Source organism: Carassius auratus, chromosome 8, assembly GCF_003368295.1.
Source record: "Carassius auratus strain Wakin chromosome 8, ASM336829v1, whole genome shotgun sequence".
In the NCBI taxonomy this organism is placed as follows: domain Eukaryota; kingdom Metazoa; phylum Chordata; class Actinopteri; order Cypriniformes; family Cyprinidae; genus Carassius; species Carassius auratus.
In genome coordinates this window covers 23,834,550-23,952,537 of record NC_039250.1, presented here as the reverse complement: position 1 = coordinate 23,952,537, position 117,988 = coordinate 23,834,550, and the positions used below count along the sequence as shown (strand labels likewise).

The window sequence follows — 117,988 nt, the reverse complement described above, 5'->3', positions numbered from 1 at the left end:
TCCAAAATGCTTCAAGAAACCTACCTGGAAAGCTACCTGATAAACAATGTTCAAGTGCACCTAGGACAAAAGCTTTTTGTAACGAATAGTGTGGTCACACAAAATGTTTATTTAATTTAGTTAAGTTAATAGAAGTTAATTAATAAAATTCCATTTACCCTTTGAAAGCTTAATTGTTTATGCACCAAGCACTTGGTTTTCACTTTGGGGCCCAAATTCGGTGGTGGATGGATTAAGAGTCAGGAATTAACAGAAAATCTGTTTTTAAAGTACACAATCAAACTCATTATACTCACTCAGAATCCACTCTTTGAAAATTAACCCCTCAATAGGAATGGGAAAACAGTTCAGCAATAAAATAAGTTGTGTCATACCATAGAAGATGGCTGATGAAGTGTATTTGCATATCTGTACCACAAAGGCTGGAGCTTCCTCTCATTTAAATGAAGAAATGGTCCTGTCTTTTGTCATACAGCCACATGAAAATAATCAGATGCAGTTGTAATCATTTTCTGGGTCTGACTCCTTTAACAAAGAAGGAAATAAAACCTTGAATTAAAGTAATTAATTGTAGAATCACAGTCTAGGGACTATGCAAAGACAAAGTCTTTAAGATCCTCATGCACTACACAATTCTTGTGATTCAATAAACCGGTTGAACAAACCGGTTCACCGGATCTTTTACGCTCGACGTAATGACGTCATTGACGATGACGTAATGACGTAAAGTCAGTAATCATAACTTTAGTCAGTTAAAAACCTCATAGTCATGAAAAGTTTACAATTAAGTTTTGCAACAACACACCCAAATACAGTAACAGCAATAAGGTGCATACAAGGATTTAAGTCTTGAAGATATAAAGTAAATAAATTAGGTGTCATCAGCGCAGAAACCATGATCCATTTACTATACATAATCCATTGCGATGTATTTGTTATTAAATGAACTTACATTTTGCCAGATTGTTCATCATTCAAGCCCTCGGTTTACCTGCACTCATAACATTAGCACAGAATCAGTCCAGAATCAATCACCAAAAGAACCAGTTCAGTTCAGACGCGCTGTGAGTCAGTCGGCTTCACGCTGAATCACGCATGCGCAGTATCATCATTTGGTGATCCGAAAACCAATGCAACCGGTTCTTGACTTGCGAAAGACAACTGCTCCAGCAGTGGGGGTGTACGTTTGTCATCTATCTCTGCTCTGTGTTCTGTCTTCAGTTCAGTTGGATTTGAAAGATGCTAACTTTCACATCCACATCGCCCCCTGTCTAGAGACTTGTGTTCAAGGGAGTGACCTATTAGTATGCAGTTCTGCCGTTTGGACTGTCCCTGGCCCCACACACTTTTACAAAATGCATAGATGCGGCTCTGTCCCCTATCAGGCAGATGGGAATCTGCATCTTGGACTACCTTGACAATTGGCTTGATCTAGTCAAGAGTCAAGAGCCAAGAGGCATTGAAATGCTTGTGACGAGGGTCAGACATACAGTGACAATAACAGGACATAAACAGGCATAGACATACGTGGAGGGCACTGAGATTTTGAGTGACTTCAGTTATCATAGGCAGAACAGATAAGGACAGAGCATTACTGTACATACAAATAAGTGGCAGTAACAGATACAATAAGGGTAGACAGTGTTAAGAGTAATAAGTAGTCATACGTAGTTCTGAGGTATAAGATTATTGGGGAAGAGCAGTGTCTAAAATGTCATTGTAGAGTGTCGTGTGGAAGATTTTTATTGGTGGGATTTTGCTCAGTCGGGGGTGATCAGGATGAATCTAGTCACATGTATGCATATGTGTCTTATTCCATTATAATCATATAGCCTTTGTGTGAAAGGAATGTCCCTATGTCTGCAAACAACATCATGACCACCACAGATAGGAAACTCTTTTCTTTACCATAGCAAGTCTCAGGAAACATCTGGAAAAACATGCAATGGGCTTCTTTTCTTTACCATAGCAAGTCCCTAGTGAGGTATCAAAATTGCAAGCATAAGGAAAAGACTATTTGGAAACGCCCTGTATAGGGTATATAATGAGATACTACCTAGCATTTGGGAGATCTTCTCACAAAGAGGATCTCTGCTTTGCTTCTCTCTGAAATAAAGTCTATCTTCTGGAAACAAAACCCCGAGACTGTGTGATTCCTCAGATGCATGGCAGACAAAAATACACTACAGTCGCAGAGCTACATGGAAGAAAATTAAAGTGGCAGTGCAGATGCAATAAATAAACTTAAGAGCAGAACACATTCCGATTTTGTATTTTTGAGTAGAGCAATATCCAAAATGTCATTGTAGTGTGTCACAGAGCTACATGAAGGCAGTGCAAATACAATAAATGTAAACTTAAGAATAGCATGTATTCTAGTTTTAGAGGAAGGATAGCTGGTTGTTAAGATAATTCTGATGGCTTGAAGATTGAAGCTGTTCTACAGTCTGGTTGTCCATGGTCGGATGGATCGTAAGCGTCTGCCAGATGGCAGTGTGGCAAACAAGTGATGAGCAGGGTGAGTGCGGTCCTTGATGATGCTGCGAGCCTTTCTCAAGCAGTGAGTCTGATATATGTCCTGTAAGGCTGGGAGTTTATGTCCAATGGTGAGCTCTGCTGTTCTCACCACTCGCTGAAGAGCTTTGCAGTCGGAAGAAGAGCAGTTGCCTTATCATACAATGATGCTGCTGGTCAGAATGCTCTCTATAGTGCAGCAGCAAATATTTGACATGATGTTAGAGGAGATGCCAAACCTTTTCAGCCTCCGCAGGAAGTAGAGACGCTTATGGGCTGTTTTCAATATGGTCTTTGAGTGTAGGCTTCAGTAAAGATCCTCAGAGACGTGAATGCCAAGAAACTTGTAGCTCTTAACTGTCTATACATGGTTAAAAAGGAAAGCAACATTTAATGATAATTAGCTTTCAGTGCTAACTGTTAGCTAACTAAAAACAAACACATGTATTAATTGTTTTCATCGTATGTGTTTGTGTTATTGTTATCAGTATCAAATAAAGACAGGCTGACAGGGCAAGTCAGTGTTAGAGCCTTGTGTTACAGGTCAATGAGGAAGAATGAGGCACCACCCAATTTAATAGTATGCTAGAGACATAGGCTTAACCATTCTCCAAACCCATTTCAGGTGTTCAAGTGAGTTCAAATGTAAATTTTCTTGAAGTATTACAAATAGGGTGACCATACATAACATTTTTCCTGGACGCATCCGTGCCAGGATTTCTGTATTGCTTTGATTCAAAGTACCTTGAGAGCGTTTTGAAAACATAAGGAACCGATGTCATACAACAATCGGTCTGCACGCAAACAAAGCCAAAATCTAGATATTTTAGGCAATATAGAAATCCTGGCCAGGACAAGTCCGGGAAAATGTCATTTTCAAAATTTTGCAGAAAAATCATAATGTTGTCAGTTTGAATTTGAAATTTGCATTTGCATCTGCCCCCTGGCTGTCCGAATGTCTTCACAGTTAAAACATCCTACTACCACAACAAAATTAACAGCTGCTGTGACGCTCGGACACTATTTAAGACTTTCTCTTCTCTTCTTAATCCGCCGCCTCCACCTCCTCCATCGACTCTTACAGCGGACGACTTTGCGGCTTTCTTCACAAATAAGACGAGATCCATCAGTGAACAATTCTCCACACCGCAGACTGAGGAAAACTTCACAATGACCGATGCAAACTCTTTATCCTCCTTCTCCCCACTCTCAGAGATGGACGTCTCCAAAATTCTCCTGTCCAATCATCCTACTACTTGTCCACTTGATCCTATCCCCACTCACCTCCTTCAAGTGATCTCTTCTTCAGTCATACCTTCACTTACTCACATTATCAACTCCTCTCTTCAATCTGGAACATTTCCCTTAGCATTCAAGCAGGCTCGGGTAAGCCCACTGCTCAAGAAACCATCTCTAAATCCAGCGCTTCTTGAGCACTACAGACCTTCTTCCATTCATTGCAAAGACACTTGAGCGGGCCTTCTCAGAAGACAGAACAACCTCCTGGACAGCAACCAATCTGGCTTCAAAAGTGGCCACTCAACTGAGACTGCTCTGCTCTCGGTTACTGAAGCCCTGCGACTAGCAAGAGCAGCTTCAAAATCCTCGGTACTCATCTTACTGGACCTGTCTGCTGCTTTTGACACTGTTAATCACCAGATTCTCCTGTCTACCCTTAGAAAGATGGGAATCTCTGGAACTGCTCTCCTGTGGGTTAAGTCCTACCTCTCTGACAGATCCTTCAGTGTGTCTTGGAGGGGTGATGTTTCAAAGTCACACCACCTTGCTACTGGGGTTCCTCAAGGCTCAGTACTTGGACCACTTCTCTTCTCCATCTACATGACATCTTTAGGATCTGTCATTCAGAAGCATGGCTTTTCTTATCACTGCTATGCTGATGACACCCAACTCTACTTCTCATTCCAGCCTGATGACCCGACGGTAGCTGCTCGCATTTCAGCTTGTCTGAGTGACATTTCTAGCTGGATGAATGACAATCACCTTCAGCTTAACCTTACAAAGACTGAACTACTGGTGATTCCAGCTAACCCATTGATTCATCACAACTTCTCTATACAGCTGGGCTCGTCAACCATAACTCCTTCGAGGACAGCCAGAAACCTAGGAGTTGTGATGGACAATCAATTAAGCTTCACTGACCACATTGCTACAACGACCCGGTCCTGCAGGTTTGCCTTATACAACATTAGGAAGATTAGACCCTTCCTGTCAGAGCAAGCAACCCAACTTCTTGTCCAAGCTCTTGTTCTCTCCAGACTGAACTATTGTAATGCTCTCCTGGCGGGCCTTCCTGCATGTACTGTCAAGCCTCTGCAAATGATCCAGAATGCAGCAGCAAGGGTTGTCTTCAATGAGCCAAAAAAAGCTCATGTTACTCCTCTCCTCATCAGGTTACACTGGCTACCAGTAGCTGCTCGCATCAAATTCAAGGTACTGATGCTTGCCTACAAGACGACCACTGGCACGGCACCAACTTACCTAAACTCACTGGTTAAATCCTATGTGCCCTCCAGAAGTTTGCGCTCTGCAAGTGAACAACGCCTTGTGGTGCCATCCCAAAGAACATCAAAATCACTCTCACGGACCTTTTACTGGACTGGACGGAGTCTTTACTCATTTTCAAGAAACATCTAAATACTCATCTTTTTCGCCTGCACTTAACCTACTAACACCATTACTTAAAAAAAAAAAAAAAAATTGTATATATACCTGGCTATGCGTTCTATACTAGACTAACTGAGACTTGTCATGGCACTTGTATTCTGTTGTTGTTCTCTTGTTGACCTGACTGCTTCTATTGTTCTCATTTGTAAGTCGCTTTGGATAAAAGCGTCTGTTAAATGATTAAATGTAAAATGTAAATGTAAATTAAGATACCTGTATGGTTCCAGCATTAAGTATTACATAAACCCAGAGTAGCCATAGAGTAATCTGTTCCTGCAAAGCCACCTTGGTTAATGTTCTACTAAAATTAACATGCTACTAACTTAGACTTTATTGGTAAAATAAACACAAGTTAATAATTATTTAGTATTTTTTAGATTAAGGGATGCTTCACCTGTGGTGCTCAAACAAAGCAAATGTTAATTTGTGGCAGGCACTGCTTTGTGCAATCAATGTAATTCTTAGATCAGGAGCATCAGTTTAATTTCATCCATTTAATTCACCATGATTTCAATATTTGACATGATCTTGTTGAGTTCATATTAAAGATATCAAGGTTATATTTTCACAGAATGTGCTTTACATTATGTAACTTTATGTAGAAACTGTAGTGCATTCGATGTTTATAGTTTCAGCTTTGTTATTCTCTCTAATATTACTTACATTTGTCTGTCAGTGCGTGAAACTAGGCCCCATCAATGTCATGGTCATCACAAAACCTGTAGCAAATAGTACTACTGCACAAGGTAGAGTGAGCTATGTTCAGCAACCATTTTTTTTTCTTTAGTACAAGGATGCTGAGGACAAAGATAATTTGTTTAACAGCATAAAGTCTGGCAGAAGCAGAAGTCTTATACTGAATACATTTGTTTACAAATTGTTTACAAGTTACATGCATCTAAAACTGAGTATATGTAATAACATCTATATGTAAGATTCTATCCAATAATCGTCTCGGCATATGTTTACAAGCCACCGTTTTCTAAGGTCAACATCTGCAGGAAAACTGTGAAAAAGTGTCTACATGCAAGTAGTCTATTCAGCGATTGACCGGGGACAACACACCCCCTGAGGGTTTTTCAGAGGCTGCTCTTCCTTATGGCTGCTGCCACCTCTGTAACTCCACTGGGCCTGCTCCACATGTGTCCCCTCCAATTTTGGCTAAAAGCCAGAGCCCTCCCCCATGCTTGGCAGTTGAAGTGATTTCCAGTCAGGGTGGACCACAGCTGTATCGAAGCTGTGGCCCCCTGGAGGACCACTCAGCTGTTTCATACAGGAGTGGAGATGGGCGTGGCCTCCAGAAGAAAGGAGATTACAACAGATGCATCCAACTCTGGGTGGGATGCGCTGTTGGAGGGCAATCCAGCAATCGACTCCTGGACAGCACGGCAGCGATGCCTACATATACACTGCCTGGAAATGTTGGTGGTCTCCTAAGCCCTGAATTCCTTCATTCGGGGCCCACGACTGGCCCAGGGCTCGCCTGTATGCATTTCCTTCTATCGCACTGATTCCTCAGATCATCAGGCGAGTCAGGGAAACCAAATGCTCCCGTTCTGGAAGGACCGGGCTTGATGCAGCTCCTGACGATGGCCTTGTGGCCCATACCATTGAGGAGGGACCTTCTCTTGCATGTGAAAAGCATGATTTGGCATCCCCGCCCAGAGCTGTGGAGCCTTCATGTCTGGTGCCTTGTCAGGAATCTGACAGCGAGTGTAAGCAAGTCAGTAAGTAAGTGTTGCTTGTAGTGCACCGTGATTGGATTCTTTACATAAAGAGAGTGAACGTATGAAAGGGAACACTTATGGTTACTTAACATAACTTTGGTTCCTTGAGATAAGTGAACAAGTGTTATGGCACTTGCTGCACTACAAACTGAACAAATTGATGATCGTCGCTTCAGTTTGATCTGATATATGGTGCTACGTGACTTATATAGCTGCCAGCCCCGCCTCTTTTTGGCAGGCTAAAGTGCTATTGGTTTATGCAGCTACACAAACGTGAACAAATCAGGCAGGCTTCAGCAGAATGGAAAAAAAAATAGTTTTCCCATACATAACGCTCATTCACTTATCTCAGGGAACCAAAGTTACGTTAAGTAACCAAAATCATTTTCACCAGGTTTACAAAAACATGAAGACTTAGGTCCATGACCATCAACCGTGCAACGCAACAGTGGGAAGTAACAATTGTCTCCTTGCCAGGTGTTCCCAACTCAGAATAAGTAAACCTCTCAGGTTTTTTTTTCCTCACCTGAGAATTTGCAAGTATATCAGATGGTTCTACAACTGAAGTCACAGGAACACTCAGGTACTGTATGTTATCTGTATGTTCGAGCTGCTGTTCACATGTACCTTCAACCACCCCCTCAGTGTCAATATATTCTTCCTGTTGATGGAAAGTTAACAGGTTTCATGTTTTCAATAATTGTTTTTTGATCTTATGGACTTTGAAAGGGGGTTGGCTTTCCCTTTCAGGACTCACTTTAACATGTTGTGTCAAAGGCAAGATATGGTTTCTATGCAGATCCTTTTTAGGCCTGTTACTATACTCTGGTACCAGATAACAGGCAAATTAGAAAACTGATACTCTTCCACATATGGTTTATACAGTGTCCGGGAGGTGACATGTTCGGTTCACTTAGTTTTGTTTATTGCCACAATATCATAATTCGTGGGAACGTTATGTTGTGGACACAAGATCATTTTATCGAGGTAATGACATCCTTATGTCGTGGCCACAAGTAATGTGTTAACAAATATGTGACTATAGCAAGCAGGGATTATAAGAGATGTATAAAACATTGAGCTGCATTCACCTATTTCTGGTCTTTAAAGACACAGAAAATCTTTCCATTATGCTGAATATCAACTTGAACATGAACACTGTGGGCCCTATTTCAACGATCTAAATGCAAAATGTAAAGCGCAGGTGCACTCAGGGCGGGTCCAAATCCACTATTGCTATTTTAATGAAGAAAAATGGTCTGTGCGGCGGGCTGCATTTTTGGAATGGGTTGTCACTATTCTCTTAATGAGTAATGGGCGTAACGTTCATAAACCAACGAGAGTGTCATCTCCCATTCCCTTTAAGAGCGAGATGCGCTCGCGATAGGGCGGATTGCTATTTACATGGCAGAATTTGTTGGTGGAAAAGGAAAAGCTGCTTTTACGGAAAACCGATTTAAAGGGTTAGTTCGCCCAAAAATGAAAATTATGTCATTAATAACTCACCCTTATGCTGTTCCAAACATGTAAGGCCTCCTTTTATCTTCGGAACACAGTTTAAGAAATTTTAGATTTAGTCCGAGAGCTCTCAGTCCCTCCATTGAAGCTGTGTGTACGGTATACTGTCCATGTCCAGAAAGGTAAGAAAAACATCAACCGAGGAGCAGATGATACTGTGCATGTGTGATTCAGCGTGAAGCAGACCGACACACAGAGTGTCTGAACTGAACTGATTCTTTTGGTGATTGATTCTAAACTGATTCTGTGCTAGTTTTATGGGTGCGGGTAAACCGAAGGCTTGAATCAAGGGCAATCATCGCCAATGACGCCATTACGTCGAGCGCAAAAGAACTGGTGAACCGTTTTCTTCAACCGGTTTATTGAATCGAACTGTCCGAAAGAACTACTGGTGATCCGAACACCGATGCAACCGGTTCTTCACTTGTGAACGAGTCAGTCTATTGTTCGTTATCCGGCTCGGCTCGGTGTTCATCACAGCAGTTCAGTCAATGAACTGTTTGAGTACATGAATTACTCTGGGATATTGGTTTGTTTGAACTCAAAGGGAGTGTCAGCCACATTAAAAAAGTTAACAGCTTAAGTCATTTGTGGATTAATGCGTATTAGAGATGCGAACCGTTTAAAACGATTAAGTTCGATTTGGTGAACTGAATGATTCGTTCGCAAACCGGAAATCCAGCTTCTTTGATTTGAACTCTCTCTCACACAGACACGGAAGAGAAGACAATGCTGAATAAAGTCGTCGTTTTTGCTATTTTTGGACAAAAATGTATTTTCGATGCTTCAAAAACTTCCAACGGACCCTCTGATGTCACATGGACTACTTTGATGATGTTTTTCTTACCTTTCTGGACATGGACAGTATACCGTACACACAGCTTCAATGGAGGGACTGAGAGCTCTCGGACTAAATCTAAAATATCTTAAACTGTGTTCCGAAGATAAAAGGAGGCCTTACATGTTTGGAACAGCATAAGGGTGAGTTATTAATGACATAATTTTCATTTTTGGGCGAACTAACCCTTTAACTTCGAGCACGAACAGATAATACGGGACAAGCAGGAATCCACCAAAGCTTCCCGAGGTGAAGAAGGTCTGGGATGAAATAGAATTTCATTCATCATTATAAGTAGTAATAGGCTGAATTGCAAATAGGTAGCCTAATTCTTATACACGCAATGACTATCCATCATTACATTTTTATATTTATGTAGCCTACACAGTAATATTCTTTTACACTGTAATACTTTTTAAATATTTGTCATGTTTGTGTGATGCGCATCCCTGTGTGTAATAAGCAAAGTCAACGTGCACTGTGAACACGCCCAGAGGTGCATTTTCTACCAAGGCACTCTTAATATAACTAAAAAATATTGCGCCTTTGAATTTAAAATTAAGACCAGGTTTAAGTTGGTCTATCACGCAGTCTTTTTTCAGCTGCTTAAAATAGCAGTGCGCCAGTAATGCGCCTGAACACACCCATGTTTTAAACCAGCACACCCATGGGCGCACAAATGGGTACAAATGCATTTTGCTAATTAAAAGATTTGGCACTGGACGGGAAAATGCGAACTTGCATCGCATTGCGCCGGGTGTATGATAGGGCCCTTTCACTATAATACCTAGACAGCATTAAATTTACACGTGAAATGACGTGGATGCATTCTGTTAATTTCATTCACAGTTTGAATTTTATTTTTTTTATTTTTTTTTTTGAGATTGAGAATAACAGACCCACATACGTGTTTCTTTTGAAGGCAGGGAAGACAGGCATGTCCTGATTTTGCTGAGTTAGATGTGTTCCTAGGTCAACATATTTTCTTGACCTTGGAACAACATTTTACTCCAAAAATATATTCTTGACCATATCCCTACACCTAAACCTAACCTTAACCATGAGTAATCCCTAAAATCAGAGGAAATGATGATGACACTGATGTACAAGCACCAAACAGTGATTTTAAGTGTAAACTTCACAAAATATATAAACTGGTCCTTCAAATCTGATTGGTTAATCACAATGTTGTTCCAGGGACAACAAAGATGTTGTCCCAGGAACATGTCACACTTGGTAAAATTAGGTTCTGCGGAAGACAGCAGTGCCAAGCCATGAAAAGAAGTAAATATATAGGGAGTTTATTTCAAATAAAAAAAAAAAAAAAAATGATTTATTCTCAAATTTAACTTAATGGATATATACAGGGATGACAAAAAACTAAATTAATGAAAAAATGTGCTTTATTACTGCATTTGTTTACAAGCAACTTTACTCAAGTAAAAAAAAAAAAAAAAAAAAAAAAAAATATATATATATATATATATATATATATATATATATATATATATATATATATATATATATATATATATATATATATATATATATATATATATAAATCAATAGGATTTACATAATATACTGTAGAATTTAGCTTTTTTTTTTTTTGGTCACTGGCGGCCACCCCATTTGGAAGCGTGTCCCAGCATGCCCCCCCCCCCACTGAAAATGCTCTAGACACGCCCCTGCACACCACAAATATTACTTCACCAGGTTTACAAAAACCATGAAGACTTAGGTCCATTACCATTAACAGTGCAACAGTGGGAAGTAATAATTGTCTCCTTGCCAGGTCTTCTTAACTCAGGATATTTTTTTTTTTTTTTCGGTCTCTCAGAAATCCTCACCTGAGAAAAATCTCTTCGCAGAGTCAACAGGTTTTGTGTTTTTAGTAATTGTTTTTGTTATCTTATGGACTTTGAATGGGGGTTGGCTTTCCATTTCAGGATTCACTTAATTTTAATAATTCATGTGAACATCGTATTAACTCATGGGAACGTTATATTATGTAGTGGCGAATTTAATATGTAAACAAACATGTGTGACTATAGCAAGCTGTGCTCTTATAGCTCATAGCTCTTAACGTTTTCTCTTTTTCTTCTTTCCATAAATCAGACCAGACCCCTGTACTGCAGGATAAAGCTGAATGTCCCAGCACTGGACAGATTTTTAATAGTTTTTCTTTTCTCATGGCTATGAAAATTGTAGATTCACACTGAATGCTGTCAGCACGCACAGATCCATGGACTGCAGTGGTTCGAAAGGGGTGCCCTTCATAGCGTCCAGGACAGTGGAGAGGTCCCAGACCAGAACCAGAGGGGGCCAGGACAGTGTACTGATAGCTCTGGCCCTCGAAGGCGATTTGAAAGAAAGGCTTGTGATGGGGCGTTATTTGAATCTGAAAATAGGCATCTTTCAGATCCACTGAGATAAACCAGTCTCTCGGATGTATATGCGCGAGAATCTGTCTGGTTGTGAGCATTTTGAACGACCTCTGCACGAGAGTTTTGTTCAAACGTCTGAGATCTAGGATGGGTCTGAGACTGCCATCCTTCTTTGGGATGAGAAAATATCTGCTATAGAAACCTGCATCGCTCTGAATCAGCGGAACGGTTTTTATAGCCCCCCTTCCTAGCAGTTTCGCAATCTTGGCATGAAGTAGATGAGCTACTTCCTCTTTCATCGGGGTTTTGACCCTGGCTCGAAAGCGCAAGGGTCTGTGAGCAAACTGCAGCGAACATCCTCATTTCATAGTGTTTATTACCTAATCCGACACACCCAGAATGATTTCCCCTGGTTTTATGTTTAAAGCTAGAGGAAGAATGGCATCTGGGCTCTGGCCGATGTGTGTGTGCTGCATTAAGCATACAGTGTTTGCTTGTGGGCATGCACTCAAGGAGATGCGCGCACTCTCTGCATACAGAACGCATCTCATGATTATTGATGGGGGCTCTAAGTGAGTGGGTGTCACAGAGCAACACAGGTTTGTGAGTAGGGGTGAGCACTGTACAGTGGGCACATTTCCTACATTTAAAACACACTCCGCGTGAGCCGGTTTCATTGATTTTTGGCAGTGAATGAGTGTGTGACACTGAACGGGCCTTGTGTGAACGGGTGCTTATGTGTATAGGTGAGCACTGGAGTGTGGGCACATTTCCTACATTTGTAATACCTTCGGCATGAGCCGGAAAAAACAGACATAATGCTCTTTTTGAGATTTATTTGGGCGGCCGTGAAAACGGCCTTTGAGTACAGGCTAGTTGGCTGTAAATACACTTCTCCAGTCACCTTTGCTGAGGGAACTGAGCGGTACGTGCTATCTTTGATGGCGGTCTGGCCAAAGCGAGACTCGACCATCTTCGCCTTCCTAGTGTGGTCAAGACGACTTTGAGGGCTCATGTTTCAGTGCTATCTTCTGCCTGGGTCCCCAAGGCGGAGTCATCTGTAGTGGCAAGAAGAGCGCGAGCACTGTTGAAAGTCCCTGCGCTGTGATGCTAGAGGCAGAGGTGGGGGCAGCGGCTGCTTTTTAGAGCGACTTGTCGCGGAACTAGAATGCTCCCACAGTGCAAGATGGCTGCCAGCTCAGCACCAACGCCCAAGATGGCCGCTGACACCTTGCTCGATTACTTCGAGAGGCTATCAAAGATCCTAGAAATTCCCAAGACGGTTCACGTCATGGCTGCTGAGCCAGCGCCTCAGCACAAGATGGCCGCCAACCCAGCACCTCAGCACAAGATGGCCGCCAGCCCAGCGCCACTGCACAAGATGGCTGCCAGCCCAGTGCCACAGCACAAAATGGCGGCCAGCCCAGCGCCCCAGCACAAGTTGGCTGCCAGCTCAGAGCCACAGCACAAGATGGCCACCAGCTTAGAGCCACAGCACAAGATGGCCGCCAGCCCAGCGCCACAGCACAAGATGGCCGACATAGAGGGCGGAGGAGGAGGAGACACGCATCTACCGTTCCTCAAAGCCCGGAGAACGTTCCCGAGCGGGCAGCTGCCGTCCAGGAGGTGTCTGTTGCTGTTCTGGAGGCTGAGGTGGTGTCCGTTGCTGTTCCGGAGGCCGAGGTGGTGATGCCGAGGCAGTGTCCGTTGCTGTTCTGGAGGCCGAGGCAGTGCCCTATGCTGTTCCGGAGGCCGAGGTGGTGCCCGTTGCCGAGGTTAGAGTTGGTTGCCGTTCTGGAGGCCGAGGCATTGCCCGATGCTGTTCCGGAGGCCGAGGCGGTGCCCGAAGCCGTTCCAGAGGCAGTGCCCGAAGCCGAGGCGTCTCACGTCTCCACAGGCAGTCCAAAGTCATGTCAGGTGCCCATTGACTTTCCAGAGTTGAGTCAGTTCCCGGTTGACCCTCTTGAGTTGAGTCAGGTGTTCATGGACCCTCCTGAGTCAGGGTTAGTCACCGTCGATCTTCCAGAGTCAGGGTTAGTTACCGTTGACCATCCAGAGTCAGGGCTAGTTCCAGTTGACCCTCCAGAGTCGAGTCAGGTTCCAGTTGACCCTCCAGAGTCGAGTCAGGTCCCAGTTGACCCTCTAGAGTCGAGTCAGGTCCCAGTGGACCCTCCAGAGTCGAGTCAGGTCCCAGTGGACCCTCCAGAGTCGAGTCAGGTCCCAGTGGACTCTCCAGAGTTGAGTCAGGTTCCAGTGGACCCTCCAGAGCCAGGGCTAGTCACCGATGACCCTCCAGAGTCAGGGCCAGTCACCGATGACCTTTCAGAGTCAGGGCCAGTCACTGCTGACCCTCCAGAGCCAGAGCCAGTCACCGGGGACCTTCAAGAGACAAGGCGGCTCACCGTTGAACTTTCAGAGTCAAGTCACTGGGTGGCCTTCTGCTCTGCCCTGTTGGACTCCGGCATCGACCACGAGGGCGTGGTGTTCCTCTGCTCCGCCCTGGGGGGCTTCTGCTCTGACCACACGGACATGGTGGTCTTCTGCTCCGCCCTGGGGGGGCTTCATGTTACTGTTTGTTTTTTGTGTCTTCACTCCTGTCCCTGTTTCCCTCTGTTAGTCTGGCCCTCCGTCCCTCCCCCTGAGCCTCCACCTTTCCGCCTCCCTCCTGGTCTCTGTTTTGTCTATCGTGGATCGTCTGGAAGCCACTCCGTAGAGGGGGGGTTCTGTCACAGTGTCTGGGTTGTGTTCCCTGGTTGTCCACTAGGTGTCCTCCTTTCCCACGGTGTCTGTTACTTTATCACTTCCTGTTCCCTTATTTGGTCACCTTCCTCCTTGTTTGAGTTAATTGATTGTTCCCCACCTGTCTCCAGTTCCCTCATCATCCTTCTGTGTATTTATACCCGGTCTGTCTGAGTCTGTGTCACGGAGTCCTTGTCGATGTTTCCTGCTATCCGTAGTCTGACCCTTGTAGTGTATTCTTGTCTGTTTTCTTGTTTGTTTGGATATATTGGTTTTGACCCTGCCTGGACTGTTTACCCCTTTGGATTTGCCCTTAAATAAACTTCATACCTGCATTTGGAGCTCTCCTTGTTTTCTGTATCACCGAACGTGACACCTACCAATAGCCTGAGCGGCGGACTTGGTGGCTACGGTGGTACTAAGGCGGTAGTGCTTCTGAGGTCCGTAAAACTCTAAGGGTTCGGGCCCGCTTCATCCATTTTGCAGAGAAGGTTGGCCTGAAGCACTTGTAGCACCGCCATTGTATGAAACACTGATGCGGTTTGATCGGCAGTGGTGTACGCACGAACGATCAAAGCCGAAGTTGTCCTGTAGGCTTTTGAAGGCAGCCATGGCTTAAAGTGCCATCCAGTGGAAGGCGGCCACAAGTGTGTTGCTACCGGCTCCTCGATGGCAGGAATGGAGAGGTAGCCTTTGTCTTTTGCACCGTCCATGTGGGAGAGCATCAAAGATACAGTAGGCCACAGCCTAGCAGAAAATGGCGCCCTCCAGCTTTTTAGTCAGCTCCTCATGGAGTTCCGGCAGGAAGGGAGCGGGCCTCACGTGAAGCGTCGAGCATCACCCAGGCAGGAAACAGCCATCCAGCCTGCTGGGCGCAGGTTCCTCAGGCAGAGACCAACTGAGGCCAAGGTATTCGACGGCCTGGGTGAGAAGGCGGAGGAGCTCCGCATTGAAGCTTTATCGCACATCTCTCAACTCCGGGACCGGGAAAAAGCACGACCAACCTTCGCTCTCAGAAGCTAGAAGAGAGCAGCTGTCCTCTTCTGTGTTGTCCCTGTCGGACTCGAGATGCATGGCAGGGGGCTGGCCCCCACACACGGGGAGTAAGCCGGTATGCGAGCGTTTTCAGGAATGTCTTCCGGCGTTCTCTGTGAACGGTGCTTTTTACGGTGCAGCCAAGAAGAGAAAAGCAGAGGTGCCGGGCCCATGTCAAAAGAGGCTAGATGAGCCCGAAAAGTCGATATAGGCATGGTGTCGTATTCCAGGCAGCCACCCTTGGAAAGCGTGTGGTTCCGCGTGATTTCTTCCCAAGCAGGAATACACCACGCACATTATCACTCCTCCTTCAGCACGGTCTTTTCATTCTTTCAGACAGAATAAGAGTCAATGACCATTTCACCACCACCCACAAGTGCGAATGGAATAATGAAGCCTACACCGATTTGTAAAACAAAAAAGGAGAAATCCAGCCAAAACATAATTTTCCATTTGTTAAACCTGAAATCTACTTGATTAAAGCATGTTCACAACTGAAACATAATTAATTGAGTTGTACATGCATGTGTGGCTTTTTGAGATATTTTATGCTCGACTCTAGACAAATGTAATAGCGAAGAATATCTATTTCTTGGTGGAGATTTTAATTGTGTTGAGCAAAATATTGATGGCAACCATATAGAACCATATATGCCTTCTCGTAAGCGTTTTTGTGAAATAATTGTAAAAAATGACCTATGTGATGTCTGGAGAAGTCTAAATGGAAATTTAAGGCAATATACATGGGCTCATGCCCATGACAATCTTTTGTCTTTAGCAAGACTAGACAGATTTAACAATTTCAATCCCCATCACAGTGTTTTTAAAGGGGGGGGTGAAATGCTATTTCATGCATAATGAGTTTTTTACACTGTTAAAGAGTTGGATTCCCATGCTAAACATGGACAAAGTTTCAAAAATTAAGTTGTACGTTTGAAGGAGTATTTCTGTTCCAAAAATACTATGGCGTTTATTCAGTCTCAAAACTCGCGCACGTAAAATCAAGGCGCCGTGCACAGGATACGAGGGCAAAGAACAGCATCCGCGCGCAAAATGCCATCCTCGCGCGGGCGGATTTCTGCACCGCGAGCGCTCAGAAAGTATCCGCGCGCGTTTCTGCTCCACGCGCACAAATACTGTCTCGCGAGCACGGGGCTGTGACGCGCTCTCGCTCGTTCGGAACATGTTTTACAGCACTCGCATGATCATTCCCCACGCTCTCGCGCTCGATCTGCTCTCACCTGCTGCTTTTGCTCGCTCGAACAAATTTAGTTTTGACAGTCGAGGGGCGGGGCTTACTGTTTTTATAACCTCAAATATCATTGGTTACTTCCCCTCTTCCGGAAGTCTGTTGTGATTGGACACCTGTTATAAGATGAAACATGGCTTCATCAACGGAACAAATGCGAGTTATCACTTAATTAGTTTTTATTTTGTTTTATTTATTAATTGTTGTTTATTAATGTGTAATGTGATTAAATGCATGGTTACCATATAATAGGTTCTTATTAGATTCTACGTCTTATGCATTGTGTTACATACCGTACCATTCTTGTGGTACTAGTGATTGCATTCTTGTTGTTAAGAGATATTTACAGACTGTAATGACATATTTCCATGGTTATTCGCATTGTAAATCTACCAAAATGATTATAAATTGACATTTTATATTTATAGCACTATGATTTGTCTTATTTGCATTCAAATATTTAAAAATAAATTGGAACAAAACGGGAATGTAAAGTCACCACTATACACAGAACCACTACACTCCCATTCTATATACGTTTAAACTATATTGGTATGTATTATATCATATTGGTTCTGAGAAGCTCAGAAATTTAAAGTGTCCATTAAATCGTTGTAAATATAACAAGGGCTTTGGATGAAAAATAAATTATGTTTTATATCAATAAGCAAGGTTTGTTGTTAAGCTTTTTGTTTTCATCCTGTGTATTACTAATATGCCAATTTTGAGTGGTTCATTATATGTTCTGTTAAATGTAAAAGGGGTTCTTGCTTCTCAAGGTAAGAGACACTACACAGCATGAGTGAATGCACCCTTCTGAAACCCCACAAATTCTGAAATTTGTCTTTACATCTAAGACACCTTTAGTTTTTTTTAAAGATATGTTATGTTTACATGGTGTGTAATCATTAATGCTGTGTATTGTACTTTAATTTCTCTCTTGTTAGGTTAGTATAGCTTACAAAAAGTTAGATGATTAAGATAAATATGTAATATTTTAAAAAACTAATGTTGCTGGGTTTTGTTCCTCTGTATTCTGCAGCAAATTCTGAAAAGGCATCTTTTGGAGGAGCTTTTGAGATCTCCACTTGACTTGGATTACATGGAGTTTGTGTGCCGCCAGCAGCTGTACCTCCTGCAAGCTCTCTCAAGACATGCAGAAATACCTCACGAAATCATTCAGGCTCTGCAGGCAGTGTTTGAACTAGTTAGACAACCACCATATTCCACATGCAGTAGTGGATTCAACTGTTGGTCTGAGAGGACATCCAAGGTTTGCAATTGAAAGAGAAGAGTTAGCAGAGATGCTGCAGACAAACCTTCCTGTCCATTACATTGCAAAAATGATTGGTGTTTCCACAAGAACCATCTTTAGAAGGATGAACGAGTTTGGCCTTTCGATCTCAGGGATGTATAGCTGCATCACTGATGAGGAGTTGGATAACCTTGTGAGAAGCATTAAGGATGATATGCCTGTTGCTGGTTACAGAATGGTCAGAGGGAGGTTGTTGTCTTTAGGAATGCGTGTGCAATGGCAGAGAATAGCTGCCTCAATGCACTGCGTTGATTCAATTGGAATCCTTTCGAGATTGGCCAGGTTGGGATGTGTGGTGCGGCGAACGTACTCAGTTAGAGGGCCCCTTTCCCTTGTGCACATAGACACAAATCGATACGGTAAGTTATGTATGGTGTGTGTATGTGCGTATATATATATATATATATATATATATATATATATATATATATATATATATAATGTATGTCTGTGTATAATTTTAAGATTTTTTTTTTCTTGTAAATAGATACAACATTGTAATATTTGGTGGTGTGGATGGTTATTCCAGGAAGGTATGTTTACAGTGTTGAGATATATATATATATATATATATATATATATATATATATAAATAGTGTCACTGTTCATCTGGTATCAAAATTATTCCAGTCACTAATTCTATGAAAAAAAAAAATATTCTTAGCATGTAAAATTAGCATGTAATACATTTATTTCCAATGCATGTTATATTTTCTCCTACGTATGTTTACTTAGCTGCATTTTGTGTTTGCAGGTCATGTACTTAAAAGCAGCAACTAACAACCGGGCATCGACAGCATACCACTTCTTCTCAGAAGCAGTCCAGACATTTGGCTTACCATCTAGGTGAGTATAGTAAAGAAAAGGCATTTTAATTTTATGTCTGGAAATGTATTGTACTATAACAAAATAATTCAGGGTCAGGGGAGACCAAGGAGTGGAGAATGTACAGATAGCCAGGTTCATGTTTTCTTCAAGAGGCACGGACCGAGGAAGTTTCATATCCGGGAAAAGTGTCCATAATCAAAGGTAAATTACTGTCTGAAATTTCACAAATGAAAAGACTTATTTTATATTTTGTAACTTCAGTAATCTTTAGGTAGCTTTTCAATGTCACTTATGTAACAAACTACTTTTCATTTATTAGTAATTGATCTCAAATGCCTTTCACTGCATTTAAACCTAATTACGGTTTCAAATAGGATTGACCATGGTGACTAACAAGTACTCGGACACACTGCACTCCCTACAGGCAGAAGGATTGATGGACTTAGCAGTGGTCGAGGACCTTTTCAGTGTGCACTACACTTTTCTCCAAAGACTTCAGGCAGACTTGGACACATTTTCCGAAGCCTGGAATCATCATCCACTCTCCTCAGAGGGCAATCGAAGTCCAGAGCAACTGTGGCAGATTGGAATGATGCACATAAATATTGACCCATCGGAGAGATACGAGGTATGGTGACCCTGCTTTAGTTACTCTACTGCTGTTTATGTATTCCTCCAAGTTGATTTTTGACTATGTATTCAATTTCTGTACCTTCAGGACATGGAAGAGCCAGATCTAGACTGGGCAAAGCAGCTTCTTATGATGCCTGTGAAGATTTTGGAGTTGTTGTTCCTGAATTTGAAAGCCCTTTGTGTTCAGATGGGTTGAGGGCTCTCGAACACCTGCTAAATTCCACTGGTCCCAATATCCCGGTTAAAGAACTGTATTTGCTTTGTCGGAAGTTTGTTTCAACAAATATGGTGTAATAATTTAACAAAACACACCAATCAAGCATAAAGACAGTACTGCAGCTAACAGCTTTATTTTGCATTGAAGCCTACTGTATATTGTTATACATTTTCATTTCCAAATTGAGTTTTGGAACGATACAGCAGCAATCTTTGCTGCATTTTTTTGCAATGCATGTCAATGATAAGCAAAACTAAATAATAATAAAAAAAGCTGCATTTAAATATGTAAAAGCTACTGGATCTCTATCCTTTTAAATAACTAACAATATAACAATAACAGAGAGAACACAGTTCAAGGAGTAAACGCTATATTAGGAATCCAGCTCATGAACGACCAAATTATCTGCTATTGCTCACAGCCTGCCTCATAATTTCGAGGAACTCCGTGTAAGTCCCTAGGTGCCTAGTAGGCAAGGTCACAGTACAGGAACATGCATTTACAAGAGGGTAGCATAAATTGTGCTCACCATATTGTAGCTGACAGTCATGATCAAATTCTATGTGTATTTTAAATTTTTCTCTTTGTGCAGACGTAATGGGAACATGTCCCTGACCAGTAAGCCACTGCATGAGGCTGCTAATGGTGATCTGGTCTTGTTCTGCGTTTTCTTTTGTACGGTCCTCCGTTTCATCTACCTTTTTGTTGTCGTCCTCACCTCTGCTCTCCCTACCACTGCTCACTTCTTCTGCACGAAAAAAAAACAAAACAAAAAAACACTTGTGTCTAAGCCTTTACAATACCGGACATTGTATTTTTTAAAATCGTGACTGAGGGCAACATGCTCAAACTGATATAATTTTAATATAATTTAGAATATTGAAAAATGTTACCACCTTCTTCAAGGCTTTGAATGAAGTCCTGTAAGTAGTTCACAATTCTTGATTCTCTCTGCCGCTTTACCGAACCCACCTCACTTAAAACGGGTAACAGGGCCATCGTGAGAAAATCTGCATCAGGCTGCAAAGAACAACCTTTTATTAGACAAAACTCAAAAGCAACTATAAAAAAAAAATGCAAGTAACAACACTTACTTTTGTGAAATGGCCAGGAACAAATAAAGGCTGAAATAAAGGCTGATTTTGTTTCACCATTTTATGGAGGCCATAGAGCTCTAATCCTTTGCACATCTGCTGCAGCATTGGTAGGATTCGCACACAAGAATGCAGGACAACAGCACTGTATATAAAAGTATATCCAGGAAAAAAGTAAGTGTACAAAAACTTGTTCATAAAGGTTAATAAAAGTGGTTGGTTCACACAAAAGAGACAGAGTATGGAACATTAATAACCCTTTAGTATCCAGAAAAAAAAAAAAAAAAAAAAAAAGTTACAAGTCCACAATGGACAAAAATGCCAGTGTCAAAAAAAACTGTCAAATATTTGAAGCACAGACTTAATGTTGGACACATTTTAAAGACCCATGGCAGATAAATGTTGAAGAAACAGTTATAGCTAGAAACCCATACAAAGTAAAATTAAGTTTAAGATTATGATTTATGAAGAATTTTATATTAAATATATTTTATGAAACATATTTAAGTCTAAAACTGCTACAAAATTCAAGCGAAAAATCTAAAGTCATGTTCCAAATGTGAGGTAGAAAAAAATTTGGGCGCAGTAAGGGATTTTACCCATTAGATGCCAGCAAAACTCCACTTGTGCACAAAGTGGTTGGATTTGGGATTTGCAGTATTTAGATTTTGGGATTTTCTTTAAAATATTACAAGCACACAAACGTACACACCAGTTAAATCAAAGTAAAAACTGGGTTTATACTTGAACTGAATCTCCATAAGATCGGAAAAGCATAAAAAAAAAAAAAAAAGATTTTAGAAACTGTTACCAACAGTTAACAGTTTAGGTCTATATTACAGAGTTCTAACCCTAATGGGTGGATTCGGAAGAAAAGGAGCCAGATTAAAACATCACAGATTCACATTATACCTGAGAATGTCCTCCTTTCTCTCACACGTTAGAGGTCCAGTGTATCCACATGCTACAATTCCTTCAGAAAGGTCAAGTAAGGCTGTAGCGTCTGCGGTCTCAATCTAATGAAATACAACCAATACTTTCATCTGTAATTTGGTTTGACTACAACCTAAATTATAAATAAATATGTGTATATTTTGGTGATAGAGTTTAATTAGAAAACCGTAGCAATAAGATCTAGCAGGTCTGCATCTGTTACATCAGCCTTTGACAGCTGATGTTTATTGATCTCCCCGGAAGAGATGAAATTGTACATCCACTCCATGAAAAAGTTAGGTGGAGGGCCATCCTGTGTAATGCTCACGCCTCACAGCCATTATTTCACCAACTGTCCTAAAGTACATCATGAGCCGTTCATAAATGGGCAAAATGGCATTATATGAAAAACTCCAGTATAGAGATTCCTGAAATTGTCATTCTGAAATTCTGTAATCGAATACTTCAGATTTTTCCCAAAATTCCCTCCCTCGAAGAATTTTGCCTCAATCCCGGCCATCATTTCTGTGAAAAAAATTACACTATCAGTATTAATAGACAAAGGAACTGAAGTTAGTTAAGAAAATTGTGACTATTTTATAAAAGTGCATAAATGTATGCAATGGCACTGCTGCATATAACAAAGACAAAACATACCGGTCAGGAATTCTTTCATAAGAGCACCACTGTCTATCCCAGGCTCTCCAATGAAAGTAACTCTGAGGGGATTCTTTGGAGAAGACTTCTTCTGCCGCTTCCATTGTGCCAAGCCTCGGTTGAACATGTCCTCCCTTGTGACACAGACACTGAAAATGGTTGTAGGGTCTATTGCCCCTTTAAGTTTGCTGACTAATTCTGTAAGGCTTGAGAAAAAGAAAAAAATACAGAAGCATTATTTGGTTTTTGGTCCTGGAAAAAATGGCACTATAACAAACTTAAATTAACCGGTTTTGATTGTCTTCGTGTTGTTCTGTAATTTCCAAATCTATGTTTGGTCTATCTTGAATTCTGAAAGTAAGAATACAGTTTAGCTGAATGCAAATTTCTACCGCACACACCAACACCTAATGGTAAAGATTGTATGTTAAAGCAATAATTTGATAAACACAAAAATAGTAACCTTTCCCCACAGGTACTAGCATGTACTTCAATGAAGTCTTCTGAATACAAGGCAGAACACACAGGACAAGGTACCTTACAACCCAAGGCTTGCTTTATGCTACTTGAGGATTGATACTGTAGGTATTTTAACAATGTCAAAAGTCTTAATGTTACATCTTTATATTATGTATGTTATTATTATTATTGGTCTACCAGTATTTATTAGCACATACTCAGAAAGAACGAGAATTTTAAGAGTTTAAATTCTCATAATGTGAACTATAACATTTGATTATTTGACAGATCCAAACCTGGCCATACCCTGGTCCACTGAATTTCCTGATGCAACACTAATGGGCCGCTGTAGTCTCATTGTAGTCTGCACCCTGTCACCAGGGTTTGCCTGACCCTGTATCATCCTGCCTGCTGTGACCTGCTCTCTCTGAACCTGCCCTTCAGCTGTTGAAACCATTCAAAACTGTATACAAAACTGAAGCCCTTTGTGTCTATACGCATTAAAAAGCAATATTATTATGGCCAATCAGAATCATTACATTCCAATGTAAGAAAGGTCTGCAACGTTTAATTCAAAGAAATGCCACACAAAAATGAATTTACCCATCTGTGATGGTGAGCTTGACTCACTAGTTAGGGCATTGCGTAAAAGGGACACAACGTGCCTGGCAGCATTCTGCAACTCGGCCTAAATTAAATTAATAAAGAAAGCATCATTAGCCCCAACTTTAAGAACAAAGTAGCAAGAACACCACATGTATATATTCTAAAATAGTATTGAAATTATTACACTATTACACTGTTTATCTATTAAACAAGTAATCGCAACAAGAAGCTTCTTGTTACTACGTTAGTCCATTTATTTTCTTTATGATAGAGAATCAATGCACTGAATTTACAAATATTTTAGATATTTTTTTTTTTACGACTACTACATACATGAAGCATGGTAATATGTTTATGATTGTTGTGGTTAGCTGCAAGCTAGTTAGTTAACAGTCTTTTACTGAACAGAAATCGCATCTTAATGGCCTGCTGATCTCCACCTTGTTTTCAAATAAGTAATACAAATCATAAAGTGTCAAAAAAAAAAAAAACATTTTAATTTCGCAATCACGTACCTCTCTTTGACTATCCATCTTTCTTGACGAATCTTGATCGTTTATATCAGCTGTCGTTCCTTTGACGTACTTGATTGAAAATCACAGGTGTCCAATCACAACAGACTTCCGGAAAAGGGGAAGTAACCAATGACATTTGAGGTTATAAAAACAGTAAGCCCCGCCCCTCGACTGCCAAAACTAAATTTGTTTCGAGCGAGCAAAAGCAGCAGGTGAGAGCAGATCAAGCGCGAGAGCGTGGGGAATGATCATGCGAGTGCTGTAAAACATGTTCGGAACGAGCGAGAGTGCGTCACAGCCCCGTGCTCGCGAGACAGTATTTGTGTGCGTGGATCAGAAACGCGTGCAGATACTTTCTGAGCGCTCGCGGAGCAGAAACGCGCGCGGATACTTTCTGAGCGCTCGCGGTGCAGAAATGCGCCCGTGCGAGGATGGCATTTTGCGCGCGGATGCTGTTCTTTGTCCTCGTATCCTGTGCACGGGCGCCTAGACTTTATGTGCGCGAGTTTTGAGACTGAATAAACGCCATAAAATACTCCTTCCGGTTTGTCACAAGTTTCGGAAAGTTCTTTTTGATTATGGCTCTGTGTGACGTTAGATGGAGCGGAATTTCCTTATATGGGTGCCTGAGGGCACGTCTGCCGGAAGAGCGCGCGCTATCGTATAGCAGAGCACTCAGAGCACAACAGGCATTCACTGATCAGAGCGAGAGCGTCGCGAAATGTCACAAAAGGAGTGTGTTTTTGGTTGCCAGGGCAAGACAACCCTGCACAGCTTACCGAAAAAAAAAAAACAGCATTAAGGGACCAGTGAATGGAGTTTATTTTTACAGAGCATCAACGGAGTTGTGCAAGTGTTTGTGTTTGTTCCCCTGCATTTCGAAGATGCTTGTTTTACAAACAAGACCCAGTTTGATGACGGATTTGCACATCGTTTATTTCTTAAGGATAATGCAGTCCCAACTAAAAAGGGTCACGATCGTGTGTTGGAACCGCAGGCGGTGAGTAAAACTGCTTCAAATATCTCTGTGTTGTTAACTTAGCTATCAGCGCGTAAGCACAAGCAAACAACATGTTGTCATCAAACTGCACTTTCCACATGTACAGCTTAAAAAAAAAAAAAAAAAAAGACGACAAAGTGGAACTTAGTCATTTTCCAAAACCGCTAAGCAAATATATATACAGTTTCAGAACATACCACATAGAGACGCTTTTGCTGATGCTGCTCTTGTTAAATTTCAGTCTCTGGATCTGATTCACCCCCCCCCCCCAAGAGTTGTATAATAAACCCAGTTGGTTTTTCAGGCCACAGTTTAGTTATTTGCAGTGACTTTTTCAATTCTGTCTCACCAAGGAGTGCATATTGGCACGTTAACACTGCTCTGATAAATGATGCATTTTTAAAGAGACTTTTGCATTTTTTTGGGAAAATTTTAAGAATGAAAAGTTTTCTTTTTCTTCTCTGCAGAGTTGGTGGGATTTTGGCAAGAGTCAAATCAAAGCTTTTTGTCAACAGTATACTCAAAATATCACAAAGGAAACAATTAAGTCTATAAAAGTTTTAGAAACAGAAATAATTAATTTTCAAGATATGACACAATTTAGTGGAAATCAAGCGTATATCGATTCTCTTTTTTTAAAGAAAACTGCTTTATCTGACCTACAAGAGATGAAGGCACAGGGGGCACTGGTCAGATCGCGTTTTAAAACTGTAGAACAAATAGATGTACCGTCTAAATATTTTTTCGGTTTGGAAAAAAAGAATGGCCAGAAACGTTTTATCCATTCGTTACTTTCTGAGTCTGGATCCTTGTTGTCAGACTCTAAGGAAATAAGAGAAAGAGCAGTTCGTTTTTATGAAAAACTTTACAAGTCTGAATATAAAGAAGATAAAGATCTAGAGGAGGCTTTTTTTGGAAAATTACCAAAAATGTCGGAAAAAGCGAATGTAACACTTTCTAAGCCTATTGGCTTGGAAGAATTGTTTAAAGCTCTTCAAGGCATGGGTAATGGTAAAGTTCCTGGGATGGATGGAATCCCAGTTGAGCTTTACAAAACTTTTTGGTCTGTTATCGGAAAAGATTTGTTAGTAGTTCTTAATGACAGTTTAAACAAAGGATTATTGCCAATAAGTTGTAGAAGAGCGGTGTTGACCCTTTTGCCTAAGAAAGGTAATTTGAGTGATATAAAAAATTGGAGACCCGTGTCCTTATTGTGTTGTGATTATAAACTGTTATCTAAAGTACTAGCTACACGTTTGGGGGAAGTTTTAGAAGGAGTCATTCATCCTGACCAATCGTATTGCGTGCATGGTAGGTAAATTTTTTAAACATTCATTTAATTAGAGATTTGTTTGACGTATCTAAAAATTTGGTCTTGACATAGGCTTGATTTCCTTAGATCAAGAAAAAGCCTTTGATCGTGTAGAACACAATTATTTGTGGAAGACTCTTCAGGCTTTTGGTTTTAATTCAGATTTTTTATCTTATGTTAAGGTCCTATATTGAGATATTGAGAGTATTCTGAAGATTAATGGTGGTTTATGTGCTCCTTTTAAAGTGTGTCGTGGGGTAAGACAAGGTTGTTCACTGTCAGGGTTATTATACCCTCGCGATAGAACCACTTTTAAGTGTTTTAAGGAGAGTTCTAGAAGAGGTTCATTTACAAAATTGTAAGACTTCTTTGTGTCTGTCTGCATATGCAGATGATGTAATGGTAATAATAGATAAACAAAATGATGTATATTTATTACTAAAGACTTTAAACAAATTTGATTTAATTTCTTCTGCAAGAATTAATTGGAATAAAAGTGAAGCAGTTTTAATGGGAGAATGGAAAAGTAGAGTACCACCAAATCTTCCAGATGGATTGTGTTGGAAAAGAGATGGGTTGAGATATTTGGGAGTATATCTAGGCAATGAAACAGTAGTTCAAAAAAACTGGATTGGAACTGTTGAGAAACTTAAGTGCCGACTTGAAAAATGGAAATGGATTGTACCAAATTTATCATACAGAGGACGTACTTTGGTTATTTATAATTTGGTGGCTTCCTCTTTGTGGCACCGGATGGCTTGTATTGACCCACCGGCTTATTTACTTGGAAAAATCCAGTCTGTTTTTGTTACACTGGATACCGCACAACATCTTGTATTTAAAAAAAGAAGAAGGGGGTCAAGGACTTATACATGTACAAAGCAGGAATGCGGCCTTTCGGCTACAATTCGTACAACGTTTGCTTACCAGTTCAGAGAACTTGGCTTGGAAGTCAGTGGCCTATGCTATACTTAAATCCGTTGATGAACTCTGTTTAAGTAAACATCTATTTTTGATGGATCCAAAAAGAATCAACACATCGAAGCTCCCTGTTTTTTTATAGAAATCTGTTTAAAATATGGGACCTTTTTAAAGTGAAAAGAACTGAGAGTACAGATTCTCTTTTTTGGTTACTGGAAGAACCCATGATTTACGGTGCTCGTCTGGATCTTTCAGATACATGTGGACTATTAAATGGGGTTTTTATTAAATCAAAGATTGTAACACTGGAGCGTTTAATTAATGTGACTGGTTCTTATTTTAAAAATGAGGAAAATGTGGCTGCCTCACTAGGTATTAAATCAGTTCGAATTGTGGGAAAATTTCTTCAGAATTTGCAATCTGTATTCACAGTAAAAGAGTTGAACATGCTTGAAAATTGTTTTGCTAAGAAACTTGTGCCTAGTGATAAAGATGCTTTTCCAAAGTGTTTTTTGTCCCCAAATATAGGGGAATATTCTGGAGTTCTTCTTGAGAATGTCTCAGATATGGATTTATATGAAGTTGGGGGAAAAGTTTTTTATAATGCTTGTGTAAAAGTTTTTAACAAAAAAAGGTTTACATGAAAGATGTGATTCACCTTGGCGCACCATTTTTGAAGCTGATAAAGATGTAAAACCAGAGTGGAGGGCACTTTATAAGCCACCATTAACAAAAAGAATTGGAGACTTACAGTGGAGAATTATACATGGTATAATTGCTGTTAATTCTTTTATTTCTATCTTAAATCCAAATGTTAGTCAAGAGTGCCCTTTTTGTTCTCAAAGGGAAACAGTTTTTCATGTGTTTATGTACTGCTCAAGACTTAAGCCTTTATTTGACTTGTTAAAGGATATTTTCATTTGTTTTGATGAAAGATTTACTGTACCAGTTTTTATTTTTGGTTTCAAATATACCCAAAAAAGAAAATATGAATGCCAATTGATAAATTTTATTGTAGGCAAGGCAAAAATGGCAATATATGTTAGCCGAAAAAAATTGAACAAAAATGTGATTATAATGTTGTAATGACGTTTGCAGCTATGATTAAATCTAGACTGCTAATTGATTTTTATTTTTACAAAACTACTAACTGTCTAGAAGTGTTTGAAAATATATGGTGTCATAGAGGGGCATTGTGTTCGGTTGTGGAAAATGAAATTTATTTTTTACATTTTCTATAAATATGATGTGATTTATATTTTAATGTTTTGATATTTTTAAATTTTTCTATAATAAATGTTTTTTGAAAAATCAAAATCTTTTTTTTACTCAAGTATATTTTATTATACTTGATTCATAACCCTTAAAATCTCTTTTAATTTAAAATGACTGGAGTAAGATGTTAACGAAGCAAATGTTTTACCTGTATTAAACTGACAGAAAAAAATATGATAATCTTAAAAGCTGTACCTAAATGAACTGATTTCATTTATATTTAAATTGCTTGCATTAAAATGTAGAAAGCACTTGAACTGTTAAATGTGCCCAGTAGGTGGTGGGAATGCATCGTTTGTTTGCCAAACACCATAAAACTCCAAAAGAATAGGAACTGTTCTTTTTTTTTGTTTTGTTTTGTTGTGTTTTTTTTTTTTCTTTTTTTTTTTTATTGCTTGAAACAAGATTAATAAAAACATTCTAACAAGCAATTGTATGTTTTTTTCCCCCAAAATAAAATCCATGAAAGTTTTATTAATTTCATTGGTGATTTCATCACTGACAGAGCTGGATAAATAAATCTGGAAAGGCCCTCAGCTTTGGAAAGCAAAACTCTCCCAAAAATTGAAAGATCTCTTTGTAACCAATTATTCATAATGGTGTTTTTATTTTTATTTTTTATTTTTTTAGACATAAAATTAATTTTATAATTGTTCACAAGTATGCTTCTTTTTGTAAATATAAATTCCAAGATATTTAACACAGTCCTTTACTTGTATGTTTTCAATAAACTGATCTGTTGAATAATCTGTACATTAGTCCAGAGGGTTTAGATGTATATTCCAGGGCCATTTTAACTTGGTTTTTATCTCTCAGAAATAATGCAGTATCATCTGCCAATTGAGAAATTTTGATTTGTCTATCAAATATTTTCAGCCCTCGAATGTTATGATTATTTAAAATGTGAATAGAAAGAAGTTCAGCCACCAGTAAAAATAGAAAGGGAGAGATAGGACAGCCTTGCCGTATGCCACGGTGAATCCCAAATCTTTTGGAAGTTCCCATATTAAGAATAATAGAGCTATTAATAATAGAGCTATTAATAGCTACACTCTCAGAAAAGAAAGCACATAATTGTACCCTTAGGGGTACAATGGCTTGTCACTGGGGCTGTACCCTCAAGGGTACAGTTTTTGTACCCTTGGCATTGGGTACAAATTTGTACCCTTGTGATTTGTACCTTAAGAGACCATTTTTGTACCTGTGGTGGCAATTTTGTAGCTTTATTTAACGGTACAAAAATGGACCCTTCAAAAAGGGTACAAAATTGGCTTCGGCAGGGTACAATCCTTGATATGACAAATTAATTTGTAATAAATAAAAATTCGAACTGAATAAAAGTACATATATATATATATATATATATATATATATATATATATATATATATATATATATATATATATATATATATATACAGTGGGGCTCGAAAGTTTGGGCACCCCTTGCAGAATCTGTGAAAATGTGAGTAATTTTCAAAAAATAAGAGAGATCATACTAAATGCATGTTATACTTTATTTAGTACTGTCCTGAGTAAGATATTGTACATAAAAGATATTAACATTTAGTCCACAAGACAAAAAAAGCTGAAATTATTAAAATAACCCCCTCAAAAGTTTGGGAACCCTTGGTTCTTAATACTGTGTTCTGTTACCTGATGATCCTCGACTGTCTTTCTGTTTTGTGATGGTTGTGCACGAGTCCCTTGTTTGTTCTGAACAGTTAAACTGAGAACTGTTCTTCAGAAAAATCTTTAAGGTCCTGCAGATTCTTCAGTTTTCCAGCATCTTTGCATATTTGAACCCTTTCCAGCAGTGACTTTATGATTTTGAGATGCATCTTTTCAGACTGAGGACATTTGAGGGACTCAAACACAACTATTAAAAAAGATTCAAACATTCACTGATGCTCCAGAAGGAAACAAGATGCATTAAGAGCTGGGGAGTGAAAACTTTTGAACACGATGAAGATGGCCAAATTTGTCTTATTTTGTTGAAATATAATTTTTTCCATTTAGTTCTGCCCTTCGTAAGCAACAGAAGATACTTGTATGTTTCCCGGTACACAAATTAAGTACAATTTACCTTGATCTTCAAATTCTTCAAAGCTCTTAATGCATCTTGTTTCCTTCTGGAGCATCAGTGAATGTTTGAATCTTTTTAAATAGTTGTGTCTTCAGACAGATGCATAAATTTCAACATTTATTGAACAAATGGGCAAACTGGCAACTTTAAAGCATATACCAGATGTGTAGAGGTTAATTAGTTACATTCATTAAGTGTTGCACAGAAACATAAAATAGTAATAAATAGTAATAAAACACAACATCATCAAATTTACCTAAACATGGACAAATATGACGTGTAGATCTGAGTTTTGTAGCATCCATGAATGATGTTCCTCGCTGTCCCATCAGCGAGCAGGTACGGCTGTGTGGTCTCTTCTCAGCAATCAAGCTGTTTTTGTTAGTGCCTGCAGATAAGAGAGAAAAGTAACACTCAAGGTCAGCTCTCCAACTGATTTTATTTATATTATAATTGTGTTTTTCATATACCACCCATCTGGCAATACTTTGAGGCAGACAATAGGTAGTGACAGAAATGTCCAAATGTACCTTTTTGAAGATGTTTTTCAGCTTGACAGGATGACATTTTTCCAGGTCCCTTGCAGCCTTGTGATGATGTGGGAATCAAATGAAGTAGGAGACCAATGGATGCAATATCGCTGTCCATTCTAGGGAAAAAAATCCAACTTACCGTCTCAGTCGCTCGATGAAAGAATGTCGTCGTCGCATCGCCAGGCAGCCGTTACTGAGAGGCGGAGTCCAGACAATTTGGCGGGTTTTTTTATTCCGCACTTTTAGTGTAAAAGTGAAATTACCCCATATAACAACACTGAACATGATTACTATTTAACACTGTAGATTTTGAATTAAACTTACTTTACTGAAAGCCCTGTAAGAACCATGCTATGACTTCTTCTCTGCCAAAAGAAAGACGGCGAACTGGACGTTCTTTTCAAATGGAAATCAAGCAGCCAATCAGGGCTGGCTCTTGATATTGTACCTTAACCTTTCAAAGAAATGGTACATATATGTACCTTTTAATGCTTGGGAACATATATGTACCTTTTTGACCCTCAAAAAGGTACATATATGTACCTTGAGGTCCAATAATAGGCCTTATGGGGTACATTAGTGTAGATTGTACCTTGGGGGACAGAAATGGACCCCTACTGTACCCCTATTTCTGACAGTGTATTAGCAATTGAATCTGCGGTAATGAATGCAATAATACCTAATTGTCAGTGAACTATGGTTCTGTGTAGTAACTGTGACTGGGTCACAGTTTTGTGACTGTTGTGTGGACAGAGAAAGACAAAGTTTCAGTACCTGAGCTTGTCTTGTTACGATACTCAACAAGCCTCCACAAAAACACCTGTTTCAACAAAGTTACAACCATCTCACAAAAAAAAAGCAAGAACACAGGCAAAGGAGAACATGCAAAGACTCTGATGCATTTGCAAAGGGCCTGAAGACCTGGATGACATGGTGGCTTGTGACAGTGAAAACTGTGCAGTCCAGTGGTTCCACCTCAGCTGTGTGTGGGACTCAATCAGGCACCTTCAGAAACATGGCTTTGTACCTCCTGTACACACTGACAAATTGGATCACAAGTGTGTTTTTTTGTAGTTAGTTTTAATATTTGTATTTCTATTTACCTTTTTCACTTATTGCATTATCTATGTTCTTGATACTTGACAGTTACACTATCACTATTACCTGTTGTATTTGCACAACAGTAACACTGAACGTTGTTTTTCCATTTGATAATTAACTTTTATTATTACAACAGGTGATATGCAATATATCTGATAATGCAGGATATGCTGTTCATGCATAGGTAACATTTAATGTAAGCCTGTTAAATCGATTAATCACATCCAAAATAAAAGTGCTTTATATAAGGTACATGTGTGTGTATATTTCAGAAATATTGTGTGTGTGTGTCTGTGTGTGTGTGTGTATGTGTGTGTGTATACAGTATATACACTTTATTATGTATACACACGTATGCCAGTGTACTTATATATACACTTAACTGACATGACCTGCCCAACCTTGGGAAATGAAAGAGCCTCATGGTGTAATGCCACTGAGATACTTTAGGGTGTGCTGGTGTTTGTAGTGGGGAAATGTCTATGCTCTAGCTTCGAGATTTGATGCTCTTTCAATACGAATTTCAAAGCACTCCAACTGCTACTCGACTGCCAAAAGCCTCTACAAACTGATGTGACATGGTGGCCTGCAAGCAATGTCTCTCTGGCAATTGCACCAGGGGTTTGAGATGTCTAAACCTTGTGCCTATGGTATCTCTGAATGTGGTGGACACAGTCTTTCGATCCACAGAGAATAACTAAGCAATGTGCTGAATTGGGAGATTCAGTTTGAGGAGCATCAGTGTTGAAAGGAGCATTTGAGAAGGTGAGAGTTTTCTGCCAGTCTGTGGCAGGAAGGGAAAAAGCTGTGTCAGCATCAGAAGCGCAAGACATGGAAGCCCAGTGTAGTACTTCACCTTTACATCATCATCTTTAAAAGAATCCTCATCCATTCTCTTTTGGGCGAGATCTTCTTTCAGTCTCCTGAAGGAACAGCCAGTTAACCTTGATGTTTGTAGTTTGCAATTATACCAAAAGTGAATTTATAAGTATACTGATAGTTTACTGATTAAATGCTTTGTACACTTTGAAGTATAGTGAACTTTATATCATACTTTATGTATACTATGTGCCTATGTAGAAAAAAAAATGTTTTTTTTTTTTTTTATATATCTGATCATGCAAAACATACAAAGAAAGCACAGGTATCTGATGGTAAACAAAAACATTTTATTCTGGCTTCATGCATTATTTCATAACTCTTTAATAAGGGTAAGTGTAATAAAAAATAAAGAAATACAATATTGAACAAAAAGCTGAAAAAAGACTATGAATTGGATTCAGAATGATAATAAAAATGTAGATGGAGTCGATCAACACCACAAAGCTTGACTGTAAGTATTACCTCTTCATCGGTCAACATTTTATTCCATAATGTTACAGTTTTAATGTTGTTTCATGTCAGATGATCGTGTTAGATTACGCTCGTTAGTATCTCTTGTTTCTTTTTTCTTCTTTACTTGTGTTTTTATTTTATTTTATTCTGTGTAGAAGATGTGTACTAGAGCTCTCTACCATATAACAATGAAAACGCGGATTCTAGGAGCACAAGTATAGATCTAATATATTTCAATGTTTTTGTAAGTATAAGTCAAGTATACTTAAATGTCAATAGCACACTTGAAGAAACTTTTTTTTGTGAGGGATGGCATTCCTGCTGTTCTGCAGTGTTGTTATTTGAGTCTGCGTCATCCATTTTTTTTAAGCATCATCTGCTGTTGCAGCTTCATCCATCCGCCCAGAGTGCTTTGCTTTAACTTCTGTGTGCTTGAAATGCAACGATGGCACCCAGTCAAGATTGTACTCCAGCATTTCATAGGCTGGTTTGCCTAAAAATAAAAGATCAAATTACTTCTATGGTTATGTAGTTATTCCACCAGTTGCAAGTGTTTGTCAAGATTGTGGGTAAAGACAAGGCAATGACTCAGACAGAAAGCAAATGCCTTTATTGAATAATAAAGCAAAACAAAAACAAACAAAACATAGGGCAGACATGAGACAAGAGCCAGGCCAAAGAGGACGAGTGGGGACAACGACTTGTACAAACAGACCAAATACACACTGAATAGAGAGATAAGTGTGGCAAAGTTAAACTACTCTGAAAAGCTAAAAAAAAAAAAAAAAAAAATCTTTCAAGTAATGACTCTACGTGAGTTTGGAATGGCCTGAAAGCCATAACCAGCTACATAAAAAAATAGATAAAATAAATAATATTTATTACAAATAATATGCTGTAATTAATTTTTAAAAAATATATTCAAATATAAACTAATTAAATTGTAATTTTTTTTTTTTTTACATTTTTGTTGTATTTTTTATCAAGTAAATGCAGCTTTGGGCAGTAGAAGAAACTTGTTTATTTTATTTATTTATCTATTTTTATATAAATAATTGTTTGGTAGTGTAAGTATTCTTAATAAAACTGGGGCCATACAAATCTATTTTTAATGTTTTTGCTCGTAAAACTTTGGCTGCTGACCTACTTCACTGCTGAAGTGTTCGTATCTCAATAAATTAGAAGGTTGTGGAAAAGTTCATTTATTTAATTAATTCAACTCAAACTGTGAAACTTGTGTATTATTAGATAATCTCAACAAATTAGAATACTCCATAAGACCAATTATTATTATTATTATTTTTAGTTTTTTTTTGTGAATTGTTGGCCTTCTGGAAAGTATGTTAATTTACTCAGTACTTGGTAGGGGCTCCTTTTACTTAAATTTTTGCCTCAATTCAGCGTTACATGGAGGTGATCAGTTTGTGGCACTGCTAAGGTGGTATGGAAGCCCAGGTTTCTTTGACAGTGGCCTTCAGCTCATCTGCATTTTTTGGTCTCTTGTTTCTCAGATTCTCTATGGGGTTCAGGTCTGGTGAGTTTGCTGGCCAGTCAAGCACATCAACACTATGATGATGCACGGAATCAGCGGCTCTTCCTTTTGAATAAAGTCTTGTATAAATGCATGTCCTGTCATTATAAAACTCTCCTTTCACTCGGCAACTGTGAAGTGGAGCAGGACAACCTTGTTACTCATCCACAGACAACCCGTTTTGGGTGCGAGGAGGGTCTTTTTTTTTTTTTTTTTTTTTTTTTTTTATATGAGCAGCACAGCACAGTGGATTATATTTTTATTTATCCATAAACGGGTAAATATTAATTATGCTGTCAAAAACAAATAAAGAAACCGTATAGGAGAGTATTATGTGCAAACAGTGAGAAACAATATATTATATATATATATATATATATATATATATATATATATATATATATATATATATATATATATTATACATTTATAAATAAATGAACTTTTCCATTACATTCAAACTAACTGAGATGCACCTGTAGTTTTATGGATGGGATGAAGTATATTGAGATGATGAGAGGGTTTCTGTGCCTGTGCTTGACTCCAAATCCTTCACACGCAGAGCTTTGTTGTTTCAGCCAAAGAGTGCTGAGATCCAACACAGGTGACTGAACAATGAATACACCTACGTGATGGTCATCTGACCACAGGCGACATTGGGTTTGTAAATAAGGGTGGGAAACTGATGCCAGACGCCCACTGAACAAATAAGGCCGAGTGTCATTGTGTGTCTGTGATTCATGTTCCTGTCTGTTTGTGAATGATTAATCTGTGAACATCATTCAAACAGTCTTCTTTTATGAACTTTCTTTTGTAAGGATGAAAGAATATCAGATACTTTGAACTCTCGAGAATCAGACATTACAAATATACATGGGCATCTTCGAGACACCCCACAAAGTGGAGGTGCAGGAGACCTCCTTCCCTTCTGTCCATTTGTTTCATTTAAAATCCCTTCACCGATGCTTCCTTCTACTCTATCTGCTCAAAATAATTACATGAAAATGTCAATGCAAGTGAACTAACAGTCATGTCTGGTATCATTTGAAATGTCTCAGTGCAACTGGTACGATGGTCTCAATCTTACAAAAGTAGACTAAAAGATAGTACAGATCCTAAGAGATATTTTGCTTTCTCTAATAAGAGTAGCCTTTCCTAGGGTCTTCCATGTCAATTACCTTCTGTTCCCATTGAGTTATCAACCACCCAGATTAATGCAAATTCTAATTGTTAGTTCCTGTCTCCATTTCGGGGGATGTTTGTCTTGGTCTAAGGTACTTAAGGAAGTGTTGCAAGAGGATCAGGGCCTTCTGTAGCCTGAATGAGCATGTGGTATGAAGTGTGTTCACACACTTCATACTATGTATGTTACTAAAAGTCAGGTATACATCTTACTCTTAGATTCACCTTTGAGAATTTTATGTCTTGTATTGGTTTGATATCTTTGATTTGGCTGTGTACTGGTCATAACCGCTGGTTATTGTCTCAATTAAGTTGTACGTAGTTGTATTAAAGGGGTTAGTTCACCCAGAAAGTTATGTCATTAATGACTCACCCTCATGTCGTTCCAAACCTGTAAGAACTCCATTCATCTTTAGAACACAGTTTAAGATATTTTAGATTTAGTCCGAGAGCTTTCTGTCCCTCGATTGAAAATGTATGTATAGTATACTGTCCATGTCAAGAAAGGTAAGAAAAACATCTTCAAAGTAGTCCATGCGCATCAGAGGGTCAGTTAGAATTTTTTGAAGCATCGAAAATACATTTGGTCCAAAAATAGCAAAAAACTATGACTTTAATCAGCATTGTCTTCTCTTCCGGGTCTGTTGTGAGACCGTTCAAAACACTGAAGTTTAGTGGTATCTGGTTTGCGAACAAATCATTCTATGTAACCGGATGTAACTTAAGTTTTTAACTTTTTTAATGTGGCTGACACTCCCACTGAATTACTCTGCGATATTGGTTTATTTTAACTCAGAGGGAGTGTCAGCCACGTTAAAAAAGTTAACAGCTTCAGTCATTTGTGGACTGATGCTTATTGGAGATGCGAACCGTTTCAAACGATTCAGTTCGATTTGGTGAACTGGTTCAAGAAAATCCGGTTACATCGAATGATTCGTCCGCAAACCAGATATCACAAACTGCTTTGTTTTGAAGGGTCTTACAACAGACCCGGAAGAGAAGACAATGGTGAATAAAGTCATAGTTTTTGCTATTTGTGGACCAAAATGTATTTTCGAATCTGCAAAAAATTCTAACTGACCCTCTGATATCACATGGACTACTTCGAAGATGTTTTTCTTACCTTTCTGGACATGGACAGTATACTGTACATACATTTTCAATGGAGGGACAGAAAGGTCTTGGACTAAATCTAAAATATCTTAAACTGTATTCCGAAGATGAACTGAGGTCTTACGGTTTTTGAACGACATGAGAGTGAGTTGTATGTAGTTATATAACTGTCGGGGGGCTAGAAAAAGAGTTCTAGCATACATGCTGACTATTGTTTTGGGTTTTAAACAGAAATACTATTTAAAGAATGGTAAGCATGGGAGACCTATTAAACAGTATTAGTCATAACCTCTGACTAATGATCAGACTGGCAATATTGTGATCGTGGGGCCCATGTAGATGGAGGCATCCTAAGTGACATAGATTCCTAAGGAACGAGTAAATATAAAGTAAAGAGTTAATTTAGAATAATCAAATGTAACAAAATAATAATAATTAGAGAAACAACTAATTTGCCTTTCAACTTAAATTTGAGGTAATACTAAAATGGGGTCAGATTAGAATTGAACTTAAATTGAATAACTTTGCGTCCTGAAAAGACCGAACATGCAAGAAACCTTCAACCAGCACCGGATACCTTCCTTGGACTGAGTGCATGGACCTTACACCTTGCTATTCGAAAAATAATAAATCAACTCTTAAATTTTGTCCAACATCCTCAGTCCTTCTTTAATGCGACATCATCCATTCACTTCCTGAATTTCCACACTACTTTTTTTTTAATTGCTCAGTATCCTGAACTGAAAATTATGAAAATATTAGAAATTTTTTTTTTGAAGTATTATTACAATTTCAAACAGCTATTTTCTATGTGAATATCTGTTTTACAGTCATTTATTTCTGTGTGATCAAAGCTGAATTTTACTCCAGTCTTCAGTGTCACATGATCCTTCAGAAATCATTGTAATATTGCATAATTAATGTTTGTTTCCAAGCAAGTTTCAAACAATCTCTCCATCTGCCATTGGTCGAACAAACAGGTACAGTAGCAGGTAGTTGCCCCCAATCTCACACTATTGGTCGATCATATATATATATATATATATATATATATATTGTTGAATTCCATGTTATTAATGAAAAGCTGCTATTTTCAGATAAATTCCCGGGTAGGCCAGTTTCTATAAGGAACTTGTGAAGCAAATAAAATTAATGTTGACTTTGGTGATCTCATCATTCAAGGGCTGCAAGTGGAAGAAAGCCGAACAACCAAAAAGCAAGCAAAAGTGAAGAAACGTCGCCAAACAAAAAAAGAAACCTGGAATACCAGCATAATATAAATTTCAGATTGAGAAATGTAATAAAGTTTATGCCGAAACAGGAAACTGTCGCGGTTGGTAAACCGTGATCTCGGGTTGTTTACACTTTGTGGTGAATTCTGTGTGTTCCGTGTCTGCACTGATTAGTTGTGGGCGTCTCCGTTAATTGTATCAGCAACAGCTGCCACTCATTACTCATCCACTATATATTGGCTTGTCTAACGTCCTGTGTTTGTGAGATCGTTGTTCTATGTCGTTGTGTTTACCCCTCATCTGGCTTCAGTGATGTTTTGCGTTTGGATGTCTGTGTTTTCCCAGAACCTCATCCACTCTTCGCACGTTCACTCAGCCACGGACACTTACCTTCGGCTCTATTCCCCGCAGTTCCTGTGCCACTCTCTCCTGCTGTCTCACGCCATCAACATCCGGATTCCTCACCTTCTCTACACCACCGTCTGGACTTCTCACCGCTACACCATCCCTTCGGAGTATCGCTGTCTCATCGTCATTGTCTGTTTATGTACCATCGCAATATCTTCTCATTAAAACCTTTAACTCGCTATTGTTTCCAGACTGTCCTTTCACCAGCCATCACAGAACGATCTATGGAAGCAGCGAGCACCAATACCTTCACCGACTTCATGCACCACAGTGTCAAAAGAATGGATCAGCAGCAGGAGAGTATCTCGAACACCGGACGCGCTGTCCAAGCGCTGGTGGCACAGGTGTCCGAGCTCACCCAGCAGATCCATCAGCTCACGTCTCCCACTCCCGCCTGCGCCGTCTGTTCCCCCGGGGATTCCCCAGGACCACTTCCGGCGCCGGAGAACTATGCGGGGGAGCCAACCTTTTGTAGAACATTTCTTAACAAATGCTCAATGCATTTTGCTCTGCAGCCCCGCACTTTCGCTATGGAGGAATCCAAAGTAGCGTTCACGCTCACACTTCTCTCTGGCAAGGCTGCCTTATGGGGAACGGCAGTGTGGGAGAATCAACACCCGTGTTGTGCCTCGTTCCACCTTCTATCGGATGAGATGAAGAGAGTCTTCGACCGGGCCGCGATCGGCAGGGAGGCCGCCCATCGCCTCTCGGAACTCCGGCAAGGACCTTCATCCGTAACCGAGTACTCCATCGAGTTCCGTACCCTGGCGGCCGCGTGCCAGTGGAGCGAGGCGGCGCAGTGGGATAGATTACTGCATGGGTTATCCGACTGTGTTCAGCAGGAAATCTACCTCCTCGAGCTGCCCCCTACTCTCAACGAACTCATAGACCTGGCGTTGCGGGTGGAGGCCAGGTTTAATCGTCTGGGCCGCCAACACAGTCCTTCCAGGCCTCCCTTCTCTCCTGGTAGGGGGCGCTTGAGTCGAGAGAACACGGTCAGTTCTGTCAACGATCACGAGCCCATGCAGGTGGGTCGAGCTCGGCTGTCCCGGAGGGAGAGGGAACGGCGGAGGTCCCAAGGACTATGTTTATACTGCGGAGGCTCTGACCATAACAACTACTCTTGCTCGGTAAAAGAGTCAGCCCGATAGTAAATCTGAGGCTACTATCGGGTGTAACGGATATGCAGATCATCGATTCATGTGTTTAATTCAGATTTTCCAAATGAAACTCTTTTTGCACCAAGTGCCTGGCCTGGCGCCAGCCTGGCTGGACTTAAATTATTTACGATGCCCATGCGAGCTTCAAAGAAGAAATGAAAACCCCCAACCACATTCCAACATACACAAAAGGAAACTTTTCTAAAGTTCCTTACTTTTAGAGCCACGTTTCTGCAACCCCCATCTTTGCAGGACTGGAGAGGAGAGAAGCCAAATCTTCTCCCCAATGCATTCTATGGAATGAATTCGTTACCTGTTAGTTTTTATGTTTTATAAATGTATTACGTATTCCCTTTTGGTACATTTAGATGTTTCCCAACATCTGCAGTGTTATCATGTGTTAAGCAAATCTTTAAATATGTGTAATTCTACATTTGAATGTTTCATGTTTTGATCACATATACCTATTATGTTTAGTCTTGTTCTAATCGTCATGTTCTGACAAACCCATTTATCTAGAGCAAAGTAATGAAAAATGTATGTAATCTGAATTACAAACTTGCTAGAATAATCCCTGGAATTTGGACAAGCCCTAGATCTCCAGGGGGTTGTCTTCACAGAGACAAAGGAACTTTTCCCTCCGCTTCAGATCGCGGACTTTCATTGGCAGTTTATGCGGAAAAGGGGCGTGAACCATTTCAAGCCATAAGAACGACCGAACAAGGTCCGCCCTCTCTCTTCTTCTCATTCTCCGTTCTCGGACACGCTGCTCTCCAACGTTGCCGCGCTCATAGCGCAAACCCCCTCAGCACAGGGGCTGAGAGAAAAAGCCATTTTAATGGCTCCTTTGGAAGCTTTCGTTTTTGCTCTTTTCTTTTCTTTTCTTTACTAAGTTTATTCAACTATTCGCCTCTCCACGCAAGGAAGACGAATTCTGGAACATTGTTTGTTGAACCTTTCAAATACCGCGCGAGGACAGAACAAAGGACCACGTGCTCCACGTTCACGCCAAGATCAAGCGCAGCGTGCACGCGCATCACATGGCCTCCGGCCAAAACTCCCATATACTGACGATTGGCTTGGACTCCACCCCACTCACATTATGTGTCACTGAGATGTCTGATCTTTAGCTACAAGCTTTAAATTTAGAAACTAAATTTATCATAAGGATAGGATAATGTTTTCATGGCCAGAGAATATTTTTCCTTGAATTATAAGGCGTGATAACTTTATTGAAAATTGATAGGTCAACAGTGGTCTGCTGGACAAACCGCTGTTTGATTTGCAGTAATTTACAGTAAGAGCTATCACAACAATTGATATGAAGAATGGAATATTGACATATTAATGAGTAAATTACAATGCCTTGTAATTATTTATTGATATAGGCAAATTGAGCTATTTTTCATAATCAATCAAATTTAATGTAACTGTCATCTGAGATCTAAATTAATCATATTCCTGATTAATTATTCAAATTCCCTATATATCATTTGAGTTAATTATTCTGTAAAACTCATTGTTGCTACACGGGTGGGATCTCCGCTGAGAAGTCCTCACCTACATCATCGACCCTCCTTCCGGTGAGACTGCGGTGGAAGAATCAACATGAATGTCAAGCCCTTCTGGACTCCGGAGCAGAAGGTAATTTCATCGATTCTTCACTTGCACATCACCTGAACATTCCTGTCCTTCCTGTGTCTCTCCCCATCCATGTCACCGCACTCAATGGTCAGGAACTGCCTCACGTCACCCACCATACAGAACCCATCACACTCATCACATCTGGCAACCATCAAGAAACCATATCCTTTTTCCTCATGGACTCCCCTGTTGCTCCCATTGTTTTAGGTCACCCCTGGTTGTTCAAACATAATCCACGAGTGGAATGGGGTTCTAACACTGTCACATTGTGGAGTGAAAGTTGTCATGAGTCTTGTCTGGTTTCTGCTTGTCCTGTTGTTCCTGTTTTTGTTTTTCAGAAGGAGACCATGGTTTTGCCAAACGTGCCCGTTGAGTATCTGGACCTGAAGGAAGTGTTCAGTAAGTCCCGGGCTGCTTCGCATCGTCCCTATGACTGTGCCATAGACTTAGTGTCAGGTAAATCTCCGCCTAAAGGCAAGTTATACTCTCTTTCTATTCCTGAGAGGGAGGCCATGGAGAAATACATTTCTGATTCCTTAGCCTCTGGGTTCATCCGTCCTTCCTCTTCTCCAGCGGGGGCGGGGTTCTTTTTTGTGGGTAAGAAGGATGGTTCTCTGCGACCTTGCATTGATTACGGAGAGCTGAACAACATTACTATTAAGAATACTTATCCTTTACCACTCATGTCTTCAGCTTTCGAGAGGTTGCAGGGAGCATCTGTATTCACAAAATTGGATTTACGTAATGCTTATCATTTGTTCCGCATCAGGAAGGGGGATGAATGGAAAACTGCCTTTAACACTCCTAGAGGGCACTTTGAATATTTGGTGATGCCGTTCGGGCTCTCCAATTCGCCCGGGGTTTTTCAAGCACTCGTGAATGACGTGTTGAGAGATATGGTAGATCAGTTTATATATGTTTACCTGGATGACATACTGACTTTTTCTTCATCTCTCCAGGAACATGTTCAACACGTCAGACGAGTGCTCCAGAGGTTACTAGAGAATGCAGGGATTAAAGTTCTCCGTCGTTACGACGGATTTCCGTTAATTGTAGCGAGTCATCGACGGATTTCCGTCAATTACACTGTTCCGCCTGTCCTTAATGTTTTAAATTCACTTTTCATAATTTTAATGCTGTATATATAGGCTTACATTTCTCAAATAATGTAATAAATGTCTTAATTTTAGTTTAAATAGGTCTTAAATTAAGGAAAGACAAAGTGTATTCAGCCTGCTGAGGAGGATGTGATCAAAGCCTGGAGTGGAGCGAATGCACGTTCCTCTCTTCACTATAAGCGTTTTGTTATCACTCCGGTATGGATCCACTCCGGGTTTTGGTTTAGTGATGAAGAAGTACATGTCAGGCTACGGCTGAGGTATAATTACATTTAAGATAGCATGGACACACTTATAATGCAGGAAGGCTCCGATGTTTCGGAGATTGATAAAAGTGTAAAAAATAAATGGAGATGGGCTTGGCTTAGCGAAATTGGGAAGAATGGCAAGCCTTTTAGTTCGTGGGCTAAAAAAATCAAACAACCAGGTACGTGTCTTTGCACAGTATGCCACAGGAAATTTCAATATGGCAATAATGGCAAAAAAGTGCTAGCTCGCCATCAATCAGAAGCTAGTCACAATGCTGCCGTTCGTGCTCTACAGTACACATGCTCCCTGCCTGGTGCGACAAGTACCACAACGGAGATTCATGCATCTATGGCCGACCGTGTGTGCGATGTAAAAGTGCGCATATGTTCTTTCATAGCGGAGCATGACCTGTCGTTCACAGTCTCACAACCGCTAGTTAATTTAATGCAATCAGTTGTCAAAGACAAGAGTGCACTTTCAAGATTGTCTATGTCTAATGCACATGCCTCCTACTTGTGCACACATGGCATTTCTGCTTATTGGAAATCCGAATTGTCATCTAAGCTGAAAACGAAGATGTTTTCTTTAAATGTAGATGAGGCAACAGATGGAAACATGGACAGGATTCTGAATGTTCTTGTTCGGTACTATGATGAAGATGTGGGAAAAGTGGCAACCCAGCATGTAGCCTCGAGGAAACAGAATATTGCAGATGCCTTAACAATCACAAACACATTGAAAGATATTCTCCAGTCATATAGCCTGAACTGGAATCAGGTTGTTGGTATACTGTTGGATAACTGCAGTGTGATGAGAGGGAAAAAGTCTGGAGTAGAGACACTAGTCAGAAGAGAAAATCCATCACTGCTGGATGTCAGCGGAGACACTGTCCATATGGTCTCGAATGCAGCCAAGGCCCTTTTAAATCCTTTCCAGGGATTTGTGGAACAATTTTGCTCTGATGTATACTATGACATTGAAAAATCACCCAAACAGAAAGAAGTTTTTTCTGAGTTTCAGTCCTTACTTCATTTGGAGAATAAGAGCCTAATACGTCCCATCAGCAGCAGGTTCCTGCAAATGTTGGATGTGTGCAACAGAATACGGGAGCTTATGGATCCATTGACTGTGCACTTCTACAGCGTCCTGTCTTCTCATGATCAACACAAACACAGGTACTTCTATTTTTGTATCATCTAATTTCTGTACTAGTAGGCCTTTTTTTGGATTTTTAATGAAACACACACGCATTTTTTTTGTTTGTTATTAATATTATTTAAAGATGCAGACATCTAGTGGATTTTTTTTACATAACAAATCTAAACCAAGGGGTGGAGATGGCTCAGTGATCAATCAGGTTATATAAAGTTATAGATATAGTGACTCAAAGGGTTAAATGTTAGAACAATGAAGCTCGGCTTCATTCCAGATGCAATCAAATTATTAAATAACCTTTATATAAAGAAAAGGAAGTGCCTTGACCTGTAAACACAAAAAGTATGTCATGACTGTTGAAGTATTGGCAATTAGAAATAGCATTGTTGATTTTTTCTTCTCCTTAATCCTTATGTGTATATGTTATTTTGTGATGCAGATGGCTCCTGAACCAGCTTCTTGATAAGCATGCAGTTACATCTGATGAGAAGGCCAGGATAATTTGTCTGCAACAGCAAATGGCAAAATCTGCAAGGATCGGAAGTGATGTCAAGAAGCTCACAACCATTATTGATTTGTATCGAGGTATGTTCACTTTTTATTCACTTTAAGTGTTAAGAAAAGTACAGAGATTTCTTATTTATTGAAATCCCTTTATTGTTATATTTATTATATGCTTATTTTTCTTGGAATCCTGGAATGAAATCTGAGTTAACCATAAATACAGTTTTTAGATCACTGTTAATCAGATCACTTTGGTTAATACTACTAACACTAATACTACTACTAATAAACTATTTATACAGCACTTTGTAAGTTATAGACTTATTAAACCAGAATTAAAACATTTCAGGACTGATGTAAATAAAACGAGACAATTAAATAATACAGATGAAAATAAACAACAACAAATCTAAAAAATAATATTAAAGGGTTCTAATATTCCAAGAAGAGTATGTTACATTACTATGAATGTGATTATTAATCAATGAATAAAATATTCAGACCCATTTCTAATCTGGTTCTATTGTGATTTTCAGGTGTACTTCCAACTTTTCAGGTGTTCCTGAAGAAGTTGCAACATGAAAAGCCCATGATTCATGTGCTGCATGCTGAAATGCTGCTACTGGTTAGGGAACTTCTCTCCAAATTTATGAAGCCTGAAACTATTCCTTTGAGTGCAAAGGGCTTGTTGAAGCTTAATGTTCACCAGAGAGACCTGCAGTACACTGACAAAAGGTTGTCTGTGGGGAGATTCAGCTTCTTTGCCTTAAACAAGGCTAGAGTAGAAAAGAAGCCCTGGGTGCAGAAGGTCTACAGCTCTCTCAGAGAAGGCTACATAAAGGCAGCAACATTCCTCCTGAAAAACCTGCCCCTCAACAACAACATCATCACCTCTTTATCTGCGCTGACACCATCATTGATTCTCCATGAATCAGTCCAAGGTGCATTCAACACCTTGGCCAAGGCCTTGCCAAATGCTGTGAAGTCAGAGGAGTTGGGTCAACTGGATGAAGAGGTTCGAGCCTACCAGATTAATACAGATCTAGGGACACAGGCCAAATGCTTTGAGGAGAACAATGCACGAATCGATGTTGACTGGTGGAGTAAGATTTTCGCCATGAAGATGCCAGAAGGAGGAATGAGGTTCCCCATCTTAGGGAAGTTGGTAAAGGCTCTTCTGTCATTGTTCACTGGCCCTCTTGTCGAAGGATCATTTAACATGATGGATGATATAATTGAGAAAGACAGGGTTAGGCTGAACATTGAGACTTATGAAGGCTTAGCCATTCTCAAGTCCCACATGAAGGTAATGGGCAAAACTGCATCTAAAATGCAAATTACCCCTGCATTAAGGAGATTTTGCCTGTCTTCTTATGAGACATACCAAAATCATCTGAAGAAAAAGAAGGTGAACCTTGACAAGCAAAAGGAAAGGAAACTGAGGGAAGCTGTGAAGGTCCTCTCAGCAGTTAGGGTTAGAAAAGTAAAGAAAGGTTCCACCTCTTCTGTTTGTGCTAAAGCCCCCACCTCTTCCACCCTTGGAGTTAAACGAAAAGCTGCTGCTACAGCCTCCACCCCTGCAGTTAAAGGCACTGCTGCTGCTACAGCCTCCACCTCTTCCGCCCTTGGAGTTAAACAAAAAGCTGCTGCTACAGCCTCCACCCCTGCAGTTAAAGGCGCTGCTGCTACAGTCTCCACCTCCTCCACTGCTGGAGTTAAAGGTAAAGCTGTTGCTACAGCCTCTTTCTCCTCCACCCCTGCAGTTAAAGGCAAAACTGCTGCTACAGTCTACATTAATATGTCAATATTCCATTCTTCATATCAATTATTGTGATATCTCTTGCTGTAAATTACTGCAAATCAAACAGTGGTTTGTCCAGCAAACGGCCATAAGATTGACCTATCAATTTTCAATAAAGTTATCACTTCTTATAATTCAAGGAAAAATATTCTCTGGCCATGAAAACATTATCCTATCATTATGATGAATTTAGTTTCTAAATTTAAAGCTTGTAGCTAAAGATCAGACATCTCAGTGACTTGTAATGTGAGTGGGGTGGAGGCCAAGGCAATCATGAATATATGGGTTTTTAATAATTGACTAATAATACATCAGACTACAAATCACACCGAGTAAATATGCGTACGACAATACAGACAGTAAACTTTGTACAAGACATAACGGAATCCAAATAAGGGAGAGAAAGAGAGAGAGAAAGAGAGAGAGAGAAAGAGAGATAGAATGAATGAGGGGGGGGGGGGGGTGAGAGAGAGAGACAGCGTGGTCACAGAATGAGCTCAGGTAAGAAAATCATAGACAGTAAACTTTTGGAAGCTAACCATTCAAATCATAGACCAACTTTAAAGCAGCATTTAAATCTCCATAGAGAAAGATACTTGCATGGCCCAGCATGCATGAGTGTGGTCTTTTTGTGATGCTTTGTGCGCTGGTCCTTTTGAAAACAGTGTGCGTGTGCCGGAGACCGTGTGACGCGCGTGTGAGCTGCGCTGGAGCAGCGTGGTCCTTTGTCTTCCGGCCCGGGGCTGCGGCGGAATCGCACGGTATTTGAAAGGTTCAACAAACAATGTTCCAGAATTCGTCTTCCTTGTGTGAAGAGGCGAATAGTTGAATAAACTTAGTAAAGAAAAGAAAAGAAAAGAAAAGAAAAGAAAAGAAAAGAACGAAAACGAAAGCTTCCGGGGGAGCCATGAGACTGGCTCCTCTCAGTCCCTGTGCTGAGGGGGACGGCGATATGAGTGCGGGCCAAGGCCGCGCATGGGCACGAGCGGGAGTGACGCTGGTCGCAGCCAGTTAGCAGCGTGTGTGAAGGAAGAGAGGAAGAAGAAGCGGACCTTGTTCGGTCGGCTCTTCTGGCTTGTGATGGTTCACGCCTCTGTTCGCGTGAACAACCAATGAGCGTCCGCGATCTGAAGTGGGGAAAAGTTCCTTTGTCTCTGTGGAAACACCCACCCTACTAACTTTGGGGCTTGTTAGATTTCAGCAGTGATATTCTAGCAAGTTCTTAATTTAAGATTAATATATTTTACACACATTTTACACAGGGGAATAGTTGGGTCACAACATGACAATTCCAAAAACACCAAACAGTACATATATAACTGATAGAAACACAAAGTTACATTAAAATGCAGAATTACACACATTTAAAGATTTGATTAACACATGATAAAACTGCAGATTCTCCAATTTATATGGGGAATCTTTAATGCACCAAAAGCAATACTTCATACATTGAGACCACATTGAATAAGTAATAGCTTAGGATACATTGAGAAAAAGGTACCAGTGAATGGACTCTTTCCTGTCCTGTTGCCCAGTGGGGTCATAAAGTTTTATGAGCTTGTCAGGGGTAGGGTTACAGACTCATGATTCTTATTTGAGAACATTAAAATTAGGATACACATTTCCAAAGTATAAGCTAGTAAAAATTATAATCCTCGCATAACAAGGATTAACCATGGTACACACAAAACATATTCAAAATACATGTTATTAATAAAATGATGAAGGTAAGGAACTTCTAAGAAAGGTTTCTTTTTGTGTATATGTTGGAATGTGGTTGGGGGTTTTCATGTCTCCTTTGAGGCTCGCACGGGTATCGTAAATAATTTAAGTCCAGCCAGGCTGGCGCCAGGCCAGGCATTTCGTTTAAAAAGGTTTCATGTTATATGCCTGAATTTAACCGATGAATCGATGACCTGCATATGCGTTACAGGGTGATACAGGGGGGTTTAATTATATGCAAGAGCTATAAAAGTTTGTGGCCGTTCTCCATGATGAGGACCTACTCGCTGTTACTTTCATATTTTTTTTATTCCTTATGAGTTATTGTTTTTTAATAAAGTGAAGCCATTACAAATGGTGATGTGTTAAACCTTTATTGAAAAGAAGTCTCTGAGAAATTTATTTATGAGTAACATTTTCTTCTGGAACTGAATAGTCCTACTAAGCTTCAGGAGGCTTAACCTAGCTGAGCAGGTATGGGTGTCAGGGAGGAATCCAAGACTTTTTGTCATATATCCTGGTCTCCGATGTAAGACCAAATGGTTTTATATCTGCTAATGAGAATAAGTAATGTGCATTAGATAATATAAGGAATTCCCTCGACTAATAAATTACAACTATATATATATAATATAATATAAACCTATACAAATATATAAATATCTTATAACTAATATATATAATATATATACAGTATATATATATATTGACATAAACTCATGAAGGAGAATAAAAAACTCTCAGCTGGACGTGAAGCGACTTGCTCTGGCTCTTCATTGTGTGCCATGTTTGCTTAGGTTAGGTGTGTTGAGATGCTTTCAAATGGTTTCAATCCATGATATTTTGCTTCTTTAATGGAAGCAGCATTTGCACTGGATCATTAAACATGGAGTTATGTATAAAAAAACACAATAATTCCAAACTCCCCGGTTTCTATACAGAATTTGAATCTCTTAAATAGAAACTAATAATACATGAAACAGATTTTGTCAGAATTACATAATTATTTGTCAATCTTTTCTCACAGATTGTTTAAAATATGCTGCTCCATTTCAATGGAACTTCGAACTGCATCCTCTATGGATCACTATGGGGAATGCTTCATTGTGACCCATGTCTGAAGCATACATTGATAGAACACCAACAACATATTGGCCGGCAACAGCCCATGAGATCACTACCGGTGCCGGTATAGGCACCGGGAGAACACGTCATTCTCTTCTTCATCTTCATTGACTGTTTTGTTTGAAGTGTACAGCTTTTAGGAGTACATGTTTCTCGCTAGAGGCTTTACTCTGACACCAGCAGTTTACCCGGCTCCCGTACTGTGGGTGTGTGTAGTGAAGAGCAAGTACAAGCATGTGCAGCTCTCGAGGGAGTTGGATGCGCTCTTCTGCACTCATTGTGATACATTCACAGGACTACTGAGGGGATGTGAGTATTTCACCATTTATCTGAGTTTGTAGACAACATTTGCATGAGTGCTTTTGCCTTTTGCGGGAACAGCAATGCATTTGCCGCAGCAGTTTTCTCGCGCTTGATTTCTGTTGAAATCTAGCGAGTGGGGAGAATGTGTTTAGCTCCTGTTGGAGCTGAATGCATGCTGCACATTGCATCGCGGTAAGAACATGGAAAGGATTTGATGGAAAATTTCTCCCTGTCAGTAATTTCCTTTTGTTTATATAGGAAATGTATAGTGTGGGTCTGTCTGCAGACGTTGGACAGATGGTTTATTTAATTTCCTTTTTACATAACCACATTATGCTGCACTTCAGCTTGAATAAAAAAAAACATAAAACATAAAAAACATTCTCATCCACACCCACAAACTCCTTGCTAGTTATGCCAACATTGTGGGGATGTTTGAGAATGGTTATGAGAAGATTAAGATTTAAATCTTTTAGGATACATCTCACCTTTTAAACTTTGATACCTCTGGCAGGACAGTGGTTGAAAAGCTCATGAAGGCGAAGGTGTGCTCAGTGATCTTCAAATCCTTCGTTCCACGAAGGTCCAGGTATGAGCTCCAACAACCCAGGAGTCCTGGGCCTTCTCGATCTGAGGATCAGAAATGGGCACAAAAGGATAGTGTTATGGCTCGAGCCCCTCCCCCACCCGCGGGTAGGAGGAATCGCGGGTCAAAGGGAGGTATGTAAGATAAGAGATGTGATCCAGATGAGGCGTCAGTGCTTTCGTCCAGATTAGAGTGATACTTGACTACCTACTTATTTCCTTTGAGGGGTTTAACATCTGCCTTATCTTCCCCTTCCTATTTCCCACTTTAACCACCATCTCTCCACCTGACCAAGGTAAGGTAGGAACTTCATGCATTAGTTTCTTATTTTCTTATGCTGGACCTATGATTTTTGGTTGAGCAGGGCTCCAGAACGGGAACCATGGTGGGTGAGTATAATCCATTCTCTCTCTCTCTCTCTCTCTCTATATATATATATATATGCATGTGAATGTATTAATGTGCAGAATGGTTATGTGTATAATCCTTCTGTGAGATATCCTTACAGTATTTTTCAAGAACCTGTGGGTTTCTGTCCTTTCTAAGGTAGGTCCTCTGTGAGCACCACCTTGGCTGGATTCAGAAACTTGGTGCTCAACTTGCAGTGTTACTTCACTCATCGATACTTCACCAACCATTATGAAAGTCCTGGTTCAGGCTTCATGGTTCCTGGATCATGTAGCCAGGTCATAATAGGCTTCTGCGGGAGCCTTCTTGATCATCAGGCCCCTGGCCTTAGAGGGTTGTATTTGAGCTTGCCTCTCCCGTTCAGTGCAAACCCTCTGTGATGCTTGGGTAGCTTTAAGTTTACATGCTAAGCTTTGTGTACTTTCTGAAATCCACATGGGGGGTAAGTGTGCACTTTCTGAAATCCACATGGTCGTAAGTGTGCACGTTGAATAATTTGCGTATTTTCTACAATGTACATAGGCGTGTGCACGCAAGACTTAGTGCCGTCTGTTTTTTCCCCAGAAGCATCAGGTGAATTAGGCCCTTCCTTTGCCTCTGGAATGTGCTGAGCTTTGGCTAGCTTGCAGTACGCTTAGTCATTGTAAAAGTACAACGAAATTAAGTGCAATCCTCGGGGTGCATACAAATCAATAATCTAATAAATTGTACACAGATGACTGGATCTGTGGCACAACATTGGTGTTGTTTGGTTACTTGCACAAATAGCTTTGGCATAAAAGGTATTCCATAATCTGTTTGTTCGGCATTTTAGAACCCTATACCATATGCATCTAGAAAATCACACACAAATGCAGTATGTCAGAATGCTCTCAACAGAGAAATGATAAAAGGACACCAACAGGTTTTGTGTGAGCTGGTAATTCCTGAGTATTCTCAGGAAATGTAGTAAGTGTAGACAGTAGTGGTGTTGACACTCCATGTCAGATTGTCCTCTATGTGAATGCCCAGAAACCTGAAGTCAGAGAACCCTCTCAACACAGTCACCGCTGATGAAAAGAGACTGTATTTCTGATTTCTTCCTTTTGAAGTCTATTATCACCTCCTTGGACTTGGTGGTATTCAAGATCAGGTTGTTTTTAGTACACCGCACAGACAACTGCTCCACTTCATTCCGGTAGGCAGACTCATCCTCCCCAGAAATGAGCCCCACCACAGTGGTATCATCAACAAACTTAATTATAGTGTTACTGGTATGGACAGGGGAGCAATCATGTGTGTAGAGGATGTATAGTAGGGGGCTCAGCACAAAGCCCTGAGGAGAGCCGGTGTTGAGTCTGAGAGGTGAGGAGATGCGAGAGCCTGCTCTTACCCTCTGTGAGCGATCAGTAAGAAAGTCCTTGATCCAAAGACAAACGGAGTGAGATATCCCCAGATCTGACAGTTTAGACACTAGCATGTTTGGAAGGATGGTGTTAAATACTGAGCTAAAATCTACAAATAACAGCCGAGCATAGTTCCCCTGCAGCTCCAAATGGGACAGAGCAGAGTAGAGGGCTATTGCTATGGCATCCTCTGTGGACCTATTGACTTTAAAGGCAAACTGGTATGGGTCAAACCCGGGTGGAAGATGAGAGATGATGTGAGTCTGAACCAGTCTCTCAAAGCACTTCATTATAACAGGTGTCAGTGCTATCGGGTGATAATTGTTCAAGTTACTGATGACAGTCTTCTTTTGAAGTGGGACTATTGTAGCAGACTTCAGACAGAGTGGTACAACGGCCTGGGACAGGGACTGTTTAAAGATCATGGTAAAGACCCCAGCCAGCTGATCCGCGCATTCCCTCAACACTTGTCCGGGGATGCCATCGGGTCCCGCAGCTTTCATCAGGTTAATTTTCCTCAATGTGTGCCTCACCTCGTGCTCTTGCACTGTTAGGATATGGCTGCTGTGTAATAATAGATGTTGTGTTGTTTCCTCCGGTGACACCACCTCAAAGCGGGCGAAGAAGTGGTTCAGCTTCTCTGCCAGCGACGTGTCACCGCCATCAGCCAAGAGGTTGCTGGGTTTGTAGTTGGTAGTATACTGTACCCCTTTCCACACCTCCCTATAGTTGCTGTTCTGAAAGCAATCCTCAATCTTCCTCCTGTGTGCAGCCTTAGCCACTCTGATTCCTCTCTTCAGTTTGGCTCTGGCCGCACTATATAGCTTTTTGTCACCAGCCCTGAACACACCATTCCTCTCCCCGAGCAGGCACTGCACTTCTCTGGTCATCCAGGCTTCGTATTAGGATAAACCCAGTTGCAGTTTTTCACTATAACAGTGTCCATGCAGTCCCTAATGTAGGCCAGGACAGCTGTTTATACTGCTCCAAATTTTGATGTTTAACAACATCCCATTTTGTTGACTCAAAAGCAGGGACATGTCATCTGACTGGCCCAGATGTGGTAATTGCTTAGCCCTGAAGCCCCGCTTAATGTTTGAATAGGCCTTATTCAGTATATATTCTCCTCTAGTAACTCCTCTGATGGAGTTTAGGGAGTACTAGCTTTAAATCTGCATGATCAAAGTCCCCTGCAACAATGTGAAAAGCTTCAGGATATATACTCTGCTGACTGCTAATATTATCATGTAAAAGTCCAAGAGCTGAGCTAGCATTAGCATCCGGTGTTATATACACAGCAGATATCAAAACAGCAGTAAATTCATGAGGAAGATAAATGGACCTGCATTTAATTGTCAAAAGCTCCAAATCTGGGGAGCATTGACTATTTACATTCATGGTGTTGTGTAGTGGTGTAGTGCACCAATTGTTGTTCACATAAATGCATAACCCCCCTCCAGGAATGCCATCTTTGTAGCTGCAGGCATGCTGATATTAACCACTTGTTGGAGGAGAACAGGAGACTGAAGGAAGAGCTCGCCCCAAAAGAGAATGGATGATGATTCTTTTAAAGATAATGATGCATAGGTGAATTACTACACTGGGCTTCCATGCCTTGCGCTTCTGATGGGTTTGCTGACACAGCTTCTTCCCTTTCTGCCACAGACTGGCAGAAAACTCTCACCTTTTCAAATGCTCCTTTCAACACTGATGCTCCTCAGGCTGAACCTCCCAGTTCAGCATATTGCTTAGCTCTTCTCTGTGGATCGAAAGACTGTGTCCACCACATTCAGAGATACCATAGGCACAAGGTTTAGACATCTCAAACCCTTGGTGCACTTGCCAGAGAGACATTGCTTGAAGGCCACCATGTCACATCAGTTTGTAGAGGCTTTTGGCAGTCGAGTAGCAGTTATTGTGGACTGCTTTGAAATTCATATTGAAAGAGCATCAAATCTCGAAGCTAGAGCACAAACATTTCCCCACCACAAACACCAGCACACCCTAAAGTATCTCAGTGGCATTACACCACGAGGCTCTTTCATTTCCCAAGGTTGGGCAGGTCATGTCAGTTAAGTGTATATATAAATACACTGGCATACGTGTGTATATATTGTATACACATACATGTCAATATTTCTGAAATATACACACATGTACATTATATAAAAAAACTTTTATTTTGGATGTAATCAACCGATTTTAAAGCCTTAGATTGATATACAGTACCTATGCATGAACAACATTTCCTGCATTATCATCGTTATGCATATTGCATACCACCTGTTGTAATAATAAATGGCAAAATGTATCAATTCTGTATCTCTTTATTTGTGCATCATAACATACTGAGGTAAATTTGTAGTTTACAGTAACACATAAAACAAGTAAAGGGGCAGTGTAACACATAAAAGGTAATTAGGTAAACAAGTATCAAGACCACAGGAAAGGCAATAAGTAAAAAAGTTAAATAGAAAAAAAAAAGTAATTTATACGTTCAGTGCACTTGTAGTGCTAATACAACAGGAGTAACGTGTAACAACAGTGTAACCTTCATGTATCAAGAACATGTATAAATGCAAGTTAATTTTAAAACAAATACAATTAAACAGATAATTAAATAAACAATTAAATTTAGAAGTTCAGTGTAACTGTTGTGCAAATACAACAGGTGTAACATGTAATAGTGTAACCGTCAGGTATCAAGAACATAAATAATGCAAAAAAAAAGTGGGAAAAAAAAGGTAAATAGAAATACAATTATTAAAACGAAGTCATTCAAAAGACAACTATGAGCACAAAAAACACACTTGTGATCCAATGTGTCAGTGTGTACAGGAGGTACAAAGCCATGTTTCTGAAGGTGCCTGATTGAGTCCCACACACAGCTGAGGTGGAACCACTGGACTGCACAGTTTTCACTGTCACAAGCCACCATGTCATCCAGGTCTTCAGGCCCTTTGCAAATGCACCAGAGTCTTTGCATGTTCTCATTTGCCTGTGTTCTTGCTTTTTTGAGAGATGGCTGTAACTCTGTTGAAACAGGTGTTTTTGTGGAGGCTTGTTGAGTATAGTAACAAGACAAGCTCAGGTACTGAAACTTTGTGGAAGAACTCCTATGCCCTCTTTAGAAGTGTTGTCCAGTAGTCCTCATCTAATAAGACCCGAACCACAAATACGCATATTCTTTCTCTGTCCACACAACAATCACAAAACTGTTGACCCAGTAACGAAGATCTGTGTTTGTACTTGGCCGTAGTACTTGTGTGTCTGTATCAGTATCTTCCTTCCCATCAGTTACCTGGAGACATAAAGTGCTGTCATCTGCACGTGTGAATAATTACACAGCCCTGGTGTGTGTTTATGGTGTGCGAGTGTGTGTCTATTTATCTAGTGTGAGGCCTGTTGATTAGATATATTTGTCTTATTAATTATTTATTTTGTACTTACCTTAGTATTTTCTATATATCAGAGGTTTTGCATTCTCAATGCTTTAATGAACCTCCACTCAAGCCAAGAGGGATCCTCAGCTCCAGTGGCCAAGTAGAGTGTGCACACTGTATGCATGGTTGGCATAGCAGATTAAAATCGAAGCAGCAGTCCAGATACGGGGGACCAAGACTTTCACTGATTTTCCAGCCTACTGGATGATGCCCGCTAATGTTGATAAGGTCCACGTAGAGGTGGGTCAAAAGATGGACTTCACCATAGGTGCAGCTAAGAGAGTCACATTTGACAAGTGCATCATCGGGGAGAAATGAATGTCGGGGATATGTACTCGTTTAGGCTCCACGAGTCATTGTGCACATGAGCCAAAACTTTAAAACCTGTCACCCCTTCTTCAGATTTTGCACACTCACAGCAAGGCCGTTTGTCTTTCTGGGATGGAGGAGTATTACCATCATTATATCGACCCAGTTAAGCCACATATATTGCCAGAGTTCCTACAGCATCTTCGTTACCCAAGAAAGAATGGATGTGATCTACTCATCCTGTTCCAACATTGCAACAGCCTCACAAACCTGGTAGCAGTAACAGAGATACTGGCAGTTACAATTGAAGCTCAGACGAAACTGCAACATCATTCATTTGTCTGGTACACATCAAGAGTAGGAAGAATAACAGCTTCCAATATGCATGCTGTTGAAAAAAAAATTCCTGTAATTTACTTATGTTAGCAGTGCTTTAAGTGGGCCGGTACACACCGGTACTCAGTACCGCCACTTCCAAATAACTTTATAGCTCTTGAGCGTACCGCCACCTTTGCGTGTGCCCAGAACGTGCTTTTAGTGTACTGACACTCATTTGGACGTCTGTTTTAAAAGAGGTTTTAATTTTTTGCCTGCGCTGCTGCTTTTCAGAGCGCCCTTCACAATGCACGCGCTCCTAATTGGTCCCACCGAGAGCAGAGACTACATTATCCGAACACCCTTGAGTTTAAATGCATGCGTCGCTTTAGCCGATTCCTACTGCGATTCTGCTTAACGATTCTGATTCTTATTGATTCCTGGTTACAATTCCAGTAAGTTAAAAAATCCAATAAAAAAAAAGTAAAAAATGTAAATGTCAAACAATTATTGTCTTTTTACAAAGAATTTTGTTGCAGCTAAATAACATGAGCAAAAACCAGCAGCCTAAAGAACACTTAGGCCTATAAGATTAACTTTTGGCTATGCTTTTAACAAAAAGACCACAAAAAAGAACAAATGGACTAATATAGATTTAAAATATTAAATTATTAAAGACAAGTAAACAGTTGGTAATAAAAAAAAAGGAACAAACAAATCAATTAGCAATTCCATAAATATTTAAAGCTGCAAGTAGCAATGAATTGCATGTTTAAGTTAGAGTAAAACAAGTAATTTCCCGTTGGCATCAAGTGATGCTAGGATTATAACTGAATATTGGCCTTTAGACCTGATCAGGCCAGGACTCTTATCAAACATTTGATGTTTGGGGCAGAGAGACATTGCATGTTAAAGTTTGTGTAAAACAAGTCGTTTCCTGTTGCAAGCAGTTGGCACTATGACTATAAATTCATACTGGCCTTAAGATGTGTTCAGGCCAGGACTCTTATCAAACATTTGATGTTTGGGGCAGAGAGACATTGCATGTTTAAGTTAGTGAAACAAGTCATTTCCTGTCACCAGCAATGTTGGGCAGTAACGCATTACTTAAGCCCCTTTCACACTGCACGTCAGACCCGGCAATTTGCCAGAACATTGCTACATACGAACATGCGTCCGAATTGATTCTGGGACTGATCCGACTGATCATTGCCGGGTTCAGTCCCGGAATGAGCGCTGTATGAACAAAAGCCAAATGTAATACAGTGTCATAGTGATGATGCACATTATCGGGCAACTCTTTAACCAGGTGTTTTGAAGGATGATCAACATTTGCGATTAAAAAATATGTGCAAACTTAAAGAAGCAGAGATCAGTTAGTTCCTCACTTTCCACGCTGATGCCGAGATCGTTTGCCAGTTTCAGTGAAAGTATAACGTGCCTAGCATTTTTGACTCGTACATTTCATGACACGCCCTGATGTCACATGTCGACACGGGACCTTTACGGATTGTGTGTGAAAGCACGCACATATTCCGCAAAAAAAAATCTAGTGACCCAGGAACAATTGCCGGGACACATTACCCGTCTATTTGCCGGAATCACAGTGTGAAAAGGGCTTTAGTAACGCATTACAGTAATTTGATTACTTTTTTAGTAACAGAGTAATTTAATGCATTATAATTTTCAAAATATTAATTAGAGAATAGTTACAAGCTGAGGTCTCTATATGTTAGTGCCGCATTAATGCATTATTGACACAGAATGCAGTGTTTTAGCTAGAGATTGTAAAAAGGATGTAGCACACACACTGTCGAGTCAAGTGCCAGTGGATTAGTAGTCTCAGCCTCAGAAGTCATGCCCACTGACCATTGGCTAAATATCTGATGCATATGGAACACAAAAGAAACACTTCAGGAGTTTCAAAATCATCATTGGATTGGTTGAATTATAACTGATTTCCAGGAGACGTGTGGGTCGCGTTCTTTAACGTTCCACTTGGAAACAAAGATATATCCACTTGGCCCATAAATATGTCATGCAAGACCCATATACAGTATGTGTTCCCAGATCAAACCCATGGCCACTTGGACCATAAATATGCCATTCAAGACCCATATATGTGTTCCCAGATCAAACCCATGCCCACTTAGCCCATAAATATGCTATGCAGGACCCATATTTGTGTTCTCAGTTCAAATTCATGCCCAATTGGCCCATGCCTGTCCCTTATGGGGCCCATGTAATCAGCTCATATGGGCTTCCTATGTGGGACTCATACTACAAAACCTACATGGGACCCGCTGATTTCACCCAGCCAAAGCCCATGCCCACACAGTAACCATGGAACCCGTACTTTACCCATCTGGGCCCCACATGTCGTTGGTGGCTGGGTAATGACCTGGAACCCAATTCAGGTGGCACTCCAAGACCTGTGAAGTGGATAGTTGGAGGACCAACAAGAAGACACAAAAGCTGTGTCACAAACTGAAGTGCACAGACTTACGAAGGGAATATTTGAAGTGTGATTGCGTCACAGCAGTGTGATGAATGCAGTTCCAAACTGAAGTGTGTGGTCACAGCGTCACGACGTAAGATGTCCCAATTCAGAATGCACCCTTCGAAGACCGATTTCCAGGGCCGATTGCATCATATTGGCACGACGAAGGCTGATGCATTTCCCAGGAAAAATTGTGTACATATGATGGACACTTTGCACCTATCATATCTCAGAATCACGCACTTTACATTTTTAAAAGACATATTGTCAATAATTGTTTTTATTTTTGTGGTTAAAAATTAAATAAGTTGTATACATAATTTTTGTAGTGTCATTTATTTGTAAATGAGATTGATTTTTGTAAATTTTGTATTTTTGTTTTTTGTATATTCACATGTAAATAAAATAGAAGTAATTATGTACATTTTTATTTTTTTAACGCAGCTTATAATATTTTCATAAAACTTTCTTCTATATGTATATTTCTTGTCCGATAAATATATTTTTAACACACATAAAAAAAAAAAGTTGTTCTATACATTACTGAAAGTTCTTTTTACAACTATTTATAACATAGCTTAGGCTTAACATAAGAAAATAAAAATACATTTTGAGCCCAGCCCTTCCTCTGTGTGTTCTGGGGTCTTCAGGTGGTCAGTCTCTTGGTGAAAGGCCAGCACCTACTCAGCGACTTCAGGGACAATGCGGTGGACAGTGGAACAAAGCACATGTCAAACACTCTGGAGACCACCCAGCCAGCAATGACATGTAGGGCCCAAACGGGTTAATTGCGAGTTCCATGGTTACTGTGTGGGCATGGGCTTTGGCTGGGTGAAATCAGCGGGTCCCATGTAGGTTTTGTAGTATGAGTCCTACATAGGAAGCCCATATGAGCTGGTTACATGGGCCCCATAAGGGACAGGCATTGGCCAATTGGGCATGGGTTTGAACTGAGAACACATATATGGGTCCTGCATAGCATATTTTTGGGCCAAGTGGGCATGGGTTTGATCTGGGTACACATATATGAGTCTTGAATGGCATATTTATGGGCCAAGTGGGCATGGGTTTGAACTGGGAACACATATGTTATTAAATTTAAAGTTGCCTACTAAATATACTGTTGGATAGTTTAATCTACACAGGCCCGGCTGCAGGATAAAATTACTGAGGGGGCATGTGAAATTGTTAAGGGGGCTTAACTTTATTACACCATCAATGATTAATACACACTGAGATCTCGCTTTGCAACGACATATTTTTAAATACAGCGCTCCCTAAAACACTCCATATGCAACTGCAGGTAACCAGAGACTAGCAAATTTTAAACAGTGTAATGATGATAGATCATGTCCTATACCTTTTTAGAAGAGCTGCAGTCTCCTTGATTTGGCACTGAATCACACTTAAGTTTAAAATATTCTAACTTACTCCCGAGAGTAAGATTTTTCGAGGGCGACAGTTATTTTAGAACGTCCCCCCTTAATGTTTCCATGGCAACGCGTCATATTTGTCACGTGAAACACCGCAGCCACAATAATAACACTGTATAGACGGTTTCAACGGCATCAACATAAACAAACGTTACTGCGCATGCGCGCTTTTGTGGACCTAACTTAACTTCCGGTAGACTCCAAATAGAATCAATAACAACAGCCAAGTCCCTATAGAGTAGATATTTTTTGATAACAAACAAAATGTGTTTTCTGTGGGGATCAGGCGGACTTAATGAAAATGCTAATTCATTATTTGCCAGCAGGAGATGTTTTAAAGCACATACATAAAGCGCGAGAAATGGAGGTTTCCCCAGTAACAGCTGTAAACAAAGCAGAGCTGGTACGCTCACACGCTGCTTTATCATGCATATAACCTGCACGTCTTCTTTCAGAAATACAGCGATATAAAAACACCCGTGCCTCGTTTTGATATTTAAACATAAATGTAAGGAATTATTATTATTAAACGTGCAGTACGTTACGTAACGTTACGTTACTCATGTTTATTAAAAGAAGCCTTTTTGAAAATCGATCAGTTTTAAAATTGTTGCGAGTCTCCAAAAATAAATAAATGTATGGGAAACACATCCCGCAGCACAACCACCTGAGCCCAACTTCAGTCTATTCATCACCTTGGCTTTAACTGCGTTTGTAGATGGCACCGCAGCCAGACCGATATACACAACACAGACCGGAAGTTAACTTAGGTCCAGGCACGTGCGCCCGATGAAACCATCTATATAAGAGATGGTAGATTGTCTCCATGGCCATGACAGGGCAGGCGGTGAGTTCCTGGATGGCCTCCATGGCCACGACAGGATAAGTAGAACGCTCAGGGAGTTCAGCTGAGATGTGACAAGGCTCTGGAAGTTCCGCAGAGACGTTGAGAGACTCTGGTAGTTCAGCATAGATGTGAAGAGACTCCATGGTGTTTTGACTGGATTCAGGAAGATCAACGGTGACATGACTTTGCTCATGAAGATCAACGGTGACTTGACTTTGCTCATGAAGATCATTGGTGAATTGTCCTTGCTCATGAAGATCTTTGGTGACTTGACTTTGCTCATGGAGATCAGCGGTTACTTGACTTTGGCCATGAAGATCAACGATGACTTGACTTGACTCCTCAGGTCTAACTGTGGTATTGCTTAACTCATGAGTGTTACTGGTGACTTGACCTGACTCTGGAGGGTCATCGGGAACCTGACTTGACTCTGGGGGGTCATCGGTAACCTGACTTGACTCTGGGGGGTCATCGGTAACCTGACTTGCTCTGGAGGGTCAACGGGGACCTGACTCGACTCTGGGGGGTCAACGGGAACCTGACTCGACTCTGGGGGGTCAACGGGGAACTCACTCGACTCTGGAGGGTCAACGGGGAACTCACTCGACTCTGGAGGGTCAACGGGGAACTCACTCGACTCTGGAGGTTCAATGGGGACCTGACTCGACTCTGGAGGATCAACGGAAACCTGACTCGACTCTGGAGGGTCAGCTGTGGCTGTCATCTTGTGCCGAGGCACTGGACTGGCGGCTATCTTGTGCATTGGTGCTGGGCCGGCAGCCACCTTGCGCTGTGGCGCTGGGCTGACGACCACCTTGTGCGGTCCTCCTGTCTGTAGACCCCGGTCTAGAGTCGGCCATCCCACCTGGAGAGACAGGTGTGACTGGGGTATCCCACTGAGACCAATGTTGCAGGTACAGTATGCAGGTACAGATTTCCCTCTCCGGCACAGGGTTGTCCAGACAGACGTTGAAAAAGTATCATTATATCCCAATCCTACCGCCAAGGTCCAGAACTCTTGTGCCACACCACCCACCTCATTCCCCTTTTGATTAATTTTAGGAATCTGGCTGGGGAATGGACAAAAAATCCCACACCGCTGCATCTGATCTTGATGGAGTCCTTCTGTAACGATAGGACACAGGAGACGAGAGATCCAAGAGCAGTATATTTAATGGGTAATCAGATAACCATGAAAACAAAAACAAAAACAAAACAAACAAGAAACTAGAGAACACAAGGGAATGTGAGAAAACCAGGTGACGGAAAATAAGGACTCCATGAAAACAGAAAGAGAAAGACTGGTATTTATAGACAGTATAACGAAGGAAGTGGAGACAGCTGAGTGCAATAACAGGTGTGCAATTAACTGTGATGAAGGGACAAAGCTAGTTGGAAATGTAGTGCCTGCGGTGAAGTGCCTATGGGGAAGTGAGACCAATAGTGAACACCCGGGGAAGCACAGATCAGACACCGTGACATCTACTCGTTCCCTTTGGGGATTTTTAACCTCTGGAGTCTAAGAGGTTATCAGGAGAAAATAGCCTCATAACGCGTATATGCGTTAATCGACTTAAGAGGGTTAACTTCTGCTTTTATCCTCCCCTTCCTAATTCCCCTGTAACCACCAGCTCTCCACCTGATCGAGGTTAGGTGGAAACCTCTCGCATAACAGTCTCCTATGCTGTACCTTTAATGTTTTTATGGTTCTATGTTCATAGCAACCACCTGACTGATGGTCCAGACTAAAAGGAGGCGCCTCTTGAGCCTGGCTCCAGCGCAGGAGGTTGGGTGAGTAAATGTAACCCTCTCTGTATATACTTATATGTATTAAATTGCTGGTAGTTACGTGTCTAATAACAAACTCTGTGAGTTTCCTTTGCAGTGCTCAGTTACAGTGTTTACTAAACACTCGCCAACACCAGCCATCCGGCTTCATGTTCTGGTATCCGGTATCATGTTCTTGGGCTCCATTCAGCCAGTCGCTTCCCTCAACATGAGGGTCTATTTGGGTGATTCCTGGGTAATTTAGTAGTGCTCCCCTTTTTCCAAAAAAGGGTCGCCTATGAACGCGCTACTCTGAGCTCGGAGTTCTCCTCTCATATGAGTTTTCTTTTTTTTTCCCCGGAGTGCTCCAGTATTGTTTCCATAGATCGAGTTGATGACTCTCAATCATACTGTTTTGGGATGCAACATTCCATCTATGAGCTGCTCTATCAGAGTGCCACGAGAGCCCCTCCTTAGAACGGTATTTGAAAATCCATGCTATGGTAAGTGTGCACGTGAAGTCTTTCCAGTCCATTCTAGGGCTGTGCAATTAATAGATACCGTCATAAAATCACAATGTGAGCGTGCACAATTTCTAAATCGCTTTATAGCACGATTTTCCTCGGCCCTGACCTCCCACAGTATGATATCCGATCCAATCAGAATGCAGCGCGCCTAGTGCGAGAACAGAACAAACAGGGCATATGTCTACGTAACTCCAGGTTCACACACTGTCATAGAGGGATTTATTTATTTATATTTTTTGCCATAAGTAATTATAAAAAAAAATAATAATAATTGAAATTGAAATTGAAATTTGTCCTTTGGTTATCTATAACTGGGTAATTTTTAAAAGAGGCATGCCCAAATATACCCAAAAGCTTATAAAACCTAAATGAAAACTCAAAACTTAATGAAACTTTGTGAAAACATGTAGCAAACGACTCTTAACAAGCATGCAAATTTTCATGGAGATCGGACCATAGGTGGCGGTATAACCGTAGAAAAGGTCTCAAAAACACATGGTAAATGGCCTCAAATTAGTTGAAAATGCTCATATATTCACACAAACACTAGATCTTCATATCATATGATAGATCATCTCATTCTGGACAACTTTACCTTTGGGACCAATGTTGTCAATAAAAATGTTAATTAAATATTCAAGATTAAAAAAATAAAAAAAATAAATAAATAAATAAAAACTACTTTTGTAAACTAGTCCAAGAGTTTTGTCTGAAGATCAATAAAAGTAGTACAATTCTCTAGACTCTCTCAATAATTATCAAAAAATGTTGAACATTTGCATTTGGACAACTATATAGCCGTCATTTTATAATATGTGCTTTACATAGTGTACCCAAAGACCTATAAATAACAAAAGAAAGCCCACAAAGTCTCAAAACTGTGTAAAATAATGCATAATTTTATTCTAAAGAAGCATGCAAAATTTTAAAGAGATTGGGGGAAAATATAACACTTTAATTGTTAAAGGTTAAACAAAGTGATGTATGAGAAATTGCAATGTATAACCACTAGATGGCAGCGGAAGACCACTAATGGTCTTATTAAACTCTGAAACAGTACTTTTTTTCATAGATTTCCTTTTGGATTCATTTGAATGCTTAAACATTATAAAATCACTGTTGTAACACTTTAAATCTCATTGATTCAAAGCTAACAATTTTGTTCATACAGATATATCAGTTTTTACACTTTTGCCAGATTATGATTACAGTTAAACCTGAAAATGACATCTAAACTCTAAAAAGAGAAGACTTGCAATAAGTTTTGTATCACCTATTACTTATTTAAAATATCTATACCTGAAACAAAATGTGTGTACTGTATATATAGCTGTGTCTTTGTGTGTATATGAGTCTGTGAGAATATGCTTGTAGAGTATTGATATACTAGTTTAATCATTTAATTTTAGTTTGTGTGTATGTGAGCCTATTCTTCATTTTGGATGTGTTTAACTGTCAGCCATACATTCAGGTTGGCCAAGACCACCTCAAAGGCCTTAATATGCTTGAACCCCGGTAAATGCTGCTTGCAGCTATATTTATATTATTTTTCATTATTATAATATTTTTTTGATAACCCAGTTTAGGAAAGGGACGTCATACCTATCAGGAAATATAATTAGCATCTTAATTTTGCAATGAAAACATATTTTAAAATTAATATATATGTCCATGAAAGGGTGGATATATCTTATGGTTTACTGTATGCTTTGAATAATGGCCCATAATTATCTACAAATAATGTGTGTGGAGCTCGGCTAATATGTTTCTATGGTATTTGAGTGTTTACTATTTATTATATTTCATAGAGCGACTGAGAAATTAAAAACATTGTGAGGGTTGAAAAGCACTATATAGCGATATTGACCCCTAAAATATACCTCTGTCTTCTGTCTCGAAAATCTATTTATTTTATTTTTAGCATTGTGTTTTTATAAGATATCGTGTTTGTTCATTCTAAAAGATTTTGTCAGATATTGTTTCTGATGCTAAATTGTGCTCATAAACATCTGTACTTTTCAGTGATTATTCACTTCTTGGTGGTAGATGTCATCTTCACTGTTGCCAGTATTACCTGTTAACAGATTCACAATATGTAATGGGAGGACTGTCAGAACACAACATTTACGTGTAGCTGAATATTGGCAACAGTTTCTACGGGTTTGGACGAACTTCAGCATAGTTTTTAGGTACATTAGTGTAGCGAACTATTTTTATTAAGGCATATTTTTCATTGACATCCCGCCACATATATTCAGGAGAGAGCAGTTTACTAGGTTTGTTCAAAAGGAAATACTTGTTCAAGTGAGACTCCTCTTGCCATACTGCTTCAATAGAGTTTGCAGCATCAATTTTCAGATGCTCCCTGCAGGTTTTGGTGAGAAGATGTACATCCTCCAAAAAGCCACCAAATGCAGCACCAGCATAATAATAATCACCTTCCTCAACAGGAATGTATGCTTTAGATTCTGGCCTGCGCTCATATGTGAATTGATTTCTTGGAACATTAAAGAGCCAAGGATGTAACACACCTACGAGACGACCCAAAGTCTCTGCACCCCACCGGCCATAGAACTTTCCATCTATGTCAAGGCAGAAAATATAATCTGCCTCATTGAATAATTCATTCTCTATTAGTTTTTCTATTTTTTCCATCCTGTTCATACTGATTTCCTGCCATCGATTCATAGTCGGAACCTTTTCAATTGTCAAACTACGGTTTTCACCTATCTTCACTTCAGGAATTGATTCTGGTTGATCTGTAAATAAGTAGTAATGCACTCGAAATCCGACAAAATAATGTTGTTCTGCTGACTCCAGAAAATCTTTGACAAAACGTGTGTATCTAACAAACAGAGAAAACAAATTCATTATAGTTAATTTATCCTTCAATGATTAATATTTCCAGAAACAAGGACAAAATTAGAATTCTTAATACAAGATGAAAGGTATCCTGAAGACTTACTTTCCCAAAGCAAAGACAGTGGTTGCTATGGTGAGATTTTGTTGTTTGTAGATGGAGTCGATCAGTGTGGAGTCAAAGGTTCCCTCCCAAATGATTAGAGCTGACCATGGTGACGCAGAAGCAACATCTGTCCGACTTCATAAAAAACACACATACAGCGCTGTAATCATTCCATCCATTATATTTAGTAACAACAGACTGGTACTAAAAATATAATACTCACCCAGCCACCACACTCGGCTGGTTGTACAATAAACTGTAATAAAAATGAATAAGTAAAAAGAACAAAATACATTTTATTGGTTCATTAAATTGATACACATTAAAAACATGGATTTAGAAGTGTTTTTGCTTGTTTGTTTGTTTTTTACTTCCATCAATGGACTGAAGACCTCATTTAACTCTCAGTTGTCATCTGATCAGAACCACATGAACCAATAATGTTTATTTTATTTTTTTTACTTGAACAGTATATTCCTTTTAAAATATCCAGATCAACTTAAAAATAGTCACTTTTAAGAAGATTAAGTTTTACTTACCCTGGTGATGAAAGCAATTCAATGATCTTTTTCCTCCATTTTGGCCTGATTGAAATAAAGTCAAACTTTTACACATGAATTTGTTTATGTTGTGTGTGTTTGATTGTAATTGAATGTGATCATTACTCACTTGATGATGCATTGTTCAGTTATCTGCTGACTGCAGCTTTAAACAGTAAAAAAAAAAAAAAAAAGAAAAAAGAAAAAAAAAATCAATTATTGCAAACTTCTCAAATCAACAGAACAACACATGCACTCAGGGTCGTCACCTGCTAAAATAGATGCTCAGTTTAATTTGATAATGATGTGTGTGCATTTGTTCATGAATATGAGCATGTACATTAATAGTAGCAGGTGTGTCGATGTTTTCAACAAGATTTTGTGAGACTTGTGGCAGCGGGTGACGTCTCAAAATAATTAGCATATTTATGACGTCATTGCATCAAGTTTCGTTCACACAAGTTCTGGTATTTCAGATCTTCTCTGCTATCTAAACTGTCACACTGCAATAACTAAATAATGCCCAATAAATCTGTTTCCATTTACATATTTTCTATAAATACTGTAGTAACTAAACACAAGTAACCATAACACTGAAATCCTGATAAAACCAACATAAATTTAGCCTAAACTAAAGAACGACTGTATGCTCAGGTTTTGGCTATATTATTGTTTCATGCAGTGCTGCCTGCGTCTGAGTAACAAACTACGTGCATATTAACATATGAACTACTGTGTGTTCATATTTCATATTTATTCCAAACAGTAGCCTAAGTGAGCGACAGTTGCTTGGAAATTATGTTGGAAACTGAATGTGCCGTTCCTACGCCGCGCACTGGATATAAAAGACGCTGAGAGAGAACCCTGCGCAAAAAGAGTCGCTAGGTTTGTCAGACGCGGAAAAGTATTTTTGAGCTGGCCAGGTGATGGGTAGCTACAAGCACCGGCGGCGCCAGGGGGGGTCTTGGGGGGTCTCAAGACCCTGCCAAAAAATGCCTTGACCCCCCATTTGACCCCCCAGCCTCTTCCTGATTAAAAAATATATATATTCGGGATAAAGATCCAAAAATGTTTCTCTTAAAACTACGCAGAACAATAATAAATAATAATTATTTCGACATTTATTCATACACTGAACTGAGAACCGTTTCTGTCGGACGCGTCCGATTCGAGAACCGAGGAGCTGATGATAACTGCGCATGCGTGATTCAGCGTGAAGCAGACTGACACAGAGCGCATCTGAACCGAACTGATTCTTTTGGTGATTGATTCTGAACTGATTCTGTGCTAATGTTATAAGCGCGGGTAAACCAAAGGCTTGAATGAAGGGCAATCATCGCCAATGACGGCATTACATCGAGCGCAAAAGAACCGGTGAACCATTTTTTTTCAACTGGTTTATTTGATCGAATTGTCCGAAAGAACCGGTTCACTTGAGCACCTGCTCCTTTGCCCCTTAAGTGCGCTTTTGTCAAAGCAAAATTTCCTAATTTTTTTTTGTAATAACATACACTTTTGTGAATGCCTGCCCACGCCCAATCATAATATTAGTACAATTTATTAATAATAATTTAGCCGTAAATAAAATGACCAACATGATGACCGTTCACCTGACTACGACCTCATCCAACCGGGAAGATTCCTCATGCTGCACGCGCATTTTTTAATTGCTAGAGGATATTTTCAACATCGTGGCAGCTGGTAAGTGGTGTTTCATTCTCAGCGAAGTGATTTTGGTGTTTATTTACTTATTATTATTTTACAAGAACGATGTGATGTGAGAACATGCAGATACGTTGTTTATATTGCTGTGTGTAGCCTGTAGTGTAGAAGTAACACTAACGTGTTGTTTGAGGGAGAAAGGTTTCACAGGCATCGAGGGGTCTGGTCTTTTTTATGTTATTTGAATAAACTTTTATTATATTACAGTACTTATTTATTTTTAACACGTAAAAATAATTATCACAACACTGGTAAGGCTTATTCAGATTTTCTCATTCTCTGAATTATCATTATAAAAATAAAAACAATTCAGAAATGAATTAAAATATAATTATATTTTAAATGTGATGCAAATATTTTTTCTACAATAGCAACAGTGTTTACAACAGCAAGACCACTTTAGCCTGTAAACTCAATAATATCTATCTGGAAATAAATGTAAAAAATATCAATGTCAATAAAAATGCATAATATACCTGACATGAAAGTGCAGTGTGAAGGATATGAATAACAAATGTAGCCTGTCATTTGTTTACATTGCAAAGGTGTTTTTGTTGTTTAGTAGCAGAAATATGCAGTTATTAGCCATGTCCACTGTATTTTTTTTTGGTTTTCATGAGACCCCCCTTGAAAAGACCAGGACCCCCCATTGCCCCCCCAATCAAAATTGTCTGGAGCCGCCACTGGCTACAAGATGCAAGAAGACTGACACTATGATTATGATTACGGATCCAAAGCCATATATATACATATATATATATATATATATATATATATATATATATATATATATATATATGTATATAGGCTATATATATATATATCTATAGATATGCGAATTTGCCAAGATAATAGGCCTAAACAACAACCTACGGTCGTTTTCATAAGGGGAAATCCATAGGCTAATAGGCTGCTTTGTGTTAAACGCGGGGGGGGAAATCCTTATAAAAGTTCAGTTTAATACTGGTGAATTTGTCATTGTAGGCTACTATTTTATTGTAGCCTATATATTTTTTCGATTTATTCAAAGTAAGGGGAAAATCCAAAAACCTTACAATTATTTGTTACAATTAACGCGGTTAGTCTTATTTGTTCCGTTCATGAAATGTTATGTATATGAGACGTTTTCATTAGCGTTGTGTGTGTGCTTTATTAAGAGTAATATTGAATCGACCTAAAACATTAATTTTATTTCTGGAACAGGGAAGACCTAGGGTTAAAGATCAGAAAAAAAAAATCTTAATTTGTGTATACTATGGCAGATACATGGTGCAGTTTATAATATAATCCAAAAACCATGTCAAATTATATTTTAAGCCAGTTTGATACGTTTAATCAGTAGAAATGAATTTATTTGATTCAACATAACTCATAGCTATTTAACCAGAGATGTATAAAGTACTAGAGACCCATACTTGAGTAAAAGTAAAAGTGGTCTATCAAAAAAGTGACTTGAGTAGAAGTAGAAGTGCTCTTTAAGCACCACACTTAAGTAGAAGTACTAAAGTATTCAATATTTTTTGTACTTAAGTATTGCAAGTAGTCTATTTTAAAATTTACTACTCAAGTACTGAAAGTAAAAGTAGAAGTATTGTGATATGTAGCTATTAAAGAAAGTAGTCAAGTTTGAACATATTGTTTTTACTATTTCAAATGATTAACCTAAAGGACAATCACAATTCCTTTGACTGTAACTTCTTGTAAACAAAAAACGGTTACTAGGGTTAGTTAGCCCAATTTGCTAAATTATGTCATTAATAACTTACCCTTCATGTTGTTTCAAACCCCCAAAACATCAAGAGGGTCATTTAGAATTTTTTGAAGCATCGAAAATACATTTTGGTCCAAAAATAGCAAAAACTATGAGTTTATTCAGCATTGTCTTCTCTTACGTGTCTGTTTTAAGACAAAAGCAGTTTGTGATATCCGGTTCGCGTACGAATCATTCGATGTAACCGGATCTTTTTTAAACAGTTCACCAAATCGAACTGAATAGTTTTAAACGGTTCGCATCTCCAATACGCATTAATCCACAGATGAACTTGTTTAATGTGTCTGACACTCCCCCTGAGTTAAAACAAACCAATAACCCGGAGTAAATCATTGACTCAAACAGTACACTGACTGAACTGCTGTGAAGAGAGAACTGAAGATGAACACCGAGCCGAGCCAGATAATGACTCGTTCACGAGTCAAGAACCGTTTCTGTCAGACGCGTCCGATTCGTGAACCGAGGAGCTACTGAGCATGTGTGATTTAGCGTGAAGCAAACCGACACACAGAGCGTCTGAAACGAACTGATTCTTTTGGTGATTGATTCTGAACTAATTCTGTGTTAATGTTATTAGCCCAGGTGCAGTCAACGGCAATGATGCCATTGCGTCGAGCGCAAAAGAATCGGTGAACTGTTTTCTTCAACTGGTTTATTGAATCGAACTGTCAGAAAGAACTAACATTACTGGTCATCCGAGAACCGATGCAACCGGTTCTTGACTCGTGAACGAGTCATTATCTGGCTCGGCTCGGTGTTCATCTCTCTCTTCACAGCAGTTCAGTCAACACGCGCGGTCTTCTTAATCGCTTGATTCGCTCAATGATGTGCCAGCTTCTGAATCCACAGTTCTGGCAGTGGTTTGTAATGGAATGATTCGTAACATTTTTATAATTGTAACGAGTAACGATGCAGCACATTAAAAAAATATCGGAGTAAAAGTATTAAACTCAGCGAAAATATGTACTGAAGTAAAAGTGGAAGTAGGAGAAAAAAATAATACTCTAGTAAAGTACTTAAGTACAGTAGCGAAGTAGTTCTACTTCGTTACTATACATCTCTGTATTTAACCGTTGCCTCTTGTCATTGTACGATTAGGCTACATTTTTCAAAGAATTTTTAATGAATATACAAATTAATATAATTAATTGAATATTGTTCATTCATTTATTTTTAACACTGGACCCCCAGCACTGCTACTTCCCGCGATAATGTGTTTCTAAGTATGTAAACTCTTTTCGAAAAAAAGACACCAGGGTCTGAAAGTTGTTTAATATAGTGCTCAAGTCCCGTCGCGCTCGTGTGGATGACGCGGAGCTGATGGCGATTCATATTCTTCGTGTCTGTGGAAATCAGGCGCTGACTGGACATCGGGAGAACCGGTGTTCTGTTCCCGGTGGCCTGGCAGACGATTTGGCCCTCTAATTTAATATTGTTATTGTATAGTTGCAGGCCGAATATACTAAAGCGATTATTTCCGAATCCGCCATTCGATAATTAAATCTCTAATAAATCAGTCGTTACTGGTAATGGTTGGGCTCGTGCGCTCTCTGCGCATCCGCCGAACGGTTTGGATCAGACTCCGAGTAATCAATGAGAGAGAGAGAGAGAGAGAGAGAGAGAGACCGGAGTGAACTGTGTAAGCGCACAGCTGGAGCAGAGAAGCGACACTTCTGTTCAGGGTTTCAGGGGCAGGTCTGTTTCATCTGTAAATATGCTAATGTAGTTTTGTGTTTGTTTACTTAATCAAGCAGCAGCAGCAGCACCTTGCTCACACTCACTCGAAATACTGTATAAACGAAGTCATTACTATCTATTGTAATGTTACAGTAGTAATTTAGCAGACAAATCATCATATTTTATCATAGGGTTAGGGGGAGCTAGTGCATACAAAAACACAACCCTTGGAAAATGAATGTAGCCTATGGAATGGCACTAACCGTGGTTTAACCATGGAATTTGTAGTAAAAATAAATACAAGTGGTAATTCATTTTCCCAAAAAACAAAAATGCACTTACAAAACATGGTAAAAGTCAAATAAAAATCTTATTAGTATTAAAGTCATGACAGAGATGGATGGATAATGGTAGTGAAGGTGCAGTTCAGGAGAGAACTCTTAATTACGTTGCAAGTCCCCCAACCTAAGGATTCAAATCTTTTTCATGTCAAGTCCATAAAACAATTGGGTTGTCCATGTTTCAGAATGGGTTGTGGGTGTATGAGTGTGAGATTTCCCAGCCTATTTTTTTTCCCAGTCCGCCCCTCATGGAAATTAATCTCTAGAACTGCTCTGAGTCACTTCATGAGCATTTTTTACTTATTTTGAGAAACTATCATCATATCATATACAAAGAGACAGCAGTGTTTCAAAAAGACACCAATGTTTCAGGAGTTTAGTACACATAATAGGACACATGCTTATTAGATAACCGTATTTGAGTTGATGTATATGCTTTTATTTTTTACTATTTTTCCCCAAACCATTGTTAGATGCAGTTAGATGCCTGCAGTTATGCAAAGATTTGGTTTTAAAAAAAAGTATCTATAACTATTTATTTAGATTTTAAATCTGCATAGAACTTCAGGTCAATCTCATTAAAGTAAAAGGCAGTACTAAAGTCTGATTGTGTGGTGGATGTGTTCAAATGTGATCATCTTAATTCAAGTGATGAAGGATGGTGTAAGTCTGACAGTATTGAGCACTACTGTAAGGTTAAACCTGCATGATGTAAATGGTTGAAGATGATTAACAGTTGCAAATAAACATTCATTAGAAATTCATAAAAGTAATCAAAAAGTACCCAAAAGTAATTAGTTACTTTACTTTAATAAAGTAATTAAAAAAGTCACACTACTACATTTTAAATAGGGTTAAATATTTTACATTTTAAATAGGGTAACTTGTAATCTGTAACCTATTACATTTCCAAAGTAACCTTCCCAACGCTGAAAACTATTTATAGAAACCTGTAAGTCCCTGCTTTTATGGGTTTACATTTTGCTTAGTCTATTTGACATTACATTATTTTAATTACTTTTGAATAATTCAGCACATCAACATTTTAAAATATGGAAAAAATATGGAAAATATGGAATAAATTATTTTGTGAACCCCTTTGCTTTGGTCCTGAACCCCTGATTGAAAACCCTTGCATTGTAGCATATTGTGTTTATTATTATTATTATTGTGCATACAGATAATATTCGGTCACATGAACACAAGAATACCATCTTTAAGAATTTTATGCAGAAATCTATAGACACCCCCCACATTTCTTTTAAATCACTGTTCATTTGACTTGCATCTTTACTCTATTGTATTTATTTGTGCTGAGGCTTGTAGTTAGATAGAATATCCTTTTTCTTTTTTTAATATAGTTTTTCCATTAACATAGCAATACCGAACCGTGAAAAAGTTCCACTTTCCGTTCCACCCCTAATTGTTACCTTTTTTAAAACAAAAGTAAATAGCTTGTTCATTTTTTTTACAGTGTCTTTGGTTTCATTTCTTTGACATGTTCAATATGTAACCTGACCGTAGCCAAGAGTGAGTCCTCAGCCAGCGACTCACTTTTCCTGTACACTACACATTACAGAAGACAATGATGGCTTAGATTACAAACATACCCCACTAAAAATCTGTTGTCCATCTTCAGACTGACAGAACCACATAGCCTCACAATATTATTAATCCCATAATGACAGTCTAAAAGAGACACACAACAAATATGATATTTACAACTGTCTGCACTGCAAACTCATGGAACAACACTGTAATTTCCACGTCTAGTCACAGATTAATGGTGTTAATTTTGAACCCGACAAACAAAACTTACAATTTAAAATATTGAATCTTTCTGATTGTTATTAGGGTGGTTGACAAGCCAGAGAGCTTCACTAAAAACTTTACCAAAATGGTTAAATGTGAAGTGCCTGTTCTATTAGTCAATCATACATTTATTTTAATTTTTTTACCAAACCATCAACTGTATTTTAGCCTGCATATCAGATACCCATTCACAGACACACACCTGTTACAAAGAATTTAGAATTTCCATTATAGAAAAATTCTAAATCATCTTCTAAGTCACTTCTTAGAAACCTTGGATCTACATATGTGGCTTGCTTATAAAGATTCCTGAATGAACAGTGTAATCATTCTTAATTTCCATCACCATTAAACTCCATCACAGTGGTAATGTCTGTTTTAAAATGGGACCACTTTATGACATGAGACCTCCAGACACCTGAGACCTAAAGTACCATTTGCACCTGCTTAAAAGAACCTATCTCATGGTTTTTGTTTTGATATGTTCCTGTGTTCTATCTCAAAGGCTTTCTTCTCACTTCAAAATGGCATCAAGATTATTATAGTTCAATCAGTGAGCCATTAATATGCTTTTTAGGTGTCTCACACAAAGCAGTGTGTAACCTGTGAGAAACCTTCACCTGTTGGAGTCTGCCCAGAAATCTGCACAATTGGAGGTGACAAGATTCATCAAAAGAGGCAAGAAAGTCAGAGGGAAGGTGTCACTAGAGAGAAGTTTCTCCATGATGGAAAGACATGGCACGCTAAAAAGGCCAGAACTGATTCAATGAACCAGACAGCTGAAACCCTGAAACCCAGAAACCCATTCCTCCTCATCCCCTTCCTTCTCACCCATCCTTTCCTACACAGAGCTCACTCAGACTGGTCAGTAGTAGAATATAATGGTCTACATTAATGCAGGTGATATTTACAGTCATATTTTGTGTAATTTCAATTGTCTCAGGTTAACTGGTAATGGTTTCAATCTTACAAAAGTAGACTAAAAAATAGTACAGATCCGAGAGTGCAAGTGCAAGTCTGCAGCCAGACCCTTCTTGTCAGATCTGCTTTTTTACTTATCTTATGTTATGACTGGTCATAACTGGTCATTTAGAAATGTGTACTAGTATCTAATAATAAGTACTAGTATCTAATGGATAAGTACTAGTATCTAATAATAAGTAATAGCAGAGACAATTTATAAGAGACATGCCACTAAAATATGATAAGTCTTCCTTTCTTTTTTATTTATAATAATAAATAATAACTGGTGCAGTAGAAAAGGAATAAAATTTGGCTTTGATCCTAACCACTTCTTCTTGTGTATATGACATTTTCCCAAAATAATAAACAGTTATTTTATTATTATTATTTTATTTTAATTATTAATTTTGTTATTTTCATTGGAATAATACATACACATATACATTTTTTATGTATTTAAATATAACATTTGTTTTCCTTATAATGAAATTTTCTTTATTTATGTATATACAATTACAAAACAAATGGACAATAGATTATTTTTCCATTGAGCAAAAATCACATGAATAATCAATCTCTAACTTAAACCCCTCTAACATACTTTTAGCTGGATATACACCATGTAAAATTTTAAATGTAACCTCTTTTACTTTATTATTTAAACAGTAGACAACAAGCTTTTATTGGTTAGCTGTGTCACAAGTTATAATATTCCTAATATGTTTATTTGTACACCTATGTTTCAAGATATCAATATCTCCTATAAACATGCTGCCTTTAACAAATATTGCCTCAGGAGAATCACTTCCACAAGTTCTTACAAAATGTATAACTTGTTGAGGTATGGCATTAAATTCAACAGTATACTCTTTTGACGTTACTGGAAACCCAATTCACTATAAGGTAATAAATTACCATTTGAATTTAAGAGTTGTCTAACTAACACAATATTATTTTCATACCAACTATTATAGAAGAGAGATCTATTTTATATTGAATGAACCATTCTTAATAATGTATTTATATGGGGAAAAATTGTGCTTAAACACTAGCATCCAGGCCAGTAAAGCTTGTTTATGAAATTTAGCCAATTTGACAGGCAATTTTAAAATGTTAAAATCACATCTTAAAAGAAGATCTATGACACCGCCCACCATATCAAACGCATGTTTTGGAAATGTATACCACATACTATCATTTTCTTTCATTAATTTACAGTTGTGTTCAAAATTATTCAACCCCCTAGAGACTGCAGTACTTTACAAATACAAGCTTTTCTGAAGATCCAGGATAAAATAAAAATTTCATCTATAACAGTTCACTGGCATATTAAAAGTGATATTGTCAATATATAATGTAATACTTTTGAGTTATAAGATTTTTTAATAATACTGCATTATTCAACCCCTATTCAACATTGCTGTTTTTAAATCACTTATTTGCATGGTGAGGAATAAAACAGTCTCAAAACACAATTAAGCTGTTAGAAACTCTATTAAAAACAGAATTAGCTTGAGCTGTTACACATACAGTTAGCCCATGCATGTGCTGAAGTTGAGTGGCAAAAATGTCAACAGAGATCTCACAAAAGCTAAAGAGAATAAATATCGTAGTACTTTAGAAAGGCTAAGGCTATATGATGATGTCCAAGACATTGAAAGTTCCTAGAGACACAGCTCTCAGCCTTATTCCTTAGCTTAAAGTGTGTTTTACCAGAAAATATTTGAGGTTGTGGAAGAAAAAGCACAATATCATAAAATGTTTAATCAGAGCAACTGAGAAAAAACCTGCAATGTACAGCCAAAGACTTGCAAGATGACCCGATGAAAGGAGGAAAACCATTTCAAAGCAGTGTGTAAGAAGAACACTAGACAAGTATGGCCTTCATGTTGAGACATCTTGCAGCATACCACTCTTGATCAAGAAGAACAAAAAGCCAACTTGAACTTGATAAAATTCATTTGTGTGGACCTGTGGAGATCTGGAGGAATGTTATATGGAGTGATGTGACCAAACTGGAACTTTTTGGACCCATGGGTCAGCGGTATGTCTGCTGCAAAAAATGGCAAAGCTCATAAGCAGAAGAACACCATCTCCATCGTCAAACCTGGAGGTGGATCAGTCCTGTTATGGGGTTTCTTTACTGTAGAAGGAAGTGGAAATCATGTCTGTATGAAGGACATCATGGATTCTTTGAAGTATCAGGCCATTTTGACAAGAATTGTGATGCCTTTGGTGCAAAAACTGAAGCTGATGATCAGTGGACTTTCCTGCAGGCCAGTCATACCAAAGTACACATCCAAATCTACTACTGCTTGGTTCAGGGATCAGTCATAGAATGTACTTGAGTGACCTGTTCAGTCTCCAGGCTTAATTCTCATTTCAAATATCTGGTTGAATTTGAAGAAAGCAGTGGCAATGTGAAAACCAAATATTATCAGTGATCTGAAAGCTTTATCAGGTGTGGAATGGGCCAAGACCGTAGTAGAGAGGTGACAGAAGCTTCTAAACACTTACAGACAGCGTTTATTGTTGATTTTAAAGAATAAAAGATTCTGCACAAAGGGGGTTGAATAATTTTGAACATGAATGTTTAGAGCTAATTCGAATTTTATCATCATTCATCAATGTTCCATTCTCAGAATCACTCAAAAGTGTATTAACAAACTTTCTCTAATACTTTACTGATGCCTTTGTTAAATTGATTTCATAAAATGTTGTCCTCCACAGCAAATTGTCTTGCAAGTCAAGGGGTTTGAATAAGAGTTTTAAACACAACTGTAATAAACCAATTAATCTCAAATGTATTGTTTAAAGCTTCATAACTAAGCACAGATAATCCCTTTGCTCTTTGGTTTACATACCATTATTTGAAGAAAGAAATACTGTCTATTTTTCCATAAAAAAAATAAATAACACTTTGTCTAATTCTTTATATACATTAGATGGCATACCTAAAGCTAAAGACACATAAACAGATCTTGATATCCCTTCTGCTTTGGATAGTAAGAACCTGCCATTCAGGGATACATCTCTTTGAAGCCAAATATTCAATCTTGTCATTGTTTTGTCAATTATCGGCTTGAAATTGAGCACACTGCATTCACACTCATCTTTATGTATAATAACGCCTAAAGATGTGACTGTATGTTTAATAGGAATAAAATGTAATTCTGTTAAGTTACATTCCCAAGTGGAAACAGCACTGATTTATTTCTATAGATTTTAAGACCTGATACTGAGGAAAACTCTTCAATGCAATTAATTGCTTTTATTATTTCTGAATCATTTTTAAGATAAATAGTAGTATCATCAGCAAATTGACCCAATTTAAATATTCTTTTGAATACTCTTATACCTTCGAACCCTGCTTTTTTGATATGTATAGCCATAATTTGTCTCTCTAATAAAAACAAAAATGGAGACAAAGGGCTACCCTGCTGTATACCTTGATCAATCTTAAATCTACCACTTGTACCTATTAATAATTTGATAGAACTATTATATTCATTGTAAATAGTTCTAACAGCTTTTTGGAAGTAATCTCCAAAACCAAAATGTTGAAAACATTTGAACATAAACTCATGACTCACGGAATCAAATGCTTTGTAAAACATAAAATAGTTGGTATATAGCAATTAAATTCAATCATATCTAAAATTAATTTGAGATTATTACTGATATGAGTCCTGCTCCTAAGTTTAGCCCAGAAGAGTCTCCTGTTCCTAAGTTTTGCCCTAAAGTGGCTCTCAATCTCTGGGTCCTCCATTGAGCCCAGAAGAGGCTCCTGATCCCCCGTTGAGCCCAGGGAGGGCTCTTGAACCCTAGTTAAGCCCAGTGTCAGCTCCAGGCCCCCAGAGTCCATTCCCATCAATTTTCCCAAGTATTTTTTTTGTTTTTGAGTAGGGGGGGGGGGGGGGGGGGGGTGGCGGCAGTATAGGTCCAGTCATAGAGGCCCCAGGCGGTTTTGATCAACTGTAAAAACTAGCAAATGTTACCTCCTCCCAACAGGGAAAACCACCAACAATCAAGAATCTCACACACACAAACACTTTAATTTGCTGTTATACTCAATATAACTTAATATACAAGCCAGAAACTAATACTTTTTTTGCACAGGCCTATCTAAAGGGTTAATGGTCCCACCTTGTGATCAACTGTAAAAAAAATAACAAATTTTACCTCCTCCCAACAGGGAAAACCACAGACAGTCAAGAATGCATGATTATGTGGTGTCATGGCTTTGCAATCAAAAAATGTCGTTATAATGGAAGTCAATGGGGCAAAAACAGCTACCAACAACAAATGTTGCACAAAAACTAACAATGAATCAAAGCCTATCTTGTTACTAATCTTTGACATGCCCAAGACTGTGATAAAAAGTAAAAAAATATCCTCTCCACAATCCCCTTTTATATTGAAAATATGTCATTTCGTGTGTTTTTTTTTTTTTTTCAAACCAGTGACGTCATTTATGAACTTGGTAATTAAAGAGTTAAAATCTTGGATTTTTTTAAACATTTGGTAGTTTTGATCAGGACTGAGGTTGATTAATAAATTTAGGCTATGCAAAAAAAAAAAAATAGAAAACAATATTTATCTGATACATTTTTTACAGCAGTTTAATTTAGTGGATGTTTTCATCCAGGAACATCATGGAAGGGTAGTGAATTTGCCCAGAGTGTATATACCATTGAGTTTTTTTTTTTTTTTTTTTTTTTAAATTTCAAAGCATTTTCCCAAAATATGTGTCAAAATAAGATTTGTCACCAAAAATCATTCCATTAGCTGGTAACACTTTAAAATAATGGTCCGTTGTTAATAAGTAACTACGCAGGAAGTAATAGGTAGTACTAAATTAACACTTAACTTAATACTATTAACCAATATAGAAGCAAGATTAACTAAGCAGTAAGTAATAGCTCATTTAGGACATAGCTAGTTCCTTATTAGGTATTTGATAATTACTAAAGAAAAATATCGTCATTGAGAACTACTTTGGAACTATGGCCAACTAATGAAGAATAACTAATTAATTACTAATCACAACAGCTACGTCTATAAAGTGAACAATTAGCTTCTTTATGGAAACGTATATATATATATATATATATATATATATATATATATATATATATATATATATATATATATATACACATTTTCAACGGATTCAAACAGGACAAAAGACATCACTGCGGCGATAGGCTTCATTTACGTTATAGCCGCGGATATGAGACCTTACTATTTACCATTCATTCTGTCATCACCATTATAGCTTACAGGGAATCCAAAGTGCACCCAAACACCAGACCTGTTGGTTATTGGAGGATCTTCTATTTCTGGTCTGTTAAATGCATTAGACATTTTGCAATGAGCCTTCAGCGCGTGCTGGGTGAATGAGCGCCTTAGGGGCCGTTCACATATAACGCCTAAAAACGCCTGGAAAACGGTAGGCGCGTCTTTCTCCTCCTTTCCAAAGCGCTCGGGCAGAAGCGCCCCTGAGGCGTCTGCCTTTGCTAAGCAACAATGAGTGCTCTCTCCATGAGACGCGGAAATTTCAGCAAAGGATAAATGGATTTGCAGCTCTAAAAATCGCTTGCAGTAGGCTAGCTCTGCTACTAAATTTATTTCAAAATTGCAATCCATATACAACTATGATTAGCTGTTCCTTCATCTTGGCTGAGCTTTCAACGTTGTTACGGGAAAGGATGAAGCTGATTGGTTAGTTCTTGTCACATGACCCGCGGCGCGCTTGCGGCATTCTGAAAAGTTGAGATGTTTTTACATTTTGCTGTAGCCCTATCTAAATCGTACCGAACCGTACCGAGCCTGACCGTGACATCAGTGTATCGTATCGAACCGAACCGTGAATTTTGTGAACCGTTACACCCCTAATATATATATATATATATATATATATATATATATATATATATATATATATATATATAATTGTAATTCATATATAATATTATCATTAATATGATGTTATATATTTTTTAAATAGTTAGATAGTTGAGGTGCCAAAGACCGTTCAATTTTTTCTTTATTCCTGTCCCGCAATACCTTTGCCACATTAAATAAGTATTTACTTTCACATTCTTTTACAAGTCACATTCATATACAGAACCCCCCAGAATCAGAATGAGCTTTATTGCCAGGTATATTTACACATTAGTTTTCGTGACAGAAGCTCCGCAGTGCAACGTAATGACAGGAACAGAACAAAAACACATAATAAAATAATGAAAAATATGTAAGGAATGACACATAATGAAATAATTAAAAATACAAAGTAGGTAAGGAATGACAATATACAAATTGACAAGTGTATGTGCAGGTATATTACAATAGGCAGTTGTGTATGTACAGGTATATTATGCGCACAAATTTAAGTGTACACTAATTATGTTTGTTAAATAAGTGTATGTGTATATAAATATAAATATGTTTTATGATTCAATATCATAAAACACATATTCACTTGTAAAATGTAATCCCTTGCTTTCCGGGTTTTAGATTTCTTTCGTTTGAACATCCATGCGGCATAAAAGTCCGGCATTGTCCATGAATTAGTAGTACAGGTGCAGATACTGTAACAGCGTTCCCTAGCTACGTCCTATGACAAGACTCCTGTTCCAAGAACCCCAAGGCGACATCTAGTGTATATATCTAATATATCTATGCCGCAAGATTCGACAGGAAGTAATAAATGACAAGGAGTGAGAAACAACATTTCAGGATTTAATAGAGCGTAACTATGTTCTTTGTGTAGGTATACACCTTTTCTTTCAGTTTTCTTTTACTTATTTTTCAACCAAAAATATTTAATTTAAGTTTTGTGACAACGAAAGCTACTAAACTTTAGTTTCGATTTCTGCATATTGAAACTATACGCTGTCAGTAGGCTACTACATGGATGTCTTAGTGTTAAAATTTACAGCCATATGTGTGTGTGTGTGTGTGTGTGTGCATGTATGTATATAATATGTATCATGTTTCTGTGTTTCTATTTCTATACATACAGTGCTTATATTTTGTCTAAACTTATTCGACAACATGAGTCTGAAGGAAGAGCCTGAAAGGTGCCGTTCAAAAAGTCTTGTTTACCTATTTTGTTTTGAGGCGTCACCTGAGTTATGTGACAACAAATTATGTATTAGACATTCATTCATTTGAAAATGGTTTCGTTAGTAAATGAAATGGTAATTATTTTAAATTCTTTAAGCACAACTATCCATATTTATTCGCAGCAAATCTAAAAGGAAGAGATCAGAATCACCCGAGTTCACATCCACAATAGGCCTACATGAACACACAGACTTCAGCAAAGAAAGTGATCATGAACACAAAAATAAAAGGTAAATCTTAATCTGCCTTTTTTCTATTATTGTCTTTGTGTGTGCATGCTCAGACATGTTTTGGGGACAAATTTGTACCTGGATCCTGTAGCTACATATATTAAAATACATAAAATAAAAAGTTATCTTACTAAATGTATGCTTATTATATTTTAAGTGACTAAAAACTTACTGCTGATGAAGGATATAGCGCCGTAGATTTACAATTAATACATTTTTGGGGGATGCACTGTAATACTCTAATAGAGAGGATAATAATGTTGTGATTCTTGTTCTGTTTTAGTATATGAACTATTACACTGAATAACATTTAAGTGGGTGCACCTTCTGTATAAATGTATGGTAATCATTATTTTCTGCTCATAAAAAAAAGAAAAAAAAAGAAAGATGATTTAATCTTTATTTGAAAGTGAATCAGAAGTGAGCGAAATCGTACAAATATTTTTTTTATGGACGTCGTCATTAAGTAATAAAATAAAGAAATGAACGAAAGTACAAATTATGATTGTGGGTTATTCATTCCACCTGTCAGTGGTTTTAACATTGTGGCTGATCAGTGTATAATTAGCTGTAAAAAGTATTATAGAATATTTATTTAGGTGTGTGTGTGTGTGTGTGTGTGTGTGTGTATGTTTGATATGTAAGATGTAAATGCTAAACCATATATATATTAACTTTATTAACTAGACAGCCATTTTAAAAACATCTCATGAACTCTATGAATTAGATGGAATTTGATATATATATATATATATATATATATATATATATATATATATATATATATATATATATATATATATATATATATATATATATATATATATATTTACCAAAATTGCAAGCTTCATTTAGAGATGACATTGTGTACTTACAGAACAAAGTCAGAGAGAGCGCATTCTCCTGCCCCCAGCTATAGGTCAGATTTGTCAATGGATCCACCAACTAACTTCAAAAGTGGAGAAACATTTGGTTTGAATTTAAGGTAAATTTCTTTTCTTTTTTTCTTTTTTTTTTAAGTAAATAATAAATTGTATATTCAGTATTGTAACAAGCTCTTTTATTCTGTTATTGCAAATGTTGATTTTAAGTGAATCCAAAAAGAGGATATGTGAACTCCCAACAATGAAACAAGACCATGTGGAAATAATCCATTTAAGCAAAGAACCAAGTGATGAACACTTTGGATCCATTTCAGTTGCGATTGCAATTCATTGTCAATTTAATGTCTAATGTTAATTTGAAGTCCAATACCAACATCAGCTGCAATGATATTTGTTATTTTTTAGGTTGTGTAACGTCTCGGTTACGTATGGTAACCCTCGTTCCCTGAAGGAGGGAACGGAGACGCCACGTCGGATGACCGACGAATATGGGATATCGCTTCGATAGACCAATCTACTTCGAGTGTAAACTAAACGAGCCAATGCACATTGGCATGCAATTATTGCATCCAGCTGCCGCTGATCACTGCGTGAGTATAAGAGGGCAGCAGGTGCAATGCATACCAGTTTTTCGCTGAGGAGCCGAGCCAGGAACCCGGCAGCTTAGCGGCGGTACAGCAACCATGGCGACGGGACGTGGCGTCTCCGTTCCCTCCTTCAGGGAACGAGGGTTACCATACGTAACCGAGACGTTCCCTTTCAGTCGGTCACTCTCGACGCCACGTCGGATGACCGACGAATATGGGATCCCTATCAAAGCGCCATGGGTGCTGCCCCTTCCAGTGCCCTGTGCGAGCCGCCTGCGCCCCTATTAGGTGTAGCTCTCAGTGCCTCTACCCGTTTGAGGTGAGAACACAGGAGGATACCGGCTCTACACGAAGGCTATAGAACCTAGCGAACGTGTTAGGGGTCGCCCAGCCCGCAGCTCTACAAATATCTGTCAGCGAGGCGCCACGAGCCAGCGCCCAGGAGGATGCAACACTTCTAGTTGAGTGAGCTCGAAGCCTGAACGGGCAGGGCACATCCTGAGCCTGATAAGCCAGGGTTATGGCATCCACAATCCAGTGGGCCATCCTCTGCTTAGAGACGGCATTCCCCTTCTGCCGGCCTCCATAACAGACAAAGAGCTGGTCTGAGGTCCTGAAGCTTTGCGTCCGGTCCACGTAGCACCTTAATGCTCGAACAGGACAAAGCAAAGCCAGGGCTGGGTCTGCCTCCTCCAGGGGCAGCGCTTGCAGGTTCACCACTTGGTCTTTGAAGGGTGTAGTGGGAACCTTGGGCACGTAGCCAGGCCGGGGCCTCAGGATTACCTGGGAGTCAGCCGGCCCGAACTCTAGGCACGAATCGTTGACCGAAAATGCATGCAGGTCCCCTACCCTCTTGATGGAGGCCAGTGCAAGCAGGAGCACAGTTTTCAATGAAAGAAACTTTAGCTCAACTGAATGCAAAGGCTCGAATGGGCCCTGCTGTAGTGATTTAAGCACTAGAGACAGGTCCCAAGAGGGTATACAGGGGGGCCGGGATGGATTTAACCTCCTGGCCCCTCTAAGGAACCTGATGATGAGGTCATGCTTACCCAAAGACTTCCCATTCACAGGGTCATGGTACGCAGCAATAGCGGCAACCTGGACTTTGAGGGTGGAGGGAGACAGCCTTCGCTCCAACCCTTGCTGCAAAAAGGATAGCACGGCCGCAATCGGGCATCTTCGGGGGTCTTCTCGGCGAGAAGAACACCACTCAACGAACAGGTTCCACTTCAAGGCATAGGCGTGTCTCGTAGACTGTGCTCTTGCCGAAGTGATGGTGTTAACTACCTCTTGGGGTAGGTCACCTAGAACCTCCGCGTCCCATCCAGGGACCAAACATGGAGTTTCCAAAGGTCTGGACGCGGGTGCCAAATGGCGCCCCGTCTCTGAGTCAGTAAATCCCTCCTCAGAGGAACCAGCCAAGGAGGGGCTGTCGAGAGGAGCACTAGTTCGGGGAACCAGGTCCGAGTAGGCCAATATGGCGCTACTAGTAAGACTTGCTCCTCGTCCTCCTGGACTTTGCACAACGTCTGTGCGAGAAGGCTCACTGGGGGAAACGCATACTTGCGTAGGTCCCGCGGCCAGCTGTGTGCCAGTGCGTCCGTGCCGAGAGTTCCCTCGGTCAGGGAGTAGAAAGCCTGGCAGTGAGAGGTCTCTGGAGCAGCAAACAGGTCTACCTGAGCGGCTCTGAACCGCCTCCAAATCAGCTGGACCGTCAGGGGATGGAGTCGCCATTCTCCCGGGAGCATTGCTCAAGACAGCTCGTCGGCTGTACGACTGAGCAGGCCTGGAATGTGAACAGCACGAAGTGACCTCAGAACCTTCTGACTCCAAAGGAGGAGGTGGCGGGCGAGTTGCAAGATGCGACGAGAGCGCAGACCACCTTGGTGGTTGATGTACGCAACAGTCGCAGTGTTGTCCAATCGGACCAGCACAGGCTTGCCTCGTAAGAGACCTTTGAGACGGTTCAAGGCAAGGTGCGTTGCTAACAACTCTAGGCAATTGATGTGCCACTGCAGCTGCGGGCCCGTCCAAACCCCTGAGACTGCATGCCCGTTGTACGTGGCCCCCCCGGCGGTGGTGGAGGCATGCGTGTAAACCACAGCATGCCTGGAGATCTGCTCTAGGGGCACCCCTGCCCATAGGAATGCCAGATCTGACCACGGAGTGAGGGTTTGGCGACAGGCCGGTGTAACTTGGACCCGGTGAGTGCCGCGCTTCCACGCCCACCTCGGGACTCGGCCATAAAGCCAGTGCCGGAGCGGTCTCATATGTGATAGGCCGAGCGGTGTAAGTGCCGCTGTGACCACCATATGCCCCAGGAGCCTCTGAAAGAATTTCAGTGGGACCGCTGTCCTGCTCTTGGACGTATTCAAGCAGGCTAGCACCGACCGCGCACGTTCCTCTGTGAGGCGTGCTGTCTGTTCGACCGAATCCAACTCCATACCGAGAAAAGAGATCCTCTGCAATGGTGAGAGTTTGCTCTTTTCCCAGCTGACCTGAAGGCCCAACAGGCTCAGGTGCCGGAGCACCACATCCCTGTGCTCGCACAACTGATCTCGAGACTGTGCTAGTATCAGCCAATTGAGAATGCGAACACTCTGCTCTCTGAGAGGAACGAGAGCTGCCTCCGTGACTTCCGTGAAGTCCGTGTGCACCTGCAGTAACGCCATAGTGTAGGGCGGAAGCAGCTTCCCCGCAAGCCACATAGGCACTGCCGGTCAGACCAGACGAGTGCCTACAGGCCCGGGAAGGGAGCACCGGGTCTCCACGCCAGGAGGCGGCGGACTTAGGACACAATTGCATCGCTACCGCCCGCTCCACCGACGGGATTCCTGAATACCCCTTCGCTGCACCGCCCTCGAGGGTGGTGAGGGAGGAGGAGCCCACCGGCTGGTTTCTGGCAGTAAAAGGTGCCATCCACGACTTGGTGAGCTCGTCATGCACTTCCGGAAAGAAAGGCACTGGGGTGGGGCGCTGAGAACCAGCGCGCACCACCCCGAGAAACCAATCATCCAGCCGTGAGGGCTCGGGACGCGGTGGGGGATTCCACTCGAGCCCTACCCTCTCGGCGGCCCGGGAAAGCATAGCTGCCACTTCGGGATCCGAATCAGGCTTTGTCACCATCCCAGAGGACGGTAGCGCAACCGAACCGTGATCCGACAGCTCTCCCTCCGATGCTGAGATCGACATCTGGTCGGGGGGAGTCCCACTGGATACCGCTGGTACGCTCCTTGAAGAGGGCCCAGCGCGTTCCGTGGGTTGCTCCACTGGATCGGAGGTGCTAGAGGAGTGATGGTCCCCAGAGGGTTGGTTCCCTGCGGGGTTTGCCACCACTGTGATCCTCAAACCACTCGCGCTACTGCCGGAAGTGGTTCTCGTCTGTCGGCCGCCAGAACGAGCCCCAGATCGCGGCCGCGGCAACGGGACTCCGCCCCCCTGAAGGTAGCGGAGCCTGGTTTGCAGCTCCGAGATGGTCATATTCCCGCAGTGAGAACATGACTCATCCACGAAAGCCACCTCAGCGTGCTCGACGCCCAGACACGTGAGGCAGCGATCGTGACCATCACCCGGTGCCAGGTAACGACCGCACCCAGAAACGCACGGGTGAAACGGCATCCTTATAAGGACGATCCGTCGTCTTTACAAAGACGCACCCGTGAAGCTCTTTTAGAGAGAATTTGCTCTTTTAGGAAATGCTCTTTCAGTGCTGAGGCGCACAGGGGAGATGGCCGCTTGCAACACGACAGGGGTAGTGCAACCTGAAGTGTGCAAATCCACTCGACACAGGAACGACCGCCGCTGAAGCGCCGTCTCGCCAACACACGAACCTTCCGAGAGCGTGCTGAACCCTTAGTTCACAGCAGACACAGTTGAGCAGAGCGATACTAACGCTCGGCTCCGAAGCGAAAAGCTGGTATGCATTGCACCTGCTGCCCTCTTATACTCACGCAGTGATCAGCGGCAGCTGGATGCAATAATTGCATGCCAATGTGCATTGGCTCGTTTAGTTTACACTCGAAGTAGATTGGTCTATCGAAGCGATATCCCATATTCGTCGGTCATCCGACGTGGCGTCGAGAGTGACCGACTGAAAGGGAACCAAAATCCAACATTATGTCGACATACAATTGGAGTCAAATACTGATGTCAAGCCTATTTTCATTCTTAACCAAAATGCTACATCTGTCCGATGTCATGTCCAACGTCAACCTGAAAAACTGTGCCAAAACTGTACTTAAAAAAGTACTGCAGAAATATGTTTATCACAGCCGTTATGCATCGTTTAACATGACATTGTCTCTTCATAGAGTAAAGTCAGAAAGAGCAGCTTCTCCTGCACCCAGCTATATGTCTTTAAAAACAGATTTGTCAATGGATCCACCAACCAACTACAAAGATTTTCTTTTGGATACAAGGTGCATTTCAAAAATTGGATTTATATTTTTGTTTTATTTTGTTTCATTTCATTTTAATATAAACACATTTTCAACCTTTTTTGTAAGATAATAGCTTAGTTAATGAATTATGTGATAAGACAGTGTTGACAAAAAAACATGCTTTTTCAGTATTAAAAAAGAAAGAGAAACAATAACCATTACAACAAACAACCAAATGGACAACACATTTATGATAAGTTAACAAAATATGTCATATTTTAATCTAGAACATTGTCTGAAGTCATTAAGATAGCATTCTCTTTACCTTTCTGTTTGAAACTTTCACAGATCAGAGAGAGCCCCTTCTCCTACACTGTCTCTATGGTCAGATTGGTCAGCAGAACCATCAGCTAACTGGAAAACTGAAGACACTTTCCCCTTGGATTCAAAGTAAAGTTATTCCACATTTATTATTTATGTATCATTAAGAAATGTCATACTTGGAATGCTCAACAAAAATACACAACAAAATAATTTAATTTAGATAAAGTGTAAATACTAATCGTATTAATAGTACTAAATATTGCTAATTTTGTCTGTGTTCAGTAACAGTTAAAGGGATAGTTCACCCAAAAAGGAAAATTATGGAATTAATGACTCACCTTCATGTCGTTCAAAACGTCTGAGATCTTTGTTCATCTTTGGAAGACAGTTTAAGATATTTTAGATTTAGTCTGAGAGCTCTCAGTGCCTCCATTGAAAGTGTGTGTATGGTATACTGTCCATGTACACACACTTTCAATGGAGGGACAGAAGACTCTCAGACTAAATCTAAAATATTTTAAACGGTGTTCCGAAGATGAACGGAGGTCTTACGGGCTTGGAACGATATGAGGGTGAGTCATTAATTACATAAGTTTCCTTTTTGGGTGAATTAACCCTATAAGGTATGGACAATGAACATGCAAACATAAAGTAATTATATAATATATAATATTAATAATATTATTAATTATATATATATTATATAATTACTTTATGTCTGCATGTTCATTTTCCATACCTTAAAGGTTTGGTTTTCATGTTATTGCTTTGATTTTGTAACTTCTAGACTTCGGACAAGTCATCACTTTAAATGTCCTCTGTGCAAATCGATGTTGAAAGATCCAGTGTCCATCTCATGTGGGCACAATTACTGCAGAGGATGTATTAATGAATTCTGGGACAATCGTGCTGGGGTTTATGGGTGTCCACAATGTGGTAACCCATCAGAAACCCGTCCGGTGCTGAACACAAACGCAGCTCTAGATGAGGTGGTTAAAAGCCTGCAGCAAGCAGGCTTCAGTCCAGTACTTCCTCCACAATCCTATGCCGGACCGGAAGATGTGGCCTGTGATTACTGCACTGAGGAGAAATTGAAAGCTGTGAAGTGTTGTTTAACCTGTGTCATGTCCCTCTGTGAGACTCATGTCAAGTCACATTACACAATAGCTGCACTACAGAAACACACACTGTCAGATGTGACTGGAGACAAGAAGTCAGGACCCTCAGAGCAGCACCAGAACACAGATGACAGCTTCAGCAGCACTGGACAACAGGATCAGACCGATACAACTCAAGATGTTATAGAGGTTTGATATTACATTACAATTATGTGATATACTAAAGCAGGCATCATCATTAAGGTTCTGCCAATTATATTTTAATATCAAACTAATTTGTGTATAAAAAAATACATCAGTGATTCATATTTTAAGCATCATAACAAAATATAATACTTAAAACATTATGTAACAATATGTAATTTCCATCTGATCTGTCTCTCTATTCCCTCGGGGGAGCTTGGTTTGAAAAAGCTTGAAAGAATAGTTCACCCAAAAATTTACATTTACTCACTTTCAGGCCATACAAGATGGACATAAGTTTGTTACTTCATCAGAACAGAATTGGAGAATTTTAACATTATTTAATTTGCTCGCCAACGGATCCTCAGCAGTGAATGGGTGCCGTCAGAATGAGAATCCAAACAGCTGATAAAAACATGACAATAATCCACACAACTCCAGTCCATCAGTTAATGTGTTGTGAAGTGATAAGCTGCATGTTTGTAAACAAATTACAATCAATTACAAATTACAATCACTGAGATATTTTAAAAGGATAGTCCACTCCTCAAAAAATTTGATGTTTATCTGCTTACCCCATGTTTTAGCCGTGATTCCCATTATCTCCATTATAAGACTGACAGACTGCAACGGTTTTAGTTAAAAATCTCTGTTTGTGCTCTACTGAAGAAACAAAGTCACCTACATCTTGAATGCCCTGGCGGTAAGCAGATAAACATCACATTTTTGGGTGAACTATACCTTTAACTTCTGTCATTATGATGGCACCCATTCACTGCATAGGATCCATTGGTGAGCAAGTGATGTAATGCTTAATTTCTCCAAATGTGCTCCAATGAAGAAACAAACTCATCTTGTTGTTTGACTTAAACTTCTAACCTTCACACTGTTTCTTATTTATTTATTTTTTATTTGAATGTTTTTACAAAATGTTTTCTGAATTTCATAGAAAGTTTTAAAAATGCATTGTCCTTTTTGTAGGAGGAAGTCGGAAGTATTTCAGAATCTACATTAAATGTTTGCACATCAGATATGGAAGTTAATAAAGACACTGATGTTAGAAGTCTTGCCCTCTTGTGCTCTAAACTACAGCAAGATGTTGCAGGGCTTAAAAAAAGCCTCTCAAATTTAAATGAGAAAAATACAAAGAAAGAAAGATATTTTGAGGAGGATGAAGAGTATAATGGAGAGGAAGAGGAAGAAGAAGACGATGATGATCATGATGATGAAGAATACAATGAGAAAGATTTTGATGAGGAATTAGATGGGGATGAAGATTCTCTTAATGGTGCAGAGGGGTACACAGATGAGGAGGAGGAGAAGGAAGATAGTTACGACGTTTATATTGAAGACTATGATGATGTGGACTACGACTACTCTGAAGACTGTGATGATGAGGAATCTAGTACTGAGGATGAGGATTATGATGAGTACAACTAAGTGTCATTGAACTATTAAGATCGCTATACACTGTGCATTTTTAAAGCTGCTAAGACATTTTATTCTCAAATTGATGTATTGGAGGATAGTTTAATATGTCCTATTTTTGAGCTTTTGAAAAAAAAAAACAGTGGGCAGTGAGTGTTCTCCACTGATGTTCAGTGATCCACCTCCACTCACTATATGGTCAAAGCTTGTAATCTCCACTCCCCATGGATTACCCCACCCCTCGACATAAATCTGCACCATAAATCAGGCATACGAGGACACTTTTATGTGCCCCAACTTCTTTGTTTCTGTCCCGAAGGTTGGTCTGCTGCTGCATTCGCCTCCACAGCCCGTGCTTGATGTATCTGTTGTAACAAACGGCCTCATGGGTGGGCCTTGTCCTAGACAACTGACATGGATTCCAAATCCAAATCTTAAGCTGTCAGTCTGAAGGTCTGGCTATGCAAGACTAGAGGAGGGCAGAATTTACTGTGTTAAATTAAAGGCTTTATTTGAAGTAATAGACCTCAGTTAGGGTAGCAACGGTATTTTTGACTGGAATGAAAATGAGGCTGAGGGATAGCCTACATAAGTCCTATGCATTTAATGTATTGTACTGTTGTTTAAAAACAATGTTCAGCCAAATGAAAAAAAAATGCTACATCTGTCCGATGTCATGTCCAACGTCAATTTGAAAAACTGTGCCAAAACTGTACTTAAAAAAGTACTGCAGAAATATGTTTATCACAGCCGTTATGCATCGTTTAACATGACATTGTCTCTTCATAGAGTAAGGTCAGAAAGAGCAGCTTCTCCTGCACCCAGCTATATGTCTTTAAAAACAGATTTGTCAATGGATCCACCAACCAACTACAAAGATTTTCTTTCTGAAAAAAATAAATGTATAGACAATGTTTAGAGTTGTGAAAATTAGGTTGACCTTTATATACATCCTTGTTTTCATCTGCTTTAAATTCAGTATGGTGACTAATGTATCTATATTTTCATGACCTTGCTTGGTTGTGTTGTAACAGTTGACAAATTTAAATTTCCATTTTATTAAACTATTTTAATAAAGTATTTTTCTAGACTTTTTATTCATCTAATCAGTCTAGCAGACTGATTAGACACAAATCTAGAATGATTCCATTCGTATTTTTACATTTATTTATTGCAGTCACACATTTTGAAACTTAAAATTTTGATTGATAACATGCTCATGTAGATAGAAAATTTCATTTTGCATTGAATTTTGAGTTTGGATTCTTACATGGACTGTTCATTTTATTAGTTTTTCCTCTCCAATGCAAGTAAATAAAAACTTTTTTTTTCTATTACTTCCTCCACAATCCTATGCCAGACCGGAAGATGTGGCCTGTGATTACTGCACTGACCAGATATTGAAGGCTTTGAAGTGTTGTTTAACCTGTATGATGTCCCTCTGTGAGACTCGTCAAGCCTTTCTAATGAAGAAGTAGAGGGTAATGAAGATGGTTTTGATGATGAAGGAGGGTATGCAGATGATTTTGAAGAGGAAGATTGGGAAGAGAATAAAGATAGTTATGATGATGTGGATGACATTCTGAATAGTATTATGATGAAGATTATTATTAAGTGTCAAAAGTGCCATGTAACCAAAGAAGTACATTATATGTTTTCTTAATTTTTCTTCAAAAATATTTCAAAGCATTTCAGTGTAAAATAATTACAGTCGGAGTGTGTTATCCATGGCAAAGCGAGAAATCTTTTCAGATTTTTTTAGAGCAATAAAGAGCAATCAGGAGTTACTTAAAATTTGATTATTAACAGTATCTATCAAAGGCTGTTATTTACATTTTACACCGAAACAGAATTGAATCCATTAAGCTGAGTTCTTCAAAAGGGGCGCTGGACTGGGGGTAAAACCAGTACTGATCACCAGGGCCCCAAAGGAAGAGAGGGCCCTTGAAAAGTCTGGAATATATATTTTCAAGGGGAGGGGGGCCCATTAGGACTGCCTATAGGGCCCGGGATCTTGTTCAGCGCTCCTGTTGATGAGTGTAGTTTGCCACAAATCTTCTCAGAAAAGAAGGTGCGGACAGACAGGTGGACACGCACTCATTGCAAGTGCGTTTTTTTTTTTTTTTTTTTCGGAAGATATGAGGCTTTGCTCTAACTGTATTGAGAAAAGATTCAAATGAAGTGTCGGAGTATCAATTCCAGTGCCATAGTGGATCATAAAATAACCTCAAAGAATTCATGGATTATGTACAGCATTATGTATAGTGGGTGCCACAGGTTTCCACCTAAACAATTTTAAATATGACTGCCAATATGAATGCCTCACACACTAATATTTATGTCATGAAATATTCACAAAAGTTGTTTTGAAAAATAATTTGAAAAATATATATAATTGAAGTAGCTGCAGCCATGTTGACTTGTTGCCTGTTGAGGTGATGCTTCTGTTGGATCACTGCTTGACGATGATGGGGTTTGTTCTTATGGTGGCACATTCCACTTTTAGCCTTCTAACAGCTTCAGTCATTTTATTTTGATTGAGGAACCCAAAGGTTTTAAACCTTGGGTCCAGCAAGGTTACCATGGTCATTACACTCATTGGCCATGTGTTCTCTCAGGCGTCTGGTATGCAATATGAACATAAACATGAACATTTTAACTGCTGAAGTAATATACAACACTCCTGTGGATGAAATGACTGATGTCTGTCCTGAGAGATGTTAGGGATGCCCCCACAGCTTCCCTTTCTCCATATAGACATTAAAACATCTGAAAAGTGCATTTCCACATTGTTTCCACTTCATTTCTAATTAAGTTTAAGGGCAGGTCTTTGCATTTCTTGCTGCATCTGGGTCAGCTTCTCTATAGCAATGGTGCTGGATCTGAAATAGGTGACCATTTTCTTTGCCTTGGTGCAGATGTCACAGAGGGCAGAAACTTGGTCGAACATTTTTTAAACCATTAAATTAAGTGTGTGTGCAATGAAGATTGTATGCATCACTTGTAAAATCATATTTGCTGCAGCAATCTTTTTTTTACCAGGGCTATATTTTAGTGCTGTCCACATATCTGAAGTTAAAGACACAGCCTTTGACATTTTCCATTTCCATATATTTTGAGTCCACCATTTTCTTCAAGGCCTAAATGTGCAACAGTAAAATAAAAGTTTAAAAAAGATTATTAAAATATTACCCAGTGTAAATGTTTTACTTGGACTGAATATTTCTACACACACCTGCCTGCTTGGCAGTATATACTGTAGGAAGGATCCTGAGCATGGATGAGACCCCTGAAGCCTTCATCCTCCACCAGTGAAAACGGTTGATCATACTCACCAGTGCCTCATCAGTCATCTGCTTTCAATAACCTGAAGGGAAGAGAAAATGCCTTCGTGACAAATACAAGTCATCGATAAATGTCAAATTATGATAATACACTATGTGTACATTGTGTGTACAGGATTGGCCACAGGCTGATCTTATGCAGAGCTCTAAAGTGTCTGAGCATGGAGTATTATTTACAAACATTAAATTAGATCCTTATCACACACCAAACATCTCACCTGTTACATAGATTAAATAAAGATGCAGATGACCTGGAAAATATTAGTGAATTAGTGATATGTATTATATACCATAACTTATACTTTATTGGAAGATATCAAATCAAAATGTTCCCAAATGGGATGTTTTCCTTTTTCTTCCAGATTTCTCATAAAATCTTAGGCCTACCACCTAATAAAATTAAATAAAAATAAAATAAAAATTATAAATAATATATATATATATATATATATATATATATATATATATATATATATATATATATATATATATATATATATATATATATATATATAAAGCTTTCAAACTACACTCCTCACAGTTTAACCAACCAACCAGATAGGCTCATTAAAATAAGGAAAGGATTTGACACACAAACCAAACCACGCACTTGATTGGACAGAAAGTAAAGCTTCGTTTGTCATCGATCACGTGATTAACAGAGTTTCATCGGAAGCTGCGCTGCATGGTCGATACGGTCGATACGCGCATCGGGTCTCGGTGTCATATAACATCACTACGTCAGAGAGAGAAAATTATTGGATATATTCCATATATTCCGTTTTTATGTTCCTTGTATAGGTATGCGCTTTTTCCTTAAGCTATTCTTTTACTTTTTCAACCAAACATATTTACATAATTAAGGTTGGTCTGTTAGACGTTAGTCTGAAAACAAAAACGTGTAAACATTTTAAGTTTCGATTTAAACAGAAACCAAAGCACGTAGGCCTAGTCCTGAACTGATGGTAGAGTGTTTTCTGACATATCACTTGTTAATGTCTGTGTGTGTTTCTCTTTATATTCGCAGGGCTTGTCTACATTTGTTGGACAACATGAGTTTAAAAGAAGAGCCTCAAAGGTGCCCAGTTTCCAAGTCCTGTTTACCTATTCTGCATTGTTTTTACACATTACCTTACTAATAGTGCTGAAACTCAGTTGAAGCAAATGGTGTATTAGGCCAATATTTCCTTGAAAATGGTTTCATTAAAATTTCAAATTTTATAACATTTCTTAAAAATTATTAACGATAAAAACTAATTAACAATCTATGATATATCCATATTCATTTGAAGCAAATCCAAAAGAAGCAAATCAGAATCAACTGAATTCACAAACTCAGTGTATGAACACACAGACCTCAGCGAAGAACCAAGTGTTCATGAACACAAAAATATAAGGTAAAAATATATTTGTCTTTGTTTGTGTCTGTACCTACTCCGTTATATTCCGGGGACAAGTTTATACCCAAAAGTGAGTTAAATCTGACAAAACCTCCTTTGGGGGACATCCTCATCAAGTATATAAATGGAAACCTAGAGCATTGGTTAGCCAGCCACAACATTAAAACCATCTGCACTATATATATATATATATATATATATATATATATATATATATATATATATATATATATATATATATATATATATATATATATATATAAATGTTAGTTTATATAGTTTGCAAAGTTTATGGCACCAAAAAAAAGTCACATGTAAAAATTATAATTTTTTATCCTCATTAATCAAGAAACCGAACTAGACACCCACTGCTAGGATTGATGCCCTTCTTAACAACATGTAATATTAGGGGTTTTTATGCCTAAGAACAATTAATTAGATAAAATAAACATGCCTAATGTAGGCACGTTGAAGTGTGCATTTGTTGTACCAGATGTAAATATTGATTAAGACTAACCCATATATTTGTACTTTATGAAGAGTTAGTTCAGACAGCCAATTTAAAAATAACTGCTGAATTCAGAAATATGCATGTATCAGTTATTTTGAATTTAAAAATGACATTTATCACAATTGTCTCCCCACAGAGCATATTCAGAGAGGGCACATTCTCCTGCACCCAGCTATATGTCTTTGAGCTCAGATTGGTCGATGGATCTACCAACAAACTTTAAAAGTGGAGAAGCAATTCTTTTGGATTTAAGGCACATTTCTACACTTTTTCTCCGTAAATAATTAATTGTATTTTCAATATTGTCACAAGCTCTCTTATTCTGCTATCACACATATTTATTTTAAGTGAATCCAAAAAGAGGATATGTGAGCTCCCAACAATGAAACAAGACCGTGTGGAAATGCTGCACTTGAGTAAAGAGCCAAGTGATGAACACAAAAACATAAGGTTATAATATTTTGTTTGTTGACAAAGCTGAGACAATTTTCTTGTGTGCTAAAGTTGTATTAAAAAAATGACTGTTTTATGTTTTTACATGGTCTCTTCATAGAGTAAAGTCAGAAAGGGCAGCTTCTCCTGCACCCAGCTATATGTCTTTAAAAACAGATTTGTCAATGGATCCACCAACCAACTTTAAAGATTTTCTTTTGGATACAAGGTGCATTTAACCAGTTTCATTTCATTTTATTCATACTTGAAGTGAACACTTAATTAAAGCTTTGATTTTTTTAATAAACAAATGTATTTTAAAATCTAATTTTGTACGAGTAAACCAGACCATTGTGTTGTTTAGTTAAGGAATAAATATGTAGTAAGACAGTGCTGACTAAGAAACAACATGTAGAGAGACAGTAACCATCTTAAAAAATGTGTCATTTTAATCTTAATATTAGCAGAAGTCATTATGAGTATTTCTCTTCACTGTCCTTTTTAAAACTTTTCAGAGTTAGATCAGGGAGAGCTCCTTCTCCTACAGTGTCTCAATGGTCAGATTCGTCAGATGAACCACCAGTTAACTGCAAAGCAGAAGACACTGTCCCCTTAGATTCAAGGTAAGGTTATTTTCTCTTTGTATTATTAAGAAATGTTGTACTTGAAATACTTGAAATAAATGATATTTTTGAGATGAGAATTAAAATATACAGAACAAAACAACAAGTGTAATTTAGAGTGGGAAGTGGTATTTCAAAAGAACAAATTTTGCCCATGTAAAAAATGGGCGTATAAAAAGGCAAATTATATAATTTTATGTGTTGATTTTTTTTTATTGTAAAATATGTTGGTATTCAGGTAATTATTTTGATTTTGTAACTTCTAGACTTCGGACAAGTCGTCATTTTAAATGTCCACTGTGCAAATCAATGTTAAAAGATCCAGTGTCCATCTCATGTGGGCACAATTACTGCAGAGGGTGTATTAATGAATACTGGGACAATTGTGCTGGAGAATATGTCTGTCCACAATGTGGTAACCCATCAGAAACCCGTCCGGTGCTGAACACAAACGCAGCTCTAGATGAGGTGGTTAAAAGCCTGCAGCAAGCAGGCTTCAGTCCAGTACTTCCTCCACAATCCTATGCCGGACCGGAAGATGTGGCCTGTGATTACTGCACTGAGGAGAAATTGAAAGCTGTAAAGTGTTGTTTAACCTGTGTCATGTCCCTCTGTGAGACTCATGTCAAGTCACATTACACAATAGCTGCACTACAGAAACACACACTGTCAGATGTGACTGGAGACAAGAAGTCAGGACCCTCAGAGCAGCACCAGAACACAGATAACAGCTTCAGCAGCACTGGACAACAGGATCAGACCGATAAAACTCAAGATGTTATAGAGGTTTGATATTACATTACAATTATGTAATGTAACTAATGCAAGGGTCATTAACATGAATTATTCACCCCAAAATTAAAGTGTATTAACCCTCAGTCCACCAGTAGAAAAGTTTGTGTCCTTAACGAAACAGATTTGGAGAAATGTAGCATTTCATCACTTGCTCACCAGTGGATACTCAGCAGTGAATGAGTGCAATCAGAATAAGAATCCAAACAGCTGATAAGAACACCACAGTAGTTCACAGGTTATCTACAAGGCTCCAGTCCATCAATTAATATCTTGTGAAGTAAAAAGCTGCATGTATGTAAGAAACAAATCCATCATTAACTGTTCCATTCACTGCAGAAGACCAGTTAGTCAACGAGTGATGTAATCCCCGATTTGTCCAAATCCATCTAGAATGGCCTGAGTAAATTTTCATTCAATTAAAACTTTTGGGTGAAATATTCTTTTAAAGTCCCCTGTACTAAAGGAAGCAAGCTGAAGTTGTTTGACTTAAACATTCCCACCTACATACTTTAAATATTTTCTGAATTTCATAAACTGTATTACCAATGCCTTTTTCTTTTTTTGCAGGAGGAAATCAGGAGTATCTTACATTCTGTGTTCAATACCTGCACATCAGAAACAGAAGTTAGTAAATATGAAACTAACATTAGTAAGCTTGCACTATTGTGCTCCGAACAGCAAGATGATTCAGGACATAAAAGCCTCTCCAAGTTCAATGAGAATGATACAAAGAAAGAAATATTTAAAATGGAGGAAATATATTTTGGAGACGACTACAGTGAGAATGATTTTGGTGCAAATAATTATGAGGTAGATCTGGCGGAATATTCTCCTTTAGACGTGGAAGTTGATTATGATGAATTTTACAATTATGAGGGACGTACTTTAGAGGATTATGATGACGACATTCCAGATGGTGGCAATTATTATGATGATTATGGTGATTATTATTAGGAGTAGGACTTGTTAATTAATGATTATGATTGTTATAATCTGTGCACTTTCATAGCTGCTAAGACACATTTCTTTCTTGAATTGATGTATTTCAGGGTAGTTTAATATGTACTGTTTTTTGTATAAAAAACTTCAAATTAATTGATATAAAATTGGACTGATATCAGAGAGCACTGGATAAATGTTAGTTTCAGAATAAAGCAAAAAAATAAAGCTCCAGTTTATCTGTTAAAAATAAATACATATTCTGGTATTAATGATAGAAGTGAAAAATCCCCAAATCCTGTTAACCATGAATAAAAACATTAAGTTGTTGAGTTAAGTTGTTGATTGTGTATTTTGTAGAATCTGTACTTTACTTGAGTTCTGTAAAAACCAAATGCTTGTACATATATGTTATCATGACATTCAAATCTAATTTAAAAAAACTATAGTTATAGGCTACATCTTTAATTTTTTCGTTCAAATACAAAAAAAAAAAAGTAGAAATTAAACGTATTTTCATTGAAGTATTTTGGGCTACTTTATCAAGTTAGTTTTCAACTCCAGTCCTGTTCAGCATGCAAGCTGTCTACTAAAAGTAAATGAAGCTGATTACATTCAGGGGTACTCCTAAAATGATAACACCGGGGAGAAGAATTGCTGAGTAAATTGTTGTTAATATTCTCATAGCTTCCTAAAAATACAGCTGAACCCTTGAAGCCACATGGACTATTTTACAGATTTCCTTGCTATGTTTCTGTGGGTTGATCGTGGCAATGTCCTTGCTGTCTATGGATGGTCAAAGAGCTCTCAGATTCCATCAAAAATATCTTAATTTGTATTGTGAAGATGAATTAAGGTCTTAACAGGTTTGGAAAGACATGAGGGTGAATAATTAATGACACAATTTTCAGATTTTGGAAGAACTAACCCTTTAAGAACATTAATTCTTGGATTTGTGCTACACAACTGTCTGTGGCATCTTCATACACAGACAAAACTTACTAGATAAGTGTGACATAATACAACTCCATAAATAAATACAAATGAAATTAAAGGGATACTCCACCCTAATTTTTTATTTTTTTTCATTAATCAGAACACAATTTAAGGTATTTTGGATGAAAATCTGGAGGCTTGAGACTGTCCCATAGACTGGCAAGTAAATAACAATGTCAAGGTCCATAAAAGGTATGAAAAGTTGTCATCAGAATAGTCCATCTGCCATCATTCATGCAATCTGGGTTATATGAAGTGACGGGAACACTTTTTGTAATTGTATAAAGTCGTTATTTTTGTTTTCTTTTGGAACGACATGGGGTAGGTGATTAATGACAAAATTTTCATTTTGGGGATGAGTAACCCTTTAATAATAATATAATAATAATAATAATATTTTATTTGTTATCCGCTTTTCTTAAGCCCAAAACACTACAGTAAAACAAACAAAAAATAAATAAATAAATAAATAAATCAGTGCAATTCTGATATTAAAAGGAAGTCCTTTTAAGGAAGTACATTCGATATTTTGGTGGCTTTGAAAAGCTCTTTCCCCCATTGTCTTAAGTTTGCATGAAGGCTGTTAAAGTCGAAGAAAACTGGCAGAGCAGAGAGAGCGAGGTGGAGTATACATGAACTTATAAGAGAGCAAATATACTCTGGTGCAGTCCTGCTCCTGTAGCGCTTTGTTAAAATTAGAATTTCAAAATAAATACTAGCATTGATAAGCTAGTGTAACTGAAAGCAGGTGAAACAGGGCATTACAATAATCTTATCTAGATGTAATGAAGGCATGAATAAGCCTTTCTACATCAGCAAAGGTAAGAAAAGACTGTAAGCTGTGCATTGTTCTTAAGATGGTAGAAGGAAATTTTAGAAATGTGTTTTATGTGTGCATCAAATTTTAGCTGAGGATCAAAAACTACACCAAGACTCTGTACTTTTGAGGATGGATTTACTATGCTGGAATCAACAGCTGAACTGATCTGATGCCTTCAGCCTTACGAGTAGGGCTGGGTATCATTATAATTTTATCGATTCCGATACTGCTTAACGATTCCGATTCTTATTGATTCCTAGTTACAAGTTAAAAAAAATCCAATCTAAAAAAAAAGAAGTAAAAAATGTAAATGTTAAAACAATTATTGTCTTTTTACAAAGCATTTTGTTGCAGCTAAATAACATGAGCAAAAACCAGCAGCCTAAAGAACACTTAGGCCTATAAGATTAACTTTTGGCTATATATGCTTTTAACAAAAATACCACAACAAGAGCAACTAGACTCATATAGATTTAACATTTTAAATTGTAAAAGACAAGTAAACAGTCAGTAATAAAAAAGGAACAAACAAATCAATTAGTAATTGCATAAATATTTAAAGCTGCAAGTAGCAATGAAAGGGCCCACACACGGGCTCACCTCCAACCGGTGGCCATAGGAAAACAGAGAACAGCGGGCAATATGCTTTTAAAGTGGTAAATATAGGAGTAATATGTCAAAGTCATTTATATATGCCAAATTTTCTGCTGCCAACAGGTGGCACTATGATTATAACTCAGTATTGGCATGTAGAAGTCTTCAGGCAAGGACACTTATCAAACGTGAAGTTTGGGGCAGATCTGACATTGCATGTTTAAGTTAGTGTAAATCAAGTAATTTCCCATTGGCAGCAAGTGATGCTATGATTATAACTGAAAATTGGCCTTAAGACCTGTTCAGGCCAGGACTCTTATCAAACATGTAAAGTTTGGGGCAGATCGGACATTGTTTAGGTTAGTGTGAAACAATCATATCCTGTCACCAGCAGTGTTTGGCAGTAACGCATTACTTAGTAACTCATTACTGTAATTTGATTACTTTTTTTAGTAATGGAGTAATTTAACGCATTATATTTTTATAAATATTAATTAGAGTATAGTTACAACCCACACTTTATATAAATAAAAAGGTTTACAGTGCAAATTGCTTGAAAAAATAGTTTGGTGGGAATTCAATAGTGATTTGCACTGTTTTTTGGGGGGGGTTTTTCTAATAATATGACAGCACACACTTATCAGTTTAAACTCTGGGGTGTGCAGGATATCAGCTATAATTATAGAGCTTGTGGTACCTTGTGCTATAGAGGAAACATCAGCACTGAGAAGTGATGCATCTGTTGATGTTGAGGATGAAGTTGATGTTGTAGCTGGGAAAATAATTGAAAAAAAAAAATCAAAAATTACCTGTGAAGTACGTTTTGACATTTCACCGTTAGCATATTGAAAGAGGTCACAATTAACAGCTCAGGGGTGCGTTTCCCAAAACCATCGTTGCTAACTAAGTTAGATGGTAGACACTTTATAGTAACAATCAGTAGTAGATGGTAAATTGATATTTAATTAATCTTTAGTTAATTGTCATTTAACTGTTAGCAAACAGTATTTTTACTTATTATAAAGTTTACTGAAAACTTAAAGATATGTTAGCATCCCAAGCTAATGTTTGATGCACGGAATTTATTGTGTGGTTTTCCTAACCCCAATTTGGTAAATAGATTATCACGGTGGAATAGTATAACATGCTATTTGTTTTGCCAACTTCCTCTAGGGCTGTAGCTTTCTAATATTTTAGTAATCGAGTATTCTACCAAAAATTCCATCGATTAATCGAGTAATCGGTTAAAATGTGTTTTTGCTTAATTAAAGTGCAATATTAATTATGCAAGAGAAAATAGGACTCCTGGGTCTCTTAAAATGAACAACTAAGTTTCCTTTTTTTTTTTTTTTATTCCTTATTTTTTAAATGCATAGAATGCAATGCATACATCAAAAATAAACATTTAATTATTACCCATTGTTTCTCTGTCTGTGCTTGTACTGTGAACAATGACAATAAAGTTGACAGATGAATTAAGATGAATTAAAACAGATGAATTAACCCCATTTTGGGTTTTAAGTAAAGCATTTTCTGAGATGCACATTAAACATTAAACACAAAACATTAATTTAATTTATCTTTTAATTATTGCCACAGAGTTCTCTTTACGTTTGCCCGCGCCCTCAAATCAAAACACTGCTGACTCCTTGCAGTATGCGATTTCTGTTCCGCGTCTTCCTTACCCTGTTATAAAACATATTACAGTAACCATATTCCTTCCGTTCGAAAAAAAAAAAGCAGCATTTGTCAGACAGGTAGCTAACATAAACATCTATTTGCTAGCCTACCTGCTGCAAAATTACACCATTTGTACAAGACTGACAAGTAGAGCTATTTTATCCAGTGTAATTTATCACTTACCACTATCTTGTTTTTTTCTTATCCTCCTCTTCCTTTCTCTTCTGGCATCCTTAAGCATAATCCCGATTCATGACTGCCAAGGAGGTTTTGTATTTTGACGGCAGCAGAGATCAAGTGGTTTGCTGGCTACAGCGATTACTGAGAGGGGCCCCTTTGAGGGGGATCCCGATAACAGGTCATTACACGTTACTGCATTGACGATCAAAGGGGCGCTCACACAGTGTCGTTGCATTTTATTCTTAACCAGTCGTTGTCTTGGGGCCCCAGGCCAGCTCGGGGCCCCAAACAATTATTTGGTTTGCCTGCCTTGTCGTGACGGGCCTGCTCAGATGTATGATGCATATGGAACACAAAAAAAACCCTTCAGGAGTTTCAAAGTCATCATCGGATTGGCTGAATTATAACTGATTTTCAGGAGACGTGTGTGTCATGTTCTTTAACATTCCAACTTAAAAAAAAAAAGATGCCAAACACCCTCATGAAAGAAGAAAGCCATCGTGTTTACAACTGTGAAATATTTACAGTTTGCAGCATAGAGTCTTTAAAATACGTCTGAGAGTTTTACACACCAGCCTGTTATTGTGGCGACACTTTAACAACTCGAAACGTGATGCTGAAAGAAACAAACTGTGATTGGTTGTTTGACATGTAGGCGGGTGGGCCTTGGCAAATGAAAGCTGCCATGGGCCTACAGCTAGACCTGACGTAACAGAGTGCGGAGTCACAAATACCTTATTATAACCCTCACCAAATTTGAAGATGATCAGATTAAAACTGTAGGAGGAGTTCATCAAAGTATGATGCCTGGAAATTTTACAGGAAATACAAAATAACATACTTCCTGTTGGGTTTTGATTTTGTACCAAGATAATATTTTATAAGTAATGGTGTGTTACATGTATGTACTGATTTTTATACATGTACGTAAAATGTAGCTTGAGGCGCACTCTGTCGAGATTTTACAGGTGAGCCATTTTGACACACCCACTTCTGTAACCCATATCATATGTAAATTTTCGCCAGTTCAGAGGCGTATTCAAAGTTTTGTGAGTTTTGGAGCATATTTAGGCCCTCAAAAATGCAATTCACTCTGGAGAAGAAATTCCATGTACAGAAACTCTAATTAAAAAGTTTAAACCCACTGCAAAACCATTAAAACCAATAAAATATAGATTAATTAAAGTTATTAAAGTTAATACATACAAACACGGTTCAAATAAAAATTGGGACACTGTACAAATTGTGAGTAAAAAAGGAATGGAATCATTTACAAATCTCATAAACTTATATTTAATTCACAATAGAATATAGATAACATATAAAATGCTGAAAGTGAGACATTTTGAAATGTCATGCCAAATACCTTTCTGGACATGGACAGTATACCGTACACACAGCTTCAATGGAGGGACTGAGAGCTCTCGGTCTAAATCTAAAATATCCTAAATTGTGTTCCAAAAATAAACGGAGGTCTTACGGGTTTGAAACAACATGAGGGTAAGTTATTAATTACATAAATTTGCTATCTGGGTGAACTAACCCTTTAAGTTTCAAAGAGTGGATTCCGAGTAACACATTTCTATCACAACAGTGGATTCTGAGTTAGTAGTGAGTTTGATTGTGTACTGTAAAAACATATTTTCCATTCATTCCTGATTCCTAATGCATCCACCACAGAATTTGCGCCACAAAGTGAAACCCATGTGCTTGGTGTATGAACAATTATGCATTCATAGAGTAATGCATTTATTGAACCCCAACATTGTTTAAAGTAATTCATTTGTTTGATTATTTATTTCTTTATTTATTTTTAAGTCAGTTCATCATTGGTTCAGTGATGTCATAGTCCAGGTCATTTTATTGTGTTATTAGACAATAGTTTATAATGTGTTTATTTATTTTAAAATGTTTATTCAATTATTTATACAAATACATTTAGCAGTGTCTCTTATCTTTTTTTTTTACTTAATATGTGTTCCCTGGGAAAAAAAAAGTTTTGCAAAATAGTACTTCTAAGTGTAAGTATCACTGTAGGGTGCTTTTGGTGTCCTGTTCATACATATTTAATTTGCCATGACAACTTGTTATATTAGGCTAAGTTTTATATTGATAACAACATCATTACTTGGCTCTTTAGATATTTTTTTTTTTTTGTAAGAGTGTCAAATCATAAAACCTAGAAACAAAAATTATCCTATTAATATTTTGGTAAATATATATATATATATATCTATATATAATTTTTTTTTTTTTTTTTGATAACCCTGTTTAGGAAAGGGGCATCATACCTATCAGGAAGTACAATTTGCAGCTTAATTTTGCAATGAAAACATATTTAAACATAATTTATATGTCCGTGACAGGGTGGATATATCTTATGGTTTATGCTTCAAATAATGGCCAATAAGTATCTACAAAAATGTGGGGGACCTCAGCTAATATGTTTCTATAGTACTTGAGTGTCTACTATTTATTATTTGCCATAAAGTGAATGGGAAATTAAAACCATTGTGAGGGTTGAAAGGCACTATATGGTGATATTGACCCTTAAAATATACCTCTATCCTGTGTCTGGAAAAGCTCTTTGTGTGTGTTTATTCTAAAAGATTTTGTCAGATATTGTTTCTGATGCTACATTGTGCTCATAAACATCTGTACTTTTCAGTGATTATTCACTTCTTGGTGGTAGATGTCATCTTCACTGTTGCCAGTATTACCTGTTAACAGATTCACAATATGTAATGGGAGGACTGTGAGAACACAACATTTAAGTATAGCTGAGTATTGGCAACAGTTTCTACGGGTTTGGACGAACTTCAGCATAGTTTTTAGGTACATTAGTGTAGCGAACTATTTTTATTAAGTCTGATTTTTCATTGACATCCCGCCACATATATTCAGGAGAGAGCAGTTTACTAGGTTTGTTCAAAAGGAAATACTTGTTCAAGTGAGACTCCTCTTGCCATACCGCCTCAATAGAGTTTGCAGCATCAATTTTCAGATGCTCCCTGCAGGTTTTGGTGAGAAGATGTACATCCTTCAATGAGCCACCAAATGTAGCACCAGCGTAATAATAATCACCTTCCTCAACAGGAATGTATGCTTTAGATTCTGGCCTGCGCTCATATGTGAATTGATTTCTTGGAACATTAAAGAGCCAAGGATGTAACACACCTACCAGACGACCCAAAGTCTCTGCACCCCACCGGCCATAGAACTTTCCATCTATGTCAAGGCAGAAAATATAATCTGCTTCATTGAATAATTCATTCTCTATTAGTTTTTCCAGTTTTTCCATCCTGTTCATACTGATGTCCTGCCATCGATTCATAGTCGGAACCTTTTCAATTGTCAAACTACGGTTTTCACCCATCTTCACTTCAGGAATTGATTCTGGTTGATCTGTAAACAAGTAGTAATGCACTCGAAATCCAACAAAATAATGTTGTTCTGCTGACTACAGAAAATCTTTGACAAAACGTGTGTATCTAACAAACAGAGAAAACAAATTCATTATAGTTAATTTATCCTTTAATGATTAATATTTCCAAAAAATAAATGAGAATTCTTAATACATGATAAAAGGTATCCTGAAGACTTACTTTCCCAAAGCAAAGACAGTGGTTGATTTTGTTGTTTGTAGATGGAGTCGATCAGTGTGGAGTCAAAGGTTCCCTCCCAAATGATTGGAGCTGACCATGGTGACACAGAAGCAACATCTGTCCGACTTCATAAAAAACACAAATACAGCGCTGTAATCATTCCATCCATTATATTTAGGAACAACAGACTGGTACTAAAAATATAATACTCACCCAGCCACCACACTCGGCTGGTTGTACAATAACCTGTAATAAAAATGAACAAGCAAAAAGAACAAATTAAATGACACAAATTAAAAACATGGGTTTACAAGTGTTTTTTGTTTGTTTTTTAGTTCCATCAATGGACTGAAGACATCATTTAACTCTCAATTGTCATCTGATCAGAACCACATGAATCAATAATGTTTTTTTATAATGTGTCTTGAACAGTATATACCTTTTTAAATATGGATAAACTTAAAAACGTTGCTTTTAAGAAAATGGAGTTTTACTTACCCTGGTGATGAGCGCAATTCAATGATCTTTTGGCTCCATTTTGGCCTGATTGAAATAGATACAAACTCTTACTCATTTGAATTTGATTATGTTGTGCATTTGATTGTAATTGATTGTGATCATTACTCACTTGATGATGCCTTGTTCAGTTATCTGCTGACTGCAGCTTTAAACAGTAAAAAAATTAAAATATAATAATAATAATAATAATAATAATAACAATAATAATAATAATAATAATAATAATAATAATAATTCAGTATTGCAAACTTCTCAAATCAAAAGAACAACACAGTACACTCAGGGTCGTCGCCTGATAAAATAGATGCTCAGTTGAATTTGATTATGTTGTGTGTGCATGTGTTTATGAATATGAGCATGTACACCAATAGTAGTACTTGTGTAAATGTTTCCAGCAGGATTTTGTGAGACTTGTGGCAGCGGGTGACGTCTCATATTAAATTGCATATTTATGACGCCATTGCATCAAGTTTCGTTCACACAAGTTCTGGGACTTCGGATCTATATCTGAATGTCCAATAGATCTGTTCCCATTTACATATTTTCTACAAACAGTGATTAACACAAGTAATCATACCACTTAAATCCTGATTTATAATCGCTACATCGGCTGATAAAATCAACATAAACACTAAAGAACGACAATAAGCGCTGGTTTTGGCTATTTTAGCCTACTTTTTGTTTCATGCAGTGCTGCGTGCGTCTAAGTAACAAACTACGTACGTGCATATTAACATACGAACTAGTCTACTGAAGCGACAGTTAACTAACTTGGAAACTATATTTGAAACTAACTGAATGCGCCGCTTCTCTGCCGCGCACTGAACATAGACAGTAAAAGACGCTGAGAGAGACAACCCTGCGCCAAACGTTTATCCAAAAAAAAAAAAAAAAAAAAAAAAAAAAAATTTCAAGGTCACTGGCCTGTCCATATCTGCGGGAAGGTATTTTGAGCTGGGGAACAAAAGTGATGGGGAAGTGAAAAGCATTCGTTTTTAATAAAGGGAATACCTTAATTATTTATGTTACAACGGCTACCCATCTTATTATTTTATATATTTTTGCTAATACAAGGTAGATGTAAAATGTGCCATTGTAGCCTTTTATGGTTTTTTAATTAATAATACACCACAAACTACAATCGTTTTAAAGTAGCTAAGGGGAAATCCATATTTATTTTTGTAAAACGCGGGTAAAACAGCCTTATTTATTTTGTTAAAAAGTTCAAAGTTTAATATAGCCTAGGTGAATTTGTCACTGAAAAACAATTATTTGTTACAACGCTAGTAGCCTACATCAGTCTTATTTGTTCATTTTTATTTTTAATATAAGCACGCGACTTTGTCATTGTAGCGTTGCTGATATTTTGTGTGTGTGCTATATCAACCTAAAATTCTTAAAAGCACTGCCACTTTCCGCAGTGATGTGTTTGTCAGTATGGAAAAAAAGACACCAAAAGGGTAGTTCGTATATAGTGCTCACGTCGCTTTGTGGATGAAGTGGAGCTGATGGCATGGGCGGTGGATATTTGTGGAGGTCAGTGTGAATAATGTGGCGGGCCGCCACAAATAAGTCAACGTACAGGAAATCCTTTTTCTTGTGTGTTGAAGAGTGATATGTATGATAGGTTTGTGTATGAACATCATTTCTCACTTATCAAGGTCTTGTTCTGTTATCTGCTGATTGCAGCTAAAAACAGTAATAAATAAATAAATAAATAAATAAATAAATAAATAAATAAATAAATAAATAAATAAATAAATAAAATCAGTCATGCAAACTTCTCATAGCAAAAGAACAACACATTTGCATCATGTTTTTTCTAACTGCATTAAACTTACATGCACTGCATATTGTTCAGGTAAATGAGCCTGTAAAGAAAGACACATAACTTCATGAGGAGAGATCTCTGGAAATGTTCAAATGTAATCCTCTTCTCAGAGTTTAGAGTTTCATATCTTATGGTTGTCATGTACACAGAAAATGCTGAATAATAATTTGCTTATAATATTGTAGGGCTTAAAATCTAAAAAAATTTCTCAAGAGTAGTCTATAAAGATTTTTGCCTCAAAAAATAATGTGCTGAATAGAGTGGAAATATGCTAAATACTTCATGTACTCTGAAATAATACATCACTGACATAAATTCACAACCCAAAATCAAAGGCAAACAATGTAATAATATTGTAATATTGATAAAAAATTAATTACATACCCACTCAATACCATCCCAAAGAACACAACGATGAGAACATTCTGACGGACCAACATTATTCCTAGAATACTAATGTCCACACTGATATGAATTTAGAGACAAAAGTAAATGAGAGGAATAAAGCAAGAGAGATGTGGATCAGGAAAGAAGTGTGTGCATGTTGTATGGAAAAAAAATACATCTAGGCATGTTTGTGCAAGGGGATGGCCCTTAGCTCAAATTAATCTAATGTTTTGATATGTGGCAGTTAGTCATCACCTCAGTGTGGATGCTGTAGGCTATTTCAGAATCACAGATTCTTGCCTACGTCTTGGAAGTAAGACCTAAATAAGAATTCTTATCAGATGCTGTCATCTGAACAAGTCTGCCATTGTTCTGACCACCTGAGGAAAAAAGCATTACAATAAATTGAACTAACAACATCAGCATTGTGACTATGAGTATGTAATGTGTATTAGTGTGTAAATTTTGATTTCTGAATTTCTGTTATATACATATAAAACTGGAATATAATGTAATTTCAGTCACGTGTTTCATAAAGTTTAATTTTAACTCGCCATTAAAATGATAAATGTAATTATTCTAGCTGCTGTCAGAAAGGGCTATAAACGATCCACCACCTGCAGGATCCTATATAGCTTGGTACACATATAGCAAAATGCACTCAGGTCAGTTACGGTTAGATTCTTTGTATTCTTTCTCTTTGAGATACTTGATGAGTTGTTTTCTAAGTCTCAAAACCTCTTTCTTTAAGACTGGTTTATACTTCTGTGTCGGACCTAAGCTGTAGCGTTTATGCGTCAGCTATTCAGTTCCCTTTCAAGGGAACTTCGAGCTGTGTCCTCTAGGGGTCGCTATGGGGAACACTTCGTCGTTACCCATGTCTGAAGCATACATTGAAAAAACACCAACGAGTTGAGAGGATGCCCCCTGTAGAAAGAGCTTTCTTTCTGTGGGGGAGACGTCCTCTCTTAATCTCCCTCCTTGCCCCTTCAGGATAAATCTTGCTTAAATGGCAAGGCATACGCAGTGGCTTCAATAACTTGGATCCTTCCATTTTGTCTAATTTTAGACCTATATCTTAACTCCCCTTTTTATCAAAAGTCTTTGAGAAAATTGTTTTTAATCATCTTTAATCATTTATCAATTAATTTTGTATTTATTAAAATTTTCAGTCTGGTTCACAGTCCCGTCACAGTACAGAAACTGCTTTTAAGAGTTTCTAATAATCTTCTTTTAACTGTGGTCTCCTTTAACTCTGCTGTTTAGTCCTTTTGGAGTAGACTGCGGCCTTTGATACGGTCAACCATTCTATTCTTTTATATAAACTTGAACAGTGTGTCGGCATTAAGGGCATAGCCCTTAAATGGTTTCAATCATATTTGACAGACAAGAGTTTTTCTGTTCACCTTGGTGAATTTTCGTCATCTGCTGCCCCTCTTTTTTGTGGCACCCCCCTAGGGTCAGTATTGGGCCCTATGTTGTTTTCTTTGTATATGCTGCACTTGGGGTATATTTTTAGAAACCACAATATCATCTTCCACTCTTATGCAGATGATGTACAGATTTATTTTCCTGTCAAAACAAATGACAAAGCTTCATTTCTGTCATTACTTAATTGCCTGAGAAATTAAAAAATATGGTTGGATCAGAACTGTCTTTGTCTTAATGAAAATAAGACTGAGATTGTTGTGTTTGGTCATCCTGGGGATTCAAGTGCTTGTGTAGATGCACTTGGAAATTTAGCTTTATATGTTCGTCCATTTACCAAAACTCTCGGTGTGATTTTTGACAATGCTTTTAAGTTTGAAAAACAGATTAGTTCTGTTTCAAAAGTTTCTTTCAACTGAATCTGTTGGCTAAAGTCAAGCCCTATCTGCCACGTAAGGAGTTTGAAAGTGTAATTCATGCTTTTATAACATCTAGACTAGACTGTAACTCTTTATATGTTGGTCTGGATAAGTCATCTCTTCAATGCTTACAGTTAGTCCAAAATGCATCAGCTCAGCTTTTAACTGGGACTAAAAAGTATGAGAACATTACCCCTGTCCTAGCTTCCTTACACTGGCTTACTGTCTGCTTCAGGATTTTTTTTCAAGATTTTATTGTTTGTTTTTAAGATTTTAAATGGGTAGGTGCCTGCATATTTATCAGAGCGTCTACATGTCCATGCTCCTGTTAAAGTGCTGAGGTCATCCAGGCCCCTTTGGTGTTTGGCATCGAGGGCTATCTATTTATCTCGGAATGTGTTGAAAGTCAGATGGGGAGACCTGTTCAGTATCTTCCAGATAATGGGGGTATACATTGCCAGTAAGCACTTATATAAATATGTATATATATGTAAATATCAAAAGGCTAAAGGAATCCCTACAACATAAAGCCCAAGCAATCGTACATGATCCTAAGCAGATGCTACATTTCTGGTATCAGGCGGTCAGATCACAGGTTTCTGCAGGAGTCTTTTTATCATCAGGCCCTTGCATGGCACTGCAAGGAATTTCATGGATGTCTGGCCCGGTCACCAGGTTTTCAAAAATCCACGTAAATGGTAAGTGTGCACGCATGACTCTGTGCACTTGAAATCGTGTATGGTAAGGGTTGCGCACTCGACAGCCCCTCCTTAGAACAGTATTTAAAATCCATGTTATGGTAAGTGTGCACGTGAAGACTTTGCACACTTTCTGAAATACGCACTATGGTAAGTTCGCATGCAAGTACTCTGCGTTCTTTCTAAAATCCTATATGGTGAGGGCTTTGCATGGTTGCTTCGTACCCTTCCTTGAGTTGGTAAAAGCCCCGTTCATCTTGGGCACTACTCCACCTATGTATCCTCGGATATCTATCTAAACGGTGTTGCTACTAGGAATCTGTTGAGACACCTCCTTCAGCAAGCTTATGCAAGAGCAAGCAGTAGTGTGACGGCTGGTGAAAGACAGTCCGGAAACAAATGCGAGTTAACAGGATTTAATGAGATGAAGACAAGTAGAACAATGACACACAAAGACGATGGGACGACAACACTCCAGGGAGATGGTGGTGTAGGTGGGAAGTCCGGGTCTTGGTGGCGTGAGGCAGCAGGAGAGAGTGGCACAGGAACTGCGGGGAATAGAGCCGAAGGTAAGTGTCCGTGGCTGAGTGATCGTGCGGAGAGTGGATGAGGTTCTAGGGAAAAACAGACATCCAAACGCAAACTAACACTAAAGCCAGACGGGGGTAACACAACGACATGAAACAACGATCTCACAAACACAAGACGTGAGACAAGCCATTATATAGGAGATGAGTAATGAGTGGCAGCTGTTGCTGATACAATTAACGGAGACGCCCACAACTAATCAGTGCAGACGCAGAACACACAGAATTCACCACAAAGTGAAAACAACCCGAGATCACGGTTTACCAACCGTGACAAGTAGCCCCTGTGTGACAGGCAAGACTTAGTATAAAATGCTAGGTTCTTTGCCGTATCCCTTTAAAGGAATCTTTCTTGATTCCAAGCCTTCAGCTCTACCCCAGGCTGCGGCCCTAACAAGTAAGTTGGGTATGTAGCCTTGGCCTTTGGCCATTAGGTGTGATGTCACGGACAACTGTCTAATGTCCCAGGGGCAACTTTTATGGAAATGGTAGAGTTGCAACTTAGTGTTCACCATGATTTTGGCCTGCACTCCCCTCAGCATGGTGGTTATATATGCTATATATAATTTTGTATGTGACGAATAATAAAAAAAATCTTGAATCTTGAAATCTTGAAACATTGGATGGTTTTACTTCAGCTTGAGGTCATGAACAGGATTTTTTGGTAAACAGCAGAATTTATGGTTCCATTTATCATAGCAAGTCTTCCAAGTCCCGAAGCAGCAAAACAGACCCATCACACTACCACCACCATATTTTACTGTAGGTATGATGTTTCTTTTTCTGAAATGCAGTGTTACTTTTATGCCAGATGCAATGGGACCCACACCTTCCAAAAAGTTCAAATTTTGTCTCGTCAGTCCACAGGGTATTTTCTCCAAATGCTTGGGGAACCTCAAGATGTTTTCAGGCAAAACTGAGACGATTCTTTGTTCTTTTTGCTCAGCAGTGGTTTTCAAGTCATGAACACTGACCTTATCTGAGGCAAGTGAGGCCTGCAGTTCTTTTGATGTTGTTGTGGGGTCTTTTGTGACCTCTTTGAGTCATCACTGTGCTCTTGGTGTAATTTTGGTCAGCCGGCCACTCCTGGGAAGGTTCTCCACTGTTCCATGTTTTTGCCATTCTGAATAATGGCTCTCACTGTGGTACGCTGGAGTCCCAAAGCCTTAGAAATGGCTTTATAACCATTTCCGATACGGAGTACTGATATTGATATTTCTATTGCATTTGTACATTTAAAAAAATGGGTACAGAAACAAGGAGTATGTATAATGTTAGCTGGTTAACTTAATTTATTAAATATATACAGTCAATCCAAAATTTATTTAGACACCTTAGACATTTCAAATTTTATTTCACATCACAGTTTATTTTGTATAGTTTAGAAGATTGTAATAAAATATGACAATAACTCATAGTTGAACTCTGTCAGAACAAATTCATCTAATGTTAGATAACTTTGATAGAAAGGTATGTGATGGGGTATGACAGTATTTACAAAACTACCAATACTTAGTTAGGCAACGCTTAGACTTAATGACAACCTGTAGTCTCATGGGCGTGCTGTCATCCAGGTTCATGCAAACCTGAACTTCAATTTTTTTCCCAAGTGTTGGTCTGAATAATTTTTGGTCCAAAATTTGTATTAGTTTTACTGGTAGTCCACTGTATGAAGAATTTTTGGGTATAATTTGTCACAGTTTGCTTTATTTTGCTATCCTCACTTACGTAAATGAACCAATAGTTTCCTGCAACCGCTAGTAAAAAATAAAATAAATAATATCTGATCTCTGAATAAATTTTGGTTTGACTGTATATCATTTGGTTATTTTCACACTAAATTATGCCCATTAAAATGTATTTAAATTTTTTTTGTTACTTTCTTTGTTCATTTTTTTGCTCTATGGTTCAACATCTTTAATTTAATGGCACTAGAGCTCCTCCATTGCAGTGACTTAGTAATATAATCACGTGCTTTGCTGTAATAAAGGGTACCACTGGTTATAAATCTCCTGTGATATTTTCACAAATAGAAGTTGCAATTTATATTGCAAAGCCACTCATATAATGCAGAAACACTCAAGCAAGCAAAACACGTGCAATGCATACATGTATTTGTACTGGTGCAGAACGAGAGGGACATTAGAAACATACTGCCTAGTGCATTAGACACAGGCTGCTAGATTCACTTTTGTCATAAAGTCCTGCACCACGCCATTTGTTGAGAACCTGACAGAGTGATAAGAGTTTTACACCAGTGTCAGCCCCACGATTCAGGTCTGCTGAGTCAGATCAGCCTGAGCACAGTTCTGAGACATTCTTAGCTCCAACCGCTGTCTCCAGCGCAAAGTCTACCTTGCCGAACCATAAATCACATTCTGAAAATATCAAGTGGGATGAATCAAGGGTGGAAAGAACCTATTATTCCAGGGCTGAGATGCGTGACAGGCTGAGTTGTACATCATATGAGCCAGAGTCAGCAGTCCCTCCATCCTTCGGGTCTCCTCGATGCTCTCACTTGCCACGCAGAGCATCCAGTCCAGTTCCGCCCGAGCTAGAGCAGATGTACCGAGGTCCAACCCCCACAATTCCAGACTTCATATATCCAAACCCTAGATAATTCTCACGGCTCAAATATTCTGCCAACTACAGCCACAGAAAGATTCAAATTCCAAATACTTACTGATCACCTCAAACTAGAGGAGGCCCAGCTTATCACCGATTCATACATCCATTCACAACAACTTTTCATGGCAGCACTGACCATGGCAGCACTGGATCAGCAATACGGACAGGCGCATCAGCTTGCATTGCAATGCATAGCAGAGCTCATGGATGGTCCAAACATAGCCAGTGGGGACATTAAAGCATTCCGACTCTTCGCCCTCAAGGTTCGTTCCCTCATCGGCATGTTAGAGCAACTAGGAAAGAAGGGCACCTTTGAGTTGCCGCACGAACTTAGGTCAAGTTTTCGGCACTTTGCACATCCCTACCAAGTGCCAATCCCCACCATTCTTGATCTGTCAGAGTGGCTAGAGTATGAAATTCATTTGCAGGAGGACACAACAAGGTTTTCCGGAGCCAGTCGTTGTGGATATCCAGCACGAACATGAGAAGTTATCAGAGACCCCAAGCCATTCACTTAAAGTGCCACCATTCTGCTTGGCACAGAGAAAGCACCTCCATTGACAAATAGACCTACGGCCAACAAGCCTGTTTTAACCCCTTACTGCCCTTACTGTGACCACCACAAACACTCCCTCAACAACTGCAACAATTTTAAGCAGCTTACCATAGACCAGAAACGGAACTGGATCAAAGACTGCAACAGATGCTGCCGCTGTGGAAGGAATCATCAAGCTTCAGAGTGCAATCTGAGAATGCGCTGCAAACAGTGTAATAGATGTCAACTTCTGGTCCTTCATGAAATCAATCTCAGGAGTGAAGACCTCCCAAAGACTACCCTAAATGAAGGTACTTCTACTAATGCCTGTCTCCTCAATACTATGAACGAGATACTTCTCTTTCGTAAGCCTCCTGTCAGTCGAAAGGTTCTTCTGAAAATTGTCAAGGTCATTCTTCGAAACGGGGCACACAAGATAAAAGCTTATGCCATCTTAGATGATGGATCGGAGAGGACCATCCTTTTGCACAATGCTGCTCAACAGTTGGGCCTAAAAGGTCTGCCAGAAGATCTTCCACTTCGCACAGTTAGGCAGGAATTACAAATGCTCACTAGTGCATCAGTGTCATTTCACATCTCCCCCTGTCTCAGTCCAGCAAACTGTATCGCATAAAGGGTGCATTCACAGCCCAGCAGCTAAGTCTTGCTGAACACACACGTCCGGTAAAGACTTTGAGAGAGAAATACCACCACCTCAGAGGGCTTCCTTTGAGCCATTTAGAGGCAGTTCGCCCTGTCCTGCTCATTGTATCAGACTATCCACACCTCATTACAGCAGTGGAGCCAATCTGTCTAGGCCCCCCAGGGGGACCAGCAGCTATCAAGACTCATCACGGCTGGTCTTTGCAAGGTCCTGTACAACACCTGCAACACAAGGTCACTGAACAACAGTGTCTTTTAACCTCAGTAGCACCACCTGAAACTGATCATATCAAACAAGTGGAGAGACTCTGGCAGATGGACGTGCTTCCCTGGCAAAGTGAAAAAATCCAGACAAGATCAGGAAGCAGTGAAAATTCTGGAGAGCAAGACCGTGAGAGTAGAGGTGGATTGCGTCAAGCGCTATGCAACCCCACTTTTGCGTGTTAAAAACATGCCAGACCTTAAGGCTCCCAAAAATTCTGTTCTCCCACATCTGCGAGCCATGGAGAGAAGGCTGGCCAAAGATCCAGAGCAAGCAGCTGCCTACACAGCAGAAATTCAGAAACTAGAGCAGTCAGGTTATGCAGTCAAGGTGGAACTAAGTGTTGAAGAATGCCCAACCAACACCTGGTACATTCCCCATCATCTGGTCCAAAACAATGGGAGGAACAGGGTTATATTTAATTGCTCATTTCAGTATCAGGGTCAAAACGTTAACAAGCTCTTGCTCCCTAGTCCTGTGTTAGGCCCATCTCTTCTTGCAGTGCTGCTCAGGTTCAGAGAGCATTCCGTTGCAATCAGCAGTGATATAAGGGGGATGTTCCACCAGATCAGATTGCTTCCCGAAGACAGGCCACTTCTGCGATTCCTCTGGAGGGATCTAAATACACAGGATCCACCTAACATTTATGAATGGGAGGTTCTCCCCTTTGGCACCACATGCAGCCCTTGCTGTTCCATCTTTGCATTACAAAAACACATCCTGGACCTTAGCCAACCTGGGGAAGATGTCCGCCATGCTGTACTGAAGTCTTTC

At 38.9% G+C, this 117,988-nt stretch overlaps 5 protein-coding genes and 1 pseudogene across 6 annotated transcripts; 3 read left to right on the top strand and 3 right to left on the bottom strand.

Moving 5' to 3' along the window:
- Nucleotides 1–20,086: 20,086 nt before the first annotated feature.
- On the bottom strand, nucleotides 20,087–22,034 carry LOC113106836 (uncharacterized). Its single transcript, XM_026268851.1, has 5 exons — nucleotides 21,900–22,034; nucleotides 21,692–21,795; nucleotides 20,780–20,924; nucleotides 20,582–20,705; nucleotides 20,087–20,433 (listed from the first exon to the last, which is right to left on the bottom strand). Exons 1-5 carry the CDS (start codon nucleotides 21,999–22,001, stop codon nucleotides 20,087–20,089), a joined length of 822 nt encoding a protein of 273 aa, XP_026124636.1. The 5' UTR covers nucleotides 22,002–22,034.
- Nucleotides 22,035–42,956: 20,922 nt separating this feature from the next.
- Nucleotides 42,957–50,740, top strand: LOC113106835 (uncharacterized). The gene is made up of 5 exons (XM_026268850.1): nucleotides 42,957–44,323; nucleotides 44,743–44,888; nucleotides 45,344–46,593; nucleotides 50,238–50,481; nucleotides 50,712–50,740. The coding sequence occupies exons 1-5, from the start codon at nucleotides 43,182–43,184 to the stop codon at nucleotides 50,738–50,740; spliced, it is 2,811 nt and encodes a 936-aa protein (XP_026124635.1). The 5' UTR covers nucleotides 42,957–43,181.
- Nucleotides 50,741–65,387: 14,647 nt separating this feature from the next.
- LOC113106834 (globoside alpha-1,3-N-acetylgalactosaminyltransferase 1-like) lies at nucleotides 65,388–74,943 on the bottom strand. Its single transcript, XM_026268849.1, has 4 exons — nucleotides 74,903–74,943; nucleotides 66,470–66,502; nucleotides 66,247–66,381; nucleotides 65,388–66,126 (listed from the first exon to the last, which is right to left on the bottom strand). Exons 1-4 carry the CDS (start codon nucleotides 74,941–74,943, stop codon nucleotides 65,436–65,438), a joined length of 900 nt encoding a protein of 299 aa, XP_026124634.1. The 3' UTR covers nucleotides 65,388–65,435.
- A 6,818-nt stretch (nucleotides 74,944–81,761) lies between these two features.
- On the top strand, nucleotides 81,762–93,093 carry LOC113107729 (E3 ubiquitin/ISG15 ligase TRIM25-like). Its single transcript, XM_026270420.1, has 9 exons — nucleotides 81,762–81,845; nucleotides 82,102–82,159; nucleotides 82,328–82,435; nucleotides 83,313–83,420; nucleotides 88,217–88,324; nucleotides 88,634–88,735; nucleotides 89,397–89,916; nucleotides 90,892–91,449; nucleotides 91,565–93,093. Exons 2-8 carry the CDS (start codon nucleotides 82,134–82,136, stop codon nucleotides 91,348–91,350), a joined length of 1,431 nt encoding a protein of 476 aa, XP_026126205.1. The 5' UTR covers nucleotides 81,762–81,845; nucleotides 82,102–82,133; the 3' UTR covers nucleotides 91,351–91,449; nucleotides 91,565–93,093.
- A 2,282-nt stretch (nucleotides 93,094–95,375) lies between these two features.
- Nucleotides 95,376–99,714, top strand: LOC113107728 (uncharacterized). Of its 2 annotated transcripts, XM_026270417.1 has the most exons (9): nucleotides 95,376–95,483; nucleotides 95,710–95,760; nucleotides 95,975–96,079; nucleotides 96,730–96,846; nucleotides 96,942–97,043; nucleotides 97,147–97,254; nucleotides 97,541–97,648; nucleotides 97,915–98,434; nucleotides 99,011–99,714. In XM_026270417.1, the coding sequence occupies exons 2-9, from the start codon at nucleotides 95,735–95,737 to the stop codon at nucleotides 99,395–99,397; spliced, it is 1,473 nt and encodes a 490-aa protein (XP_026126202.1). In that variant the 5' UTR covers nucleotides 95,376–95,483; nucleotides 95,710–95,734; the 3' UTR covers nucleotides 99,398–99,714. The 2 variants fall into 2 exon arrangements, with proteins under 2 accessions (XP_026126202.1, XP_026126204.1); XM_026270419.1 differs by lacking the exon at nucleotides 95,975–96,079.
- Nucleotides 99,715–106,086: 6,372 nt separating this feature from the next.
- On the bottom strand, nucleotides 106,087–107,169 carry LOC113106833 (globoside alpha-1,3-N-acetylgalactosaminyltransferase 1 pseudogene; annotated as a pseudogene).
- Nucleotides 107,170–117,988: the final 10,819 nt, after the last annotated feature.

What these genes read in the sequence shown, in the direction of transcription:
- LOC113107728 (XM_026270417.1), top strand. Translation starts at nt 95,735, where the DNA reads ATGAGTTTAAAAGAAGAGCCTCAAAG. An exon ending in CATGAACACAAAAATATAAG is followed by an intron (nt 96,080 to 96,729) that starts GTAAAAATATAT and finishes GTCTCCCCACAG; the next exon opens with AGCATATTCAGAGAGGGCAC. An exon ending in AAACTCAAGATGTTATAGAG is followed by an intron (nt 98,435 to 99,010) that starts GTTTGATATTAC and finishes CTTTTTTTGCAG; the next exon opens with GAGGAAATCAGGAGTATCTT.
- LOC113106834 (XM_026268849.1), bottom strand. Translation starts at nt 74,943, where the DNA reads ATGGGTGAGAAGGAAGGGGATGAGGAGGAATGGGTTTCTGG. An exon ending in CAGCCGAGTGTGGTGGCTGG is followed by an intron (nt 66,382 to 66,469) that starts GTGAGTATTATA and finishes TTTTTTATGAAG; the next exon opens with TCGGACAGATGTTGCTTCTG. An exon ending in ACTGTCTTTGCTTTGGGAAA is followed by an intron (nt 66,127 to 66,246) that starts GTAAGTCTTCAG and finishes TCTGTTTGTTAG; the next exon opens with ATACACACGTTTTGTCAAAG.
- LOC113106836 (XM_026268851.1), bottom strand. Translation starts at nt 22,001, where the DNA reads ATGGAGTGGATGTACAATTTCATCTCTTCCGGGGAGATCAATAAACAT. An exon ending in TGCTAGATCTTATTGCTACG is followed by an intron (nt 21,796 to 21,899) that starts GTTTTCTAATTA and finishes GTATTTCATTAG; the next exon opens with ATTGAGACCGCAGACGCTAC. An exon ending in AGAAAGGAGGACATTCTCAG is followed by an intron (nt 20,925 to 21,691) that starts GTATAATGTGAA and finishes TTTTATATACAG; the next exon opens with TGCTGTTGTCCTGCATTCTT.
- LOC113106835 (XM_026268850.1), top strand. Translation starts at nt 43,182, where the DNA reads ATGGACACACTTATAATGCAGGAAGGCTCCGATGTTTCGGAGATTGAT. An exon ending in CATGATCAACACAAACACAG is followed by an intron (nt 44,324 to 44,742) that starts GTACTTCTATTT and finishes TTTGTGATGCAG; the next exon opens with ATGGCTCCTGAACCAGCTTC. An exon ending in GAATCGCGGGTCAAAGGGAG is followed by an intron (nt 50,482 to 50,711) that starts GTATGTAAGATA and finishes TTGGTTGAGCAG; the next exon opens with GGCTCCAGAACGGGAACCAT.
- LOC113107729 (XM_026270420.1), top strand. Translation starts at nt 82,134, where the DNA reads ATGAGTCTGAAGGAAGAGCCTGAAAG. An exon ending in ACATTTGGTTTGAATTTAAG is followed by an intron (nt 83,421 to 88,216) that starts GTAAATTTCTTT and finishes GTCTCTTCATAG; the next exon opens with AGTAAAGTCAGAAAGAGCAG. An exon ending in CAACTCAAGATGTTATAGAG is followed by an intron (nt 89,917 to 90,891) that starts GTTTGATATTAC and finishes TCCTTTTTGTAG; the next exon opens with GAGGAAGTCGGAAGTATTTC.